General features: G+C 42.1%; 1 protein-coding gene across 1 annotated transcript; it reads right to left on the reverse strand.

Annotated features, from left to right (window-relative positions):
• Nucleotides 1-5,387: 5,387 nt before the first annotated feature.
• GSG1L (GSG1 like) lies at nt 5,388-85,583 on the reverse strand. The gene is made up of 11 exons (XM_086759730.1): nt 85,523-85,583; nt 79,901-80,027; nt 78,988-79,178; nt 77,655-77,779; nt 74,093-74,243; nt 45,909-45,956; nt 30,510-30,662; nt 26,169-26,280; nt 21,447-21,614; nt 6,711-7,313; nt 5,388-6,223 (listed from the first exon to the last, which is right to left on the reverse strand). The coding sequence occupies exons 1-11, from the start codon at nt 85,578-85,580 to the stop codon at nt 5,797-5,799; spliced, it is 2,163 nt and encodes a 720-aa protein (XP_086615856.1). The 5' UTR covers nt 85,581-85,583; the 3' UTR covers nt 5,388-5,796.
• Between the last annotated feature and the right edge of the window lie 58,596 nt (nt 85,584-144,179).

Here is a 144,179-nt window from a genome sequence, read left to right on the forward strand (position 1 = left end):
GACTGACCTAACAGGGAAAAAGTTTTTCCTTTGACACATAATAATCTGTACTTTCCCCTCTGATTAAAGGCCTAGATCAGCGTGGATAAGACTTCTGGCATTACAGAAAGGTCATCTCTGCTGTCGTCATCTAACTGCATAATAATAAATTCAGGCTCCCAACTACAATTTCAGATTTGCAGATTAGCAGAAGTCTTATGATCTGCCTCTTTACTGGTCTACTGGAGGCACTGCTAAAAATAGAGTAAGCAGCAAAGCTACCTGAAATGATATAAGCCTAAACAGTGGTAAAAACCAATCTACAGTGAATGTCAGTTCTGGCTTGTTTCCAAAGGACTGTTTTTGGATGACTTGCTATATACTGGAAATTGTTTGGGAAGGATTAGTTGGTGAACAGATGAATCAAACTGACATTTCCATTACCAACAGGAGATCTGTCTGTGGCCAGAATTCATGGAGAAGGATGTGGGATGGTAGTGAGACTTTTCATTATGTTTAATATTGTCAGAGAAATGAAATAGCTCCTATTATTCATCTATCTGGGATGGTAACGCATCTGAATATTAACAGAAAATGGGAGATCTGATCAAAACCCACTGACCCAGCAAGACACTGATATGTATTTTAATTGCTCTCTTTGGGGCGTTGAGAAAGCGTACTCTTCGCAATATATCTGCAGGAGGCTAAGATCTGCATTTCTCAGTACAGAACTTGGGTAGATCAGGTTGTGTTCTGTCCTTGTGTATTCTGGCTGAAGTCCTTTGGGATCCCCCAGTGTCACTCTTTCTCCTGAGGGGGTAGCATTGAGGCCCTAGGGAGATCTGCACCTTGGTCATCTGCTTGTGGTTTGAGAGTAAGAGTTGCGAGATGACTTGTTGGACCCTGGTTTGCCTGTCAAACTCCAAGAGGAGGAGACATCCACACAGAAGGGCTTCAGCTCATAGTGAAAAGGTAACCACCCATAGAAACATATGGGTGTAAGAAATGACGTCCAGAGGCAGACTGGATGTGAAAATCACTAAAGTCAAGTTGAATTGGAGCGTGCAAGAGGAACTGGGTATATAAACGTGTAGAGAAGAATGTATCTTGAGAAGCAGACAGTCATCTAGGAAGAATGGAGAGGGGATTAATGGTACCACCATTGTGACTCAGATTTCGGTACAGATGATGCCGATAATCAATATAAAGGTGTTGACAGTTGCCTCACTAGTGTTCTGCTGTCTTTTAAGTCATAAACCAGAAGGGCTGGTGGACTTGTTTTGCAGAAAACGTTGACATTATGCAGGGATATTATTACTAACAGTACGAAACGGTGAGCATGAGGTCATAAAATGTGTGATTCAGTGACAGATTTTGGCTGCAATTGTGCATTGGAGATATTAATGAGAAGTCTGAAAAGTGAATTGGTGATACATGTAGATCTAACCATAGTAAAGGACCCTCCAAAGTAGTACCACAGAAACTTTGCCATTTATCTTCTTTGTCCGCAGATGCAAATTAAGTTTCTCCAGGCTGATTAGCCTGTGGGGAGCTCCTGTGTAGATGATTTCCCAGCGCAGCGCTTCCTCCTCAGATTTCCCTATGGTGGATCTGATCTGCCAGTGATTCTAGTGCAGGTTGTTTGCATGGCTTCTCTCTAGGTTGGTATTTTTTATTATTTTATTTTGATTGTTATCCAATGTTTGTTGTATTGCAAGGTTTAGTTTTTGCAACAGAGATTTTATTATTTAGTTTCTTCCACTAGAATACTGTCTGATTAGAGAGGTTGGACCGGTTCACCTCCAAGGCGCTTTGCAGCCTAAATTATTCTTTGATTCTATGACCAGTATGGATCAGGGCCCTCTGTTTAACACAGCTTATCTGCTGTAGAATCTGTTCTGCCAACTGAAGCCTACTCGGCCAGAGCACGGTGAATATTAATAGGTTGCTTATTTAATGCAAACTGCAGACCGCCTGAGGCTGGCAGAAGTATTCATGTCCTCACACTTCTGACTAGACACCTGCTCCTAGAGATGACCCAGGGAAAGACAACCTGCGCCGTGGCTCTTAGGTCCTCGGGTTACAAGCAGGGATGAATACATAATAGTTTGTTACTTGAGTAAGTGTAGTGCTAATGAATGTCTGGATCTGGGTGTGACTGGAGAATAGCAAATGTAATTCCTATCGTTAAGAAAGGAAAGAAAAAAATAATTTGGTCCTGGTATTGGGTTTTCAGACTTGAAAGTACGTGTTCAAGGAAAAAATAGAGTTACAGTTTAATGGAGAATTGATGCAGCGTAACATGGATTTATAGACTGATTTTTCACTCTGTGTCTGATTGCCTTCTCTCTCTGTCTCTATACAAGTGAAGGTGCTAGCATTTTAGAGAGAAGGCTTATTTAGGCTAAGGAGAAATGTCGGCACAGTGCAAATCAGTATGAATTGTCTGAGAAGAACAATGGCTGAATCTTTTTAACTGTCAGAATAATGGGACTGTGTAATTGCCCTTCTGTCTGAATACCAGGCAGCAAGACCTCAAGTCTAAAGACAGAGCATACTTGTCACAGGACAGGTTTCTGGCAAGCACAGGATGCTGAAAGTGAAAGCAAAAAATTGCTTTCAAGCCCATGTATTTAAGATACTGCTGTCTTATTTCTGTTATGCTGACTCAGTTCTGTTACCCTCCAAGGAGCAGGGCTCTTTCTGCAGGAGTAGACATTCATCCGTGACCATCCTGTTGTGTTAGGAGCGGAAGACTATAGAGAAAATAAGACTGGACACAGAAAAACTCTTCCGCGTTGTGGAAAGACAACTGTGTTTGTCTCCCCAACAAACCTGGGTAAGGAAACCTAGCAAGAAAAGTTAAGTCTTTGGTAATGCACAGGAATACAAACAACGGGAAGCATTCAGAAAAAATGAGAAGAAAATGAGTAGATTTTTCTCCCTGTAGAAAAATCAGAGATGACTCAAGTACCGGAGACGGTCACAAAGGTGCAGATAACGTAGCAGCTGGAGAACAAACCATCCTCACAGAGGGCAGAGCTGCCTTCAAGGCACAAACACAACAGAGGAAAAGGAAGCAAGGAGCTTACGAAGGACAAACGTAGTGGGTATGCCCTGTTCTTAGTTCACAGGTTCCCTGCAGCTGAGCACTCGGGCTGCTACAGCAGGTAAGGCACGGGAGACTGACTCCAGGACTCCAAAATTGCAGATAGCTAATAATAATGTATGGGAGATCTGGCAAGAGCGGCCAGCTCTAGTTGGATGCAATTAACCTGGCAGCTCCACTGGAATAGCTAAAAGCCATGGATATCAGCGTAAAAGACCTAATGCACATCTGTAAGATAGGCAGCAGTGATTCATACAACAGATCCAGAAGGAGGAGGACACTGAAACCTGCAAGGGACCCAGAACTGACAGTATCTGACAGAACCTGCCTCGATGCTGCAAAGCAAATAAAAATAATGCATAGATCTGTGCTGGACCTTGTTATTAGTAGGCATGTAGAACAAGACTAAAATATGATCTGGGCATGGTGTCTGGCCCCACGAACATGAGAAGCCACAGAACCTGTTCCTACAGGATCAATTGTATGAAGATTTTACAGGCAGAGAGCGCAAGCAAGACAACGTGTGAGGACTGATACTGCTAATGCCTACATTAAATTTTCCAAAGTTATGTGTCCACTGGAGATTCTGGGAAGCTCTGAAGAGAGACTTCTGAGAGAGTTGAGGCTCTGGGCTGTCGTAGAAAAGCAAGTCTGGAGCAGCGCCTATTTGAGATCTGTGAGAGGAGGGCCAACCTATTCCCACTCATCTGAACCAAAGGGACACATTTTCCTACAAAAAAAGCCCTGAAGGCAGAACATAAGTGCTTGCAGGAGGGCATGCTTGTGTGAGATACAAACATCCTCTCCGTGGTGCATGGAGCCTTCCAGATGATTTGTCACAATCCGCCATGGTGCTTACCAGGATGAGTGATTTGCTCTGAGGGGACGCTGCATCTCCAGTGGCTCCATCCATCCTACGCTCAGCTCTGCGCCCACCTGTGAGGGAGTAGGCTGTGTCGGAGGAGGCCTCCTTTTCCCAGTCCCGTGCTTAGGTGCTGTGACCACCTCAAGGGCATGCACTGGGCGCAAGGCTCTGCATTGCCGTAGCTGCCTGGTGATTAGCCAGCTGTGGATCTTTGCTGGAGTGTGGTACAGAGAGGCTGCATAGGCAGAGCGTCGTGCCTGGGTCTGCATGTTGGCTTTCAAGTAAAATCAGTTGCTAGTAACAAGAAGCTTTAAAAAATGCATTTGTAAGCCCAGCAGAGAACAGTGTAGCTACATCATACTGAAAGATAAGTGGAATCTCTCGTACAAATGTCAGAATATCCTCAAATTCCTTACACAGAAGAGCGCAGAAGGTACCAAGCATGTCCTTGGAGTGTACTGCCCCCTCCTATCCTCCAGAGATGTCTGGAGCTGTGGTGACACAAGGAATTATTTGCTTTTATTGATTTTTAAATTTTTTTTTCCTCTCTTCCTCCCTGTTGTTTTTGAAATAACCTTAAGAAGTGGATTATATCCCAGCACAAGGAAAGGTAGGCTGAACTCAGAGGTTCCTTTGTGCTCATCTTGGCATCCTCAGTGGCCTGGCAGGGAGCAGGACAGATGTGTCCTGGGGTTTGGTGTGTTTGTCACATGGAGACCAGAGAGGTGCCAATGACTTTCTGAAAGGGGGCGAGTGAACCAGTAGGGTAGGGAAGTAATATCATTCATCAGTAGTGAGCAAAATGGCACGAGGACATCCCTCCACCCTCACCAGATCTTTACAAAACTGACTCTAAGGCCAGCCCTGCAAGCAGAATCCAATGGACAAACTGTTGTTCATCCGCTGCACTTTGCTGGGTCCCGGATAGAGAGGAAGGAGCTCCAGGGCCATTTTCCTCTGTGTCCTCCATGGGAGCAGCCTCCTTTTCTCAGGGCAGCCTCCCCAGCAGCGATCACCGTGTGCACCAGCCTTTCAGCAGCATTGTCATGGGAAGATACAGTACAGTTGTTAACAGGTGAGCTGTTCTGTCAGCTCAGTTATCACAGCTTAGGAGAGATGGAGGTCACAGATTTTTACCTGTGTCACTGGTGGGATGATGATTTAGGGGCATTTTGCACACATTTATGCCCCGGTCCCAGTTATGCACAATGGAAACCTGCGCGGGTGCACCGCAGCTGCTGAGCTCTGTGCCCTGCTTTTCTTCCCGTGCAACCCGGGATGCAGATGGGCAGGGAGGGCAGCGTGGTTTGCTGCGTGCCCAGCTCTCATCCCAGTGTGTACTCAAGTTATGATTGTTGGTTGATTTGATGTGCAAAGCGTTTTCAGACAAAAAAAAAAAAAAACAATTAAAAAAAAGAACAGGCACAATTTTCTAACAAGTAATGTCATTTAATGAATGATATACTCTAGAAAATAGAAACTACCCAGATGCTGGTCAGTTGGTTGGTCTGTTTGGGGCTGGGGGAAGGCCCTTGCTTGGACACACAATGCCTTCTCTGGATTCTTTTGTCAGCATTTGTAGTTGCTGGAAACAAGGAAACATCCATGTATTGAAAAAGACACTAAGGGGGCCATTTTTTTCTAAAATGTGGGAAGTGTGCAGAACGCCTTCCCATCCTGTCTGATTAGGCAAGTGGCATGGAGGGCTCAGAGCTCACCAAAATCTTTACGGATGATTCGTACCTAAAAGGGATAGACTCAACCAACGGTACGTACCCACAGTTCAGCCCTCTGAAATCGTTGGAGGCTTCTCACTTTGCGGAACATCTTGTGGGCTCTGGTGTTATTGCACTTCTTTCTGGGTGCTTTTCTGCACGTGTTGCGTCTCTTCCTTCAAGGTCTGGCTGCTAATTCCAGGGAAGATGCTTTTCAGAATGTCACAGTACACCGTGTACAGCTCTGGGTCTATTTTGGGCTTGGGCAGAGATCGGGAGTTGCAGGCCTGTTCAGTGACTGAGTGCTGTAGCAAGTAGACGTCGCTGAAGAGCGCGGTTAGGATCTTGTGTGCGGCCTTGTAAGGGTCATCTTCAAACTGGACCATTGCCTTCAGCTCCGTCAGGGTGTAGCCGTTGTAGCGCTTGCTGTCTTCAGCCAGGGGCTGCACAGTCTCACCAATGTGTCTCACTTTCCACTTCAGGCATTTCAGTTCTTCTTTGACATCCTCGAGTTCTTTCTCCACGGCTTGGAATTCCGTCACGGTTACAAATCTCCTGCCAAGGAAAGAAGTGGCAGACACAGTGTGGAGTTCAGAGGGGTGAAATCAGCCCAGCTTGCCTGAGGTTTGGGAAGAGAGATACTGGCCGTGTCAGTGAACCCCATCCCCAGTTCTCATCTGTCAGGCTTCGTAGTAATAGCAGAGTTTCTCTCTGCTAGCACAGGGAGAGGTGTCCTTTCCCATTTGAAAGGAAATGAGGCACCTGGAAACTGTGCCCCATTGGAGGAGCTGAGGCTGACAACCTGGCCCAGGAATGGTCCTGTAATCAGGTCTGGAGAGGTAAATGAATGTATGGAAAATATGATATTTTGATTCTTGGATAACAGGGTTTAGTGGGACCATTGGATAGTTACTGGAAAACAAACACTGGGAACACTGACAACATAAAAAATATTTAATTTTTTATTGATGAGGGACCCTTAATGACCTTATACCTAGTTGAGTCATTTGAGAACTTAAACGTGTATGGCCTGCATACGTACCTTTCATGATCAGGATCTTCCAGATCTGATTCAAAACCCTTTCCTGTATTCTTTAATCCAGTTTTAGAACAGCCAGGAGACTGGGAACGATCTTCAGGAGTCATTGCTGGAGGCCTTGTGCTTTTCCTGGTTGGGGTCAGTGTGTGATCTGATGCTAAAGCTTGTACGGTTTGTGCTGTGTGAGGACAAAAGGTGTAGAAGGAAGTTGCATTGATCCCTGGGCTGACTGAAAAGGAGTCAGGATATTGCTGTGTCTTGGCTGAGCTGGGTGTTAGACTGAGCCTGGGGCTGGCTGGGCAAGATGCTGGAATAGTCCTTGCTCCAAGTGGGCTGGAACATGATATTGCTAAATTTTGATCTCTTTGCTCAAATGGTTGAGGGCTGGGTGATTCTCCTGTGGCCAATCTAGTGATGGAGGCAATGTCCAGCAGGGTTTGATCCTGAACCATGGAGATCTGGCTGGTTGGTTCTGATGAAAGTGAAGAGCTGCTTGATGTGTCACTGGAAGAGCTTGACGTAGCGAATGGGGGTATTTTCTGAGCATTATGGTCACTCCTGTTCCTCTGCGTGCTAGTGACATTTAGAGCTGGGTGTTGTGAAGCCCTAAAGAAAGACAAACACATACTTGTTTCCTCTGGACTGGGCTAAAGGCTTTTAAGACAATTTTAGGCCTATTTGGGGACCATGTTGAGCCTGTTTTCCATAACTGCATTTGCCCATAGGCCGATTTGGTATAAAACCCACTGCTTCTCATGACCAAGAACAAAGTGTTTGAGAATAAGGCACATAAACTCAGGACCAGTTCCTCCCTGGTGCCAACCAACATCGATCAGCTATTGCCAGTGTGATGAGCACTGGTACATCTCCTTCCCAAAAGTGAGAACCAAGTGTTTGGTGCTGGGGAGGGACAGGAAGGGAAGAAAGCTACTGGTGTATTGACTGTGACAAATTCCAGTGAGAACACAAAAGGATAAAACCTGGCTTGCAGGTTGCCACAGCACTGGCCCTTGATCACCCCTGCAAAGCGTGAAGACCTGCCTTCACCTTGGACCCACGTGCTTCAGCCTCCTGGTAGCCCTGCACAGTTACCCAGTGAATGAGGGGATGCTAAACAGGCAAGATAAAAACAGAAGGGCAGAACAGAATGAGGTCGTTGTTCCTGTGGTGACGTTATAGGACATTGCATACAGCTCGGTGTGTTAGCGACTTTTCTTCCCCCGCACAAGCTGTAGACTGTGTTCGGGGCTGACCAGCTATTTTAGGTGGCTGGAAACGCCAGCTGCATGGAATGCTAGACTGCTCCTCCTGCATATTGTTTCCTGTACTTTTCTCCTGGCTGCTGCCAGGCAGGAGAGATCCCAATGCTTTTTTATGGCTAAATTTTACTTAGTTTGGCAAGACTGATGGCGAGAGAGGAGGATGTACCCCTGTAGACTGGAATTATCCTGATGGGTACTGAATGCAGCTAGAAATGCCTTGACCTTGAGGGGGAACACAAACGTACCCACTGTGCAGATCATGATTCAGGATTTCTAACAGCCAAAGGACATGACAAACTTTTGTAGCAATATCAGTGACCAACTGCGTTGTGTGCATCTGGTATATTCATACTCCTCTTGTGGTGGAAGACGGTGGAAAATCCTGCTCTGGATGAGTTACACGAGATCTAGCGCACAAAGTCCTGTCCTGTTAGTACCAGTGGCTGAATTAGTTACTTGTTTGCTTCTCGCCTGCCTGCACCTTTCTCAGTGTTGGATGCAATTAAACACCAAATTTTTAAGGTCCTAAAGAGCATGTCTCACACCTATTGGCTCACTAGGGTAAATTAAGGCTTTTGCTAGATCACAGCATAATTATCAGGTTTAAATCAAATTTAGAGTTTTTATAATTGGAAAAGCAGACAGTAGCAGAGCTACTGCATAAAAACGGAGCCGAAAAATAGGCATAAAATGAGTTCTGTATAAGGCAGGAGAGAGAACAAGAACACACGTGTTGGAGGGAGCACCCTTCCCCAGCAGGGCCTTGCTTTCATAAACTGGCTGAACAGGGGTGGAAGACAAGAATTGCCAACTAGATATAAGGAAAAGCTTTTTCACCCAGAGGGTGTTCAAACACTGGGACAGAAGTTGAGAGAGATATTGGGATCTCCGTCCTTGGAGAACTCAACTGGACAAGGAACTAAGTGGCCTGATCCAGCCTGGTCCAATGGACATGCTGTGAGAAAGGGGCTGGACTAGAGCCCTCCAGAGGTCCTGCCCACCCTGTGGTATTCTGTGATTCTGCCCAACTATGAAAATAACTTATTTCTACCCCCCAGTTTCCCTTCCTCCTTTCACTTTTTTTCCTCTCTGAATCCCTTCTCACTGACCAACTTCCACTGGAGGCTCCGGGCTGTCCCCGTCCACGCGGACTTCATAGCGCCTGCTTGTGGAGAGTCCCTTATAAATAAAAAGCTTCTCAAAGGCAAACCAGTGACTGCTTCCCCCTCTTTGCCTAAGTCAGAGCTGGTAGCTCAGGCCAGTGAGCGACGGAAAAGACATTTCGTAACTAATCTCACTGAAATTTATAAAAGAAATGTTTCTAATTCACCTGTGCCCTGGAGGAAACAAGAAAGTATTATAAACTATCATTTATTTTGCTTTCCTTTTCCACCCTTTACTTTTCACTGGCTGCAGTGCTAAACAGGAGACTGAGTTTACTTTTATCATCGCGCTTATCTCGGAAGCGGAGGAACTGATTACTTACGAAGCAATCTGAAGCTTGTTAAAGCAAAATGTCAGTCTGGATTGTAAATGAGGACAGAACTGAGCCCTGTAAGTGTGGATTTTCCTAATGGGCAAGGGTTTGCCTGAAGGCAGGAACGAAATTCCCATTGCTTTCAATATAGCAAGGCTGGATCTTAGATCCGTAACCATGGTGCTTTGTCAGAGGGGATTTTTTCCTCCTGTTTTTATGTCGTGAATCACTATGAACTGAATAAATTACAGGAAGAATTGCAAGACCTGGAGTTGAAATCACCGCTGACATGAAATAGGAAGGTGATTGCAGCTGTCAGGTACCTCCACAAGGAGAAACCTTGACTCAACTTTGAGCGACACTTCAAATACGTCAAGCCCTTGTTGTCTGCCTTCTTCCAGCCCTGTGCTGCTCAGCATATCAAGCATGTTCCCCGTTGTCAGAGTCACCTTGTCTGCCGTCTGTGCCGTGCCCTCTCCAGCTGAGCTTGTGCAACAGACTTTTTGCAGCACTGAATTTGGAGACATTTGGAAGTTGCCTGCAAATCCAGCACCGCTGCCCTTCTGTGGCACTTGCAACCAAGAAAAAACAGTGGATATTCTTTTTTCGTTAATCATTTCCACCCTGTTTGAAATCTAGTGTTCTTCTGATGATCCTGTTTGACTAGAAAAAAAATTCCAATATGCTTTCCAGGGGGCTGGTTGCATAAATCTTACTGCAGCCAGCCAGAGGTGGGAGGATGGTAGAAGAGCTGTGGGATGGACCCAGAGGAAATGCCTGCAGGGTGGTGATATGCTAATAAAATTATTTTTTTTCAAGGCATCCTCTTTATCAGATGGCCCTCCTAAAATGCCCACACTGCCAAAACAGTGATTATATTTTTTTTTCTTTAATGCTGAATTAATTTTTAATAGTCTTTCATTTTTTCAGTATTCTGTGAGAAAAGCTGGTGTCCTGGACCCCGGGTTTCTCTGCCTCAAATAACAACCAAGACTTTGAGCCACAGACAGTAAGAATAGGCTGTTTCCTGCTCAGCTCTTGGCTCTTCTGAGCTACCCATCTCCTCTTTGGCTTTGCCACTATACCTGTCCCTGCTTGTCCTTTGTGACATTTCTCCTGCCTCTCTCTTACTCCTTGTTCTACATCTATCATCCGTACCTCGCCCATCTTCCCTGTGGGTCCCAGGCACGTGGAGCCAAGCAGCAGGCTCATCCTGTTAATGCCTGGTGGTGGGAGAAGACCGGAGGAAAGGGTGGAAGTGGCATGGACATAGAGATGTCTGAAATCAGGTACAATTTCTATCTGGAGCCTAATAACAATGAGCATTTTTTGGTAATAACTGCAAAACAAAAGAAAAAAAAACCCTGATGTGACACTTGTCCTTCGGTTGTTTTTGTGTAGCGACTCTGCACAACCAGAGATCTGCCAGCCCTGCACAACTGACAGAAAAAGTTGAGACCTGCAAGGTCAAAAAAGTCAGCAGACAGACTAAGAGCGTTTAGAGATTTGCGACAGAAACGGTAAGTTTGGTACAAACAAAATACGACTGGGGCTGTTAGGTGTATAGGGGCCAGCACCATCTGTTTGCACAGGAAGGCAGCTCGGTGAGAGCAGAGGATGCCAATTCACAGCCAGAGCTCTCTGGTGCTGCTCTTAGCCCAGCTCAGGCAAGTTTAAACCCTGTTAAAGGAAAATTATAGTTTAGTGATGGACATTAAATGGTTTAATGTAGAATTATCAAAACTGAATATTGCATTGCCCAATCAAGACTGCTCTGCAATTAAGCTTCTGATGAGATTTATAATTTCGGGCCAGTTTTCAAAATGGATAGCTTAGTCTTGCTAACAAAGGAACCTGAGATCCTCGCGTGGCATAAGGCCCTTTGTGCTACCTGCACTCTCACACTGCTCCTGTTCTCAAACCTTTAATGTCCTCTCTTCTAAAGCCACTTGGCCAGTTGGTGTTTGTCTTCTACGATTGCTCAGCCTTGCTCTTTTATTTGAAGGTTTTTACAATTTCACTCTACAGCAGCACTCCCTAAAAATCCTTGCTTCTCAACAAGGACCAGATGCCCTGTTTTGTCTTTGTGGAAGGATAGAAAAAAGCGTGATGTCTCAGGATGAGTGAATGTTCTTCATATGCTGCTTGGTGCAAATTAGAACAGCCTTGGAACGCTTCTAAGTGAGGGCAGCTGACAAGTCCTGTGGGGAATGAAATGCTGGTTGAAGTGAGCAGCAGGAATAACTTCTGGTGATACCTCCTCATGTCCTCCTGGTACAGGGCCACCTCTGGGTGAAGAGTGTAGAGAGTTCAAAATGCTCTGCTGGCATTTGCTCTGCTAGTGGAATGCAGGTGGTGAGCTCACCAAGTGATGGTGAGGACTTGGTCTGTTTTAGGTCGTGTGCCACCTTCTTTCATGCAAGCAGGCCCCTGGAGAACCAAAGGGCCAGTGTAACCTTTGTGGCTGCTCTGACTTTAGCAAAGCACTTCTCGTGTCATTCTCTTGCCGTTAACAATTTTCTGCTAGCTGTGAGCTCACTGCAACACTGTCTTCTCTCCAAACCAAGAGGGCTCAGCCCCCGGCCCTGGAGCACTTGCTACTGCCACAAGACAAACGCATAATAATTAGTGCTAATATTAGTAAGTAATGTTAGTAATAAACATTCATACTACTGTTTTCTCTACATATTTTGTGGCTTGAATATTTGCCTTTGGATTTAGTACCTCCTTGTTTACACAGCACATATAGAGGTAGATTTTTTTTTTTTTTTCCAAGTGCAGAACCTGACCAAAAACTGTAGTTCAGAGACCCAAATTCCATGACGCCCTTCTCAAGCCCAAAGACAAGCATGTAGAAAGGTAAGCATGATGCTAGGGCATCAACCATTTGTGTCCTTAGATATATCATTTCTTATTGCTGCCAGCTTGTCTCTCTATCAATACAAATTACGATGCTTACCTACTTCATGGAGGGGTTGCAAGCCTCATCGTTGATGGGTCACTGCGTGGTACTTCTTATGCAGATAATATAATGAGTGTGTTTGGCTCTTTGCAGCTAACTGGCAACAACAAAGATGCACTTAGGAAAAAAAAAAAGCAGACTTGGTGCTGGGAAGAAAGCAGCTTTGGTTTGGTAGAAGGCTGGCGTTTCTCCCCAGTAGGATGCCATCAGCTAGATACCTGGGCCAGATGAGGAGGTATGCTCCGGTGGTTCCAGTGCAGTTGTTCAATCTGCCTGCAATGGGCAGCTCCTGGCTTTTTTGTGAGTCTGCCCATGAATGCTGAGGTGAGTCTGCAGCTCTGGAACTGCATCTGAGACTTCCCTAGCTGTTTCTGGGTTGTGGTTCCTCCACGTTTCCTGGAGAGAAAGGGCTTTGACTCTACACTGTGCTGACTTTATTTCTTGGTATTTCTTTCAAGCTGGAAAGCTTGAAATCTTTCATCAGCCTTAGGACACCAGCCCCCGTGAACAACTTGTGAGACTTTGTCCACTGTGGACAATTTATAGTGATACAGAAAGTGATGGTCCTCAGGCAGATTTCAAAGAGGATCAGGACAACTGTTCTGTGCTGTCTCCTCTTGCTTAGCACCGCTGCACAAAGTTATGGTGGTAACAAGGCTGAGTCCAGGCTATTTTGTGACTTTTTAATGTGTCTGTCATGCCCTATCCCTAACAGGGCCTCATGATACAGCTCCAAAGTATGGTGTTCATCTTCCAGTGCAGATGAAGAAATTGCTTTGTCTAGAAATGGTTAATGCAACAAAGAATGGGAGTAGTGTATGAAGCTAGAAACAACGGTAAGGACAATCCTTGACCAGGTACAGGCCAGTTATGGCTTGGTGTGGTACAGGGCTTGTTCCAGGCATGAGATGTTCATCTGAGGGTTGTGAGGCTTTGTGCAATGCTGAGCAGCAGTAACTAATGTTTCTTCATCCCTAATAAGCATGAATAATGAAGATTCTGAAGCTTAAGTTGGATTCATGAGTAAACTGGGATCTGAGAGCAGAACTTCACTCTGTTAATATTGATCTGATTTCATTACAGTAGGTAGCTGATGTGAAGCTGAAACGCATGTCGTATTGAAGAACATCCACTGTTCTTTGACCTGATACCAGAATTGGCGTTTGCAGTTTGCTTCCACAGCGCTGTCAACACGCCTATGGCGTTAAGCTGTGTGTCTTTTAAATGGAAGTACTGGGGCAGGGCTGGGCACAGGGTCAACACAGCCTTGCTTCTATTCCTTGGAATACCAAATGTCAAGAATTGTTATTTGTTCTTGGAAACAAAGACATTTTGACAGCCTTCCTAATGAAACAGGCACATTTAAGCACTAGCCAGTAGCTGGGCAGGTAGGGAGTTTTCCTGGGAAATATGACCCAGATCAATTTTGTACTAACAGACGCTTTCAGGCCTGTGAAAATGAAGGACGTGGATCTGCCTGTGGAGAGGTCCATAACTGGTGTGGTATTTTCAAGGAGCAGGAGTTACCAAGTGAGCTGATGGCAAACCATTTTCAGAGCAGGACTAGCACGATCATGCCTGTGAGGAGACCGCCTGCAGTGCCATGGGACTGGAGAGCTGTCCCAGCAGGTCTGATGATACATCGGGACCCTCGATTATCGTTATGGACACCAAGCTTCCATGAGTATGTGGCTGAGATGTGCACCTCAGCAAGGCAGAGGCAGCAAAATGCTATGAGGTTTCCAAATTTTAGTAGCACAGAATCAACAAGCCACTTTCCCAAGATTCCCTCCTGCTGAATGAAGAATCCCTGGCCTAATTTGCGAGGAAATACATGCAAGGAACTGCCCACATCTTTCCTGGTGAGTAATCAAAAGTACAGTAATCAGAGCAGGGCAGGAGCCATGCTCCACTATTGCTCCATACATTGAACCACTGATTCCCATAGCTTAAAGTAAGAGTTTTTGCAAACGCTGAATAAAAGCATAGCAGTTTTCTGAGTAAGTGCAAGAAATGGCGTTAATTATACTGGTGTTATTATCTACCAGAGCTGCTTTCAATCATTTTTATATTCAGTAGCATGCATCATCATGAATTTGTGATAAATATAGATGAAAAAAGGTAGCGATAATGAAAGTTATACAGGTGTAAATTAGAGCATATTTTTAAACTACTGTGAAGTCACAGCTTCTTGAGATAACATAAAATTATAGGATATGTGCACATCCTAAATTGAATCCTGGGGAATTTTTTACTGGTCGTATGCTAGTTGATTATCATTTGGGCAACACTGTCTGGGAAAGTTACAAACCTCTATTTCCATAGCTTCCTACTCCAAACCTTATTCTTCACGCCAAGGAGCCAGCGTGGGGGTGGTACAAGCCATTGCGTACTGGACATACTCGAGCCATGGTCACTTACTATTTGGGGAGCAGCTATGGAGGCACTGTAACCTCAGGTCCCCAGCCTCAGCCCTCTCCTCCTCAGTCCTGGAAAAGAGAATATAGAAGTAGCACCTTTAACAGAAACAAAGGCTGCTCCCAAACGTGCAGAAATGGAAGGGTCAAAATCGATACGAGTACAACATACCTGGGCTCCTCCATCTATAGCCAGCCAGGCCCACTATGGAGATCGTAATGGTCTCGGGAAGGACTCGGATCCATTGGCTTTGCCCCTCTCGGGGAAAAGCTCATGTAAAGAGGCCATGGGGAATAGAAATGAGGGGCTCAGGGCTGCGTCTCTCCCGCTCTTTCACTCTTCAGGATGGGTCTAAGCGTCGGGGACTAACAGCATTGTAGAGTACGTGTGTGTTGGAAGTGGGTGTGTTGCTAGTGCTACACCATTTAAGTGCCAGTCCGTGTAATTTTCCAGAAGGAACAGCTCTGCGGATAAACTTTCCTGCGTTGCAGAATAAAGTACAGAGTAAATCCAAGGCAGAACGTTACACTCATCCCTGCGTGCTAACGAAAGGTGAACAGTCAGACTGGAAATTCTCATTGATGTCCATATGGAAAGATACTGACTCTGTAAATGGGAGATACAGCAGGTCAGTAACGTAAAACCTGCTCAGGTGTGTGGGTGACCGAGGAGGAAATCAGAGCAAAAGGTTGGCATGCCTTTGGAAAGCATTGGTATGATCTGCACAACGTCTTACATGAGTATAGTGGAGTTAGAGAAAGAAAGCTGTGAGTAAGATACATCAGAGAAAAGTATGAAAAAAAAGGAAAAAACAGTGTACGTGGATGATTGTTTGAAAAGTTCTGAATCTCTGCAATAGCCTTGGTCCTGCCATCTGTTTCAGACTGCTCCTAACGCTTCAAAGCTACCCTTTCTATCTGTGCAGAGACACTCTGTCTGCACTGGGTGTCAATGGCAGTTTGAACTCGGTTCACTCCAGAATTTCAGCAGTAGCGTCTGCCTGATGTTGGGTTGGTTTTGCAGATTAGAGTAAGGGCTCAGTCAGCAAGAAAAATGTTGTGAACTCAGCTGCAATGCCACAATGGGTGTTGATGGACAGCTGCGAGTTGGCAAATGCTATGGATGAGTGAACTGTGGAAGGCTGAGTCTTCCAGATTCACTTGCTAAATTTGTATCTTGGTTTAACAGCACCTTATCAGTGAGATTTGCTGCACCGGGAGCAAAAGGCTGGATGTCAAACTGGAGACAGGGCTGTGCTGATTTCTAGGGCCCCCTTTCTCCCCGGCCTCACTTCTCTAACTTTTTATTCCTTGTTGAAGGTGGTGCCCAGCTCTCCACGAGGAGCTCACCTGGGTTTGATTTCCACCCTTTCAGACCCCCCTATCCCTGACCCTAGGCTTCAGTCCTCACATACTCTTACGCCAAGCCTCTGCCTTCCGTTGCCTCCAGATCTTTCTCATCGTAGCTACAAGCGTCCTTGTTCCAGGTGCTGTGGCTGTTGCCTCAGGGTCTCCATCTGCCTCACGAACACTTTCTGCCTTTCCCCCCAGCATTCCAGAGAAGCAGAGAGGAGAGTTTTCATTCTTTACCTGAAGGCAAAGTCCACCAGAGTTTTGGGAGCAAGGAAAGGTGGTGGGGAGTGCCTAGAAGGGGATTTTTTAAATATATAGAAAAAGGAAGGCAAGAAACTGGGGACAAACTTGGGAAAGACACTCCATGTGAACAACCTAGCTGCACTGTCCCCTCCCCAAATGGAGGCGACAATGGTGTCGGTGTAGCCAGCTGGTCTAAATGAGCACAGTTCTTGTGAAGGTGTCCTGGTTATTGCACAGCCATATGGACCAAGCTGCTAAACTGCTACACCCGCTACTGGTTTCCATCTTCTTTCCTCTCACAGCCTTTTTAGAACCCCCAAACTAGATGGCTGCACATTTATTAGATGTTACACTAAGAAAGCTGAAGATCCGGCAGTCTGGGTGCACTGAAGCTACTGCTGCTCTGGAAGGGTTAACCCAGGCCCCTGCTTGTGGGCCTTGTGTTCTCCTGGCCTTACAGGTACACTGGTGCAGGGCAGGGAGGAAGGTGTGGGATGTCATGGCATGACCCCACGCTGGAGCAGCTACATCTCTGGGGCAAATGGCCAGCTGTCTGTGTGCTGCAGGGCATTGCAGAAGCCAAACAGCTGAGTGGTGGAAGAGGAGAAGGTCCCGGCATGTTGACCTTTCTTCAGCTGATTGTCATGTGTAGCCTATCAGACTATATAGGGCAGAACGAAGGATCCCTGTCCCTTTGGCTTAACTGGAAGGATCCTCAGAGCAAAGGAAGCAGAAAGGTGTGTGGTGTGGAGGGTTCCTCCTCTGCTAGCTGGGCTGTAGACAATGGGCCATGCCTGAGATCGTACGGGCCAAGAATGTTTGTATGAAACAGAGCAGAAAGAGAAACTGAGAGGGAAGGAAGGGAGATACCTATTATGAACTGACACCTAATAAATGAAAAAATTGAAAAATATGAGCAAAAGTTATAGAGAAATATGCAGTTAGAAGGAAAACCAGAGAAAAAGGGAGGACAACCAGTAACAGACAAAGACTGAAAGCTGACATGTAGCACATAATGCTACTGATAATTTTATAGAACACTTAATACATGAATAATACCTCTGAGCCTGTATAATTTACTTCTGCTTAGAGTTACTCTGAGGGCTGTAATATCTTTTATATCTGAAGAGCTAGAATATCTCTTGGTTTTATGTGTGAACCACAGCGTCTATCTTGTCTGAACTTTTCACAGTATCCCAGGCCTGGGAAGGAAATAACTGTTGAATATGACACCAGGAATATTTGATTTTTCAGCAGCTGCTTAAATGTTTTCCCAGTGATGGAAACAGTAAGGTGCTCGGCTGTTGAGAGACAAAGTCTGTGCCTTTGCGGTTGCAGGTAGTCCGAATTTGGCTGACTCTGTGTAAGCTGTCCTGCAATGTGGTTGTGCTTGTGTGTGGGCTTAGGGCTGTTTCAGGTGGAGTCCAGCCCGGCTGTGGAGCAGCGTTTGGGCTGTACACATACATCAAAGTGATTTTAAAGGTCTGCCCTAAGCTCGTCACAGCTGAGGCGGTTCTTGGATGTGGAGCCTGACGTTAACAAGCAGCAGAGATGCAGGCTGTGCGAGGCGGATATGCCAGGGGAGGGGATGGGGTGAGCTGGTGGAGGAAGGAGTCAGGACAGCAAGCTGTGCATCGTCTTCTGCATCTCCTGCACTGGGCGCTGAACGTGGGTCATGCTTTTTGAACTGGGAGCTCTCAAGGGAGCATTTGAGCTCTTTCACCTAATATGTCGCTAGTAAATCTGTTATATGCAGTTACATGCCATTAAAATTAAGTGAAGTACAATGACATTACGTTTGACAAAGTACTTGCAAGATAATCAGTATTTTACTCTTGGTAGTTTTCATAAAGCAAATTTCTTCTCTGGGAGCAGCGGCCTGTAGAAGAGTATTCCAACAAAAAACTTTCATCAGGCTAAATGGGGCTAAGGCTTTTCTTCCCTGCCTCCCCGAAGATAAAGCGCAGCTGCTGGGAATAATGATAAAGCTTTAACTTTCCCTGCAAATAGATAGCTCTTAGAGAACTGCCTTTTGCACAAAGTCTGTTCAACACAGAGGCTCGATGCATGGGTACAGGGGGTGCTGGATGGGTGCGGAGGGAAAGGAAGATGCAAAGAGCGGAGTGATGTGTACGAAATAACTGGAAGGGAGAAAGGCTGGAGGGTTTTATTTATGAGATATGGAAAGGAACATGGAGGTGGTGGAGTAGGAGGGAATGTAAAGTATCCTTGGGTATATGCACAGGAAGGACAGAGAATTTAAGTTGTTTTCTATTTGTGCAAAGGAAGACAGCAGCTGGGGGAAGCTGTGTGCTTGCTGGGACTGCTGGCACCCACAGCATCTAGCAGCACTGTGATGGTAGTTGGTGATCCCTGCCCCCCTGCAGCCTCCGAGTATTCCCAGGTCACAGCAGTGAGGCTGACCATGAATATGCCAACTTTAAAAAAAAAAAAAAAAGGATGTAATGCTGCATAGCTTTAAATCTCTGGAATGATCCCATGGTAACACTGTCTCTGGGTTTCTTATTATGTATTCAGATACAACAGTTAAAATAATGTGATATAAAAAAAGAAAGTCATAATCATGGAGTTTGGGAATGTGTCCTGGTTCTGGCTGGGACAGAGTTAATTTTCACCTGAGCTGGGAGAGGAGCTGGAGCTGGTGGCCCCTGTGGCTGGGGACATAGCTGGGACAGTTACCAATTAGCCCCCAGCTGGGACAGGTTACCCAAACTGGCCCCAGGGCTGCTCCACACCCTGTGACCCCCTGCTCAGGGTATAAAGTGGGGATGGGGCTGGGGGGCAGCTTTTGCTGCTGGGGAGGGAGCTGGGCATCAGGATCCATGGTGAGCTGGTGTGCTGTGAGTGACCTGCTTCAGTATTTGCTGTTGTTGGGTTTCTTTGTTTGTTTTCCATCTCTGTTTTGTTTTCTTCTGTTGTTCTCTTAAGCTTTTTTTTTTAATTTCAACCCAGGAGTTTTGCCTTCTTTTCTTTCCCAATTCTCCTCACTGTCCTGCTGTGGGGAGTGGTGAGGGGGGAGTGAGCGAGCAACTGTGTGGTGTTTTAGCTGCTGAGCAGGGCTGAACCAGGACAGAGCACCATGTGCTCAGGCTGTGTTTGCCAAGTGTTTGTGAAGGAATTTGGAGGATGTGACTGAGAAGGGAATTGTTCACACAAATTCCAAATGAGCAAAAGGAAGCTGGAAAGACAGAACAGAATAGACAGTCTGGTCATAAAGCAAGTGGTAGAGACAAAGCATTGTCTCTGCATGCTGGTCAGAGTGGCTGTGGCCAGTGTACAGAGCACCTGTTCGTCTGGTGTGTTGGGTGAAGGTCTCTCAGATTACAACCGCTCCAACATGGATTTGATTGTCAGGTGTTAGGCGGTATTGATTTACACGCAGCGGGGGTGCTGTGTGATAGGGCGAGTGCCAGAGGAATCAAAATCCAACCACACAACACCTGTGTGAGATAAAGAGTGTTATTCTCCTCTATGCCATAGATGTTTTCTGCTGTTTACTGTTCCGGAAAGGGCAGCAGCGGTACTTTGCCGAGTTTCATTAGCGTTTCCCAGGGGAACTCGGCGTATTCTGTTGCTTACAGTTCTGTGGCTGTCTCATCTGCAGGTCTCGCCTCAGTAACTCGCCTGACTGTTCTCTCTCACTGACTGTTGATGTCTCCTGAGACACCCGCTGACCACTTCCTCCTCACTGTCTTTGGGGGGTTTTTCTCACACACTGAATTTTTTAAAAATCACTGTCATCTCTAAATGCAAAATTAGGAAAATCTTGGTTGTTTGAATAATTCTCTCATCCTTCCAGACAGTCTGAAAGATAGAGTGAAAACGTGGAAGTGGCAGAGGAATAACTGGAACAACAGAGACTATTAGTTAAGGTTGGGCAACCGCAGCAAAGTGCTAAGTGTGGAAGTTCTCTAGTTCTTCCTGCTTGGGAGAGCTCCTCACTTTGCTACTGCAATGTCTGATCATTTCAAATGTTCTGTCTCCTCCGAGCTTCCCAACCACTCTCTTCCACCACTGAGAAACTGCCTCATTGGTCAGAAGAACAGGAATTAATCCTCCTTATGTTTTCTGTCCCCAAAATACCTTTACATTACTTCCAACAACAGACTTTCAGTGAGGATTCTCTGTACTTATCAGCTCCTCATTCTGTGAAGGTATCCCTGTGGAGTTCATCACACCTTCCCTGCTGTGTGAGGTCAATATTTGTGTGTTCTTCACATTCTGCAATTCTAAGCAAAGCCTTAACCTCCTCCCAGAGGAATGAGGGCAGCAAGTACCCTGGTGCAGCCACGTGGGCCAGCTAAGAGTGCAGTGGGTTAGCAGTGTGGCGGGTGGGCAGAGCGCGGTGACGGGTGACAGGCAGAGTGAAGGAGTGTCTCTGGGCCTTCGGGGCTCAGACGGGACTCAGAGTCCATCAAAGACCCTGGTAGCAGCGTGGGTGGCGCTGTGTGGATGTTTCTGCAGCGCTATATGACGTGTGTGCTATAGGTGTGTGGAGGCCCTCAGGAGGATGGGTTGTGCGGAGGAGCCCAGGATGGTTGTAGGCGTGTAGCTATGGAAGATGGCACCTCCAAACTGGTGTAGTGGTGGCTGGAAAATGTCTCAGCAGCCATTAGGGTTATTGGGAGGTGCCTATTACACGTGCTGGTAAAGGATGGCTGTAACATCTGTTATATCCCCACAGTTTTACCTTTCCAGAGAGGGAAAATTGGCCTGCATTGGTAGCATAGCTTCTTGGGAATTCCTATAAATCAGATGGATACTGTAAGGACATGTCAGTCTTGTGTTTTAATGAGTATGTAAGAGAAGGCAGGCACTGGGACATCACAATATTTAAGAAAAAACAAATCAAGGAGGATCTTTTGTGTTTGTCTCTAACACACGTCTTCTCCAAGTATTTCGGAGACTTCACCTGCATGTGCCAAAATGGGTGAGAGCCTGGATTTTCTGAGACTAGCAGAGTCCATGAAAACCTCCACTGATCGAGCGACTGACTGCACTGACCTTTCTCGGAAGTACTTGATGGCTTCCTGGTCTAGGAAGTTCTGCTCTTCTCGAAAGCCCTGCTCAAAGATTTTGCGCTTGTGTCTGAACTCAATGACAGTCTTAGTGTAAGAGTTCAAGGTAGTAACGGAGGCCGCCATGCAGCAGGTGAAAGAGCCCCATGCCAGACTGTGGAGAGAGAAACGAGCAGACAGAGCTGGGTTAAGACAGCAGCTCGTGTTATATTTCTGACGCCAAGAGACACACACACACACAGGATGCAACTAGGCAGGTAAGTCGGCGGTGACAAACCCGTTCTCCTCATCTTACCTCCGATGACCTGCGGCGCTTGCTGGGGCGTGCAGGCTGCCTGCACAGTACTGGGCTGGGCAGGGGCTGGGCACGGCTTGCATCCCGCAGAGAACCGTGTGGCAGAGTGGTAACGTGAAAACTCGCTATACTCTGATGGAAGAGTTGAATGCCTCTTGATTTCCCTTTGAAACGTTTCAGAGCCTTGCAGGCAAGTGCTATAATTTATAGAACAGAAATGAACTCCAGTAATGCCCCAGAGAGCACGTCTTCTGGACCAGTGCAAGCTCTTCAGCATCCACAGGAGACTGACTCTGCACAATGCTATTGCAGAGATGGTTTCTATTCTGTTTTTAATGCCTTCGTCAGACTACTGTGTTTCCTTCTTTCCTGCTTCCTGGACCTTTCTAGCATTCCTGGCTTATATCTGGTCTCTGAAAGCCCGACTAGAATAGGAGACAGCACTTCCATTTTGTGGAGAGATCCAGTCTGAGGGCAGTGTCCCCAGTGTGCAGGCAGTGCTAGTCAACCTTGGTCAGCCAGTGGCAGGACCTGCAAGTACCACCCAGGAGCACGGGGAGACAGAGGGCAAAGAAAAGTGGAATTTAAAAATTCCACTGGCCCCAGTGCCAGGCTGGAACAGCAGCAAGTGGTGTCCCAGGTCTACTGGCAAGGAGAGTCTAGCTGGGATCTGCTCCGCTCCCCGCTCGTGGACTGGGTTTTCCCCTGAGTGCCTTCTGCCCTCCCTGCACATCTCTCCTCCAGCCTTTGCCTCTCTGATCTCAAGTTCAGATGTGGCTGGGGGGAACTTGCGGCCCCGAGGAGTTTAGATGCTTTTTGAGCATGAAATGGGGCTACAGAAAAGGCACTGACTTCCTCCCTTTGTCTGCAGAGCTTCTCTGTGGTCAGGCTCCCTTGACTTCACATTCAGCCCGTCTGCTCCAGCTACATATAGTTCAGAGTGGCTTCCAGATAACTTGGATTAACTTAATAATCTGTCAGCTCCACACTTTACCTGTGCCTTGGTTTCACCTTTTCTACAACCAAATTGAACATTTATAGAAATTATGCAGAACAGAAAGAATACAGCCACCGTAGTGTTATCTTATAAATACACATTATCAGCAGAGCCCTCAGCAGGAGCTGTCTTCCCCTTCTACAAAGGATCTGCAGACAAGGAAGCAGTTTCTCATTTCAAATTAGGTACAACTTGAAAAAGAACACATATTCATGAGCTGAAAAATCTGGAAAAAAAATATTCAAGTAAACAGAAGTGGCTCATTTCAGTGGTTTCACAACTCGGTGCATAACAAGTGCTCCAGGGGCTCCCGCGGCAGCGGAGGGTGCGGAGCCAGCCCTTTCCTAGCGATTGCTGAACCCGTTTGCCTGGTGCAGGCAAGTGGGAGGGAGGTGCAGTGAACCCTGGGGTGATGCAGTTCCCTTAGGGTTCCCACGGCGGGGTGGAGAAGGGGAAAGGAACCTCATGCCATGTGCGAGCGTCCAGGCACAGGGAAGCCTGTCAGGTGTTGTCCTCCTACATGGAGTGTGTGGAAAAGCTCCAACAGCTCCAAACGTTTCCAGCTGGGCTCCTAAACCATGTCAGGGAAGAAGCCAACTGAAACTGTGTGCTTCACGGTGCCTGGGGAATGACATACGGAGAAAAAATTATCTGGAAAGTTTCTGATTATTTCTAATCATGAACTCAGAAATGCTGAAAGGCTCAGAGAAGGAAATACAGAATGAAAACTCTTACTGTGACCTCAGGTCTGGCATTTGGTAAATCATCATAATGAGACGGTTATGATTGATATATTCTAGTTTTTATGGACTTTGGTTAAATGTTATTAATTTTTAAGTGTAAAGAGTGGGTCTCTTGCCTGTAAGAGTTACGTTCTACCTTAGGAGAAGATGTCTTTAACAGCAATGCCCCTCTGTGCCAGCTGTGCCCCAGATGTGGGGCCCGTACCTATAGTGCCTCTGGTAGCTGAGCTCAGGGCTGTGCTCTCAAGTTCCTCTGTGGCTCAAACAGCTCAGGGTTTTGTGTTTGTTTTCTTTCTAGAGGGGCCGAGCATGAACATCCACTGATTCTCAGAGCCGCTGAAACCCCCTGCCTGGAGAACCTCCTGCCCCACTCCTGGCTTGCAACGTCAGAGCACAGACCAACCTCCAGGCTTTGCCGATGGCTTAGGAACGGGGCAAGGTAACAGAGACCGAGCGGTACGTTTTCAACCCCAGGACATCTGAGCAGATCTCAGGCAGCCCTTCCTCAGGGAGCCTGTTCCCTGGCCCCACTTCTCAGTGGTGTTAAATTCTCTGTGCTCTGACGAGTTGTCTGGTAGGATGCTGCCGTGGTACTTTTTACAGAGGGCTGTAAATAATGCTGATGTTTGCACTACGGGTTCAGGGATATTTAAAGCTCCTGCTGAACCCAGATGGAGCAGAAAGACATTTCCAAACTTCGCCAGGCTGGGTGGGCATTTGTTTTTAACCCTTTGTAAAGAAGGTGTTCAAGTCCGGACAATGCCAGTGGAGGTGGCAGCTCTCTAGGCTGCACGGCGGTGGTAGTTTGGTGTTGGCTGGAAGGAAGAAGCCTTGGTTTTGCTGCATTTGACTCTCAGACCTTCTTTTGCCAGGTCTGCTACCAGTCGCTGGCATGGCACGAGGAACCCCACGGCCTTCCTCAGGCTGCTGTGAAAATGCTGCTGCTGTTTGCATCTGTCGCAGGGGAGCTGTGACTGAGCTGGTGTTTGCACCCTGCCCCGTGTCCTGCCCAGGCAAGTACGTTGTCCTGGAGGTGTTAGGGGAGCGAGGAGAGCACCGAATCTGAGAAGCTGCTTTGTGACAGCCGTAGCTTGAGCAGAGCTCAGCTTTAACTAGAGTGAACCGGCAGTTACTGTACAGAGAGAAGCTGAGGTCCTACATCAGGAATGTGGGAAGAGATGAGGCTGCTCCCATGTGTTTCCCTGCTTGCGGGTATCCCCAGCATCCTCCACAGCGAGGCTTAACCCAGGGTCGGTCTTGGCCGTTAAACCAAAGCCCGCTCTGCCCTGGCGCTGGCTGGCTGCGGAGAGCTGCAGGCAGCGGGTGCTGCCCTGGGACCAAGCTGTGGTGAGGGCAGCAAACAGCGCGGTGAGCTGCCATGGCAGGGCGGGGTGCGCGCCTGAACGACTCCTGGGAGCGTGGGGAAAGGGCCCTTGGGACCTGCGAGCCTCTGACGCCCCTTCTGAGACACGGGGTTTCTTGTCTTGCACAAGATGAAGGAGAATAACCTAATGAGTGCTTTATCGTGCTAGACATCTAACAACATTCTGAATTTTGAGTATTGCAGTAACTTATAAAATAGCTTACTGAGGACAAAATAATAAAAAAATGTACGTTATTATTTAAATATATCAATAAAAAGACAATTATTATTATAGAATAGTTATAAATATTTAAATCAATGTTCTAAATACATGGATTTGTTATTAGTTCATTATATGCAATAAATATTTATTATTGAAACACAAAATAAGTTGCATTATAAATATAATTCAATTTATATTTTGTGAGATGTTACTAAAATGTTGATAGCTCCTCCCATGAAAGACAGGGTAGTGATGGGAGAAGGAAAGACTGATACCTCCCTGCAGTGCTGTGCAGAAGAGGTGTTTGTATTTATTTATCACTGTTAGCAAAGGTTGTTGTGGCTGCTTTGAGATGGAATGAAAATAATGCACTATCTTTAGAAACGAAAAAAAAGAAAGTGTTTTCCCTAGCCATCCAAAGAGGCTGATGGCTCTAGAGGGATGTGGATGTTGTTTGCAGGTATTTCTATTCTGCAGTCTCCTGTTCTTGCTAAGCCGCTTATAAACTTGCGAGCAGTGTAACACAGCTGACATATCTTGGCTAAGTTACTTTTATGTGATTTTTGGATGATAAATGGGAAAGGTGAAAAAAAAAAAAGAAAAAAAGAAAATCAGTCTCCAAAATATAGCTTGTCTGTCTTCCCAAGCCTTCTTCCATGATCCGCAGGGAAGTACCGTGCTGCCGGGAGCACTGTGCCTTCCTCTGCAGTTATGGTAAAAGTTGCTCGCAAGGTTCAACTGGGACATTAATTAAAAACAAAAACAAAAAAGCTAAAAGTCTCCGAAGTGCCATGGTAATTATGTACCTAAATTGAAGTTTAATGAGGGTGCTCAATCTGCGTTGGTAATTATGGCTGCTGTTTATTTACAAAAGCTGTGTACCTGCTGATATGCACAGCTGCTGCTGCGCGGTCACTGAGAACTGTCCCCTACACCCCAGCAATCCCACAAGTGGTGTTTTGCTCCCAGCATCCTGGCAGCTCCAAATTCACCCGAATTTGGAAATTTGAGATGATATGTACAATCTCCCAACAGCCTGATGGAACAACTCGAAAATGAGAAGATAGGAACTGGTGGTGACACTTACCAGAAGGACCATCCGTAGTCCCAGGAATGCGGTCGCCAGTCCTCTGGCCCAAGGCTGACTGTCACTTGGAAAACTTGAGTATACATCATGTGCGCCACCATCCCCAGGAGACCTGAGAAGCAGGGGTTACATTAGGAATTTTTGTGCTGATGTTTTTTTTTGTAATTCCTGAGATAACTGCTGCTGGAAGTGCTTTGAAAGCTCCAGAAAGGTCTGTGTTTTACTTTTATGCCTCCTATTCTGCTGTGGAGGAGGGAGCTGCATGGGCAGAGGGAAGATGTGACTGAGAGCTCATTATTTTACATCATACTGAATTCTCAATTAAGAGGAGAGTTAAAGAAAGAAAATCGTTGAAGAAAATGTTGCACAATTAGCATCACCACCAACCTTGCTGCTGCAAAACAGGAGTATGCCACCCACAAGTTATCCCACTTAGCCCATCAGACGGGCCTCAGGTAAGAGAAGGAGGGAGGCTGCTGTAGGCAATGCAAGATTGAATGTGTTAACGACAAACAATGATATCTTAGCTGAACGGTTGCTAAGATTTATAAATGTGAACACTTATAAAACACTTGGAAGTTACACAAGGAAGTTAAGAGAGCTCAGTACTCCTGGGGATGTGTGGTGAGAGGATGCCACAGGAATACTTTTGGTGGTACAATGGTGATGATGCTTGCTTTTGGGACACCATAATATTGTACTGAGATAACTACAACTGGGTGAGGGTGAGACAGTGCGTTAGACGCTCTGCTCGCAGTGATGTTGAAGAACAGGGTTACAGTTAAATCCCAGGGTGGCCTGCGTTTGCTCTGCCGCTTAGCTGGCCAGCATGGTTCTCCAGCTTATGTTGAAAAAACTGCCTGAGCCTTGCATTTAGACATGTCTCTGAGGAAAATCAGCCCGCGCTTCTCAAGAAGTAGTGGCCAGGAGAAGCTCTGATGCTTGGAGAACTTGCTAGCTGCAATAATTTGGGATGTGTCTCCTCTAGTACCAAGGCAGTGCAGAACGCTGCTCCCAGCTGAGCTCATGGAAAGCATGGATTCGGGCAGTTAGCTAACGAGAGGGGCAGGACTGTCACATCCCAAACAGACTTTGGACCTACAGGTGTCTGAAAGCCTCTTGTGCCGCAACGACAGTTGAAGGCACTTGGCAATACTGATGTTCTGCCACAGTGGGGTACAGTGCGGTCCCATACGTGCACTTTGCATCCAACCAAAGTTGCCATTTACTGTCAGCTCTGACCATCTGCTTTTTTCCACAGTTGCCCTTCCTCCGTGTGGACCTGCTGCTTCCAGGAAAGTAAGTTGCCTGCTTACTTCCAGAGTCTAAAGCACCTCGTTAGTCTGATCAGATATGTGGATGATTCAGGGCAGTTCTGGGGGAGGGAAGTCTGGGAATGTTGTGTTTGTGTTGTGGGTATGTTAAGCAGGACCTTCAGCAAGACAAATGTCATATTTGGTACAAACAACTGCAGAGGCTGGAAGAAGATGTTTTATTACAAGAAGCTGTGGTGATTTGCTCGGCTGCTTCATGTCGATGTGACACGATGCGAAGTTAGGAGGTGGAAAGAGCAATTCGCATCGGAAGAAATGATATTTGGGCAGGGTGGGCGGCCTAATGGGAGCACAGCAAACTGGTACACACCTTGCATGTTTCTGGCTATATTTAATTTCCAGAATTTGCTGGGAGCTTGCTGTACTTTTAAAATCAGTTGCCTTTTCCCCAGCTGACAGTGATGGCGTTGATCTTAAAGTTTAGGGTTTGCTATTCCTATACCTACTGTCAGTAATATTTCAACCTTAATAAAATATTACAGGCTGTCCTGAGACGTGCCATAGTCACTCAGAGCCATCAGGAGGTTTGAGATGGCCAGAACCCGCTTCAGCAAGGCTGATCTCTGCTCTGCTGTGCAAAACCTTAATGGGGTTTCAGCAGCGTTCAGCCCTTCGCTGCGTGGGAGGCCGGGATGACAGCGCGCTGGTACAGGTGAGCAGGAGGTCATCAGCCAGAGGGACCGCAGTGAAACGTGGCATTTATTGCTTCATCCGCCTAATGGCGGGGAGGAGCGGGGGCGGGCCCGTGCCTGGCTGTGCTGTTGGTGTCGTTACGCCATGTGTAGGATACAGCAAACCCGTACGAGTCCCTTTCACTGTGCTGCTTCACGCGCTGTTGGTTTGGTTTGTTCCCCATGCCACCCGTCGGTTTGGTCCATTTTAGATATGCCAAGTTCTCCCTAGGGATATCGTGTGGTACTTTTTGTTATTTAACGGTCACATTTTGGGTGATATCACCTGCCCGTAACGTGAATCACCCAATGCTGTATTTACAAGGTCATGTTTCCTCCAACTGTCTGCTAAGGCTGGACAAAGAGGACAAAGTGCCTGTATGCCCACCCACCTGGGCTCCAGGGCAACAGAGGCTTGCAGGTTGGAAAATCTTGATAATGTGGTGGACTGGAGTGACTGGAGAGCATGGGAGCGCAGAAACACTGAGCATTTGTAGATGGCTTGAGATCACTAGCCTTGCAGGACCAGAGCTGTTTCTAGGTGTCAGTAATGGCAGAGCTTAAACAACTAAATTTGGAAAAGATAATGTATTTCAAAGCATTTTCAGATACCTTTACTAAAAATATTATTTATGGAATATATCACATTAATTAAAATGCTTTATTATAAATATTATGTGAGAGATGTACATAAGTGTGGGGTGTTTTTTTTGTTTTGTTGGTTTTTTTTTTTTTTCTTATTTTGTGTAATGCTGAGAGGGATACCAAAATCATTATGTTGGGGGGGTGGGGGGGGGGGCGGGATTTAAAGACTCCTAGGAGGTTAAGAAACAGCAATAAGTGCTCATGCTGTTAGGATAATTTTTCCTAACCTTTAGAAGTTGAGCTCTGAGAATATGAAGATCTCATTGCACTTTTAGGAGGGAACTCGAGCATGAATTTAATCAGAGGTGTGTTGCTGCAAGGCAAAGTCTTGTTTGTTACCTAGTTTCTATTAAGTTTTATCATTATAAATATGCTAAGCTTAAATAAATAGGCTTTTCTTCTTTCCTCTAATATCTCTGTCACTGAAAATAACAGCTAGCAGTGTTTTGGGGATTTGGTTTTGGTTGTTTGTTTTGGGTTTTTTTAGCTTCTTCCTATTTTTCTGTCCTTTTCTCCCGTATTTGAAATTTTCAAGTTTATATTTAGAACATCATGGCAATGTACTTATAAAGAGGGAAAAACAAAATAAAAATAGAATGATGTGTAGGAAAGAAAACTTCATAATTCTTACAGAACCTTAAAACTGCAATTAAATGTTAAAGAGAAAGGGTAACAGCATGGAAATAATTGTTTGAATGCTGAAGAATTCCACATAGTTTGATTTTGAAAATTGAACTGCCTTTCTTAACAATCCAAATTACACCCAAAGCTGAAAAATATGCTTTAGCAGTTTTTACTTTTTTTTTTTTTTTTTTGTCCTCTGAGCTCTACTTCTGATCTAAGTTTTGTACCGCTAACTGTATTTCAAAATTTGGAGCTATCCCTGAAGATACAGACTCCTTCACAAAGAAGTATGCAGCCTGTTATAATCTCCTTCAGGTTGAAATAAGAATAAAATGCACTTTCATTGCAGAAGTTCTTTCTGCCAGGGGTCCACACAGGAGCGCTCACAAAAGCCAGCCGTGGCTGTTGCTGGTAGAAATCCTGAGAACTGGAGTTTCAGCCAGCATAGAAGGGAAGGGCCATGTAATTAACATGGTTAGGTTGGATAACTTCTTTTAGAGAAGTGAATTCCTCAAGTTCATTTGCTGGAAGACTCCAAGTACAGACTGAGAAGGAAAATAGCTTGAAGCAGTTGTTCTGAGAGATGTACATGGCCCCAAATTTCTCATGGGATAGCTCCGAAGGGTGACTACTGGCACCCTTTTCATTCTCAATTTTGTTAATGAACAGGATGGGCTGCTTTCTTTGGTTTGAAGCATCAAGCCTTCATCTACTCTTACAATTAACATGGAAAAAAGAATTTTCAAACCTATGTTTTTCAGTTCCTATTGGATTACCGGTGTGATGATGCTGAAAGCAGGGGCTCTGGCAATGGCTGTGGGTGCTGGCGGTTGGCTAATTACTGTGCTGTCATTGTGAAATCAGGGCTGTATATTTTCACTTCTCCCTGCAAAAGGGCAAATTCATCATATAGTCCTTGCTCCAAAGGAATAAAAAATTGAAGTGAAAAATGTGAAAGAAAAATGAGGATAAAAGTATCTTGTAGCCTGCAGTTTTTATTCTTTCAAAGTATTAGAATTCTGCTTTGGTGTGGCTCCTTGGGCAAAAGGGAAAGGGAAGGTTCATACCTGAAAGCACAGTGAAGACAGCAGCAAAGGCATTTAACTTGAGCCCATCTATCACACTGCTTGAATGAAAGAGCTCGAGGCACATAAGGCTGAATCCGACGACTAACAGCATGATGTACAACACCTCGGATACTACCGACAGCCACAGGACACCTGCAAGGCACAAGAGCAGCAACCACTCACTTATTTGGTAAATACTTTCAGGAGGTTAAAGTTGGTGAAAAATAATTAGGAAATCAGGAATATCTAAGAGTAATTGTGTATTCAGAAAGTTTAAACTTAGCAAACCTCTTGCCGAACTCTGAAAAACAGAAAAAGTTGTGAATGAAGATGTGAAAGTCTGCAGGGTGGGAAAGATCCTGCAGAAAGAACAGGCTTGTTTCCTAAGATCTCAGCTTGGCTGAAGAACCTCTGGGTGCATCTGTAACATCTTGGCTCCTCTGACCCAAACCACAGGACACAGAATCTATTTCCTGCCCTGTGTCATGGTTTAGGTGGGCACAATCTAGCACACGTGGTGGTGAAGGCGCGTAATACCTTGCAGCATACGGGCTGGGAGGAGACGAGCGGGCGTGGATACTCCTTTTACACAAGACTGTTCAAAGAAAATGTTTTCAGTGCAGGTTTTAAAATGCCTGTAGTAGGAGAGTTGAGCCTGTTATTGGAAACTGGTGTCCTGCAGAATGACTGCTCTGACTTGGGGTGTTTGGATCCACTGCACTGATACGAAAACGGCCAGAGTACCGGTGGAGCCGGTTATTTTTAACGCGCTCAGCTGAAGAGCTGCAGATAGAACATTTGGTCTGCCTTCTGTTTTCTCCACCCCCAGGTACAGCCCCCCAGGTGCAGGGCAGAGCTGGCGTGCCCCATTTAACCCCCACGTTCGGCAGGACCCTGGGGCTGTATGCAGGTAAGAGGTTCTAGCAGCGTGTGTTAGCGGCTGGCTGAGATTCATCCACTGTAGAGTTACATTTGGAAATCTCAGCACAAACTCTCTAGCAGGATCTGCTGAGTTATTTTTCTAAGTCTCCAAGCCATGAGGTAAATCTGAGAGGATGGTAACAGATGATAACACTGAGTCCCTGCCAGATTTCCAATTGCTGTTTCAGCACGAGAATCCGCTAGAATTTGTGGGTACATTTGCTAACCTGATTGCTAGAGAATTCACCTGGAAACAATGAGCAGTGATGGAAAATTTCAGCCTAAGCAGTTGAAACATTGAAAGTTAAGTATCTGAAGACAATGGCTTGTATTAGCAAATGTGAGCTGTAACTATAGAGACTGCTACAGGCTTCACTGGCATTAATACAGCCTCTCCTTCCTGTAAGAACTCGTGTGGTAATGCCTGTAGCTGAGCTTATCAAACCATATAGGCAGTCTCACTTTTAGCAAAAACTTGAGTGTCCTCTTAGTGATCAGGATGATCCCAGCTCATATTTGACTGGGAACTTATCTTCATAATTTCACCCATAATACCTGCTATTTCTTGTTGCCACCATATCTGACCTTTTAAGTTTTAAAACAATACTGTGGAGCCAGTAATAAACAAACCTTGTAGTTTTTTTGCAGTGGCTGTATGTGAAATATTGCATCTACCAGCAGCAATCAGCTGTCTATCTCACTGCTATTAGTTGACTTGGTATCAGGGCAACCGGCATGCTTTTCCAAAAAGAAATGCGAGTGAGAGACGGGAAGGGTGTTGTTCTGCAACACAGCAGGATTAAGAAGGGATTTTGCCTCATTTTCTCACTAGCAGAAGTTTTTATGGCAGGAGAATGGTGAAATGGTTTGAGTGGAAAGAATTAGATGATGTAAACCTGGCCTACAAACTGAGGCAGCAGAGAGCCCAAACTGATGAGTTCTCCTTCATAAATGTCTCGGCCCAAACTTAAAGGAGTAAGATGCTTTATATTGCCCGGATGGGTGTTACCCTGTTTCAGCCCTTGAGGATGCTCACTGCTGGTGAGCAGCACAAGGGCACTGCTGTACTGGTGACTGCAGTTCAAGGCTGTGGTGTGGCTCTGTCCTCTGCTTCCTGGGGTGAACATCTGGCTGAAGGGTCAGGCTTAAAGAGCTATGGTCAACGGGGTGATGTCAGGCTGGTGGCCAGTCGCTAGTGGTGTTCACCAGGGCTCCGTTTTAGGGCCAGTGCACTTCCATGTTTTTATCAATGACCTGGATGCAGGAGTTGAGTGCATGCTAAGAAAGTCTGCTGATGACACGAAATTAAGAGGAGATGTTGAGTCTCCTGAGAGTAAAGAGGTCTTAGAGAGTGATCTTCGTAGATTTGTGTGCTAGGAAATCACCAACTGTGTGAAATTGAACGAGGACAAGTGCTGGATTGTTCACCTGGCACAGTGTCATCCTGGATGTATGTGTAGACTGAGGGACAAGAGGCTGGAGCACAACCCTGCAAAAGGGATCTGGGGGCTTGGTTGATGTCTTGGGGTTTCAATTGATGTACATCAGCTGTATACAAGGTTTGTCCATTGTCCACCTATGAAACAGTGCTTGAAGCTGGATGCTGTAGACATAAGCTTAGTGTGCTTGAGAAATACCAGGAAGCTGAAGAGATGCACGTATGTCTTTGTGGGAGGTTCCAGGTTAACATGGCCAGAAGGGAAGCGAGGGGACACTGGCAGAGGCAGCTTTGTGCACATTCAAGTGACAGGAGGGCCCTGGGAGGCAAGGGCAGCAGCCCTGGGGGCCTGGTTGGTGTTCTTTATGCTGCTGGAGAAGCAGGAAGGCGCAAGAGGAAGGAACACGTGACTGCGTGGCTGGTGTCACAGAGAGTGCTTTGGCTTTTCTATCCAAGGGCGCTCTTTGCGGAGCAAGGACTGCCAAGAGGGATGGGATCCACCTGGTCAAGTGGGACAAGAGTGGTTTTGCCAGCAGGATAACCTTGCAATGAGATCTTCAAGCCTGATATGCTGGAGAAGGCTTGTCACAATTTGAAGAGCTGTAAGAGCATGGGGGAGAATGAAGAAGTGTCGGAGGGCTGGAGCACATGACATTACAAGATAAGGCAGAGAACTCGTCCTGTAGAAGAGAAGGCAAAGGCCTTGCTGTCTACAGCTACCTAATGGAAGAACGTAGAAGACAGAGCCAGGCTCTTAGAGCTGAACAGGGGTAGCATAAGACAAAATTAGTAACATCAGAAAATCCAGACTGAGCTAAGCAAAAAGGTGGTCAAACACTGGATCCCCAGTGAGGCTGTGGGATCTCTGATCCTGGAGACATTCAAATCTCCACTGGATGTCGCCCTGAGCAGCTGGATCTAGCGGACATGCTTCCAGCAGGGGCTTGGACTAATGGCTCCAGAAGCCCCTTCCACCCTAAATCATTCTGTGATTTTTCAATGGCACAGTTGCTAGGTCTAAAGTGCTTGGGGTGGCAGCTGGAGGGAGGAAGTTAACTGGAGTGGGGAGAACTGTGGTAGAAACAGAGTTGAACTATGACTCTGATGATTGGCTCAATGAGACATGAGTTCTGCTGTCCTGTGAAACCTTTTTCCAATGAGACACAAAGACTGCGTGAGTTTTCCGTGGAGGGCATAGGCAATACTTTCTTCTTTTCTGGGCCCTGTTCCTATCTGGAAAGGAACTCCATGACTAACTCTCATCTTTTATTTCACGGTGTCCACTGAGTATCTGCTCTGTGCCTTTTAAAAATATGTTTAATGTGGGGGAAAGTAAGTCACACATGCAGTGTCTGCGTAGTTCTGAGTACGCCCTGTCCTGCCTGCTTTGATTTTGAATTTCATCTGAAATAATAACGTCCAGAAAATGCAAGCTGTATCTGTATTTTTGCTTCTTCCTGTGGCTCCCAGAAGCAGAACCTTTGATTCAGGTTATTAATTTGGGAGCCTGTGTCTTTTTGTTCTGTGCTGGTGGTGAAGTGATCCCCCACCGCTCTTCTCTCAACATGAGATTCATGAGGCAGTCACTTGGCATCACTTACTTCCACTTACAATCTCTTACAGCCTCCTTCCTGCAAAGTAGAGAGCTCCTTCTCTTGAGGAGACCTCAGTCATTCCAGGTGACAGGGAAGAAGCCCTCCAGAGGGGTTTTTTTTTTTCCTTTCCCTATCTTCTCTGCTGTCACTTTTTCTATTTGTCTTAGTTCCCACCAGCCTGTGTCCCCTGCTCCAGGGGTTTGTCTGGCCTCACTCAGCTTTTGTGAAAACAATCTCTCCTTTGGAAGAGCCAGCACTTGATTCATTTGGACACTCCTACCTGGATGGCCTGCATCTGAGGGTCTGTATTTTTACAAATCACAAGATTTGTCTCATTTCTTTGTTTTCATCCTGTTTATGCTTTGTCCTTGCCTGTTCATCAAGCTGTTACCTGTGCAGAGAAGGTGCTGTGGGTTTGTGTACATAGCTCAGCTGGGATGCGCCTGTTATGCCAAGGACATTCCTTGTTAATGCAGAAAGATTTCGGGTTCTGACCTCCTCCTCGCTGCGTGCAGCATTTGTCAGACGATGTGTCATCCCTGCTCACCTTGAAGGAAATGATGCTGCGCCACTGGGGCAGCAATGCAAGACCTCCTAGGAAGGGAGAGTCCTTTACTTTAAAACAAAACTACATCAAAACTGATTTCACTTACACTCCCATACGCACATTCTCACAAGCATGAGAATGTGCAAGGAGTGCATCCAGCATGCAAGCACCAAGACACCTGTATTCAGTCAATCTTTCCAAGATTCCCTGATGATGATGCCAGCTGTTGAGTCCTCCTCGTGTCTTCTGAACTTTTTGTAGGTTAGAAGAAAAGTGCTAGGTTTGCATGTTCATTTTGGTCCTGGCTAGGAGCTGACAGTGATCTGTCTTGCTGTTCTGTCCTGTCTCTGTTACAGGACAAGTAAATCATTATATGTATATCCCAACGTGGTGTCTGAGCAGCTGCAGATAGATGGGCACCGGGATCTTGATGATCCGCTAATCTCGGCACCATCAATACCTGCCATTCTAATGCACCTTATCCTGCTGTTTTTTACTCGCCTGCTTCTGCACCAACCAGTCTATCATGTTCTCCACAGCTTCCTGACAGTGACACAATTACTTTTGTGTGTTGTGGGCCACTTTGCATCTCTGCTCCTGCCTCATAGATATTGTGCTGTGTGTCACAGGTGGGATTGTTCTGAAGCTGAACACCACGGACTGCGGATCTTTTCCTGAAGGTAAAGGGGTCACCATCTTCAGGACAACCTCCTTGCAAGGTGAAAGCACTGGAAGTACGGGACCTGGGCTGAGCTGCTCTCCTGGAGCTTGTGATGGCAAAGCTGGGACTCACTGAGAAATTTCACGTAAGTCAATTTACATCATAGGACTCTTACCTCAGAAGGGAGCATATCACCTTCAAATCATCTGATCTCAAGACAGGTTGCACTCTGGCATTGCCAATTTTGCCTAAAATATGAAAACATATCCCTGCTGAAAGCACATTTTCCATCTGTGCTTCTGTCCTTGTCCAGAGATTCTGATTTCACAAGATCAGTAAACTAGGCGGGACATTACTGAACTTCGTGTCTCTGAGCTACAGTTGTTTCCTCACCAGTGCGTTAACAGCTTGTCTTCTCTGTGGGATTCATCAGTGCCACCTCCTCATGGACTTGGCCACTGAACCAGTATTGTTACATGCCAAGGAAATTAATTTTCCAGCAACCTCAAGTGAAGTGAGCATACTCTTCATCGTAACTGGAAAGATAACTGTTACCCACATGAACACTGAAATATTAGGAACTCAAGTACATCATGAACCATCTGACAAGATCAGTCCCTTGCATTTCTGTCAGACAGCGGAGGGCAGCATCCACATTTTGAAAGACTCATAGATAGTTCCTTTCTGCAAAGCTGGTGATCACGTCAAGTGCCTCTGCCAGAGACAATGGGTCAACAAAAGGATGTTGCAAAGAATTCTGAATAAATCAAAAACCAGAATATTTTTCTGACAATGAGGTAAAGAAGCTTTAGCTCAGCCTGCGATGAGTCTCAGGGCTCAAAAGTTCTTCACACAACTTGAATTTATTTCAAGCCAGCCCTGCTCACCAGGGAAGGCACAGTAAATGAACACACTATTACCTCTCACCAAGGAGCGCTCTGAGTCAGGAATCTCCAATGCTGATTTTCCTTTGAAATAGGAAAAAAAAGTCATAAAATTCTGCTTAGAAGAACTCGAGGCATCCTACCATGTTTCAGTGAATTCCCGATTAAGGAATCCAAAGAACGGTGTGATTAATGACTTCCCAGAGTTTTGAGCTGATTTTGACTGGTATCTAAGTTAAGAAGTATAAATGTGAAACAGGGGTAACTGCTGTTGTTGTCCTAGGTTATTCTGTTGGTTTGCATCTGGCCTTTTTCCTTTGGAGCAAGAAAAACTAAGGACCATTCACAATACTCTGAATGAAAATACATATCAAAAAATCAAGTATTCTTTGTTCAAATCCACTGCAATTTCCTGTCACAAAAAAGCGCACTGACTGCTGACTCCAATCTTTCTGTGCAAGTGCTCTGGTTAAACTGACCTCAAGAATGTCAAGGTACTGACACGCACTTCTGTGCTCTTTCACCACAGCACGCAAAGATGAATCTTAGTTGTCTTTGCTGCATTATTAAAGCCGTTCTCAGATTTGTTAGCAATTTGGACTGAAATACCAAGAACTTGGATACCATCTGAATGAGGGATGGTATGTGGAGCATGATAAAAAAGCATTTGCTGCTTTTTGTGGAACCACAAAGTTCCATGATTTGAATTAACGTTGTGCTTCTGAGATTAATACAGCCAACAAGCCAGTTCTAGAGTCTCGAAATAGACATCCATACCTGCTACCACCTACACGCCCATGCAGCCGTGGAGTTTTATGCTAAATATGCATGATTGTAAACGTGTTGGCAAATTGGAAAAGTTGATTTTTGGTGCCAGCGCAGTACGCCAACAGTTTCTGATGCGGGATTGTGAGGTCCCATCTCCAGATGAAATAATGATATTGAAATCCCCTCCTGGCTTCTTCTCTGGACCGGTCAGGTCATGAAAATGACTGTCAAAGATCCAATATTAGTACATATTCTCAAGGCAACACTGAAGAGGTGGCCAACAGAGAAATTGCTGTTAGAGTTCAAAGCGTTTTTAATCCATAAACATGAGCTGTTTGCTCGTAAAGGATCTCTGCTGGGAAAATCATATTGCTATTCCTGAAGGAGGTTGCTGAGTCATGTTAACTATGTTATATGCAGCATAGGCAGGAATTGTGTGCATGAAAATTTTAATCATGCATTTTGGCTAGTGGCTTGGAAATTATGCCAGCATTAAAAAAAAAAAAAAAACCAAAACCCACAAATGAATGTATTAGCTGCCAAGCTGTGTGATGCTGGCTGCTGAAAGGCCTGGCGTTCCCTGAGCAATGCCCAAGAAGCAATACTCCAGAGTCTGTAATGATTTCTGAGGGCCCTTTCAGACAGAAAATTGTTTTCACCCTCCTGGGAAAGGGAGCAGAGATTGCTGCTGACAGAGCGACACTAATGCTCCTCTTGTACTTCCCTATTCCGTATCAATACCTTGTTCTCAGAAAGATGCTGACCATCCACAGCCTGTGGCACCCATGATGGTCTGCAACACCAGGGAAAATCTGGTTATTTCTTTAATACTCAATTCCAGAGGTCGTAGCGCAATGCTGTGAGCATACCGGCAGCTGGAAAACATGGAGTAGGTGCTGGTATTTATGGTGGGTGCTCCATAGACCGAATGGGTGTTTGGTTTTCTGCATCACTGATTTTTAAGATGTTCTGTCCACCTGTGTAGAGTGACATTTTCTCTGCATCTTTGGTCTCATCTGTTTTGTTACTCCTGGTCTATATTTGCTGTCCCTATCTTCTTGTCTCTGACTGTCATTGCTCTGCTTTTCCAGACTTACCTCTTACGTTGGGACTGACTCCTAGATCTCACTTTAATCTCTCCTCTTCACAGTCAGTGCAAGAGAAAAGAGAGGAAAAACATACAGGTGGGTACACACTGAGAAACGTTGTGCATCTTATTGGGAAAAGCATTAAATAAGCTTAAAAGGGCCGTGTAAATCTCACACTGTCTCTTCCAGTTACATTCTGATGGTTTTAGTCATTTGCTCATCTCTGCTGCTCCAACATCAGGAATTACAAGCCAGAAATATTGGAGTGATCAATAAAAAATGGTGAAAGGAATAAACACTGAGCATGCTGTTGTGGCTGGCGTAGGTACTCGGCTCTGAGCAGTCAGCCCATCTGTTGGTTCCTGCAGTCTCATAATATCAGACCATCTGCCTGCTCCTCTCGTGCTGCAGTGGAAACAAACTGGGAGAAGGAGACCACAAACCTGTGAGAGATGCTCCTCCAAAACAAAGTAAGCTTCATCATCCTAAAAGCCATCAGAGATACCTAAAACTACCTGTTATGGTAAAACAACTAAGTCAGTCGAGATAGATAAAGGGCCAGCACCCAGACAAGAGGCTGCAGTTGGCGAAAGATGAGAGACCATACGGTAAATATAATCACCAGACACTGCTTAGGTGAGAGAAGAAATACCAGCTGTGTTGATTTTGTTTACCTTTAGTTCTTCATTGGTTGCTTTATTTTGAAAGGTGAAGTGGAGCTGTGAATCATAAAATGCTTCTCTTCTAGATGATGATGTTTTCTATGACTTTTTATGGTTCTGACATTGAGCTTGATTCTGGACTTAATCCTGTGTAGGATACTGAGCAGGCTGTGGAGTGTCTTTGTGTCTCTATTCTCTTTTTCCTGGTGTAATATAGTGGAAAAGGCTATGAAAAACACTCTAAATCATGACTATCCCATATGCCTTAATACACATACTTGAGTTAAGTGTTTCCCTTTGAAGACCTTCAGTGCAGGGCCTGTGGTGTGCTTCCACCCTCAGCCCTGGGCTGAGAAAGGAATTGTCATCAGACTTTGCGGCTAGCACTGCCCACAGCAGAGAACCAGTGTTCTCCGTGTCTTTGGCATCACCAGAGTGAAAAGCAGGACTGTTGCTTCCTTTGAGGAATTAGGAATTTAACTTGAATTCTGCTATTAAGCATGGTTTCATCTTTGTATATCTAATTAGCTATTAAATATAACTTCAATGATTCATAATAGATGTGTAAGAAAACAGATAAAATGTTAGTAACGCATTTTTTCCTGCATACTTAATCGTAACTCTCCTAATACAAGTGCACAGGTACTTCTCTGTGCTGCTTGGGTGTGTGTATGCCCTGTTGCGGGTATGTTAGGACTAATGCAAGCAGAATACAAAACGTTGAACAAGGCAGTAGAGATGGTTTTGGAGAGTGTACAGTTCTTGTGGGAGACCCACTTAACATTTCACTGGATGCAGGTCTCCAGGTGGTTGAAGCCCGTTTGAAAAGCTATCCTCTTTTTTTCTTCTCAAGATCAGCTCCTCAATATGCAAAAAAGGAGTTTGTTTTGTTTTGGCTTTACAAGTTTCATTTGTCTCTTTTCCAGCCTGAAATCTGTTCTGTGTTGTCCTTCTCATACAAAAAACCATAACTGTCAAACTCTTCTCTCTACCTCTCTACATTTTCTGATAACTGTTTTGAGCTGGGGCTGGCAGAGGAGGGAGGGATGAGAGGTGCACACAGAGTACTGCAGGTGGGTACATCATGAATACATGTGGTGGCATGGTGACTTTTTTGTTTTGTTCCTTATTTCCTACAATGATCCTAATATTTCTTTTCATCTTTTCTTAATCTCTACGGAGCAGTGAATTAATGTTTTCATAGAAGTGTCTGTCAGCGCTTCAAGAGCTGTATCCTGAGGGGTAAAAGCTAATTCAGAACCCATCACTGTATATGTGAAGGTAGGATTACTCTTCATTTTCACCACTTGGCGTTTATCAACACTAAATATTATCTGCCATTTTCTCCCAGTCACTGACTGACTATAAGAAAGATTTGTGAACAGTTTAGATAGTATATCTACTATCTTTAAAGTGTTGAAGCTCCATTTGTCCTTTTACCTGAACCTTTTAATTTCTTTTAATCAGCTCTTGTTTTTCTTGTGTTCCATCCTTCACAACTTTTTAAATAAACTTTTATTGCTTCTGCAAGGATGCTGAGTCTCTCTGTTAGACACAGATACAAGGTGTCTCTTACTGACGTGTTGAACCAGGTTCCCCACACCACTCAGGAATAACTGAAGAGTTACAAGTTTCCCAACTAACTTCTGCTCATAAAGTTTCTCCCAATTTTAGTCTCTGCATCATACTGAGCATGACACTTTCTCAGTCTGTGCATGGGGTATGAAGTCTACTCCTCCTGCTTTGTCTTCTGTCTTTATACCTTCCCTGATACCAAGTTTGACCCTCCACTGCAAACCATCCCAACCAGTGATCACTAATATAATTCTCTATTTTTTTTATCCCAGCGTGGAATCCATCCAAAGAGATTTTGTGGCTCATTAATGACATTACCTTGTTCTCCTGATTCAGATTAGTACATGACATCTGCTTTGTCTTTCAGTGTAATCAGTACCAAGACGTTATTGTCTCACTGATTATCTTTCTCCCATCAAATTTCTGGTACACCTATTATGTCAGCATCCATTGAAATCAGGCATCTTTCTCTTCTCATTAATTGCTGTTGTAGTGCTGGCTGAGATGCATGTATAGATTTGGCTCAGCTTTCTCTCTCTTTCTATGCTGCGTTTAGGTGAGACTTTATTTGTTTATTTGCTGTTTACCATGTGCTATCTTAGTTTTGCCAGCTAGTTTTTTCAGACAATACAGAATTTTTATTGCTTCATCTCTACAGGATGCATCATCATGAGCTGTGTAGAGGACGTTCAGAAGGCATCTCCTACCTCTGCCAGTACAGTCTCTAATTTAAGAAGTCCCCTGTAACATTTTGGACTGTTAAATGCTCACTAGCAATGAGCATTTTCCTTCTGCAAGGTTTTGTCTTGCCTCAACCCCCATGGTCTCTGAAAAGTCTTGTTTATTTTATGCGTGCAAATTTCCATGTAAATAAGTAGAAAGCCATACAATACAGGCAGTTGCTGGTGACCCGCTGCTTTGCCACTCACTGTGGGTATTATTCCATAGATATCATAGCTGAAGCAAGTGAGGTCCTACAGAGCAGCAGAGTAGCTTAGATCAGTTTGTACCACGCCTGTAAGGAGTTTATCCTCGGAATTCTGGCCAATGTTGGTGTGGCCATCTCTAAATTTTGAGCCAACACTGGGTCGAGCCAGAGCACCTCATTTTGTTACGTGCTGCAGGCACTCCAGGTGCATGGAAAGTGCCCGAGTCACAGCCCCAGTAAACACCATCCCCAAAACTTTTGGGGACACACCACATTTCCTGCAAACCCTTGCTCTTGCCCAGCAAAGTTCTTCCAGCACAAATGCTGCAGCTGATTTCCGCTGTGAATGTCCCAGCCTTCACTTACACAAGGAGTTTGGCCGGTTATGACTCCTCATCCTCTGGCTTTCACTGTGTCACTGCAGTTGACAGCTGGCATTTGTGCACTTTCAGAAGGATGCAGGAGTCCGAGTCCCCACGCAATTGTAGGCAGGGGAAGGAGCAGACCTGTATATGTGTGTGGCTGTGGTGTTATGCTAGTCAGTCCATCAGATCATCTGATGGGACATATTGCTATCTTTGGGTTTCCATTGGGGTGCCACAGTTTCCAGGCATCTTTGGCCTTGGTTTCTTCCTTTTGAATGTATCATCCACGGTCTCTTGGAAGTGCCCTTGGGCACAGATTTGAAAAAATGGGAAAGGGGAGCTAGAATGTGCACCCAAAAGGTGTGATGAGGAGGAGGGTGGTGGAGTGTGTCCAAGCCAGAGTGTTCTGGGTGGGCACTGCATCAGGAGCTTAACAGAAAGCTGACTGTTTTCAACAGTCCAAAGGGAGAGGAAAGGCTGCAAGCTGCATCCAGAAATGGGGCAAGTGGCTGCAAGCTGAGTGTGCTTTGCAGTGCAACGCAGAAGTGTTCCTCACTAAACAGGTTACCCTTTTCTTCTTTGGATGTCAGCATACTCAGCAGGAACAAAACTTGGATGAAGTTTTGTGGAGAAGATCCCAGGAGCAATTCAGAACTGAAAGATCAGGTCCAGCCTACTGTGGCAGTTTCCTTCCAACTCCTTTTGGAAATACTTACTATCTAACCACTCACATCTGTAATGTAAATTGGAAAATTGCGCACTTTGTGGGACCCAACAACATCTGCTCTGTGAGAGGCCGTTACGAGTCCTGGGCAACGTAACCAGCTCTATCATCCTTTATCAATAGTGAATGGAAACTGCCATAAGAAATATTGGTGGTTTTTTCCTTGTTATTATCTACCATCATCAAGCTGATTTTGTTAAGCAGATTTGGCACTAACAACCAGCAATAGCTAATAAATTCAATGTTAGGCTTACAAGGTTCTGACAGATTGTTGGCAGCTGCCTTGAACGCAGGGAAGAGCTCTCCTAGTGTGGGTTGGAAATACTTATTTATACCATACTGTGGGTCTGTTTGCCCCAAATTTTGCTACCTCCTTTTAGTAGATGTCATCGATGCAATATATGGAAAGGGTATAACAGCTGATACAGCATCCAGCTACACTGGAGATCAGCACAAATGGGTTAAAGATAGGATGCTCAAGCTTAAGTTATTACTTTATTACAGTAAGAATAAGAAACACTTTCATTTATGAATGCTAGATTTGTGGTAAGAATGTAGCTAGACCTTACCATAGATGGTTTATTTCAATGTCACTGTTTGTGATCACCTTTTCTATGCAACAAAGGTTTTAAATGTTATGCAGAGGTTTTGTACTGACTTGCTGTTAATTGGTGAGGGACTCTAGAAGAGACTGACTACAAAACTGGACTAAGCTTGTTCTTAGGCTTCCTTTTAGCATGGTGTACTCAGAGGTATTTCAACAGCCTGTATTTAGCTTAGAAGTTGGTTCAATAGATGTCTTCTGTGGGTCAGGGAAAACCAACTTTAGAAAGCCCAAGTGCTCAGTTGTGGGATCAGATTATGTACAGATGGAGACTTTTTAGATAATCTAAACCTTGAGCAACCACATTTTAGTGGTAAGTGATGCTAAGAATGCGTACAGAAACTGAATAAGCTGAAGTTTCATTGTGCAGATAAGTTTAGTTTAAAAATTCCTAGTTACACAATGAACTGTGAAAACCACAATTTATTTGTGTAACTGAGCTCCACTTTTTATATTCAATGCATTTTATCACATTTCATTTACTTGGAAGGAGAATCAAGAATCTGTTCCAGCACTGAGTGTAGCTGAGTAGCTGGCAATCCTATGACCATTAAAGTCAATTGTGAGTGAGGGGATGAAGAAACTAAAGGAATAGGAAGTTCTTCCTATCTGGAAAAGAGAAGAAAAGAAGTCAAGAAGTTGAACTCTGCAGTGAAAGCACCTTGGGCATTGTTGACGCACAATTTTCTCTTCACATGTGATGAAGATGTCTCTGGACAGTACAAGACTGACAGTGAAAAATTCAGATTAACTATGTTGCCGTGTCCAGCTTGGTCTACAGTTGTTTATGATGCAGATGGTCAGCACTTTCTGTCTCTGACCGAGCATTCCCCTCTCTTTCTGTCAATAAGCCTTACAACTCCAGGGCAAGAATTCAGAGATAGTGATGAGTTTCTTTATACCGCTACACCAAAAAAGCCTTCCTTCCCCAAAAAGGAAAAATAGAATAGTCCAGAATAACATCGTGCAGCAACTCTAAAATTCAATTTTAAAAAATTTGCTGACAGCGTTTCACACAACCAAAAGAAATGCTTAAAGTAAAGCACTAAATGCTTTTTTGGAAACTGTGTGGGTGATGCAACCAAGCATTATGCACCATAATGAACTTTCACAGAAAAGGGATAAAGCACAAAACCATCCCATTGCCTTTGTAGCAGACACGTCACGCTTGTTTTGTGTGTCTCCTGAAGGTGTCACGCAATGCCCGCTAGTCCTTGTACTGGGAAAAGCATTCAACTGCCATTCCCCAGGCTGCCTTTTCAGTTCCGCTTACATCTTTATCCATGTCCATCGTATCTCCTCTTATATCTCTCTCCCTTGGGCTGCAGAGTCTTAGTCTTGTCCTTGTACAGAACCTTCCAGAACTCTGATTATCCTCGCTGCTATTATGTGAGCTGGACTATAAAGAACAAAATACCAGGCTGTGTTTTCTATAAGTTGAAGCGCTCAGATGTATACAGTCCTCATACAACAGGATCCTCTGCTCTGTTCTCAAGTCCTTTCCTCATGCTTTCTAACAGGGAGGTTGCTTTTTGACCGCTGCTGAGTATTGAGCTGGTGGTTTCAAAAGAACGGTTATGCCCCAAGGTCCCATTTGTCTGTGTAAGATTCAGCTCAGAGCCCATTAGTGGTGGTAATCCCAGGATTGCTCTTTCCTTATGTGCATAATTTTTTAAAATTTACTTACAGTGAATTTCACAGAGACTGTCTCTGTTAGGATTTCTCTCACTGAAATGCCCCAATGCTTTATTAATGGTAATTGCCTTTCTCTTTCAATTTGTCCAGCTGATCAGCAGTTCAGACAAACTAAGAACAATTGTTCCTTCACCACTTACTGCCTCTCTGCCAGACCTGATGTAGGTGCTGTATGCCAAAAAGCTTTTGCGATTGTCTCAAGCGATCTGACAAAATAGGCTGCTGCTTTGTACAAGCACAAATTTTCTCCTTTGGGTTCTCCAGAAGGCCATTGTTAGTGTGAAGGACGCTGCAAGGCTCGTGCAGCTCCTCAGCTGTGGGCACAGCACTCTGGCTTGAATGAGGAGCAGGATGGGCTCAACTGCCCAGGTGGGTAATTGAACTTTACCTGTTGTTTTTTTTTTTCCTGATAAATACTATTTTGAAATATGGATTAAATTGCTGTTGGGAATGTACAACTCCAGTATCAAGGTAAGCAAATCCTTGCAGCCCGCCTCTTTCAGTGCACTTGGATATATATTTTATTTTCAAGGGTAAATCAAACAAACATCTGCGTGATTCCCTCTGACAAAGAAACATTTGGTACTGTAACTGCAGTTTTCTGACCATAAATGTCTCAGTGGCCTGAGGAAACTGTGCAGCATGTCCTTGCTCACTACAAGAAGAAGGGAAATGTCTGTATGACAATGTAAATCTTTATTTTCTTGGAAAAAAAAAAATCAACTGAATTAAAAGATAATGCATCAGAGAAATGACAGCTTTGCATAGATTGAGTAAACAGTTGTCTCAAACCCTTGACATTTGTTTCACCTGGCTCTAATCTGGATGGCATGTGGGTCCCTGTGTGCTTAGGAAGTAGTTTCCCCTGGCACTGAAGCACGACAAGAAACAATACTGATATACAATTTGTAAAATGGGAAGAAGCCTTGACTGTATTGTCTTACCTTTTTCAGAAGCCGGGGCAAGGTCAATAAAACTTCGACATTTTTCACCTTTAAAAGAAAAGGATTATTTTAGGAGACAGAAGTTGATTGGTTTCCTCTGCCTCCTCTTTCTGACTGGTGTTTCTGCCAGCGCTCCCACCTGGGACTTTACAGGACCACTAAGGTGTCTCACACAGAGGGCAGACCTTTACCTGTGCCTCCAGCCTGGACCAAAATCGCTGTGCTCATGAGGCTGGACTGTCCCTTGGGATTACCGAGCAGGAGTATGAAATACGGTTAGTGATGAAAAACTTTCTCTCTGATGGTTGGGGCACTGTTGGGTCAGTGCTGCTCTTTCCCGAGGCCGGGAACAGCGTTGTGCTCCAGATGGAGTAGCATTAGGAGAGCACAGGCCTATTTCACCAACGCTTTTGCCCTTCTTCTCCTTGTCAGGACAATGCCTGTGCCCCACTGGGGTCTGACCGAACCTCCTGGTGCCAGGAGGCATCGCCATGGCACAGATGTCTCAATAGGTAGATACGACACATGACTAGGACAGACAAAACCAGAAGCACAAAGCAAGCTAACCAATTGCAGAGCATTTAAAAAAACTTGTTAAAAAAGCAGGCAAATGCCGTGCTAGAGCCATCACAGCCCTGTGCAGCTCCCTCTGCTTTGTGGCTGCAGCATCCATTTATCATCGTAAATTACATTTTCTCCATTCAGGACTCCACCTCCATTTTTGCAGGCATTCTTGAGAAGCCCATTACTTTTGAGCAGGAAATGTGTCCTAAGGGTCAATGTTTTGACCTTTCTTTTTACTTCTTCAGGCAATCAGAGATCATAAAATAATTCCTCTGCTCTAGGTGCAACCATACACCAGGGTATGTGTTCCCTTCAGCACGCCGTGTTCAAAGATGACCAACAGCCTGCCTGCCTCGAGGAACCGGAGCACAGCATGCCTGCCACAGGTGATGAAGAAGAATCCATTTTGCCCTTTAAGACTTTAATTGATGCAAAGACAGCTTCAGGAGTGGGATTTTTACTCATTTTGCTCAATGTTAATTGCACAGCCAAAAGCCTGATTTAGGAAAAGTGAGCCATTAAAAAAGAATAAACAGGGAAATGCTGTAGTGATGTTGAAGTCAGTGTGTAATTTTTTCCAAGATGTAATTAATTACATGTACAAATGAATATAAAATGTAAATATTTCTGGTGTTTTTGTTGGTGAGATTAAGATAAATAAAAGTGACCATTCAAATGATAGCTGTGCTGAAATAACTATCTATTGTTATAATGCTATTATTACCATGTTTTATTTACTTTTGCAGTTTTAAACCGACGCTAAATATGCTAAAAAGTGTTGTGTACGTAGTCTGTAGTCTGTTTGTCTCTGTCTAAGTCTCTATAAAAGAAATGATGCACTTGACACTGAAATGAACGTTTCAATATCTCCACAGCAGGGGGAAGGACCTGGACTCTGTGAATGCAGGTGCTGTCAAGAGGACATCAAGAAAAGGCAGTGACGCTTGAGTTATCAGAGCACCATCTCTGTTCCCAAAGAGGCAGGTAGGACAGTCCGTATCTGAGCAGAAGGAATGTCAGATGAGGAGGTTATTAAGTTTTGGGGCAGACAGGCTGAAAGATACCTGGTGGATCATAAAATCACAGCATGCCAGAGTGTTGTGTTGACAGGACCTTGCAGGTCTGTTTTCCAGTCTCCTGCTCAGAGCAGGACTATCACTATGCCTGATCAGGTCAGCTGTGATTTTGCCCAGCTAAATTTTGAAATACTTCAAGGATGATGATAGCCATTCTTTAGTGACTGCAAGGATGGAGTTTCTCACCTGCTGTGGTGCCAGGGCTGCACCAGCCTTCTGGAGAAGTGTTTCCTTATGCCCAACCTGAACTTCTCTAGCTGCTCTCTCATCTTTGTAGTCATCCTTCCTCTATTTGTAGGGACATGGGCAAGCCCATCTCCCTCACCTTCTTTTCACGCACGGTATACTTCAGGCCCCTGACCAAGAAATCAAGATAAATAGGTGGATTATATAAGATACTGTTCTGTAAGTAGGAATAGTTCTCATCCAGAGAGTCTGAGTTTTTGGCATGAGGTGTGTCAGGAATGCATTGACATAAAATCAAGGGAATATAGGGAGAGTGACCCTTCGATTTGAACTAGATATAAGCAGATCAAGTAGGGTTTTTCATTCTGGCCATATGGATCTGTGGTATGGGTGTGGGTTTTGTGAGCTTTTTTTCAGATGTAAGCTATTACTTTTATTGTAGTTTTATCTTAACCTGACTTCAAGCTAACGGGCTAGCACTGAGCTGTGTCTCACCTGTGGTCACAGTGAACCTGAAACCATATTACTGGAAACCTTGAACAAGTATCTGACTCTCCAGCATGTTATCCCAAGACAGCCACAGGGGAATAATGGCATTTGCTACTGCAGAAGCTGCCCAGGCTGTTCTGAGATACGCGATGCCTTTCAGACAGGTGGTGAGGTACAGGGCCTTTCTGACACACGTGGGGATGGAGGAAGCTGATGGTACCATAGTGTTTGGCTGCAGGACAGATGTACAGAGTGTGATCACGTGCTCTTTAGAGGAACGTGCGTCTTAGTCCTCCCTCAAATCAGCTTGCCCAGAACACCCTCTATCCCAGGAGAGCTGGCTGTGGCTGAGGCCTGCAGTTTAAATAACATGGACAGAAAATGCTGGAGTGTCCAGAAAAAAAGGCCTTTTGGACCCATAGCACAAGGAGTGATTGCAGTTTGGAGACAGAGAAAAGCCTGGAGGGATGTCACTTCACTTTCAACAGCTGGTGTCTGGATTACTGCTGTGCCTCTTACTGCTAAAGGTTGTTGTAGAAACTGCCTAAGCAGTTCCTGATGAAGAGCTCTTCCCATCGTTGTTCCTGTTGCTGGAGCACTGGAAACCCCTCCTCCATTTTCAATGGTAACCACTGGTGGTATTTATAGACCACATTCATACTTCAACATGCAGACATGCATCTCGCTGAGAACTGAAGATGTCAGCAGTGCTTTCACTGTTCCTCTTAGGATTTATTCTAAGTTATTTTTGGGTATCTTGTGTAACTGATCTCTTAAGCCCTCTTAGGTTTAATTTTAGATTTGGCAGAGTTTATCCTGCTGTGCTGCCCTTTTCCAGATGCATCTTCTCCTCATAACCATGCTCCTGGAGAGTCTTTGGAGAATGCAGAAAAGGCTGTTTAGAGAATAGTGTCTAGGATTCATCCCCCTGATACTCCTTCACCCAGAGGAGAAAGCCAGGGAGTGATCTCTCCTGCACGTAACTCACATACAAAGAAGAGATGTGACCTGGATTGAATGCTCTCTGCTTTTCCACACAGGAGCAGCGGCCACGTACGGTGCACGTGAACCTCTCTGAGCTCTGCAGTGTCAGGGAGCTGCCGCAGGCTGAGGAGAGAGGACTGATGGGCCATCGGAACATCAGTAAGGGCAGAGCACTTGGTACTGGCTTCCTCTACTGCTTCCCAAGGGTGAAGCAGAAACATTATCCATGCAAACCATTGCAAACGCGTTCCCTCATACCAGGCTTGGCTCTGTGTGGCCTCAGTCATGTCTCTGCTGGGCTTTCTAAGAAGGGGCCGTGGGTCACAGGGGCCTGTCGGTCTGGATACCCACAACTGAGAAGCACAAAATTTGTGTGTGTTTTTCTCTAATTAGTCCCTATTAATTAATCTAATCCTGCATACATGCATGTGTGTGTATTTGTACTTTGCTACGGAACTTGAAACTGAATCACCCAGAGAGTGGGAGAAGACATTTGGAAAGACTCCAGTCTGAGCTGGTGGCTCCAGGTAAAGGTCCTGACGTCTTGGTATGGATAATGGGAAGAGGAGCGAGCTTGCTGGTGGGAGTGATGATGATGTTCCTGTGGGTGCTGGTAAAGGCACAGCTCTCTGGGTTGGTCTGTGTGGCCCGCCACATTAGTGTCATGCATGCTTGCACGTGTACATGCACATACGTGCACCTGTGCCTTGAATACGTGCCTAGCCTGAGCTGGGAAGGACACCGGCAGCAGAGAGGCAAGGGAGGACAAGCCAGTGATAAATGCCTCCTTAATAACCAGGGCAGCAAAATGAAAACAACTCTGAAAAATCCTAGTTTGTATGTCTTCCAACCACACGGTTTCAAAATATTCTAATTTGAATTAAAAGAAATCCGGTAGTACTGACTGAAGGAAGGATCTCTGTTATAACTCTGCTTTTCATCTTGCAGAAAAAAAGAAAAAGCTGTCTGTATTCACTCTGTATTCACTTATTCTGCATAAAATTTTACGAGTTCAAAAGTACAGTTCTGATTGAAATTAAATGATTAAATTTCATTTAAACAGCATTCCCTTTTAGTAACACTCTGGCTCCCAGCCTGCAAAAAACAAGGTCCCCTTTTTTCCCCAATAAGCCCTGACAAATCTTTATCTCTCCAATTATGTCTGGAGTCATGTGATTCTGATGAGATCTCACATAATCTACTGAGAGTAAAACCATTGTATTTGTCTAAAAAAAGATACAACCCTCAAGGGATCCCCGCCTAGACAAGGCTGAGGACTGCAACACAACCTCAGTGAAATAAAGTACTACATTAGAGAAAATACAGGTTAATAAGCTCATTCAGACTGAGTTGTATCAGGTTAATTAAGAAGTGAAATATTCCACTTTTGATTAAACTGCTCCCAGACAGAGTATTTAATTGAATTTTTTCTAATGAATAATCGAGTATTAATCTGCAAAATCAACATTTTCCAGTTGACCATGTTGATTTTACTGGAACGATATTTTCTTCTGGAAAATAAACAAATCCACCCAGAATTACACTAAAATGCCTTGAACTATGAAACAACTGCTTGCTTTCACTCTGACTGCTGTCATTCAGAGCTGCTGTCCATCAATGTTTCTCTTACTTCCACGTAACATTAGAATTTGCTCAATTTCTTAACCTCTGCTGAGATAACTCACAATCTTTTTCCTTTTTGGGGTTGTTTTTAAATCTGCATGCTATACTACTGTTCTCTTTCACCAAGCTCAAACTTTTAGAATGGCAAAGCTTAACGCTTTCCACTTTTTCACTTCAGGCATATTCACAAAGAAATACGAGAGAAAATTTATCAAGAGGAATCATCCACGCTCTGGACGTTCCCCTTGGGTTCGCTGGAGCAGTAGATAGCTGTGCAGGGGGCAGAGGGTGTGGGTAGAGCAGGAAATAACCCCGCACGTTTGCGCTAACTGGGACTATGTGCCATGGCAACTGCGCTTTCTGCACTGAAACTCTCCCTGATGTGAAAAATCTTGCTCTGCATCTGAAAGCAAACATATCTCCACTGGCGGCTCTCAAATCATGTCTAGTTGAAACACATCCAAGTCACAAGACTCATCTGATTATCTGGGTAAGACCTGATGGATGTGTGCACACATCTATCATTTGGAGAGCTGGAAAGCAGCTCAGAGTTTCAAATGATTGGGAGAATGAAGGAAACAATGGTGCTGAGAGAGGCTTTCAATGATTCTGGTGTCAGTTTAGACCGGGCTTTGTAATCTGGAAAACATTAGATCAGGCAAGGAGCTCTGAGTTGCTTTAAGCATTTCAAACCATGGAATGGGAAGAGGAGGGTTTTCACCTGTTCATCCCACAGGTGACCCTCTGCTATACCGTGCTTCCTCTGTGCTAATGTAAATATGCCAAAATAAACTACTTAGCAGCAGTCCAGTGTCTGTGAGACTGTAAGGTCTCTCCAGGAAACGGTGAAAGACTAGAAATGACACTCTTCACAAAAATGTAGCTAATCTGTACACCTCATTGTATGAACTCTGACATGCCTTCCACCAGCTCCCCTGTGACTGCATTAGTGGTTCCATTCAGGCTGGTGATTAACAAAGATCAAAGGAGTAAGTAACCAATAAGACCCTACAGCCCTGGTTGTAGAAGAAATGTGGTTCAATAGCTCCCACTCTTTCCATTTATTAGCTGTGGATCAATGTGGATTATCTTTTAACCGTGCCACTGCTTCTCTCCAGATGATGCCCGACCAGAGTATTTGCATTGGATCTGTGCCCTGGCTCTGGAGTTACATAAGCAGGGCAGGCAGAGATGAAAGTCACTGAAAGCAAAGAAGGAAACTCCTTTTCATGGATGGGATTACTCCAGAAAATGAAAACGTCAAAAGCTGATGTGTGGCAAAATGGAGGGAAAGACAGATTTGAGACAGAGCGTTACTCTGATGGCACGGCCCGTCGCTGTGAACACAAGTCCTGAGGTTGCAGCTTGAAACTCGGGCAAGTGACTGTGGGTAAGAGGCAAGGGGAGTGCTGGAGGGATGTCAGAACCTGTACCACATCAACATGTACTTCTTCACCATAACGGTATTTCTTTCCTGGTTTGCCTATCTGTCAACTCTTTGCTACTCTTAGCCATTGCAATTTAGGCTGCCTGCTTCAAAGTGAACTGCAGAAACTTCTCCCACCTTCCCTGCCAAAAGATGTTCGGTTGCTTTGTGTGTTTGGGTTGAGGCATCCTGTTTTTCCAGACAGGTGCACATGACTTGGAGTACGGAAACTGAGGTAACCTTAATCTTTCAGCTGCAGATTTTTAAAGGAAGTTAAACAAGATGGGTAGTAAGACATCATACACAGTACACTGCAAATGAATTTCCAGTTTTTGAAATCAAGTGAAAAAAGTTGTGCTTGCATTTTTTCTTGTGAACCTTATTTCCAAGCTTGTACCTAATAACTTTGCAACAAACTCTTGTTTAGTGTTGTTGTCTGGCCAGGTGACGCTGAGTGAAATCAGGCTGAATGACAGGGTGATGTGGTTTTTTGGTCTCTCCAGATCTAGTGAGTCTAGACATGGAGGAGGGGCTCTGCTCCCAGATTGTAAGCATAGTTTGTGTCCTTTTCCCTGCCCAAATCCAGCCAAATGCAAGGTGGAACACATTAAAATGGATTTTGTTTGCTGGTGACTATTCTCCAAGCCACGTCATTCCATAGAGATAACATCTGCTTTTCATTATTTACTGCTTTCTGTAGGCCTTGTATCATTTGTAAGCTAGATCAGCAAAGATTTATATTACCATTTTCTTTACCAAAAAGAACACTGGATAACACTACACCAGTTCGTGGTTAACAGACGGTCCTGCTAGAAGCAGCCCTGTAACTTTGTAAGTCCCCGTTTTGAGATCTGTCAGTAAGCCAGTTCTGTTAATTCCATATAAGGAAAGTTTGAAAATCAGGATTGAGTTTGGTGTAATTTAAAAACCATCTGGATCCCATGATAATTAATATTCCATCCCATATTTATTTCTGTAGCCCTCAATGCATCTGCTCATATTTTGTACTAACTGGCAGTAGCGTAGCGCCCCAGTTTGAAATACAGGGCCTATATGTTAGTCTCCCAGCACTCTGACGTTTATTCTATTTACAAGGAACTAGCAGATACCTCCTTTAAGACTACTGGGTTAAATGGTTGAGGATAGACACATCCAAAGAGAAAGCAACGCGGTTTTTGCTCCTGAGATAGAGAGTAACTTATCAAATAAGGAGCAGTTCACTGCCTTGTCCTTTACTTTACTCTATTATGAGTCTCAGCCTGCAGGGATTTTATTTTCACATTTTATGTATGATAGATGTTCATACAGCTAGTCTGTCTGGCAGGTTCAGGAGGGCCTGAAATTCAAAATTCCCAGTGCACTGGAGACACAAAATATCCCCAACATCCTATAAAAAACTCAAGGTCTGTAATAAAGCAATCGCCACCGCAGAAACCACAGCTATCCTGTACCACAGGACGAGAGCAAGAGTCATTGTGAGGAACATGAACAGATCCGAAGACTCTTATCCTGTTTAAATTCCTACAGGGGCAGGCCTAGCTTATCCTGGATGCAAAAAACCAGGGATTTGTTAGGAGGAGTTTACAAGTGATTTTCTCAAATAGACCCTTCCCCATGTTGTAAAGGAAGGCAAAAAAAATGTTACTCTGCCTGTTATCTAGCCTGAGGGAGATTTCTCTCCTGATCCCAAATTAGATCATCAGTTGAATGTTCAGTGCATGAGCACACATACCAATTAGATACTGAGAAGCTGTAATAATGTCAATGGCAGCAAAGCAACCTCCTCACACACAGTCTCCACCTGTAACCAATTTCTGATGCTTTAGAGAAGCCATAAAACCCTCCAGGAAACGTGATATGCATCCAGTCAGCAACTGTTTTTTCTTGGCTCCCACTGGTGACCAGTGGCAACCCTGAAGCACGGATGTCACGTAGAATATAGACATGGTGTAAGCAAGGCACTCAGACCACGATGGCTCCTTTCAGACCTCCTAAAGATACCAACAGATCAGCTATGCAGGACTCACTCCACGCTTCCTCATGCCAAAACCATTCCTCTTCCTTCATACAGTTCTTGTGAATTTAAGAAGTATCCATTTCAGCCCGTGGATTTCCTTTGCTCACACTGCCCTCCGTGGAGGTGAAATCCAGAGACGTAATTTCTGGGAACCCCTCCTTGGATTTTCACTTTTTTTTCCCCTCAATGACAAGTTACTTAAGTCATATTCTTTTCTTTATATTTATCCATATATATATATAAGGTACCATCACGTCCTCTCTAGATCTTCAATTTGTTATACGAGTGAGGACGAGTTTTTCTCTTCTTTTCTTGAAGGAGATTCTCTTCCTTAACTGCCTTGGAATTCCCACTCTGCATCTGTTTCACCTCCCTCTTTTTCTTCCCGTAACTATGCACAATGGCATTAACAAAATGCGCTGGTGTCACCGGTGCCTTGCATAGCGATGCTGATTCTTCTGTAGAATATCGCTTTTCCTTTCTATCGCTGCACTTTGCAGCTCGTGGTCACCCCATGGTCAAATACTGGCCCGCAACTTGTTTCTTATCTTTTGCTCACAACTGATAATGACCTGTGACCTCACAGAACCTTTGCCTTAGTGTTTGGTGCTTTTAATTTTTTTTTGTCATTTAATTATTTTAATACTATTCTTGCAACTCTATCAGAGCAGCTCACATTTTCAGTTATGCAGAAAAATCTCTCCTCTGTAATGCCAATATTCCCAGACTTTGTGTCACAGCATATGTAAGGAGTGCATTTAAAGTAGGATTATTCTCTCCAAATTAAGACTTCTGTGTTAGAAATGGCAACTTCGTAGATAGATTCCTTTTTGGCCAATGAGGAAAACACATAATCCCAGGGCTCAATTCATCCCATATGAGGAGGAATTTAATCTCCCCAGGAAGTATTCACTACTCTCTACTGACTGTAGTGACGACGTTGATCAGTTTAGGCACAGATATCTATATTTGCTGATGTCCACAAGTTTGCTGTGGGATTCACCTGCCTCATCTTATTTATTTATTTATTTATTTATTAATGAATTAGGTGACATGAATTTTACCCCTAGTTCTTTTTCCTTGATTGCTAATCTCAGCAATAACAGAATCAGTCCCAAAACCAAATTTGAGGACAACTAGAAATATCTGATCTCCATTGTGGTAATTTCCCTTTTTTTTTATTACTTGCCAGAGCCTCCTTGTAAGACTGTTCTTTAGTCACTTTACAATCTCTCTATTCATCCCCATCATAATAAATCATATAAAGTAAAAGCTGCACCAGAGACTCAAGCAAAAGGTCTATCTACTTCACTATCTTTGTATCACCATCCATGTACTCCTCTTGTGATATCAGTACCGTTCAGGGACTTCCTGGTCAGATTGCTCTCAAATCATCAGTTAGTAACACAAATGGATGTTTCCTCCCTGGATCCATGCAATACCGAGTTTTGGCTTTCACAATGTTCCCTGGCAGGGAGCTCTGTAGGAAGGAGTATTTATTTTTGTCTGTTACGCCTTGTTGTTCTTAAATCACAGAAGCAGTGAATGATATTTCTTGTCTGATCTCTGTCATTCCCTGTTGATCCCCACCAATATCATAGTTCTCTGTACAGTGTGCCATCATTCCTGTCTGAAGAAGCTCAGGCTGCTTAGCATTCCCCAGCGTGGAAGCATCTATCACTATGGTGTTACCATTCTCTCCGCTCTCTGTAGTTCTGTAAATAATTTTCAGTGGGACATTCCATCAAATGCTTTTGTAAACCCATAGATACTGGATCTAACGCATTACCCTTGCCTAAGAAATGATTCCTCTTGTTAGAAGATTTACCTTTAACAAAACCCTACCTTTGATAAAAACCCATTTGTTGCCACGTACCGAGTGCTTTCCCTGAAAACTGTCCTAAGGTTGCTGGGTTAAGTGGCCTGTATAATTTTTTTCCAGTCTTCTTTGAATACAGCAACGTGCAGATTCTTGCTACTAAACCTGCATTTTCATGTGCCAATTATTTTGACATCCTCAGGTGGAGATTATCCAGGCCCCCTGGGTTCAGTTCCTCTATTGCTGGAAATTTTATCTTTAATATAGAGCTCTACCTCCTCAATTTCTTTTACCACTCTTTCCTTCCTGAACGATTTATAACTAGCAATTTTTACATTCCAGTCATGTGAATAAACCCACCAGGTTTCAGTCATGCCAATTATATTATATTTCTCAAAATCCAGCAAGAATTTCCAATTCCTCTTGCTTTTAATTACATACTCAGGAGGTGCTTCTCCCCGGTCCCTCTCTCTGGACAGCTGCCTACGGTGACGGGGAGAAGGGTGATGCAGTGTCACTCTGGATCTGTGAAAGCGTGTGGCAAGTTCATGTCTTTATATGTTACAGGTTTAGTCATTTCTGCAGGATGCACCTCTCTCGTTCTTCTGGCTCCTTCTCAAATGTGCATTTAATTTCCATGTTTATGGCCCATTTTGGTGCGTCCTTATCTACCATGTAAGTTCCACTCTACCATTTACTCCTTAAAGAGTGCTAAGGAATATGTGGCACAGAGCGTACAAAGAGCTACAGACCCCTTGCCCTCAAAACAGAATTCCAAGAATACAGAACAAGCCTATGCACACCCCTTCCTGATCTCCCTGATTTCTATTGAGCGGTGAGCAATGTGGAGGCTCATTGTTTATTTAATGGGACAGTACTCTTAAAAGGCACCGAGGCAGCTGCTTTTCCATCTGAATGTGGATGCTATTACTGAAATTGTCTGTTCATTAGCCAGCTAAAACAAGATCTGAGTTAATATTTTTTTTTCTATTAGAATCAAAGCAAACGCACTATTGAGCAAAACTGGGTAATTTGTTATTGCTTCCCAGCTCTCAAGCTCCTTTACCTGTTAGGATGAGGTTTGCCACCTTACCTACTTCCTGTGTTAATTTTTTCATGGCATGTATGTTCTTGAGTTAGGGAATCTACCAGCTAGTTTATCACTGCTGCTATTAGCACATCACTTGTCTGGTATCTTGTGTCCAGTACTGACACAAGCACAGACCTAGCCTGCAGGTGTGGAATAAGATATGCCCTCAAAGTCATGCTCAGAAAGAAATGAAATGATAGAGCTCAGCTTTGAGATGCCTAGCAGTAGCCAAGGAACTCATGGCCCGGGAGGAGGCACCAAGCGCCCTGTGCAGAGCAGGGCTCATGACCAGCACAAGTACAGAGCTCACGGCGTATGATTTAGCTTCATCCCCTTCTGGAGATTAGGCGCATTGCTCTTCCAGAAGGTAGCTCCATCCATGTAGGATGCAAAGCATTGAACCCACTCAGAAAAAGAAAGCCTTCATCCTCTTTCTAGTAGACTGGAATTCAACATACTTTTGAGTCAGAAATTGTGCTAAATAATTACAGGACTCACCCACCAATGAACTATATATACTCAAGTCCCTCTATTCCCAGAGGGGATTCACAATTATATTTCTCAGGTGCTAAATGCTTTTAGGATTCTCCAGCCATCCTAGACATGCTGGATAAAAATAAACTCTAGATTCACAAATTATTTCAGAAGTAATCACAGCATTCAATCTCTGTTAGAGATGTCAGTGAAAACCAGAAATCTGTGACAAGATGAAGGCCTGCTTCGCTAGTCTGCACAGAGAGTGTATAGCACACTCTACATCTAGAATCTAAATAGACATTTCAGATAAGCAGCGAGACACTAAAAATATCTTTTTATTGCGGCCTGAATGTCAATTTATGGTGTCACTGAGTCCCAGCTCTTCCAGCCAACTGGAAGCCCTGAAGTTCTGTCCTTTCTTGCACTACCAGCATTCTGGGAACTGGTCCTGTTGTGCCTGCACTACAAGACCTGCTGGGTTTCAGCTGTACCAGTGCAGAGTGCAGAAAGTTTTGAGGGTGCCATGACTGTAGGGAAAGAGAAATCAAAAGTGTGGAGGCTAGATGAAGAATGCTCCTCACAGCTGGGAATGTTAGAACACTCTGGAGCGTTTTGACAGCATCACAACCACAGAGAGTGTTACTGGCATTCTTGTGCTCCTGGTGAGATTAGTGTTGCTTAGCTTCAGACATAGGCAGTGAGGAATCAGGGACAGGTCAGGAGCTGGAGGAATCTATGACCATAGATTGTGGCCATAGGTTCTGCTGCCAGTTTTGAGGCTACGGAGTGGCTACGGAAAGGATTTTGCCTAGAGGAAGGCTGTTGTTGCTGTTATTTTCAGTATGCTATTGGTAAAGCTTTAATAAAGGTATTGGTGAAAGTATGGAATGTGTTCAAGCTAGGGATTTTCACTAGTTTAATAGACTACTGTGTGCATAGTGGCATTTTCTGGATGATCTCCTGGCATCCAAGGGTGTCTATGAAGAACATGGTGACTGTATGACCTGTGACACCTACAGGACCGTGGTCAGTAAGTGTGCAGCGGACAGTGTGATGAGCCTAAGGGATTGGTTACTCATAGATATACGGAGCACTGAGGGTCTGCGTATAAGCACGATCACTGCTGCTGGATGGGGCTGGCTGGTGCCTCGCATTGCCGTTCAGATAAAATGATCACCAGACCAGTGATCGGTGCAAAAGGCCATGACAACGTACTAACAGGCTGGTATTACAAACCAGTAAGTCTGAATGAAGACCTTTCATGGTTGTTTTCTGTTGAAACTCTTAAGGACAAATTTAGACTCATGTCCATCACATTGTTCCTGTCCTTACCAGAAAAAAACTATGGTAAACTGTGAATGAGGCAGCGGTCTGTCTAAGCCATTATATCCTTGTACATGGCTGGATTCTTTCTAAAGCTTGGTCGCTCCTGGTCTGCTGACTAAACAGTACCTTCCACCAAGTTAGTGTTTCTAGCAGGTAACACATGTGGCTGCTGTGCTGCTGTGGGGAGGGAGAAACAACTTCTTCTCTCCGGCTTTTGCCATAACTTTCTTAAGCTGGCTTCCAGCTATCTCCTGAAACCACACAGGACAGCACAGCTTTGTTTACCCAGTACAGAATAGATCACTGTATTTCTCTTCTCCCACAGATAACTCAGTTTTCTGAGTGGGCTAGAGTCACACAGTTACAAGTTATCTCACACATAAATCTTGGCTTGGAAAGCTTTCAATATCTGCCAGAAATCTGGACATGCTTCATCGTCCCAATCCCAGCTAAGACGCTCAAAAAGTCGAAGAGTCTTAAGCTGCTCACTCAGGCTGCTGTGGCCTAAGTTTATTTCCAAATCTGTAAGACTTCTATCTTTTTTTTTTTTTTTTCTAATGTCAAGAGAGTTAATTTTGCTGCACTCAATTCAGCATGGAGCTGTTTATTGTCAGTCCTAAGGCTGGAGTTAATGAACTTGCCTTTTCATACATTAAATTGAGTTTTAACGACCAACTAATTCTTGAAGCACTATCCTCAAAAATACTAGTGAGTATACACAGTACCTTGGGATGAAATGGACTGTGAGCTGCACCCCGGGTTTGCCCCACTTTATAGCAGATTCTTACAGAGGAGTTTTACCAAGATCTCATAAACGACCCATTATCAGGGATGCTGTGTCCTCAGAGGCACAACATGAAGGATGATTAACTGTTCCTCTCTCCCAGCAGTGGGGAATGACCGGCTCCCCAGTCTGTTCCTTGGGCAGTGGGCAGGATAGCATGGCAACAGCCCAGCAAACAGGAACCAGCAACCGTGAGCCATCACTGTCCCTCTCACACAGTCACATTTGTAAACTTTATTTTCCAGTCACATAATCTAGAAAAAAAAAGCTCTTTCAAAAGCAGAGTTTGGATGTTAGCTCTATAAGACAGCTCTGGGAGTAAGGACTGTCAGATTGCATCTGTTGAGACTTAAATCAGTCCCACGGTTGCTACCTTCCATCCACCCTCCAGTGTTTTATTTGTTGGTAAGTGCCAGGGTACAGCAGGGGAAATGAATACACTGATAAGCTGGAGAAATGTCTTCTCGAGTCGTTCTCAGCAAGTAAATGGCTGAGCAGGGAACAGAAATGAGCTTTCTTGTGCCCAGTTGTGCCCTGTAACTGCCATTTCTCCACTCTACTTCAATAAACATACAACCCAGCCACTGGGAAGGGTTTGTGTGAAGTGTAGGCTATAGTCTGATAAAAACTGTGACCTTTGTGCTTTCCCTGCCATTCAGAGCACTGTCCTAGGGGTTATTTAGGGGACAATCACAATTAGATGTCAGAACCTCCTTAGCAACTACCAGCTGCTGTCTTTTGTGCGCTCCATGGAGCAGCTCCCAGAAGGGAAGCACTGACCAGTCTCCGGCTGCAGTGCCCGGGAGAGTAGCACATACCGCTTGTCAGAGGTTCAGCTGGCTTTGGAGCACAGACCTGCATCAGCCAGCAGGTAAACAAGCAAATCCTTGCTCTCACTGGAAACAGGTTGCTTTTCAACAAAGAATTGTTAAAATCCTGCCTCTCTGCAGGGTGCATCTGCTTTAAGATACAGCACAGAAGAGCTTGCCTATGTGTTTATCACACTGAACCAAACACAAAGCAACACAAGCTGGAAGGAAGTTGGTTTCTACTTACCAGCAGCATTGATATTTTCCTCACAGGAGTACCAGATCCCAGTGTGGAAATACCTGAAAAGGAAGCGGTCATCTCCCGTCTCCCAGCTGTAATGAACCACATTCTGGTTTGTCTCATTTGCAGTCTCATTCCCGCTGTAGTTGAGGCAGTTTGTCTTCTTCTCTTTCCCACAGCTCGGCTTGGGGACCCTCTGTGTGCCCTCACACCAGTGGGTCGTGATAAAAGCTGTTGTAGAGAAGAGGAGAGCCATCAGATTCAGACTCACTGCTAGCAGGGCTCTGCATCTTCGATTTGTCTTCATGGTAAATCCACCCTCCCTCCCCCTCCTGCTGAGAGAAGAAGTCAAAGGGTTTTGTTTTATTTGGGAGGGAGGGGGGTTCAAAGCCTCTCACGATTCAGAATCCAGTTTTCCAGGCATCGAAACTCTCAGCTTCTTCCAATCTGTTGTTGTAGCAGTGAAGGAAACGCTGCAGCCAGACTCCCATTCTTCTCTTCACTTGAAATCCTGCCTTTGTACGTTAAAGGAGCAGCTGCAGGCGCGGGAGTGCGGCCGTCCTCTTGTAGTCGGTGTTCTTCAGCACGCTGACAGGATCAGAGAGGGTCTGTCTCACAAAGAGCCCCAGGAGCAAGTGAACATCTGCTCGGGTACCACACATGATCCCAAGGGGCTCCGCAGCCTCCTCCGCTGGGAGACACCTGGAGGCTGCAGGACTCGCTGTCCTCTGCTCCCCTAGGATGAGGCAGGAGAAACTCAGCAGAAGGCAGGTGGCAGGGACAGCTGCTGCCTGCTACCACCGTCCTCGGCAAACCGCGGGGACCACTGCAGCGCGCTGATGGCTGAGTTGGACCGGGGGGAGGTGTCACGTCTTAGTCCCAAAAAGAGTTGTTATTTGGACCTGCAAAATACAGGTTGTTTTTTTTTTTAATACGGGAGGGTAGAGATTTGTCCAGGGGAAGAAGGGATGGAGTAGTACTTCAGCTTTTCTGCTCTGAGCTAGTGAGTAGTAAATCAGGGAGTTGATTCTGCTATCAGCATACCAGTGTAAATCTGTGTGGAGAGGGCTCACTCTGGCAGTCAGCAAAGCCCCAGAGGAACTTAGATTTGAAATTGTGTAATGAGTAAAACCCACGTCTTTCACAACACCAAGTGGAACCCCCTTCTCACGCTTTCATTTTCAGACACAGCCCACGCAGATGTTCTTTTTGAAGTGGGTCTGTAGGACATTTTGTGGGTCCTGGTTTGTGCAGATGGAGAGAACTAATTAGAGCAAACCCTAGCCTTTACTCGCCAGATGGCAATGCTGTGAGAGCAGGGAGCACTGCATAATATCCCATTTCCAAAGAGAAGTGTATTGTCCTGTCTTCTTGGTTGTCTGGCTTGTAGAGTTTATGATCTCTTTCCACGTTGCTCAGAGCTATCTGGAGAATACTGAGCGCTGCGAGGAGACCAGGGCACCTGATGGTGGTGGTGGTGGTACAATCTGTAAGACCTTGTATCCAAGCACTGAGGTTTGCCTCATCTGTCACACTGCAGTTCTGTGGCCTTCGTAGGTGAATGCTATTTGCTGTGCTGAAAAAGTTTCACATACCTCCTGGGCTTTGGACTGAGTGATATTTCCATCCAGCCTCGTTTGGACTCCCTGCAAGGTCCATGGGGATGCTCGGGGCCTCTCAGAGCAATCCAGCAGTGGATTTCCAGCAAGCCCTGGAAATAAGTGTTACAGCCACACGGGCTCAAACTAAGTGCCCTCATCTCACATCCTGTACTCTGTTAGGTCAGCACAGTGACTCAACATGCAAAGCCATGTCTTACTGCCCGCAGACGTGAAAGGTGGCAGTTGTTCCTCCAGCTCCTTGAAGAAAGCCAGGAACGACCAGGTGGAGTTTCTTGTTAGCAAGCCACCACACAAGGCTTCAGGGAACCGTTCCTGCCTCCCTGATGTCCTCCTCACAGGCAGCCATAGGACTCTCTATTTTGCCTCTTGTTGGTGCCTGTCCTGCGTGTCTGATTCCAACTGTTTATGAGTTTATGTTTATACAGACTTATTTGGCTTTAACCATTTTGTTTTATGAATAAACTAGAAAGTTACTAGAAAATGCTGGTCTGTGAGAACAATTGTGATGGCAACTTTGCAAAGCTAGTGAAATAGCCTTCATTTTGCCCACTCCTGCCTGTGCATGATGCCTACTGCCTCCTCTGTGCCAGATTTCTCCAGTGGCCTGTGCTAGGGGGTGCCTCTGTGCAGAGTCTTCCTCATCCTGTTGGAATCGTACCACGCCTCTCCATGTTCCAGTTGTTTCAGCATTTCATCTTGCAGCCAAATAATCAGCATTATTTTGTTGGTTTTAATTGCATGCAAGAACTACAGATGATAGCTATTTAGAGGACCACAGGATTATTACTTAAATTATTTTTATGTTGCAGGATTGCAGGACATTCCACCTAGAAATGCATTTGTATGTTCCTGCGTTTCTCAGGCTTATCTACCTGCTTAGAAAAATAAACAGTGCAATTAAAATTGTGACAGAATGCCTTCACAAAAAAAGCTACTGTTTAATGATTATCTTTCAAGTGGCTGTCAGTATCTGAATCATCACACTTTTCCGAGTGTTAATACAAGTCTTTACAGGTCTTTTCTCACAAATCTTCTCTTCTGTTGCTCTGTGACTTGTGTCTTCTGGTCCCATCACCGCCTTCTGCACACTCTGTTTCTCCCTGTGCCTACCTCCCCGAGGGACAGGCACCCAGCAGTTTGGTTATCTGCGACAGTTCTGTCCTAAAACCTTTTGAGATTTTGTTTTTACTCGTAATCCTAACAGATATTTCTATTTCTGTTCCTCCTTATCTTCTTTATTCTTGTTTTTCAGGCTGATAGGGCTGTTGAGCACAGAGATGGTGGCAGTATATAAAGAAAAAAAAAAAAACAAGCAAAATAAAACTAAAATTTGGTTTCTTTTGCAATACATATTTCTAGAATCTTAAGCATTTAAAAATATTTAGCCCAAAGTAAAGTACGCTCAAAATCAGGGAATATTTTTAGCATCAATTGGTTTCTTTTTTTTTTTTTAACAGAAGTCAGGGGGTTTTTTTTCTAATTATTAGACTCCTCTGGCTGTATATGTTGGGATTACTTGAAAAGAAGGAAACTAGTCTGTGCTATGCTCATGCTGTAATGCTCCAGCAATTTCTCTTTATATAATCTCTGTTTATCAGATTTGTTGTGTATAAAAATGGAAAGACTATACATATGTTGCAGAAGGCAGTTCAGATGCCTGGATTAAGTTGTATTTATGTGGTATTATGTTTAATAGTAAAGCAGAAGGGTTTGAATGCAATAGAGAAGTAGTTTTCATATTGTGGCTACAAGAACCTTTAAAATCCTTTTTTTTTGCAGCAATAGCTTTTCTCTGACGTTGTGAGAAAAACTACTTTCCTGAGTTATAGCTAAACCCCTTTTCCTTTACTATTTCTTATAGGATCAGTGTAAATTGTTATTACTCAGTATTTACTTGAGTACAAAAAGAATTTGACCCAGAGGATTTCAAATAATCATAGCATTTGCAAAGGAACCGTTTCAATCAGGCTGTGTTTTTCACTAGTGGTAACCAGAAGCAACACTGACTAAAATAAGAAGCCCCACTTTTGAGTCCTCTGGTGATGATGGGAGACATGGTGGGCTTAGTCTGGTTGTTTATTTGACACCAGCAGTGTCAGCTGCATGGGATTACGTGCTGGTTTTGAATCAACATTTTAAAAACCTATTTGAAGTGTGTTTTTCATACACTTTGCTTATGGGCACTGAGTCAAGCACAGGATTGCTCAGGAAGCTCTTCCTGTTCCTAAACTGAGCAGGCAAAGAATGTTTTCTGACAGTACTGTAGCAAAGACCTTTGGCAGTCTTGACAGAAAGGTAAGCGGTAAACCATGCTGTTGATTCTCCTGTCTGTTTTCCCCACAACTAAAGCCACGATTTCCTTGGCCCAGTGTCACTGGTCAGTAGACAAGACATTCCTAACTGCCCTCCTCAGTGTAGCTGGTTTGGATATTTTTTATTGGTTGCCAGTGTTGCTCATCCTTTCTTGAACATCAGGACTAGATCTATAGGCAGTCTTTCTCCTGTTAACAAATGGCATCTCTGCAGCTCCCTGATTTGCAGTCTGTCCCAAACAGTCAGATTCAGCATCCAGCACCACTCTCTGTGTAAAACCTGAGTGGTCCATAGATTTGTAATAGGACTGGGATGCTAAAAAATTTGTACTTATCTGGTATCTGCATTTAATTCTTCCAGCAGCTGATGGAGAGGAAGGGAGATTAAAAGAAGTGACAGACAATGAGTCATGTTGTAAACCATGTCTAGGCAACTGGCTAAGTTGCCTGAAAAGGCAGTCCAAAAGGTCACGCCTGAGCAATTGAGATATCCCCAGGACTGTTCCCAGTAGGCCATTTACAGATGTCCACCTATTCTGGGAGTGGATAAAATGTAAAGGTATCCTACTTTTGACTCTGAATTAGAAATTTTTCTGTCTTGGGGTTACAAGAATTATTTCCTCACAATCAGGATACATACTGTTGGATTGGATTAAGATGAAGGTTTAATTAATATTTAGTGCTTTTGTTAAGGCTAACTTTGCTCAGATATGTTTAAGTTATTACAAGAAGTTACAGGCTCATGTAAGAAGAACTCTAGAAGCAGAATTCACCTTCTCTATTGTTACAATTAAAGAAGCATTCTTGCACATGCAAGACTTGCTGGCAGCTTGTGAGCCTTTCAATATTCACAGACTCCTTGGCCTGGTGAAGCAGTAGCCCCAGAACAAAGGTAGCCACAATAAACATCGCAGTGCTGAGAAATACCAAAGGGCCCATTACACAAACACGCTCCTTTATGACCCAGACATCTGATTTCCACAATCACATAAAGTTATATATGTTTACATTCCACTGTGCCTTGGAGGTGCCTAATCCACCAACTAGAGATGAATTTGTTTATATCACTTCTATTTTTTGAAACATTGCCTGAGTTACACTGATGCTATAATAGTTGATCAAAATCTTTTGAAATCCTATAGATCTCAGCAACATTGCATCCTAGCCCTTGTACAAAGCAACTAAATTCGAGATGGATTTAATGAAAATTTGACTTCTTCCTCAGCATAGACTCAAACTCTGAAATAGCATTTTAACTCCTCTCAGATATCAGCTTGCCATTTCTTTTATTTTTTAAGCCATTTTTTGCCTTCTATTATCAATATATTTTTAGAGACAGAAGCTAGAATGTTTAAATGACTGTAGTTTTCAGTTTCTGCCTGGCAAAGGAGTAAATTGTGTACATTTGGTGTCATTTATGTGAGGAATAATGTTGCTAATTTGTATGGCCATGTACTTTATTCCCATAATTAGGATCCATCCATATGCCCAGGCATCGTATGTGGTATGATTTGGCAACGAGACTTTAGTTCAAAAAAGGGTGGCCAGGCAGATTTGTTTGAGCAGGGTCTGTATCCTGGGGTTCATGTTTCTGTATATTCTCTGCAGAAATTATACCTGGTACAAAGCACATTTGGGAAAGAAGACTTTATCAGAGCAGAGCAGGAGAGGCTACTTATGTACAGGGATGGCTTTTTAATGGTGCATAAAATGGCATACATTTTGTCTCTGAAGGTGTATTCCAAGCCAATGGATCAAGGCTGGGCTCATGATCCCATGTTGCTGACTCAGAGACAAATGGAAGCAGGGTAGTGATCCTGGAGGTCAGTGCAAAGTTTGGGAACCGCAGGAAGGCAGGACAGTCAGGTTGGCTCTAGAAGCAGAAGCTGAATTATAAAAAATACCACATTCAGTCTACATTGAGACAGAAGCTACAGAACACAGCAAATTTATACATACAGCAAGCAGATTTAAAACATTTTGGTGCCAAATCTCAATTTGAGAAGTCTTTCCCCCTGGGAAGACAGTAGAAGACAAAGCAACAGAAGTAAAAATCAATAGTAAAAACAAAACAGAGAGGAAGATATCCCTTCATGGCAAAGCTAGATAATTGCATAGCTGTTCCAAGAGGAAGAGAAAAGGTCAACAGGCGGATGACAGGCTGGTGCACAGAAAGCCTCTGCCTAGCAGGGGACAATATTTCACAGTGCATTGGAAGAAAAATGAATGATTATGCAGAAGTGACTAAGAAAATGCCACACTGAATGGACAACAAGAGAAGCTGAGAAGGCCTAGGTAAGACTATCCTGTAATAACATACAGTGATGGTAAGAGACGTCCTCTAAACTGCAGGACATTTGAGGTAGCACCAAACTCAGCAGAGTGATGGGAACAATGTCAAAATTAACAATGAAGTTGTACCAGATGGCAGAAGAGGGAATCAAGGCCAGGACTTGGCAAAGAAAGGGAAAATGTTAGCCATCAGCCTGTCTGGATAGCAGCAGGAGAAATGAGAAATATGAGCAACCTGGAGGATGATCAGGACACTACTTAACAGAATGAAAGCAGAGCAGTGAACAGATAGGGATTATATCTCTAAAAAGTGGGTGGTAAGTGTGAAGACCACAATAAGTTAAAAAGTCTAGAGCTGCAGCTGGTTTGTATCAAAGACCACTTTCCCAGGACTATGTGAACTCTGGCCTCAGCAGGGGGACAAGATGAAAGAGCAATTGTTCAAAGGAAAAATGCAATAAATATTCTAGAAACTTAAATGGGAATGAAGTTGTAGGAAGGGAGAAGTTCAGCAGTAACGTCAGGGTTGCCTGCTGTGCTTGAGAGCCTGAAGTTGTAGTTCCAGGCTTACAGCTCATCATAAATATTTACTCTTTCCAATCCCTTCCTTGATTGAGTTTTGAATGGGGAAAAGTCCTTTCTATTTTCAGTTTTCTGTAAGGTCTTAGGTAGGGAACAGTTCCCCTTTCCACTTGGCCTTTAAGGTTGTGTGCATCTTTGAAGAGATCCCCATTTTCTCCACCATATGCTCTACTGGTAGTCTCCAAACCATTCAGGTTTCATAGGTTTGGAGATTTCCAAGTCCAGACCAGATAAAGCCCTGAGCAGCCTGGTGTGGCATGAGACCTGCCCCTACTCTGATTAGGAGGTTGGACTACAGACCTCTGGAGGTCTCTTCCAGCCTAGATTATCCTGGGATCATGTGAGGAGCTATGCACCGCAGCTAGTATTCAAATCTCCCACCCACAAGCAGGAGCTCCAGGCTGAATATTGAAGTAACTTACCTATTTTGTTCCTAATGAACTAACATTCCAAGCAGGTTTTCAGGCATGAAGATTCAGCATGGTAACCTTCATAAACTCCTTCACAGTAAGTAAAGTTGTTACAAATTTAGTTTGTTTTACTGCTATTGCTCTAACTTCTCTGAGAGCTCCTTTGATATGTGATCATGTGTTGGCCCTGTAGACTCCCTGGCAAGCATCCCATTTTTAGGTCTGTGATTAGCTTAGATGTTTGTAGGAAGTTGTGTCTCAAATTCTTTTTGTTCTGATTTATTGTGTGTTTACACTTAATCAGACAGAAATTGTGAGCCCTTTTTTATTTTTTTTTCCTTCTTATTTGGACACAACTTCAGGTTTTTGAAGGATGCCTTATTGCTTGTACTATCATCCCTCACCTTGCTATTTCACCATGCCAACGTTTCTCTGCTCTTGAAGTCTTTTTTGACAGGTGTTCACTTTAAGCCTCTTCTATGTCTTTAAATAGGCTTCATGCTTTTGATTCAGATGTCTGATAAAAAAAATAAAGTATAATGTGAAAATAAAATTTAAAACTTCAAATGCTGTTAATGTCCTAAGGGAAAATAAAGACACAAGTCTCTTTTTTTTTTTTCTTTTCTTCTGTTGTTCTCTTAAACTTCTTTTTTAAATCTCAACCCATGAGTTTTGCCTTCTTTTCTGTACCAATTCTCCTCCCTGTCCCACTGGAGGGTGGGGGGCAGTGAGTGAGAGACTGCATAGCTTGGTCCTGAGCGGGGCTGAACTATGACAGAGTGCAAGCTCCTGTCAAACCTTGCTCTGGAACTGAAGGCTGTAGCGGTGAACGGGATGTCTTCATGGCAGAATCACTGCCTGCTGGCCGACATCGTGGGAGCGTGTCCTTGGCTGTTAATGAAGGTCTGAGTTTGATCTCGAGTGAATCACGGACGTTAAACTCCTCAGAAGTAGCCATTTCTGTAGTAATAGCTAAATTATAGCCCATACGCTGAATGAAACCAAATTAGGGCTCCATGTGCAGTATTTATTTGGGCAATTTTGCTTAACCTTGCCATCTTTTAATTCCTTTTATACCTTGATTTAGTAATTTCTGAAATTTTTCATAGTTCCATTTACTGAGAAGACCACAAGAGACCTGAACTGAGTAATTTCCTGTTTCCGCAGTTTTGCACTTTAACAGCGACAGAATCAGCTGTACATAAGCTCTTTAAACAGTGAACATCTTTATGTGCAGTGATTTAGATGCTTATCTTCGTAGCGCTTCCTTTGCAGGACACAGTACCACCTTCGCAAGAAATTGAATCAATTTGTAGTCAAAGTAGTGATCTTGGTTGCTTTCTGATGTTGTAAGAAAAAAAGGAACTTTTAAAGAGACAAACAATACTGTAATATTTAAAATGGTAATTTAGCAAGTTAAAGATCCCAGTTTGATCGGACAGTGAAATGCTGGACTGTATATTTATATCAGCCCTTAAAAATTGCAAACAGTAATATACTTCTAAGGCAAGATACTTCACAGGAAAAATTAGGCTATTGTCCAGTCATCTAATGTCGTTGAACAGATAATTGAATTCTTTGCTTTCTTGTCAACTCAGTAATATCATATAACACTTTATAAATGTTCATGTAATCAACAGTCTTTATGCTGGTCTGCATTTAATAAACTGAATCATTTTTCTTTGAAAATGAGTCTTATCAGCATTTCTTCTGTTCTTACAAAGTCTTCAGGAAAAAAATTGGTTTTTTGGCATCACATCCCAGTTTACATGCAGCATAGAAACAAAATTCACTAAAAAGGAGATGCAGGTTTGTGCTTTATTTTCATGCAACATTTTTTTGAGGAAAGTAAAAGAAAAGTATATTTGGAAAGAAATGGAGCCACTTACTACCACACTAACAGAAAGAAACAGAGCAATGTTCATCGATACACATTACTCTTCACTGTGGTTACTTGTCTGGTCCTTCTTTGAAATGTAGTATCATGGTTGTGGGAGCAAAATCAGTTATCAAAGGCAGTGGTTGTCATGACTGCTAAGGCACAATTAACTCTTGCAGTGCATGGAAATGAACTGAAGAGAGTGACTGAGGGCAGCTGCCTACGCCAGTGCCACCGTGCTACTAGGTACATGGATGGCAAAGGAATTGCTCTTGTTCTGTACCATGTTTTTCAGGCTTAATAAAATGCAGAACATACTTCAACATGACCAGCTTTCCAGGGGCTTTCAATCAGCTCTTCAAATTTGGCTTCAAGTCTCCACAGACACAAACTGGACTATCCTGATGCAAATTGAATATGGTCTTGCTAAGATGGCAGTGGCACTTGAACAGTTCCTTTCCATCTCCCTAATGTAAGAATTTTCTTCAGGTGTTTCAATGTTTAACATTTTGTACAGCAGTTTTGTACAACTGTTTAACTGCTTTAGTGGCAATGAGGAAGGACATAAAATTTGTTATTGCGAGTGAGAGAGAAATGTATGCTCTACACTTAACATGAAAAATATGCATTCAAATAATTTTTAAAAGCCCTTCATCTTCAAGGACCTTTTCTTTCCCTGCTTTTCTCTGTATCCCTAAACAATTGCTGATGCTGCCGTAATGCAACAATGTTGGGGGGAAGAGATGGGAGGTACTGCTAAGGCTTTTCAGAACTATGCCCATGGATTGGACAAGCAACAGGATATGTTCCTGTATGGGGACACCCCTGTGGGGCACACTAGAAACCAAGACGCTGAACTCGTACAAATCAATGGAGAATAAAACAGGGACAAATGCGAGGCACAGGAGCTCTCTAAACCAGCTTTACTACTGTGACCTCTGTAATGGGGAGCTGTGCCTTGAAAATTCAAGCACTGGGCAAAGCCGTATAAGGGGATGTTTGGCAAAGAGCCCATAGCCCTGCAAGGATGTGCACTTCTGTGCTGAGTGTCCTCCTCAACACAATCTTTGCTCTCTGCTGCCTATTGCAGAATCAGACAGTCACTGGTTGCCTGCTGCTGCTGCCCCAGCTTGGTTCAGGGCGGGCGTGAGACCTGCTGGGTTCCTCAGCGCTTATACCAGCCCACGCACATGCCCTTCTCCTCTTTGCTCCCAGATCTCTTTGTCTGGGACCAACATCATATGGGTTTTTGCATCTAGGCACTTCCCAGTTAATTATCAACAACCTAAAAATCAGCTCCGAGTCTTCCATGCTCAGACTTGCACAGATTTCTCACCCTGTAATTCGCTACGTATTCAGCAGTGCCAATCTTACTATTTAACACCAAAGCGCTGTGTCCTAATATCGACCAGACATAGCTAGCGAGACAGGTATAAAAGAAGCAACTGGGCTGTAACACAAAAGCCAGGAGCCAGGGCGTGAACGGCCTCGAAAAACAGAGGTACCGAGACCTGAGTCACTGCTGCTTTTTTCACGGTGCTTTGTTGGCACCTGGTGGCCTGATGCAAGATTGCAAGAATGAAATTTAAAAAGGCACTTTCTTAAAGAAAGAGATGTCTTGCATTTCATTAGATCCACTGATAGCTTTTTAGCTCAAAGTCTTTTCATGCCCTGCTAAGACAAGTCTCTGCTTCACAAGTAACAGATTATTGTCTTCGAAGTGACAGCTGTAATTGCAGCATATGCAACAACTATATTTAATTTGTGTTTAGATTGAATTTCTCTTTGTCTTTTGCAATTTCCTTCCTTAAGAAGAAAAAAGATATTTGGAAACTAATGATGTCGCCAGGCGTGGAATGGTAATGCTGTGATGGTTGAGCCATACATCCTGATACGCCTCTGCTAGCCAAGCTAAGCACTCCAGTTGCCCTTCACCCTGGCCCTCCTGACCACAGAAGAAGGTTTGCCTTGTGTGACATAGTCAATGTCCTGCTTCAGGTGTGGTGTTGAACCACAGGAATGCCCAGCAGGCACCCTGAATAATCCTGACCATGTGATTTTCACATCATTTTGTCTCTTTTCCCATTTCTTGAGCCTAAGTTTCTCTGTTCTTTCCTTAACCTTCTATATGCAAATCACCTCTCATTTAAACAATTCAGCCTATTTATTTTTTTTCCTAAGGGATCTGGTTTTCCTTCATGCATACTCTGCTTTCGTATTTTTGACACCCTGCCTAGGTGATCTTGGACCTATACAGTATTAGCAATGCTGCTCTTGCAAAGCTCTGCTCTCTCCAACCACTGTGGAAGTACGGCTGTTTCCCACCTCACTCCCCGCTAAGCACTGATGAAACCCAGCCGTCCCTCATGGTGCTGCCTGTAAGTTTTGTTGGCATTGTACATTGTCATCTGTCACGTGCAGCAAATTATTGTTGCATCCAGTCACTGTCAATATTCTTTTCAATGAGTATAACCTCAGGTCAGGGCCTGCAGCCCTAAAAGCAATTTTTTTACTGCTCATTCCAGCTGGTTTATCCACATAAGAAGCTTTTTTACTCTTAATTTCTTTTACAAGTACTGAGGCTGAAATGGTTTGGAGCTAAGGGACTGGGCTCTACATTTATTGCTCTGGTGAAATCCCAGTGGCTGAACAGTGAGCTCTGCCATGGGACCATCGATGTGGCTAACAGATGTGAAGGGAACATGAGTTAATTCATGTCTGGTCACGGGTACAGATAGGAAGGGGAAGTACGGGAACTGGCAGTTGTCAACTGTGACCTTCACTTGCTTTTTATGTACATGGATGAAGATGCTACAAAGAGGACCAAAGCAGGCCACATACTCACCATAGCAACCTTTGGTTGGCAGCAGCTTTTAAACACAAAGAAAATAGGGTTACTTATTAGCACTCTGAGGAAAGTGGCTGGGCCATAATCTGCCTGCTCTTCTTTGAGTATCTATTTCCACAGGCTTTTTTTTTTTTTTTCTGAGGTGCTTTAAAGTGTTTCTTGAATCCACAGTCAGAGAACTTCTTCCGAGGGCATCACATGCACCATCAGATCACACTGCTCAGTTTCTTCACTGCCACATAGTATCAGCGGGGTGGGGGGCTCTGATACTTTCTGTAAAACAAATGCACTCACTCAAACACCTTCAGGCTGATGAGCTAGTCTGTCTGTCTTCTACTTTTCCCCACAAATGGTTCCTTTCATCCTTCCAGCCACAACTGCCCAGAGACCCAGGGCTCAGCCACAGCCACAAAAGCTGCTGCCTGCATGCTCACTTGAACTGGACAGCACACTTAAGCTATGACTTAAACATACTCCTCCTGAGTGAGCAAGGAAAGAGGCTGCTTTTGATGAGTGGTTTCTCTTCACCAAGGAGTTGAGAAGCTCAGTGCTGGTACCAGGGGACATAAAGCAGTGTTGCCAACGAGACAGCTGTTTTGTTCAGGGAGCAGCTGGCCAGGCCATGCCTCCCAAGCTGCTTCCCCACAAGCACCAGCAGCATCGTCCCTGTTCAGAGCTTTAGGCCGAAGGCAGTGACAGCCGTGCAGCCAGCTCATATTGGCTGCCTGACCTCTGCAGCTCAGCTCATCACACTGGTATGGGTAACATCCTATGCATGTGTCTGCTTTTTCCACCTGCCCCATGCTCCTGTGAATACCCAGCACCCTAAAAACCAATAAAGCACAGCAAAATAAAAGTTACCAGTGTTTCTGGCAGGACAGCAATGGGGCAGCAGGAATACTGAAAGATTTTACTTGTTTTCCAGGTAAGGAAAGGCAGGGTCAAAGCAGCCACAGCAAAGCCAGCAGAGGAGACGAGAGCAGTCACCAGCCACATGGATCTGCCACCTAGAAACAACAGAAGCAGCAAAACTTAGTGAGACTGTGAGGACAAACCACTCAATGCAGTCAGCCTGCACCCTCTGCAGCTGCTCTTCCCACGCCTCCTTGGTGGGATCCTTTGTTGGCACATTCTAGGGAAGGATACCAGTGCCAGTGTAGGTGGCTGCACTCTTGAGTCTTTGGTTTTTTTACCTCCCTCAAGGAACAAATGGGCAGCACATTTGCAAAAAGACAGGAGCGATTGGTTGGAAACAAAAAGAAGAGCTGTGGGCTATCCTTCCTGGGCATGACTACATGAGAGGCGTAGGAAGGAAGGCTGGCTGTTACCTTGTGCTCTCACGCACTGTGTGTGGCTGAAGCTGCTGCTTCTGTTGATCGCCTCGACGTATGTCTGAGCTTTTGCACAATAATCAGATCCTGCCTCCATGATGTCCAGGTGAACCACGGAGTTGACCTCTTTCACCACCTTCTGCTGCATCTGCCACAGGCCCAGAAGAGAGAGCATCAGAACACAGGGTAAGGACCCAACTGCGAACAGGAGCCCTAACAGGATGCTAGCCCAGATTTCACTGGGAGAAAAGGAAGGAAAATAATAGGAGCAAGAGGTGTCAGAGAGGATTATGTGAATAAGAGAAGAGACAGAGAAAATCAACAGACAAGGAAGCACAGTGGAGTGCAGAATGAGACCATGCATGTCTGGAAGGGTAGGAGGGGATGGAAAGAAAGAGCTGTGAGCCAAAGAGGCGTAACGATGGTACCGGGCCACATCGGACCACAACCTACTGCCCTGATGTAAGGGCTTGATGACTGAGTAAGGTCTTGACTGATCTGAGTTTTTGTTGGGATGCCAAAATCATGTCTGTGCTAGCATAATATGACAGAAGTGCCAGAACCATGCTGTGATAGGGTTGTGATTGTTGGGCCATGACTCTGGAGGCCAGAGAGGGGATGGACTATGCTAGTGAGGAGCAAGTGAATTTGGTGTGTGCAACTGTAAACACACTTCAGCAACCCTTAAACAGTATATGAACACCAGTACATTATTTTCTTGCAATAAATAAGACTCCATTAACTGCTAGCAAAATGAAGTTGCTTTTCCCAGTTTCCCCAGTCATGAGAGGACATGTAACAACTAGCTAGTTGCTCCTAACTTTTGCTAGGTTGCAGATGCAAAGTCTGAGCTCACAGCAGGCCTGATCAGCCTCCAGCATCGCACACCTACAGACACCTCCAACAAGCCAGCAGGGTTCTCCTGGCAGGACGAGTCCTTCTCTCCATCAAAATATCCTTCTCCACAGAAATGTGAACTGGAGGGCCATTAGTTTGAAAAGATTTCAAGGACTACCTGGGATGTGTAACCTTTTGCAAAAAAAACCTCAAAACAGACATGCCAAATGTGACAATTATTAAAATCAAGAGAGTCCCAGCAGAGAACTGGACATGTACTAACCAGCAAGCCTGATGCTTGTGACAGTCCAGTTGATAGAAACTATTCTGGAGTTTGGAATTAATGTGTAGATGATTAATATCATATACTGAAGAAGAGTTAACATTTCATTCACAAAAGGCAATCAGACACATACCTATATTGTTCTTTCATAGGTGTCAGAAAACAATGGACAAGGTTGATCTTGATTACTCGGGTTTCCAAAAGATAGTCAAGAAGATTATTTCAAAAGCCTAACAGCCATGGGATAAAAAGGCATCAGAGCTCTGAGTGTACTAACCAGGCTGAAATGGCCCTGACTAGCCCTCATCTGCCTGGCCCCCTCATCTTCCCCCTCCTGTCCGTGGCCCAGGATCCCCATTTAAGCTCAGCCCAGGACCTTCAGTTCCTGTCTGAGCTATGCTGGAAGTCTGCCTCTCTCCAGACTCATCTCCAGGATGAACCTCAGGCAGGTACCTTGTCTCCAGGATGAACCTGTGTTAAGTACATTGCAGCCTCATCCTCAGCCCTGTCTCTGGTCCTCTCTTGTTCTTGCTCCTGGCTGGGGTCCCTGTACAGACCCCAGGCCTGGTTCATCACTTGTCTGGTCTGAGGCCACTGATGGACTCCGTTACCAGTACCTGGTTCTGCCCACTGTGGTCAGACCTGGTGGGTCTGTGGCTCACTGGGGAGGGCACTGCTTGCACTGGAATCACCCTTGGCTTTGGGGTTGCCTGCTCATAGTGAGCAGTCCTGCTCCTGCTGCTTCCTGATAGAACAAAGACTTCTGCATGGTTAAATTGCTAATCCTTTCTCAGAGTGGAAGGAAGTCCTGGTGGAGACCCATGCAGATCTGTGCACACCACTGTATTACTACAGATGCTCTGGAAGGAAAATGAAAACTGATACACACTAATAATATTTTAAAAATCACTTCAGAATAGTAAAGATGACAACCAACTGTGAAGAACTGCAGGAGGAAATTGTAATAATATGACAAATGAAATTCAACACTGATATATTTTAAATGATGCTCATGAGAATTTTTTCCCTTCATTTTTACAGTCAGTGACTCAACCTTAAATTGAGCATCCCCCATCAGATACAGGAACCTGGAGTTCAAGTTTGATGGAATAGTCACTTGTCCTGGTTTTGGCTAGGACAGAGTTAATTTTCACCTGAGCTGGGAGAGGAGCTGGAGCTGGTGGCCCCTGTGGCTGGAGACACAGCTGGGACAGTTACCAATTAGCCCCCAGCTGGGACAGGTTACCCAAATTGGCCAAAGGACTGTTCCATACTATGGAATAGTATATACTGATGTCATGCTGCGCGGAGGGGAGATTCCTGCTGCTGGGGAGGAAGTTGGATGTCAGGATCCACCGTGAGTTGTTGTACTGTAAACTACCTCATTAAGTATTTTCTGTTGTTGAGTTTTTTGTTTGTTTGTTTTCCATCTCTGTTTTCTTTTCTTCTGTTCTCTTAAACTTAAACCCATGAGTTTTGCCTTCTTTTCTTTACCAATTCTCCTCCCTGTCCCACTGGAGGGTGGGGGGAGTGGGTGAGGGACTGTAGAGCTTGGTCCTGAGTGAGGCTAGATTGTGACAACAATTGCTGGGAAAAGAGTGTGAAGATGTGTTCAGTTCTGTGGTGCTAACCCATAGTGCTCCTGCACCTTGAAGTGTGTAGGTTTACTCCCTGCCCACCTTGGTAAAGACAAGAAGAGCTGGAAGGGTTTCTACAGGGAATAACTAAGCAGACTGAGAGTCCTTGGCCTGGAAACAGACACAAAACATAAAACTATTAGAGTGGTGGGGAAAGTGGATAGGTAATAACTGTTTTCTCTCTCTGAAACCAAGATTTAGACTGCACAACAGCTAAGCTGCAGAACACCTGACTACAGGAAGCTGTATGTGCTAAAGTTCACAAGGCTTGAAAAAAAAATATTCATCAAGGGCTATTAATGATACTATGGAAGCACCAAGTTCCCACGAGAAAAAAAAAAAAAATTGATGTCTAGTGAAAACAGAAGGACCTGAATGGAACACAAATTGTCACTGCTTCAGTATTACCCAGCTCTTTAACAAAAAACTCCTGAGAGAACTTTGTCAGCACCTCAGTGTGGCACCTTAATCTTGTTCTGAGTAAACCAAATGTTGTTCAGAGAAGGTGGTCAGCACAAACACCTTTAGTTTCTGACTTCTGATTTCTTTTAATAGTTGAGGTTCCTGAGAGGATTCCTCTTCCTGAAGAAGGAAACGTGGAAGGAACAGACAAGCTTCTTTATGGTGGTAAGAGCAACCCCCTGGTATGTGCAGAAGAATACGGCACATTGACTCCAGGGAGGTCCTCCAGCCTCACAGAAGGAGCTTGGACTGGCAAACAGGTCCTAGGCAATGATTGTATGCTTTCACTCCAAGTATGTGAGCTCTCTGTTATTGCCCAAAACTCAAGGGTAAAACTCACCCTACTCTCCTGGCCCTTCTTCCAATAGAGAACACAGAACTGAAAGGCAGGCCCCATGTCTTCCAGCTCCACTAGTAAATGATAACCTTCTGCTATGACCTTCATCAGAGGTGGGGTCAGGGAAGCTGCCAACACAGAGAGAGCACCATTTTCACATCAGAGCCATCCCTTAAATACTATCTGCCCTTTCCCAGCTAGGAGAAGAGCAGAAGCTGCCATCACAAGCACAGTAACAGTAATCTGGAATAACAGCTGGTTGATTCAGTGGACCAGAAACTTCTCTCTGCCCTATCTCCCATTAGGTCTAGATATTGTTGCAGACTTTGAACAGGAGGAGGACCATGACCGGTATTGCAAACAGAAGCTTGGCAATAGCTGAGTTGCACAGAACTTGAAAGGTTTTGAATTATCTCCAGTAGAGGAAGTGTGTGGCCTGAGGGTCTTGTGTGATCAACAGCAGCAGAACCAGCTGTGCATCCAGAAGGTGGGACACCAGATCAGGCCAGTTCTTCTGCTTCTGGGCATTAGCTTAGCAGTGACATAAAAAACAGGAGCTGTGAAACCACTGCTGCTTCATGGGAATTTTGGCAGTTACTCAAAGGTGAAGGAAAAAACAGTAAGAGCCCTAGGATAACTCTGGCAGTTCATATGAATCCTGATTTTCTTTTAGTATCTATGTGGCTTCAGATTGACTTAGGCTGATGACCTGCGCTGACTTAACTTTTTGTAAATGTATGCAAGTAAAACTGTCGGTGATTTGCTTCATGCTTACAGTGATATTCAAAGCTTGGTTTGGTCTGAGGAATACTAGTGGAACAACCAGAATCAATCAAGCATGGATGAAACCACACAGTGTACATTTGTGAACTGGGAATCAAGGCAGCACAGAGATCGTATTTGCAGTACTTATCTATGCCATTCTTTACCACTCTGTTGTAGCTGAAACCGGCTTCAATCTCCTTGCTTTCACGAAAGGAAGGAAAGCAATGCATAGGAATGTACAGAAGAGATGTTCTTAATAGAATTTCCTCTTACCCCCAGTAATGCCTGGGATCTTCTTATCTATCTGTCTTTGAAGCCCTTGAAATTCAAGCCCTGCTAAATTCAGCCCTGCCTCAGGAAGAACTCATGTCCAAGAACACAGCGTGGCTGTCTACGAGTGAAACACCCCAACCCTAGCATGAGAGGAGCTGAGAAGCAGAATGTATTCTGTGCATTTATGGGCTTTGTGTGACATGCACAGTACACAAACATGCCCATTAGCAATCCCTCAACACTGAACTCTGAGAAATTAACACAACTGATGTAGCTGAAGCCAAACAGCAGGACTCACTTGTGATGCGATTGAAGAAACCTTTCAGGGTGCCCCACTCTGATCTTCTAGCACCACCATCTGCCTTTACACGCAGGTTATAGGCCACAGTGGCTGAGATATCCTCTGTGATGTTACACACTGTGGCTGTGATGAGTGAACATTCACAGATGGGAATCCAGCTCTCATTGGTGTACTCTCGTTCATACTCTCTGAGAACAGAAAAAGAAAGCAGATAGGCAACAGTCTGATAGGAGATACATCTGTGACATAGGCTAAGGCTGCTTGCTAGTTCTTTCCATGTAAAACCAGTGCTGGGATACATTTGAGCTGGAATACCAGGAGTGTATGAAACCAGTATGGGTGTGTTTTAGATAATATCTAGACAAAATCTCCCAGAGCCAGCTTGTTCATGAGCCAAATGCAACACGATTCTGTAGGAAGTGGGGATAGCCAACACAGTGTTGATGCATTAAATCCTGCCCACTCACTTGGCTTTATCATCCCTGGTAAACTAGAATCCCAAAGACATATTGTGATCCAAGTCAGTTCAAGAGGTATCAGAAACCTCCTATAATGTGTGTTAAATGTTTAAAAGATTAACGCTAAATAAATCTCAAATGTTTTCTCTTTTCCTATTGCAAATCTTCCTAACTTTTGAATTCTTTGGGCAGAGGCAGTTTTCCTATGTGAGCTTAATGCACACCTTGGATTACTCAGGTATCTATTAACCTGTAAAGTGTTTCAGAATTGGAGCAAAAGGATTTTTTTCCTTGCTTATGATTAGCAGTGCTAGAGTATCAAGCTTCTCTTCTGCCTCTGAACTGGATAGTGCTCAAGATGTCCAGACAGTGCGGGATTTTAAGTCTAAGTAAACAGTGTTCAAAGATAAAATTAAAACACAAACAAACAAACAAAACAAAACAGACATTACCCCTGAAACTCAACAGAGTATCTCACAGTTTCTCCTTGGATGATCACAGGACTCCAAGTTAAGAAGTGTTTCATGTTGGTAGAAAGAATAGAGATATTCTGAGGTGCTGGCAACAAAACATCCTCACCTAAAATTCCCAGCAAAAGAAAAAAAAAAAAAAGAAAGAAAAAAGGTATATGAATGTACTAGGAAAAAAGCTTAGAAGAATAGTGTAAAACTGTGTTTTGCATCAGAAATATACACTCTTAATTTCACTGCTCTCACTTCAGTGTTTGAAAGTATTTTACAGAGAAGAAGAAATCACAACCAAAGAGTAAATGACAGAGCAGTTAGGCTGGCACTGCTTACAGAAAGACAAAACATGCCTTTTCATTATTTCAGAGTTTTTAATTGTATCAGTAAAACAGTGAGAAAAGGTCAAGCTTTTACAAAGCTATCCAATTTTATTAATGAAGTCAAGTAACAGATACTCTGTTACACTCCATAGAACATTCTAATGGGTGTCATGGCTGAAATGTACTATTTCTCCCCAGGCTTGACCAGACTGGACACTAGAAGATCCCAGCTCTGGTAGCACCTTTTTCATGTTGCAGTATTCTAATAATGAAAGTGCTTGCAGGCTATCATCAAGTACATCTTAATAGAATAAAATTATTCAGGGGACTATAAGTGAAATTATTACATTACTCTGAGATTGTGAAAGCGTAAGTATGGGATGGTACTTACAGTGTAGTTAATGGATTTTATCCTATGGTATCTTAATGTAAAATCCTTAGCAGTGTTTGGACCAGAGCAGAGAAGGCAGGATTCCTCACTGGCACATCCTGCACTACACTGTGGGAACAGACTTATCTCTGTTCTGCTACTTTCCAGTCCCAAGAAAATTACGTTCTCTCTGCTCAGAAGCAAATAGTTCCCAAAGAACCACTGGAAGGGCATTATGGATGGAGCACTTTCAACCAACCCAGTGTAGCAGCGGTCATTTCAACACTCTCCCAGAAACAAGCTAACTGTTCTGTCACAACGTATGTATGTTACCGAAAGAATGAAAGAATGAAAGAGACCAAATGTGTGGTTAAACTGCAGAGTGAGGGTCAATAGACTTTTTTTTTTTTTTTAAATTACACCTATTTCACTTAACAAGGTCTATCTTCCATTACTCTTTAACTGTCATTAGAAAAGAGTGTCTTCTTTTAAGCTGTGTTTACAAAGTTAACCAGTTAATGTAATTTCTCCTATCCAGTATCAAATTCAGGTTGAATAGTCCATGAGCAATGTTTTCATTATGATTATTCTTTGAAAGCATTGGAACAATATCAGTCATCTTTGTGTCCCTGGAATATTCCCTGTATTCATATCTTTATAAAACCATTAATGATGTGGAAAGCCTTGATGCCAACTCTTTTACGATTCTTTGACACAAGTTAGACAGATCTGTTGACACAATGCTCAGCTCTCCTTTGAAGTAAAAAAGCCAGATATCTCTGGGATGACATGCTTTCTTCCTTGCCACTTAGACTGTGGAAGAGTCCCTGCCTGCCATATCAGCAGTTTTATTGCTTCTGTCTAGTTAGGGCTCCATACTAGTGTCAAGGCACCTTTTGTCTTTAAAAAAAAAAAAAAAGTCTATTGACCCTCACTCTGCAGTTTAACCACACATTTGGTCTCTTTCATTCTCCATGTTTCTCAACATTTTGATTGTTTACTACTACTTTCCTTGTACTCTTGTTTCCCATGTTATTCTTGGGAGTTGGCATACTTACGTGTCTTAATTACGTAACAGACTTCAGTTGCATGATCAGACACTTGTTTTTCCACATGACTGATGCAATGATGTTCCAGGTTGGAACACGGGTGAACTGCACTGGAGTGTTTCCTAATTTTTTAAGTCCCTGACTTTAGAACTTCTTGGATATATATTTTTTTATATGCAACAGTACTGAATTTGGTTTTACTTAACTGTCTAGAAACCAATTTTTAAAGAAGAAGATAGTTCTGAATTGGACTATCTGCCTCTTAATGGACCAAAGATTAGTTTGCATCTGTTTGAGACCAATCTTCATTTCCTGGCTATGCTTAGCTCAGTACACTGTTTTCCTGGTTCGCAGGCAAAACCAGCAACTCTTCTATCAGCACAGTGAGACCTGTTACCTCACCTCAGCCAAACCACAAAAGTTTGTATATAGACACTAAGGTTTCTTTTTTTCCTTTCATTGGGAAAAACTCTGGGCCTAAAGACAGTGTATGTGTCTCTATTAAAAAAAAAAAAAAATCACTGATTTAAGTTTCTGTTTGGTATTAACAGATTCAGGATGGGCACAAATTCTGCTACACGTAAGAACTCTTCTCCAAGAAAAGTAAGATATATAAAAACCTAATACTCACATCTGTTATCTCCAGAGCATATTTGCTGATTTTTACAGGACCACACCCCTTCTGTAGCAATGCCACAGCACTCAGCAGCTATTCGTTCAGTGCCATGGAGCATTTGCACTTTAGTGCCAGAAAACTAAGTTTCCAGCATGGCCGGTAAGACGGTGCTGGTGGGTATAGCGCTATGGACATAAGTTCATGTGAATGGTGCACTAGTTTGGGTATCTGCCTTCAGAGGAAGAGAACTGCATCCCTAGAGAAAGACATTATTTACCTTTAATAATAAAAATATATAAAACCAGATATCTCTGTGGGCATAAGTATACATATATGTATATGTATGTGTGTGTGTGTAGGTGTTACATGTGAAAATTAGAAGATTTTTGTGCATGTAAGGTTAAATAATTCAATAATACATACACTAAAGTGAAACATGATTCAGCTTTAGTATGTCTCACTTGATTGCATGTGCAGAGATGTTTGTAACTGCATCACTATGCCCTACTGCAAACACAGTGGACAGTCCTCAGGACTGAATGAAAAAGCTAAAACTTGAGATCTTTTCATCCAGTATCCAAATTAAATGGGGTCCCTGAGCAATAAAAGCAATGACGCATTTCCCTGCTTTCTGCCTGGGACCCAGAGCCTTGCTGAAAGCTGTGATTTGGAAGAGAGGTTCATGCTCTTCCCAAATACTGTTGATCTAAATATAAGGTATCCTGTGTCATATCCAAACAAATGATATTCATAGTTTCTCCAATCCATCTGCTGCAGCAGCCCACAAAACTGTTGTAAGTAAATACACATTTAACACTGGGAGAAAAGAAAATTCTATTTGGTTTTTGGATTCACAAGCAATTTGTAAATAGTCTCACAGGAAAAATGAAACTACAGCGCTTCAAGCCAGGGTACTAATCTTACCCTAACATCTCCAGTCATGCCAAAGAAAACATATGTTCAGATTTTCTCCGTAAATAGCGTTTTTGCCTCCTACCCTGTCAGCAGTATATTCCATTTCATTTGTTACACAAATAATGAATTTCCATTTAGAACGATGATGACTTCTCTTGTTTAACGTTTTGCTTTTCTTTGTATTAAAGAATCTACAATTAATTAATTAAAAAAATGTTTTCATGATCAAGTCCACTACATCTACCTGTCTTACTTTTCTGTATAAAATGCCTTAAATAAAGCTAGTAAAATTCCATTTCTCTGGGACAGATTTTGATAGCTTTCTTTCTCTGTGAATACAGAATGCAATAATATTTCATCACTACTACTTCATCGTTACTTGCTCTTACTTCATGACTACTATCACTACTACTTACTGTTAAATGTAAGTGAACACTGCAAAAATATCAATAAAATTACTTCTTTATTCATAATGGCCTCTTCTTTCAGGGGCTCAACAAACACAAGAAGAAACAGTAACTCCAGAATCTGTGTTGCATTGTGTTCAGAAGTGCTTTCCCTCATCTGTGCTTTTTCTGGCATGCCCTTAAAATGTTATGTACAAAGCTGAGAAATCCTTCCTTACTGCTGTGCTAGTAAGCGTTGTCTTCTAACTCCCAAGCATTGTACCATTTAATCTCCTTTTTCTAATCTGGAGGACAACAATGTCACCAGCTTCTTGTATCTTTGGGCATGGTCTGCCTCTCTGCATTTGAGGAAATTTCGGTGAAGGGGAATCTGACAAGGGAATTCTGAACTCTAAATATTGGTGGCAAGAACATAATGTCTGTAACACCCCAAAAAGCTAAACGAATTTCTTTGTAAGCTAAATGGTGAAAATGAAGCCCATACGTCTTTAATTCCTAGAAACATCACATTTTAGACAACAGTAATAAATTATGCTAAAGAATCTCTTTGGCTATAACTCTAACCTGAAAGCTCTGGGAACATCCCCTCCCTCATTTGCTGATCGCGCACTCCGATTGAAAAGGCAAGGCCCTGGTACATACCCCCTTGCCTGTTTTTTCTCCCCAGCACTCTACATACACAGTCTGAACTCCTGGGCTAGATGGAAACCACACTGTCTTCTCACCTGCTGTCTGCTCTGTGCAACCACGGGGGCAGATTTAGATATAAACATTCAATCAATAAATGTTCTTTGCTCAAAAAGGAGACTAGGACACAAATTTTCATATTTCAGGTCAAGGCCAAGAGAAGGGGGTATACAGTGGTAAATTATCCCACCTTTCTCTCCTACTATCTGTCACAGTGTAGAAGACACAATTGGATGAGTATGCAGCTGTGCAAGGCTGGCAGTCGCTACACACACAAGCAACACAGCTCCTGTGTGGAAACATCACACAACTAGCCAGGCCTTAAACAAAAATACAGTAAAAATAAAAGCAAAGTTCTTTAAGGAATAGTTGCCCAGCTTTGCCATCTTTTAAAACACATTTGTCATAATCTTCCCTATTCCACAGAATAAACTTTCAGAGCATATGCAACTTGAGGTTGAGTCAGTGGTTTCCACCCCTAGCAACTAAAAACTATAAATAATGATCCACAGTATTTGCTGGCCAAGGAAGCTATAAAATTATTTCTTCTGAGGCAGAGAGCAAAATGGAGCAAGACACAACCTGAATTCAGCAGCTAAGACAACACATTTAGAAAGACAGAGCTGAGCAAAATCCAAGCACAGTAGCAAGTCATGTTTGCTTTGTAGATGACTGACCATCACAAAAACAGAGCTGCAGTCCTGAGATCTGAGGCCAGGCTCCTTCTAGGAGACGTATTTGGAGCCTAGCCTTTACTTGGAGAAGCAGATTACAAATTGCATAACCTACTCCCAGGGTAAAGGAGACCACCAGTGAACATTTTTGAGCTATTAATTTACACTTTGTACCCTTCCTCTCTGACTCTGATTCTACTTCACAGGCAGGTTATCCCCTGTGCTCAAAGAGATCAGCTTTAAAAGAGGACTTGAAAGTTCAGTGTCTTACAGCAGAGAAAAAGAGCAGAGACAAATACAGTATTAGTAAGTTAATTTCCTTCAAATTGAAATTCCTCCTTAGATTTCAGAACTAACATGCAGAACATAGAATTTACAGATTGTCTTTTACATTTGCTTATTCTAGTATTAATTTTAGACAAAGAATTAAAAATCAGGATCATCTGACCTCATTCTATTTGGCTTAAATTTTGTAGAGACATATTTAACAAAAGGACAAAAGACTTTTTGTTTCTCATAACCCCTTTGTCTTCTTACTTAAGTTGACTGAAGATATTTTAGCCATTTACCTGTGAGATTTGGTGCAATCTGAGCGCAGAGGAAGAAGCAGATGAGCTTTAGTGACATTTTGCTCACGCTTGTTGCCTTTTCCCACATTCATACCCTGTTGCGCAGCTCAGAAATTTCCCTTCCTAGACAGGGAGCCCTATCTGAGCCAGTCATGCTGCGAGCGAAGTGGAGACTCCAGGGGAATACAGCAAACACCACTTCTCTGCCTCTCTGCGCCAGTGCCAAAGACGTACATACATTGTTTGTGAGGGTGTAGTTCCAGGGAGTGTCTGGGTAATCTGACGCCAGCATTTCTTTACAGGTTGGTGCAACTGCTCAGCTAGATGGCATAACTCTGTTTCACTTAGTTAGTAATTGTATGTATTAAGCAAAGACATTATGAGGAGGAAACAAGATTCATTGGATATTTACATGTCGTTTATACAGCTGTAAATGCTCATTTTTCTGCTCAGCCCCCAAACTAGATAAATCCTGATGATTCTAAGCATCAGGAAAGTTCCCCAAATTACTAAGGCATGCCTGTAACCACAGGCCTTGCACAAAGGACTGATGAAGAACTGTGTGCCTCTGGGCTGGCAGAAGGGAGTTGTGTGCTCCAGTTCATCTTCAAATACTATTTTCATGGCAGCTGTGTTGGGTGTGTGTTGAGCAGGACATTCTGTTTTCAGATCTGATTTGGTGCAGGCCTGTGTATCCCAAGGTTTTTCCATCTTCCAAAGTCCATCACTCTCCATCTGGCCTCTTGAGCAAAGGCAGGCTCTTCAGCTGGATGCAACCCAAATTGCCTGCTGGCTCAAAGGCTGCAGCAGCAGCTACCTTTGTGCCTGTGAGGCTGGTTTCTTCAGAGGCCAAGAGAAAGACAAAGTTTAGGTGGAAGCTTTTTATGTTCGGTAAAAGGCCCTCGAGATTAAATGAAAGTCTGACTGTGCAGATAATGGAGTAAAAAAGCCAAATCCTACCACATGCTTTTAGCTCTGATGAAAGCGAGTATTAGACGCCTCTCCCCTCCTCTTTATAGCTTGTCACCTTAGAAAGAGTTTTATTTCTTTAAAAAGCTATTTCCTTTCTGCAACCTTTCATAGCAAATACATGCCTGCAGTTGTTAGTGGTTAACTAAAGGGATCTGTCAAAACATGCTTAGTCCATATTTTCTGAGGAAAGAAATGATCTTTTAAAATTCATTTATGAAAGAATAAAATTAGTATTACTACAAAGTTAGTATAGTATATTAGAATTAGTACAAAATTAGTATAGTTCTGTTTCTAAAATGTGTGACTAAACAGGGGAATTCTAAAATAGATCATGACATTTGCCAAAAATACTTGCAACGATGATCATTCAGTTTGTAAAAGACAGGAAATCAGCAGTAATCCAAAAGGTAAGGAAAACAGTTCAATTATTTGCTACTATTCTGAAGAAAAAAATATTGTTCAAAACCCAAAAGGACGTCACAAACATAAGGCTTGCTGTTAGATATGTCAACATTTCCTAAGGGAATACCAGATTTAGAAGGATATCAAAGCAAAATACGTAAATCTGGTTGGTTTGTTTACCTTTGTAGTAAATCACAGCAAGTTTAGCTGTGAGGCTAGCTATGATGTGTAACAGATTTGCTAGGTGACTGGAAATCACAGAATCGGTTAAGAAAGCTTGAGAAAAACCAAGCGTGTTGGGGAAGAAGTAGTTACCGAATTGAGCTACGCAATTAGTTTCAGGAAGTGACAATAGACATGAAATAAGCACTTACTCAGAAATGGGTCTGAAATGTGTGCTGCTAGAACTTGAGAAGGAATTACTGATAGCCAACGAGACAACTGCTAGGAATACTTGCTGGATTTCCTTAAGATAACAAACATATAAAGGCCCAATCAGTATCTTATAGAGTCTTTCTGAGGAAAATCCTTTTAAAGATGTGCACCAGGTGAAACAAGAAGTTGACAGACTGTTTCCTGTGATGAATGGTCCTGCAACTGGGGCCAGACTTTTGGGACTAAAGCCACTGTGCTAGCCAAGAATAGCATTCCAGTAAAAGTTATAGAGGGATAGCTTGTGTGTAACTTGAAGTCTCAGGCAAATCTTTTCTGTATCTAAAGCAATGATGATGGAGACCTGTTCTCTTTGCTTGGCTTTTCAGATAAGATGCAAACAGTAAAAAGGCATAGTTGCAAAATGTTACTGGAGTGCCCTGTTAAATCCAGCCAAATAAAATAAGTTTAAGGGAAAACCAGATGAACATGTGCTTCCAGAGTGTTTTCTGGGTTTGTGCAACACAGAACTGAAAACTGCAGTGGCTGCAATGTAAGGAAGCAGAGTGATCTGGCTAGGAATCTGTTCTTTAGAGAACAGGTCACACTGCCCTGGCAGAGTGTATCATTGATACTGTAGGAAATCAGATTATTAAGTAGCCTCCTTGCTATTTATCAGTAGAAAAGAGAGAAGAGTTTTGACACGTTAACAGAGCAAATGCATGAAGAAACACGTGAAGAACTGCTACCTTAGTCCTGGAATATAGATTTAGGCAAAAAAAATATATAGCTACACTGATTCTCATGTGAATAGTAGAAAACAAATTGAAATTAATTTATGGCTGTTATTACTTACTGCAAATAAACAACACTGTGGAAGCCATATCTAATTCAATTTGGGTAGTTCACATGTGGTTATTTGCAAGGAAAATGAGTTGAAGGAACAAAAAAGAGAAGACCCAGGTGATAATTTGAAAAGAAAGCTTGCAGTTGAGCTTGAAATGCAAGTGGACAGGGTTTTATACAACTACCTATCACAGCCTCTTTTTTTACAGCTTGATATCCTGGTGGCTGCTAAAACATTTGAATAACTGATTTATTTGTGACCCAATCACAGAAGAAGAGATTCCCTCTGACTAGCAGAAGACTTGAAACCTTGCAAAACTGACTGACATGTTTGTAGACTGTCTTCTGTAGGCTTCTGCAGGACTGTTGTTATTGCAGAACATTTGTTTCAGAATGTACAAACATTGCAAAACCATTACATGCAATAGGAGGGAGAGGAAAACCATGCTTTGGGAAGGAGTGTGTGGCTATCATTCTTAGGATTGGAAATATTTCTAGCAACTGCTCTTATTCCAGCTTCCTCATAGTTCAAAATCAGTTTCTTACTGGAAACACGTGACTGTTTGCAATGCTGTTAAAAAGTAGATTAAGAGTTAGCTGATCTGGTTGTGAATACAGAAATTCTGATCCCACAACCATTTTGCTGGGCAATGCAAAGCTCAGTGTGGACTAACATAGCTAAGCATCAGCATAAATAAGCTGCTGAGCTACCTGCTGGTAAATAAGCTACCTTGATGTGGCTGAATCAGGTGTCACTACGCTGCACTTCAGTGGCATACCAACTACTGCTGTTGTTTACGAGTTGGGAACAAGGCTAACAGAGAAAAATAAATGACTAGAGGGAGAAGTACTATATTAAAGTGCAATTTCAAGTTCTTCAAAGAGAAATTATAGCACCACCTGAAAGAAACTCCTGGCTGTGGTTAAATCTATAAAACATTTTCAAAGCTCTTTATAGGGAGGAAGTTTGGTAAGGACAGACAATACATCCCTGAAATAGCCCTTTACATTCAGGAGTCCTGAAGGATAACTTTAGTACGTGGCTGGAAAAACTGTAGTGACATACTTTCACAGCTGCTTATGGGCTCAGGCATGCAGGTAATATGAAGCTTTCTCCAAACTGGGAGACTAATTGTAAATATTGCCTTTAGTGGGAAAACAAGGAATTAAGTACTCAGTGAAATGAGTGGACTCAAGAAGACACAGTCATGTTCTGTTTTCCCACAATTACTCAAATAGCAAAATTATCTGTTTCATTCATCCAACTGTCTCCCTATACTCTCATCTCTACTCTTTCAATGCTTCCAGTTATGTAGGTATTAATTTACCCCTTTCATTGAATGGTAGTGTATAATACAGACAAGATGAGTACAAAAGCTGCTGCTGTGGTACTCAAAGTGGCATTAGCTGACTGTCTGATTTTCTCCTTTCAACAAGTATTTTCTCTATCAGTATTAGAAACCAGCATGGGACACAAAATGGACTCTTGGGAGCTTACATATCAGTAGATATGTGGATTCTGTCAATGGGCTAAGCTAAATAGTTCTGTTTAAAAGCAGGGCCAAAAGCTCTAAATGTAATTTTTATGTTCATAAGATCATTATCAAAACGTCTGATATGTTTTTTAAAAAATATATTAAATCCTTGAAATCAGAGTGATACAAAACAGAACAATCCCTCATATTTATTTAATGCTGTAATCCCAAAGGAAGTAATTGACTTAATTTCATATGCAAAGGTTCAAAGAAAAACCACAAAAGAACAATTTCAGCTTAGTACCAGAATGTTGACATAACTGAGTGAGAAATTAAGGGAGATAATGGTTCTAGGTAACACTTGCAATTTGATTGGTACAATGCACTGCTTCGGTCTGATTCTCAAACAAGTTACAATTTATTTAATTCTTAATCAATGTTTGATCACGATATGCTGAAAAATTAACTTTCAAGGAAGAGCCTCAAAACAAAAATTTATGTTGCCTGTGGTAATCTATTACAGAAAATAGCTTTTTACTCCTTTACAAATATTACATTACAATATACAAAAGGTTGGGGATAGAAGGCAGGGGAAATGAACTGTGAACCACAGAGAGGGTGACAGGCTATGACAAATGTTCCCGGGGTCAACAAGACAATGAAGGGTCAACAGGATTTAGGAATTGCTTCAATGGCCACTAAATGTCACTGTTGCTCCACAAAATGGCTGTAGGTACCTTACTTTGTCAAAGATAACTTGACTTCTGAATACCTTTGCTATAATGCACACTTGTGTATATATTTCTGTTATTTCTGGACGAGGCAAATCACAAATTAATCAAGCTAAGAAGGAATATTAATATTAGAAAAACAGGCACTTTGTTAACCTTGTCCACAATATTAAAAAAAAAGGGCCTTTCTTACCCTAAAACCCCTTGATTTGTGGTATTTTTTGAGAATCATAAATAGAGCAAAACTAGCATATTAAAACTTTTTTTTTTTCAAAATTCAGTAGAAGTAAGAGAAGCAAAATAAGACACCTTTATATAAGGAAAAAAAAAAGTAGAATGTATTATGGAAATGCCTAAGAGATACATCCAGCAACGCAGTGCCAAAAGGTAATCTGGGAGTCTTGATTTTGGGAAAAGCCTAATGTAAATTCTAGTGAAGTGCTCTGGTTCTAGTTAGGACAGAGTTAATTTTCACCTGAGCTGGGAGAGGAGCTGGAGCTGGTGGCCCCTGTGGCTGGGGACACAGCTGGGACAGTTACCAATTAGCCCCCAGCTGGGACAGGTTACCCAAATTGGCCCCAGGGCTGCTCCACACCCTGTGACCCCCTGCTCAGGGTATAAAGTGGGGAGGGGGCTGGGGGGCAGCTTTTGCTGCTGGGGAGGGAGCTGGGCATCAGGATCCATGGTGCGCTGGTGTGCTGTGAGTGACCTGCTTCAGTATTTGCTGTTAGTGGGGTGGGGTTTTTTTGGTTGATTTGTTTTCCATCTCTGTTTTTCTCTCTTTTTTTTTTTTTTTTTTTTTTTTTTTTAATCTCTATGCAGCAGTTTTGGCTTCTGCTTTTTACCAGTTCTTCTCCCTGCCCTGCTGGAGGGTGAGGGGAATGAGCGAGAGCGGGGCTAAGCTACAGTATGAAAATAAATATTTTTCTGGTTGAAAAAAATGTATCTCTGAAATCGATGAATGTTTAAATAATTCAAACTGGTCCAAGAATCCCCCCAAGTACAGTGAACAAGGAAGTCTTGCAAAAGATGCAACAAAGCTAAAATTAACAAAGAAGATACCTTATTTCTGTAGGGTGAGCCTTTCTGAGAGTTTTACTGTGTATATAGTAGTTCCTTTTCATTAATTCCATCTCAGATTTTCCAGAAGTAAGGAAAAAAGGTGAGAGTGTAGATTAGAAGAAACAGAATCTAAAAGGTTTTTAAGAAAAATTGGGCTAACAGGACAGAAGTAAACATGCTTTGAAACATTTATGCAGGTGTAGGAGCCAAATTGCAGTATTAAAAACCTCCTGGACTTCAGAAAATATGTGTAAGCATTCAGCTACGGGACAATTCCTATTATAAATCATGTTTCTTTTCTTACTCATCTTCTTCCTTGAATGTGTTTATTTCTCAGGACGCTAACTTGGGATCTACATATTTGTTTTTCCAAAGTTCGTCTCCTCCAATTACTGTCATTTGCTAAAGCATTCTTACATTCTCTGTTTCTTTACAAACTAAGCCAAATTTGCTGGAGTTGCATTAGAGTCAGTCTGGGGAGAATTTCTTCTGTGTATAAAGTTACAGCCTGTGGCTGAAAGAATCATTGTGAGATCACTAATACTATTTTTTTGATTCTCAAGTCTCTTATTCTATGCTGCACTATGGAACTTCAATGTCTTCTGTAACTGCAAAATGTGCTCATAAAGATAAGTTTACTTCTCTGACTTCCAGAGATAAAAATGGTATGTATTTTGAGATTATATACAATATATGATATATAGTGGGAGTCTGTGTGAGAAAAGTTCACTATTTTACAGGGTAATTAAAGAAGAAAGTCTCCAAAGCCATCTCTGTATGGTCCTAGTAACTGCCTGGAAAAGCTGATTAAATCATCCATACTGAATGATCTGGGCAGATGCAGGAATGTACGTATGGATATCTGATTCTTCTTAATGTTTGTAGGTTTGAGAGAGATCATCCATTATTGTTGTCAAAATCCTGTTTGGCCTGATAGACAGATATTGGCAGATGAGTATGGAAGTAAACTCAGAAAACGCTCTCACTTAGCCAGCTATGGTGACTAACTATGAGAATATAAGATTTTTTAGAGAATGCCATTTGTGCTAAATATGTCTTCAAAAATTGTATTCTAGACAGTTTAAAAGATGTGCTTAAAAGCAAGCCCATTTACTATACCAAATCTGCTTAGATTTACATTTCCTATTTTAGTCTGTTACATAGGTTTATATACTTTTCTTCGGACCAGCACAGGCTGTCTAGCTTATGAAGTGTTTCCCTTAAAAGAGTTTCTATTCCACTTCATGGTGCTATTGCTACTGAGGCAGTAGTCTAGTTCCCCTAGTCTCTAATATTTGTTGCTCAAAAAAATCACAGAATCATAGAATGATTTGGGTTGGAAGGGACCTTTCAAGGCCATCCAGTCCAACCCCCCTGCAAAGAACAGGGACATCTCCAACCAGATCAGGTTGCTCAGAGCCCCGTCCAACCTGGCGTTGTTTCCAGGGATGGGGCATCCACCGCCTCGCTGGGCAATCTGGGCCAATGTTCACCACCCTCAGTGTAAAATTTTTTTTCCTAATATCTCATCTGAATCTACCTCCCTCTATTTAAAAACTATTACCCCTCATCGTATCACTATTGGCTTGGAGTCTCTGCTGTTCCTGTTCTTTACTGACTTCAGCTACCAATGCCTTACCCTCCGTTAGGACTCTATGCTACAAGCACGTACTTGGTGCTTATACTAATGTACCATTAGCATAAACTTCATGATTTCTTATGCGACAACTGAGCATGAGGAAGTGAGTGAGCATAGGCAATATACATTGAATTATTACATTTAAGCTAGCTGAACTGACCTTAATAAAATTTAAAATGCAGTTCTCTCTCATGCTTCTGTTCAAGGACTCTACTAATTTTCTTAACATTTGCATGGAAGAAAAGTTAAGGCCATCTTAACTTAACTTTGAGCAAAGCCTGAATTTCTAAAAGCCAAAGTGTCAGTTCTCACAGATCATTGATCTATTTTAAAATAGCCTTAGCCACTTTGAATCATTAAGAAAAGGATCACATTTTCTTCTCTGAAGGTATAAGGAACAGTGTTAGCACAGAGAAATGTTTGGGCACCCTCTCGATAAATTTAGATTAGATACAGATTCTAAAGTTTTATGATTTCTCTGGTCATTTTATGCTCAACATATCTCAGAAGTTCTAAACTACTGTATGTTATTGTGCCACACCTCTTTCACATGTTTCAAAACGGAAAGAAGTAGAAAAGGTATTCTTATAAACTTCCCTGTAGGTAACTTCATCTTTTGTCCTAACAGAAGATTTTATCTGCAACCAGATTCTCATCTCCCGTAATAATTCCATTGCATTCAATGGTCCAAAAGTTAAATCCCTTCTCATTTTTACTGTTCTGGGTGATAGCAGCCCTTGGTTCTGTGAAACTCCAATGCGAAGATGCAGAATGAAAACCAATGGTGTTTTATTTCCCTTTTCTCATTCATGTGATTAGCCTAGTTTTAAAAAAAAATGTAAACCTGCTCGTTATGAATAATCGTCTATCTACAGATCACACTGACTTACAAGCAGAACTCGCATCTTTGTGATGAAAGCTCTCGGGTGATATCTAAGTGAATCTGTTAAGACAATATATAAATTCAGCCATCTAACTTTATCATAAAGTTCATTGTTTTAAGGACTTGAAGAGACTATAGACTTTCAAAATATTTTTACTTGGAAAATTTCTTTTTGCAGTTTAAGATGTCTCAAGTGCCTAGACTTCTAGAAATGCAGTAAAAAACACAGACCAAAATTTATCCTTCCAGTGTCTTCCGCTGTAATCTATTATCCAAGGCCTTCATGCATACTACATCATCAGAGCAATGTTCTTTGATGACTACTGAGTTCTTTTATAAATTATTCATGCATCTTTTTATATTACCTACTGTGGCATCAGCCAGGGACAAACAAATATTACAAACATGGCACCAATAAAAAAGAATGCATAATCAGTCTCTAAAAATTCTTTATATTCTGCCAAGTCCTGCACATCACTGTAGAATACTAACAACCACTGGATCCCTCTAGTTTAAAGGTCCCCTTCTACAAAAACCATGTTGCTAAATATTATCTGACAGACCGTAGCCTGTTTTCTGCTTTCATGGGTGTGACCAATTCTTTTTGAACACAATGTTTCTTTTTTGTTTTTTTTTTTTGTATTTTAATATTAAATTTTTAAATCTTATGAACAGTTAATTCTTTTGTTACAGATGAATAATAGGGACTTTGAAACACAGGTGGAACAGCAAAGCACACAAAAGCCTGAATGAAAGACATGCATGTATGCTGATGCTGTTAGTACCTCATTTTCAGTAGAGTGAATGAATTAAGAGAAAGATAGAGAAAGGTGGATTTGTGGATGTTGTGAAAAAGTACTCCAGTATGTTGGTATTACTTTACTAGTACAGATTCCATTTGTTATATCTTTCATCAGAAGGATGGACCCTCAAACAGCCTTGGTTGTATACTGTGTCTTCATTCCTAGTCTACCTGCTGGAACCAAGATATCAAATGAAACGTTCAGTAAGGCTGCAGAGATTTTGGAGAGTAGTTTAGAACTGTCTTGAATATTGGAGAAATGGCCTAAAATGAAGCAGAGGCAAGTACAACATAAAGGGTGCTATTGGATTAGTCAGCTGCACATCTAGGAGATGGAAAAAATTGATTCCTTTGCAACTCCCAACTAGATTCACATTATCAATCACCAAAGTGCAAGCAATAATTCTTGACTTGGGGCTACCACAATAAAGCAAGTTCAGGAACAACGCAACTAACAAAGGTCACGCAGAAGAAATTGATTAGGGATTCCACAGATGCTCTGTCCTGCAGCTGCTGAGCCATCCTCACATTCAAATACAATTTCTGAACACAACTGTAGCCATTGTGTGTGTAACAAACAAATTCAGTGTTTGAGAGGATTTTTGGAACAGGTCAATGAGAAAGGAAGAGTTGGGGAATGAAAAATGGCACAGGGCAGGAAATGGAGTAGCCTTTCCAATGTTTTGTTTAGAAAGGGTTAATGCCCAGATCTCTTCCTTTTACCATGCCATTGCTGAAGCTTCTTTTCTGCTACCATCTGAGTTAATGAACACAGTAGATCTGATGACATAGACAGTAGTTTAGAGTTAATCTTTGCATGCTAAACATCTGAAAATTGTTCCTTCATAACTTTTTGACAAAGTAGTACTTTTCTGACTCAGAGTGGGAATGGATGCTTTCCATCTGACTCTACAATCTAGCATAATCTGTTCCTTGTAAAGGATTGAGCAGTAAGAGACAGAAAAAATGTAGACTCATTTTTCCTCTACTGAAGTAACATATATGCTGCCATTTGTAGTTCCCACAACCTTCACTTTGCTTAATGAAGCAAATAATTTCTTGTGCTTCATCTTCATTCTTTTAATTAGCACAACTTAAGAATTCTCCTGGAATATCTTTCCTGTTGCCTCACCTAAGTTATAAAGCTGTTCTCAGTAACCCAGAATTTAAATTATTCCAACATGTTTTTTTTAAAACTAAAATAAACTCTGCAGGCTCAAACAGCAAGGAAATAAGGCTTGAGGAGAACAGAACTGGAGAGAAGAGCAAATGAGACTGCAAGGGCAGCTTTGATCAGCTCTAAAGCTCTTCTGTAATTGCTCCTCCTCTAGACTCCATGCACACCTTTTACAAGAGTGTGGGAATAGGTTTGGATATTTTTTTGGCTACCACACTGTTGCAATGGCAAAACCATTATTTAGATCACCAGTGCAACCAAATTCACCAACTTTTCCCCAAAGGCGAATGGCTGTTCATCTCTGCCATGGACAGGTATGCCAGAGACCCCTGGGGTGTACCCTCCAACTTCCAAACGGAACTGTCCTGCAAATCCAGGGGCTTTTATTAACTTACCAAGGAATAGTATTTTTCAACATGTAAGTTCAAACAAAAAAGATGTTCTGCCTCATTTTCTTTCCTATAAACAATATATTTTTTTTAAGCTGCTGTTGCTGCTTTGTCTTCATAAAACACTTAATTCTTGGTTCTTCCTTTGATTCATATATGTTGTGATGTATAAGCCTGGCTTTAGCTATTCTTCATTCAATGAAGACTAAATAAAATGGTGCCAAAGGATTAAAACAATTTGAATTTACAAGGTGAAGCACCCCTCTAAATGATGAATGGCTGAGATTTTGATTTATTACCTTTCTTTTTCTATAGAAAATGATGACTCCATGAATAAATGAAAGCATTTTCCTTAAAGCTGAAATGCTGCCCGTATACTACCATCATAGAATACAGGGAGTTTTCTGTAGCAGGGGGTTTTGTGTTACCAAGCAGATGGTTGTTCTTTCTAAAACCGTAAAGTCTATAAAAGGTCAAGACAGAAATAACTGAAACAGTAGATACAAGTGTTAGGAGTTACCTCTCTCTATTTACAAACATTTGGTTTGTGTGGCAAGCTTTTGGTAGTGGGTCGGGGGGGGTGGCTACAGGGGTGGCTTCTGTGAGAAGCTGCCAGAAGCTTCCCCTATGTTCAATAGAGCCAATGCCAGTCGGCTCCAAGATAGACCAGTTCCTGGCCAAGGCCAAGACAATCAGTGACAGTGGTAGCACCTCTGTTATAACATATTTAAGAAGTGGGGAAAAAACCAAACCTGCACAATTGCAGGTGAAGAAAGGAGTGAGAAGGTGAGGGAAATAGCTATGCAGACACCAGGGTCAGGGCAGAAGGGGGCAGGTGAGGAGATGCTCCATGTGCTGGAGCAGATTTTCCTGCAGACTGTGGTGAGGCAGGCTGTTGCCCTGCAACCCATGGAAGCCCACAGAGGAGCAGATATCCACCTTCAGCCTGTGCAGGACCCCGTGTCAGAGCAGGCAGATGCCTGAAAGGAGGCTGTGACCCCACAGAAAGCCCACACTGGAGCAGTCTGTTCTTGAAGGACTGCACTCCGTGGAAGGGACCTATGCTGGGGCAGTTACTGAAGAACTGCAGCTCATGGGAAGGACTCGCACTGCAAAAGTTTGTGGGTGACAGTCTCCTGTGGGAGGGACCTCATGCTGGAGCAGGGGAAGAGTCTGAGGAGTCCTCCCCTGAGGAGGAAGGAACAGCAGAGAACATGTGATGAGCTGATTGCAACCCCCATTCCTCATCCCCCTGTGCTGCTGCAGGAGACAAGGTAGAGAATTCATGAGTGAAGTTGAGCCTGGGAAGTAGGGGAGGCGTGGGGGGAAGGTGTTTTAAGATTGAGTGTTTATTTTTCATTATACTACCCTGATTTTGACTGGTAATAAAATTAAACTGATTTCCAAGGTGAGTCTGTTTTGCCTGTGACAGTAACTACTGGGTGATCCCCCTGTTTTTATCTTGACCCCCAAGCCTTTTGCTATCTTTTCTCTCTGCTGTCCAGTTGAGGAAGAGGAGTGATAGAGCACCTTTGGTGGACACTTGGCATCCAGCCAAGGTCAACCCACCACAGATTATAAATGTTTTGGTAGGTCTTAAAAGAAAAACTTGATAGCTGTGCTGTACTTAACTGAAGTTATTGGTTAACTCTGTGAGGAAATTATAATAGGTCTGGTGGAAGCTATAATGAATTAATTGTCCTGTTAGCTTTTTGGTTTTCTTTAATATTAAACTTTTTCTTTCTTTTGTTTCTGGTAAAGATGAATGTTTCTGCAGACAGAAAAGACTTGCTTGCATGTAATTCAGATCTGAGTACCTCCAAGAGGAGGGAAGAAACCATGAGTTTCCAAACTTCGAGCCTCATAAGTGTCACGTGTAATCCTTACTCTGGTCATAAGAGGCTCATGACCTTGTAGTATTCAGTGTACATACCTAAGAAAAGGAGGGTGTCAAAGCAGAATGAGGAAAAACTGTACAGAGTGTAACTGAGACTTTTATTTTCCTTTAATTGCATAACTTTGTAAATATTCCTTCTCTAAAAAGGCAAATGTTGCTAAGTGATGTAGAGTAATCTATACTTTATAATCCCTAATATCAGGCATAAATGGGTAAAAAAAATGCAGTGTGTAATCTGATTAGTGCTGCTGTGAAGCTGATATAAATTAATTCTTTTAACGCTTTATTCAACTGTGAAATACAACTGTAGGGAATATACTTAAACCAAAAGAAAGTACATATTAGAAAAGGTTTCTGTTTGCAGCATTGTCTCTGACTAATGAGTCTAAGAAAAGAAGGATCTAGAAAAGAGGAAAGGAAAGCTAGCTCTGTAGCTATTATCTTCTCCACAGAGTTGGCATACACAGGCTCGTTATTACATTATGTTTTATTCAACAAAATCACTTTAATGTTGCAGCTTAAATTGAATTCACTAAAGCATCTTCAACTCTTGCCTAATGTGTCTCAAGTGTCTGCTTGCTGTTTGCATTTTCTTCAGAATTGTTGCAGGGAATCTTTGGAAACAGCAAAATTATATGCAATCCACAAAACAATGTGGTGGTAATGGGGTAATTGGCCTTCACATAATTAAAGAAACATTTCCTCAAAATAATTCTGCAAAAGACCTAGAGGCTCTATTGTACAAATCATCCACTTAGTAAAATTCTTTATCTGATTTGCATTTAAAACCTAGTTATGCAAATAGGTTTGCTCAGTGGATCACAAGAAATGTAATGACTTTAAAAAATTGCAGTGATTAAACAATTCTGCTGCTTCTCCATAAATCATGGTGTGTAATTGCCTTTTATCCAGCTAGAAATATTTCAATTTGTCTGTTATATAAGGTCTTCTGGAAGAGACTAATTCCTTCGATGCACACACATAGTCATGTATGACATCCACTCTAGACAGGAAAATTTTATTTCTCTGAAGTAAAATCATCCCAAAACCTGGGAAAAGGCAAATGTCTTTTCCTTATGTAATGATTTTTATCAGAGCAGAGGAATTACATTTGCCATTTTGATGTGAAAGCTTGATTCCCAGATTAAACTAAAGCAAATGGCAGTGAAAGGTGATGTGTCAGTGAGAATTAGCAATGCACCATGGAAAAGGCTCATTCTAACAAGGCTCAAGTTCTCTTGCAGCAGATGGTAAAGGTCCGTTTCTTAGAGTAGCTTTAGCCTTGAGTTCTAATGCTGTAAGTCTCTAAAAATCAGGACTCCAGATTTGCAAGTTGTATTTGTGTTTTGCTACTCCTCTGTAGCTACTAATGCTTCAGCTCACGTGACCTTTTATTGAAATATATTTTGTTTCTTTCATTGTTCATAGTGCCTGTACAAACACAGTACTCCTGTAGCGCTTTTTAGTAGCAGGGATAGCCACAAACAGTGTATAAGTATGAGCAAAGGAGCTATATGAATGTCTCCTTCAGTCAGAGTTAAATTTATACTAACGAACACCTTGCCTCCCCTGGACACGCCATGTTTCAGTGGGAGTATCTCATGGCTAACAAACTCTGAGAGTGGAATTTGAATATTTGTAGTGGTTTAAGCTAGATCTCCAGAACTACATGTTTCAGCTGCCCTGAGACACAGTTTGAACAAATAATTCATCTCTTCCTTATGATTATTCAGACACTAGCTGTTGGATAACATTGGGTCCAGGCTCAAACTGAGATCCTGTGTTTTAAGCATTGGGAAATCTAATTTGCTTTAAATGTATCATTGCAGCCACTGCCTCTGTGTTATTGTGCTCAACCCCTCCTGCTCCTTGCCTAGGCCAGGCTTCCCTTGCTGTTGTGTAACACCATCTTTGAGATGTCTCAGTCTATAATACTGCCAGTCCTAATGGCATTTATCCAGGAAATGGAGGGAATAGTAGGATTTCTGTGTTGCATCTGATGATTTTACATGCAGTCAGAAAGGATCTGACACATGGGAGTATTTTAAGAAGAGAGGATTTTAGTTCCAGTGGAACTAGATAAGCTTACAAACTGTTTGAAAACTTTTAAGACTACTGTTTTCTAGTGATCAAGCATTTCATTGACTTGATTTATTTTGATGCTACTGGGAGAGAAAAGTGTTCCTTTTCCCCTTTGGTTTACCTTGAGGTAATAAGTTTCTCTGGTAGTTGTATGTTCCCTTTTCTACTCCAGGGTATATACACTTTATGGTAGCTAGTCTGTAAAACTGAGGTGAAATAGCATTATCTACATCTTTTATTAAATTTGCATTATCTTAGCTTTGATGTCAAGGAAAAACATAAAATAATAAAAAATAAGCACCAGAACTTAGGATAAAATATATGTTAAGCATTAAGCTCTCAGACTTGTTGAAAACTACAGCCTCATAATTCCCATCAGTGTTAATTTGCATCCAATAACTGTCCCCTAGGCACTATAAGTTAGCAGTGCATAAAGAACAAAAGTAGAATTAACTTTTCTCTTCTCCCCCATCTTTCCATTCTCTACTAAGTCTTCAGAGAATGACTGCTTTCAAAGAAAACCCCAAGAGTATGAGGCTTCTCTGGCAGTGCTGGAGGGTGGAGGAGGAAGCAAGAAAGAAGCAATGAAAGAAATGAAAGTGACTCAGTCAGATATTAAATCTTGACTTTGGAAACAGGTTAAGAATTCTTATGTTTAAATAAGTATAAAATATTAAAGTTCACTTCAGGAGGCAGGGCTGGGAAGTAACTCTTCCTGTCTTTACTGTGAGCTTTTCTCACTCCGTGCCTCTATTCCCATTTATGTGAGGGGAGGATAAATATTTTTAAAGGCTCTGACAAGTGTAATGTTTCAGAACTCTGATATGAATTGTCACTGAGTAATGTAACAGTATTTACCTGTTTTGCTGTATGAAGTTTTCAGCGCAAGTTTCTCACAAACTCTCTCCACCTACAAGTGAAAATAGCTTCAAGATAGCACCCCCTTAATGCACCTGGCTCCTGTTTTTCTCCCCAGTAATGCAAACAATGGGAAGAATAAGTTAATCACCTCCTGACAACCTAGTACATCTTGTTCTGGGTTGGAACACAGGAATGTGATATCAGAATTTCAAACTCCAGGCCTGTGCAACTTGTGGAAAGCACCAGAATGTTTCATCATCTGAACTGGGCGGAAATGGAATAGTACCTGATAAGAGTCAATTACCTCAGATCCTGTAAATAGCAATCCTAAGCAACACCCATGGGGCTCTCCTGGATTGCAGAGGGCTTGCATGACCAGCATCTCCCCTGAGCTGGGATGCCTCTGAGGCAGAGTTTCCTTAGACCAAAGAGGTATAGGGACCATCTGCCAGCAAAGTCGACAGAAGGCCGGGCTGAAGTTCAGCTTCTGAAGGCTCAATTATTGCTTGCTGAGGAATGCTGATGCATTCCATTTACTCTAAACCTCAGAGAGAAGAGGGAACTTTCAACTATAAGCTAGTCTCCTCTACACAGATGTTTCATTGGATCAAAATATCTGTCTGTGCTTGCATCTTTACACATATATATTGATTTATGATACCCTGTGATAAGTTTGTGTGAATCTTGTCATTTTCAAATCTGTAATTAAGTTACTGTTGTAATCATAACATATTTTACTGAATCAGTTTGTTCATCTTTAAATTGGTTAACGATTAAGTGCTACTAAACTCACCTTTTGATCTACGTAACAGCATTAATACATCTTAAATGGCCACCAGATTACAACGGTGTGAAGTATTTCATCTGCAGTAGGCTTCCCAGGGTTTGAACCGCCCGCGGCGCCACCAGCACGGTGCCCCCCCCCCCCCCCCCCCCCCGCCCCTTGACACACCTCCCCGGCTCCCTGAGCCCCTTCGCGCCGCTCACGGCACGGGCGGCTGCTCCCCTCCCCGCAGCTTCCCGCCTCTTGAGCGGCACGCGGGCACCTTCCCGCCCCCTGCCCCACACAAGCGGCGCGCGGGATACCCCCGCCGCCCCCCCCCCCCGGCCAACACCGCGCGCGCCTCGGGGCTGCTGTGGGCAGCCAGACATCTTGCAGAGCCGCGCGGGTGGTGGGGCGAGGTGAGGAGGTTTTTCACACTTCTGTGTGAAAAAAAAAGAAAAGTGTGTGTAAAGAAAAACCAAAACGGTGTTTCAGCAGAATGGACAGTTCTGTGGGAAAAAAACTGTGTGAAAAAGAAAAATTCTGTGTGCAAAGAGCGTTTCAGCCGAGCGGACAGTGTTCTGCCTTGTGTTTGTTCCTGAGCTTGGGTGCTGTCGTGTTGCCTATGACAGAAACAGCCCCAACTCAGTGTCTTCAGAGCAGGATTTTGAAAAAGAATATGCACAGCCAAACACTGAACAGCAAGAGAAGTAGAATACAAAATATCTGCAAATTAGCTGGGTGCTATTTATTCCAGGTATTGTAGGAGTAAGTAGTCTTGAAAGAAAATACATGAAAAGTCATTGATAGGAATGACTGTCATCAGCCATGGTCACAGGGACTTGAGTATAAGGTGATTATTTTTCCAGGTCAAGTATTAAATAAGAGTGTGAAAGCTTCTTTCTTTTTAAATTTTGAGACATTTCAGTATCTCAGAAGATTTCTCCTTTCTTTTGAGCTATTTACCAAGCTTGGTTAGTTTCAGTCCTCTTGAAATCTAAATATTTTGACAATTTTGCTATTTGTCAGAGTCGTTCCTAGCTCTAAGATACATAAAAACATCTTGTATAGCCACAAGAAATGGCTATACACAAAAATAAGTTAAAAGACTGCTGAAGTTAGGTATGAAGAAAATTGGTTATATTTTATTGACTGAGAAAAATAAGATATTGTAGACTATCTCTTCAAATTCCTTGCAACCTCCACAGGATATGTGAGGGATTGTTGTCATACAAAACTGAAAGATAGTATAAGCCATTTCATTTTTCTTTGTTATTATGCAGTTAAAAAGAGTGTGATTGGGATGACTTTCTGGTATCCAGATCCTAGGACTCTGCTGTGGATCAAGTTAAGTGCTCGGAAAGGAGCCAGAGGCTGTGTGCCCCTGAGACCTGTGTGTGCTTACTGAAGTAAAGGATAAATCTTTGCAAGAGAAAAGTAGGCATCAGAGAAAATTAGTTTCAAACCCTCATATACTGTGTTTCAAACCTTAGTGCTGACTGAAGAGGTAGAGAAGAGTAAAGAGACAATATAGAGCTTGCATGCTTCTAGATTCATAGTTTATTTTAATAAACCTCTTTATTTAATAAACCTTTAGCAACTGGTGGCCTTTGGTATGCTCCCTGCAAAACGGGAGGCAGATGCATCTAACAGCTTTAGCAATGATTAATGTTGTGTTCTAAACTGTTTTTTAAACTTACCCTATCTGTGGAAAATAACAAATTGCACTCTTTTTAATTATAATTTCTTTTAAACAGACCAGACTTAATGGGATGATTCTACTGTCACTTTCTCCAGTCAGTAACGATTGACATCAATAAACCCACCTGTGCCAGGATTACCAGTATGAGTGAAATCTGGATTACACTGCAGATGTTCCTGGGAGAAAAATACAAAATCCTATCATGTACTTTTTAACTACAGTGCAGGTTAGTCATAAGTTGGTTTTGAGCTCAGTGTTTTTCAGGATCTTATTCTAATTCCAAATTATTTCTATAGTGAATACAATATGTATTCTACTTTTTAATGCGGTGATTGAGTGACAAGTAGGTACATTAACATAGTTGGTCTATAGAGTTGACCCACATCATGTGTATTGCTCTGACTGGAACTGAAGTTTTCCATTTTCTGTTTACCACAGTTCCTCTGGAACAGTCCTATGGAAAATACTTGTCTTAAAGCTCATGCTATGAAGAAAATAAAACAAATCTCTTCTCTCTAAGCTGATTTTTCTGATGTTTCTCTCTCTGTCAAGTCTCCAGCATTTGCAATTCTCTTATTCAGCCTTCTCAGACCCGTGTATTCTTCAGTGATGTGATATGTGGTATTCTTTGCACATCATGAAACTGTGTGTTTCTGGATCTATTAATCCATTAATTGAATGAATATATTTAGCATTCTTTCATTGAGTTAGTGAGAGCTGGCCACCTGCATCATCAAAGGCATAATTTGACAACACTGGAAAAAAAATACAGTAACGTTCTTTAGAGATAATTTTTCCCTCTTGTCCAAATTCTGTATGAATTTATTTAATATTTATTTATTTATTTAATAATTTAAGTCTTCCTTCAAGGGAAGGGAAAAAGAAATAACTATTGAAATAACTATTTTTAGTATTAGTTCTTCAGGCCAGTTCAGTAAGATGAGAAAATATATAGCTTAAGGATCTCACAGTATAATAGCTACTGGTTTTATATATTGTTTTATGTTCTGTAATCTAGTGTTAATTTCTAGAAGTACATTTACCTCAGAGTAAAATTCAAAGTTGAAATGCTTTTGCCTGTTTGCCTACAAATATGGGTGCCTTTACTTTTTTTTTTTCCAAAGAAAACCCCAAATAGAATACATTGTGAAGTGTGTTCATACTTCCAGAGAAACTGCAGAAACTATTTTGGTAGACAAAGCAGTCTGCCACTTTCTCCTTGTCTGTACCATGTAAGATCAATTCAAAGAAACAAACAACGAAACAATTTCTTGTTTATTTCCTGTTCTTTGATGTGAAATATGTTCTCTGTTACCTTAAAAACATTTCCTGAATGTATTGGAGAAATATATAATTCAAAGGTGAACAAATGTTAGTGAGGTGACAATGGGGCAAATAGCACCATGTTATAACATCTGATTTCTTCTGGGGTCACTGGTAACACTACTGGCATAAGCAAAAGGAATAAATATCATGTTGTTCCAACCCCTGATTTTGCTTCCGTTTCTTGTCACAAGATTACAAGAGACCATGTCAGAGAAGTAGCCAAGTCTGCTTCCACTGTAACAAAATGCCTATATTCTGTGGGGAAGATATTACACAGGAGGACATGTCTTGCAAGTACATACAAGAGAACTGCAAAAGGCTCTCTGAAAAAGGATAAGGTTTCTTTGAAGGAGTAGCTAAGCTGAGGGAAAGGAACATCTGTTGGGAATTAGTCACAGCAGTGCTGGTTTGTAGAGGAATGAAGCCAGACTTGGCTTGAGATACTGTCAGTAGTTAAGAACAGATTGAAAGGGCTATGTGCTACATATAATTTGTTATCATATGTACAGTTAAGAAGAAAAAAAAAAAAAAAAAACAGAAACCTGCCTCCTAAAAAACAAACACCTAACTCCAAAAAAAACATTTTCAAATGCCAAGCAGAGCTTAAGTGGAATATCTTAATGAGTTCTATAAAACCTTTTGTGAAGAATAATGATGGGTCATTTTGAGACTATAAATGGGACATATTTCAGTTTGCCTTTACACTTGTTACAATCTGAACATTTGTTTACAGTGAAGAATGATCCGGACAATCTGGAAGTCTGGTGGCTCACTGATGTGAACTGAGCAGGCTGGACTGGCAAGGAGGCCAGAAGTACTAGCTAGCTATGCCATCAGCTCTTCTATCTTGCACTGAAATCTTTTGAGTTTTTTGCAAAATATATAGATTCCACTGATCTGGTGCTTTCTTATGAGAAAGTATACTGTTGGAGGTAATGTGAACAGTCCTAGCCTTTGCTTTTGTTCCTTTGTTGTCTTACTCAGGTGTTGCCTTTCTTCAAATTGGATTATATACTGCAGGGAGCAGAGGACATTTGCATTTGAATTACAAATATTCCTGAGGCTTAGTTGGGCACGAGAGACCTAGTAGGGGTAGGTGGCATATGCAAGCCTCACATGCCTGCCAAACTTGCAATTTAATTGTGTATTTTGAACTGGCTTACATTAGCATAATACAAATACCAAGTTCTATCCCCACATCTGCTAGCTCCAGATTGGTATACATAATAATTATGTTATTTAGCTTAAAAAAATTAAAGATATATAAACTAAGAAAGTAGTAAAAATATCCTAATAGGATGAAGGCATTCTGCTGCTGGCAAGTTCTTATAACTAGCTGTGTTGTACTTGAATGTCAAACGCAGTGAAGAGTCTTAACTTCTCGTGTCTTTAACACCTGAAGAGCAGCTCATGAGTCACTCTTCCAACTCCTTGCTTTTGCAGTGTGCTTCATGTGAAGGAATCCCATCGAGTACAGTAGAGCAACTTAGGACTGACTAGTTTCATTCAAAATACAGACTAGTCAGTGCCCTTAGGTTGCTGGGTCCTAAGAACAAAATGAGTTACCACATTGAGAAATAGACTGTGAAACTCCTGAAGAGCTGAGGAATGCCTGATGATACTTGCTTTGAGCTAAAGGTAGGAAGATAAATTAGAAATGAATAGCTAAAGTTACAAGTCTGCTGAGAGCGTACTACAAAACAAAGGCTTCAGAGCTGCTTTTCTTAACTCCGTTGTGTGTCCTGGCTGTACGACACTGAAGTGTTGCTTTGGTTCATAAAGTCCCTGCCATACATTCTGTAGGAAATTTAGGAATAGTATGGCACTGAATTGGATGTAGGTTTACACATTGGCAAAGGTTTTATTCCTTCTGTTTTGGTTGTCTTAGTTTTAGTTTTTGTGGGTTTTTTTCGTTTGGTTTTTTTTTTCAGTTGTGTATCTACTTTGTGTAGGCTTGCCAAGCCTCGTACAAGTTTGCAATGCCCTCCTTTGGTCAATCTTGATGTACCTAGCAATGATCTGTTTTTCAAAATTCAGCATTAATAAGTTTTCTGTGGGGGTGGTGGTTGCGGTTGTTGTGGAGTTTTGGTTTGGTTTTTTTTTTTTTTGGTCCCCAAAATAAAAAGAACTTCCTAAAATGTAATAAATAACTTACTTCCAATGGAACTAGTTTTCTTTCTTCCAGTATACACATACCTGGAACAGAGAGTGTAGAATACTAGATATGAGCTACTTTAGTATGTAGAAATTGCAATCTCTTTTTAATTAACTATTGATTGGGGGAATTTGTGTACTGAGGTTAATCAAGTGTGATGAGACTAGATAATGTTGCTTAGTTTGTTTGAATTTGAGGTATATAAATCTGATGCAGGGCATCTATATATTAGGAGTGGAACTTCCTGCTAGGAGCAATCAATATCTTCCCTGGAGCTAGGAATTCAAATTGCAGCTCCCCTTCATTTTACTGGAGCCTCTCAGTTGCAAAGTTCTATGTGGCATCAAAAATTTTGATCTTAAAAAAGGTCAGTTTAGCATTACCATAGCTGTATGTAACTGGATATGTTCTGGAAATGATGCAGATGCTACTCTTCATTGAGAAATGAAAAATGATACTGCTAGTGTTAGCTGAAGCCTAACGTTTAGCTGTTGAGTGAGGGGAAACTACAGCAGCCTTCAAAGGTGAGAGTGTCTTTGCCTATAGACTATGAACCAGAGTGAGGAAAACATCCTGCCAAAGAAGTAGTTTCCTATAGAAAAACTGGGAGAAAAATCTTCTCTTACTTTCATTTGAAAGTCTCACCAATTATTTCAAATTATTCTAAAATATTTAAAATAATCCAACAATAGACTTCATAGGTCTACTTAAAAATGGTGCCACAAAAAGACTTCAAGGTCTCATTGCTTTTCTTCACAGTCTCACTGTGAGTACTTTGTCTATATAGTATTAATAAAATGCTTCTTCACTCTGGTAATATAAATTATTCCATGGCCTAATAGGTTGCACTGTTAAAGTTTCTGATATTCTAAATTTTAATCCTATTAGTTTAGTCCCTTAAGAGTCATCTCCCTTCTTGGCGTGTTCATCCTCCGTGTATTTCAAGAAGGTTATTGTTCCCCTCTGTGATTATTTAGTCAAGGTATTACACATTAAGTCTTTAATTGTTTCTTCTTAAGAAATCCCTTTAGCCCAATTTGTGGCTTAAGTATTTGTGCTTATTGACCAAAGTGCATCTTCAGTACTAATGGAAGCTGTTACTGCTAGGTAAACAAGCTTTAAATCAACAGGCTAGCTTTGAAGTGCTTATGCTAAGATTTTTCTTAGCCCTAACGTTGGCTAGGTTCAGCAGCTACTTTGGTCTTTCACAGTTTTGTGCTTGTTTTTCCACGGTAAAAATCTCAGCTGCTGGTGGTGTGCTCTCCGAGTGGTGCCACTGACTACTTTTTTTTGTTATTCTGTGGAAAGATAAGCCCCTGGAAAAGGACTGCAGGATGATGATTTAATGCCACTAGCTAAAAGAAAAGCATGCCAATTCTTTTCATAGTGGAAGGATTTGGACTTAGATAGACAGTAGATAGACATCTTCTATACAGTTTTTCTTTTTTCCACCAAAAAACTGAGTGTGAAATGTAGTTGACAGTCTGGCCCTCAACTACTCCTCAAAGTAACAACCAAGTCCATGATATACAACTGAGGTTAATTGTGAAGGAGTAACTTTTCTGCTTCAGATTTTGAAGAACAAAATGCATTTTGCCCTGGTTACTACAGCTATCAGGACTAACTAGTAAAGTGCTTGTAGACTAACAGTATCTGATGTGTCTGGTATCAACTCTTAAAAACTCTACTAGCTTTACCCTGCAGAAGAGGTGCATGGGACAAGCAGGCAAGTTTTTAAGTGGTGTGTAGAGACATTAGGAATGTCACAGTTGTTCAGGAACTGTTGGTAGCTCACTTCAAATAAAAAGTCATAGCTGAACATATTGTTTTCACAAATGGCTGTAGAACATGTATGGGGCAACTTTTTATATGAGTGAGAATTAGGCAAACATTTCGTGAAAGCTGAGGGGTCGTCTCTTCCTGTTACTCAGTTTATAAGACGCAGATCAGTTTCCAGAGCTGGTCTGTGCAGAGCATGCAACTGTGAATCTGCTTTTATGAGAGAAACAAGAATAAAGGTCCTTTACTTGCATTTAAAAAATGCTTTTTCCTTACATAAGTATAATTGAATTTGTTTAACATATAAAACCAAATGGAAATATATTGCTGGGGCTGTAAAGATGCAGCAGCTTGAGCCATGGTTGAGAATTAGTAGTGTGAACTAGAATGGCAATCGTATGTGCTGTGTTACACAGGTAGTATTTGAAATGGCTTAAACTTCTTACTGGTCAGGGTGCCTCACAGCTAGGGAGAGATTTGCAACAAGTGAAGGAACACCTAGCTGTATTACAGAGCTTTGGGCTTTAGAAATCTGTATTCATGACAGAGTGATATGATATACTGCTTGAAATAGCTCTTCTTCAGCTGAGAGATGGGATTAGGTGACCTCAAAGGCTCCTTTTCAACAACCTTTTCTGTATTTTTTTTTTATCAAAATGTGTTAAACTGATACAATTCAAGACTGTAATAGTTTTGCATATCTATAATAAAATTATCTTTAAAGATGGGGAAAAGTAGCAGACCTATCAAAACATTTGATAGGGAAATGAAATTTAGTATTTATTTAATATAACCTCACACAGCACTTTGCTTATGTAGAAAACTGTTTTTTGATTCTGTTCTTTGCTTTGGTATTTGTCTGGAGCGACTAGCAGTTCAGTCCCTTAACTTATGCCTCAGTTTCTCGATGTGCAAATGTCTGGAATAACTGCAGATGGGTTTCAAGAGTTCATATGTTTCTATTGATACACAAAACAGGTATTGAAAAAAGAAGCAAAAAATAGTTTGTAAGAATGTAATAAAATCATAGATAAAACAATCAGAAATTAACAAAAAGTATCCAGAGGTGAATGCATTGTAGTATAATTTGGTGGACTGTATTTGCACACAAATGTTATATTAAGAGATGGATTTCTATTAATTGAATTACCAGCATGTGATGTTGAAATCTTTTCATCTGGTCTTGGCAGATCTGCTGGGCCGTATCCTCAACAGCTCTGAAGGCAGAGTGACGGCATAGTGGCTGTAGTCTCTCGGAACAGACGGTCTTTGAGGAAAATAATGCAAGGAGGAGCTATACAGTGAGAGCAAGTATGGTGAGATCTGTCTCTTTAAGCACTTAAACACTATAGTTGTATGGAATACTTTAATGAAAAAACCTTATTTAATTGTCAAAGCTGAAATGTGGAGCATTCATTCTTCATTTCAAGATTTTGAGTAATAACTTTCAACTTGATACCTAAACTTAATGGTTCGCCTAGGTGGTACAGAAATGATCAATGAAAACATTATGGCTAATGCTGTGCCTGTGTTATTCTAGCTGCTGTAGAAGCCAGCATTCTTATTAAATTTAATGGCTTCTCTCCAGGACTTCAAATTCTATGGCATTTAATTACTTCCTTGTGTGGTTTGCATGGCAAAGGTACAGCTGTTTTAAACACTGTTGATAAGTAAAGGGGAGACTCCTAAAACTCTGAGATGTAGAGGCTATATCTCCATTTTAAACAGATCATTCAGGTTTGATCAAAATGCAATAAATAAAATTATCCTTGTAGAGTGTGCTGGCACACACCAGCAAAGCATCCCTCTGTGTTGTGAAACTTGGATGCCGGTATTGGTGCTCAGAGCAGAGCTGTGGCTCCCTGGGGCCAGGCAGGATTTGGGGGAGAGGTTTTTGGAGAGCTGGGGGGCATACGTCACTACTCTGATAGGTGTGCTTGTCTGTGTTGCTTGTGAGTACACAAGTGTCATGGCTTTGGACCCCACCACCCAAGTTCATTAGTTTAAAGCATGATTTCCCAAGTTAGCCCATCTGCCAGCAAACATTCTCCTTCCTTCCTCTTCTAGACAAGTGGATTCAATCTCTCTCCAATTATCTATATTCATCAAAGAAGGTCCTGTTGACAGAGAAGCCAAAACTTGAGGCTTTGCTCTGTGTGATGCCTTGACCTGCACCCGCATCTCTGACTGCGAGACAGAGGAGGAGATCACTCGGGCCACTTTCCCCTTAACTTGTGCTCCCAGGGCTCTGAAGTCCTGCCTTTTCTTGCCCAGCTAAATGCTTACCGTGCCACTGGTGCCCTTCCCGCGGTGCTCCCCATCCTCGGCACGGCGCTGGTCGTGGCGGACGCTCCCCGGGGGCCGCTTATAAGGGGCTGCCGGCACCGCTCCCTGGACGGTCGGTCCCTCACTCCCTCCCTCTTTGCACGCAGGGCAGCCGCGCCGGCAGTTAGACTGATTTATTTCCATGAAGGTGAGCATAAGAGATTACAATTCTGTTCCTTAAAAAAAAAACAACATTCTGGAGGTTTTAGAGCATTAACTAAATGAAGGCTAGCGATTACACAGCATCAATACTCGAATGAGAGAGAGAGGAAAGGAGTGTAAGATATGAAATAGCTTTGCATTCCAGGTTTGGTTTCTTCCTCTGACCTTCCCACCTTCCACTTCAGTGTGTCTTTAAAAATATTTATTTCACCATCACTACATTCTGAGCATAACACATCAATGAAATAAGTGATACTAAGAACGAACAATGGGCACTTAAGGGGGTTAGGAGTCTTTTACCTGAAATACTAGACTCATTTTGAGGCTGATATGAGCAGGTATGCATTAATCTTTTTTTTTTTTTTTTTTTTTTTTGTTGCCCTCGGGCAGGTTTAAAACTACTAAGCCACAGCCTGCTTAACATAATAGCAGATAGTCAGACATTAGTTGTGGCTCCCAAACATGTATTTTATTCCTTGGATTGGAGACTGCCTGTAGTACTTTCGTGAAATTTCTGCTCTTTCTAATATAAATTGCTTCTAAGCACTTAGGTGTCTGAGATAACACATATATAAACGTAAATAGATAGCAGCTTCGCCTTTGTCATTTGATAACAGGTACGGGAGGAGGCAAATAACCTAGCTACATTTCTTAGGCACTGAATGGGTTTCTATAATTATGTCATAAAAGGCTTCAGTGGATCAGGACATACCTTTCAGTCACACGTAAAGCTGAACCCCTCATCGATTATGAGACACTCTTACAAAAGGCAGAGACAGCTTCTTTCTGCTTTGTGACTGGAGGCAATGGGGTCCGTTCCTTTCAGGGCTGATGCTGGCAGGAAAGTGAACTTAATGAAAACTGGTTGGGATCATATGCTGTATTTACCCTGGAGAATCTGTGATAATAGCTAACTTGCATTTAAGGTGGTAAGGTTCACCTCCTACTTTGGGTCTTGCTCTTTTTGTGGCTCAGGTAATAAAAGACACCCAGAGTTCTACTTTAGTTTCTTCCTTTGGCTACGGTAAGAAGCCTATTATCTTCTTTTATGGAGAAATGGTGTAGCTTAGTTTTTTAATTTCTACTTCTGCGTCTTCCAGGTTGACCTAAACTGGTGGCCTTTCTTTCAGATTCTACCAACTATTAACTTGATTAAACTGGTTACCTTGACATTGTTTAACATGTGTGGTTTTGACCTGACTTCTTTACTTCTGCAGTATAGACAAATAATATTGCTTTTGACTGATAGAGACCACTTATCATATACATGTATTATGGTGGCACCCATTGGCCCTAGTTGTGATCAAGGTTCTGTTGCATTAAGCTTTTTAAAGCATGAAGCATGACACCACTCCTTCAGAAAGACACAAGGCACACAAAGAAAAGGGATGTGATATACAAGCAAAGCAAGAGCTAAGAAGTGTGGGAAGGGAAAAAAGCTTTTTAAGAGAGGCTTTGAATGGGGCTATGCTGAAGGGAGAGAGGTAAGGAGGAGACATTGAAGACAGCAGAGGCTGTAAGATGAAGATGCTGGGTGACCTGGAAGAATATTCTGATGGCAATCACAATGCCTGAATGGTAGCTGAATGTTACAGCAGTTCCTTTGTCTCTTCCTTTGTCTCACGTCTAATTTGTGCCATTGTGTCTTTTCCTGCTCCTTCAGTGAGTTTCCAGTATTCTGATGATAATGGTAGCTTTTGAGCTGACTATGTCTGAAATAACTGGTAACATTTCTCTTGACTTCACTGATCAAGATCTTGTTGTAAACTGGAATAGTACTGAAAAGAGGAACAAAAAACCCCAACGAGTTTAGTGAGAGCAAATTGCTCCATTTTTCAAGCTCCTTGTTTATATTTGTCAGTTACTTCCTTGCAATCCTGTGCTTTATCATCGTTTACAGATGTGCTAGTGAATTTGGGAGACATGTAAGAGTTGGAAACTGAATTTTTGTTCAAAAATGGAGCAGAAGAGAGCAAAGGGCAGCTTTTAAGTCTGAGCTCCTTCAGCCAGATGCCTTGGTTGTACAAATAAGTTTATTTCAATGCGTGACAACTGTTGCTGCCAAAACTCTGGTCTGTTCCTAGCATGAAATCTAATAATGAATGAAATTAAGGCTTTGGAACTGCCAGTATATTAGGCCACAGACACAGATGGTGGGATAGAAAACACTGCAAATGGAAATCTTTAAGGAAAAAAAAAAAAAGACCTTATGGAAAATAGTTTTCTTCGTGGTACTATGTAGGAAAAGCTGACCTTTAAACCTGGAGAAGGCAGGAGATTTTTCTGTATCCTTACAGAGGTAATAGGTGCTCTAAATTTTTCTCTGGTATTATGTGGTGGTCATTTGTTTTGATATTTTTGTTGTTTTCAAAAAGGAATCAAACTGTACTAGATTTTTAACATTTAGAAGGAAGAGTTTCATGAAGTTAGTCTCTGCTGATCTGTATTTCTGCTTGTTCCTACTTACACTACTTAATCAGAACTTTACAAGGATGCTCAAGTGGAAGGAAAAGCAAATAAAACTAACTTTCAGGATCTTCTTTCTACTGTCCTGGTATGTACTTGCCTGGTTGGGGTGGGGGGCGGTTAGTGAGGAAGCCGATTTGAAACGAGAGGCAAGCTGTTGTGGTGGTGAAAAGTGTTACTTCACTGGAAATGGCACCTGTACTAAAACACAGCAAGGGAGGAGAAAATGGTGAGGTAAGCAAAACCTAGTTGTCCTCTTGTCTGAGGCTTAGTCATGTGATAAGACAAACAGATGTAATGTTTACTATACCATTTACTAGGAGCTTGAGTGGAAGTCGTTTATTTATTTTATGACCAAGGATGCTGAAGGAAGAAATTAATAATTTCCTGTACTGGTTATATCATTAAAAAAAAAAAGTCTAAAGACCAGATGTAAATAGATCCTTGTCCTTCTTTATTCAATCCTTATTTATCAGTCTGTTTTGCCTCCAGCATGGAATCATCAGCTGCCTGAGAGCACTTAATGGACCTTAATAGCACTGAGCAGCCTCAGCTGGCCTCCTCCCACCTGCTGGGTGATGTACAGGGGATTCTGAAAAAGTCTCAGTTTGTCGGGATGATGTAAAGATTCCAGAAATTTTCCAGTCACGAAAGATTGCTAGTTCCTTATGATGTTTAGAGAACACGCATAATATTTCATTTTTAAGAAGGATATTTGAAGGTAACAAGCTTTCTGACTGACATCTCCTATTACTTAGCATTCTTTGGCTGACGTACCTTTTGCATGATTTCTATACTCCAAAAGATATTCTGGATGATCTGTCCAGGGACGTATATCTTTGAGGCTGCTCTTATCAAGGACTTGAATTGCAAAGAGTGTTCATTTTGTCAGCTGGCAGTGAGGTCAGTGTGAAACCTGCTGTAGAATTGTTGTGGCAAGCAGCTTTGTAGAGTAACAGTCAGTGCCTGAAATTTTCTCTGTTACATTCAGAAAAGCAGATCTAGTTTCCTTGAATTTGGTGTGGGTATTTTTCATGGAAACTTGATTTTACTAGAAGCAACAACTTGCTGAAGAAAAGCGTGAACCAGCTTCAAGCTTTTATTGTAATTCAATATGCAAGCTGTATGGGTCTTAAAATTTGTGAGACTGATATCTGCTGAAAATGCTTTCTCTAGCAGGAGGTCCTACTCCAAATAGGCAATTTAAAAATGTTAAACTAAAAAGTAGCCCTTTTAAGAGGACTTAATGTCTTGTAAAATATAAATAAATGCACTTCTAAGTCTCTGGGCACATCGAGGGCTGTAAATTACTTCAACTTTTTATTGCTTTCATATATAATGAGATAACATACACTACATGTATTGAAATAAGCATGTCTTGTGTATTTTGATGCCATGAACTAGTCTTGTGCAATAGTGAAAATAGCATTTCACACTAATCATCTTGAGCACTTGTTATGTCATCAACATACTAAGTTCTCATCTGGCTATGCTTAACTTTCCGGACCTTTAAAGGTCCCTTCCAACCCAAACTATTCTGTGAACTTTCAGCCTTGACAATGGCCAGCAGTTGACCTTAAACCTGAGCACCCTTTAGAATGCTGAGCACATGGCCTATGCACCCTTCAAGGACTAACATAGGGTGAAAATATTTTTAATGCCTTTAGCTGATCTGCACAAAAATGATGAAACTTACCCTCAGCAAACAAGTTGTTATAGCTGCAATATGAAGTTTACTTTGAAACTAGTAAATTGCTATCATTCTGATATATCATTCTGATATATCAAGTCCAGACTTCTTTCAAATAAGGAGATCTTCATCAAACCATGACTGGTATATTTTGTGCTCTTATTCAGTCTTAATTGTACAACGAAAGTACAGGATCAGCCAACGGAAATGGCGAGGAAATGAGAATGCTGAGATGCTTCTCAGGTTCTTACTGTATATTTATTCTATCTTTGTTTTCAAATAAGTAGTCCAAATAATTCAAATTACTTATTTTGTGAGGGAGGAACTGAAAATTAACTTTATGCTTAGGAACGTTTAACATGACCATGTAAGCTATATTCCATCACAGCCGGGGTCCCTTCAGTAAGCTGACATCAAAGGACTGAGGCTGGTGAAAATTACTAAGAAAAACTTTTCTCCAGAGGACTTAAAACAGTGTGACAGAAAACATAAGCTGTTCATTATCTACTTAGGAGTTTTCTATTTGTGTATGGGTTCAAATTAGTTTGGGACAATGTTTGCAGGCTTTATGTCTGTAGCTTCATCCTGTGGATTGTGTAGGCCTTTGCCAAGAGGGAGAAAGCGATGATATTTGTGCGTGCTGCACCAACACTGGTATGATGCTGTGTAATCCTGCCTGTCAGTCTGTTGCTTAGAAGATGGAGAGTCTTCTCCACGGAGTGGCTTTACAGGGAATAGTTGTGCCAAAATGGATTCTGACCATCTGATCTGTGTAAGTCTGGGATGCCATTTGAACATGGTTTTGTGTTCTGTCAGTTATAGTATTTTGTTCACCAGTGTGTAATACTTTCTCACCTGACTTTTATGACCCCGAGCTTTTGAAACAGTAAGTAAGTATAACCATATATTTTTCTTTTAAACCATTCTTCTATACAAAATTTTTTTTCAGAAGGAAAGATCTTTTATGGAATTCCCCCCCTACCACTCCCTGTAGAGCTTGCAATCTTTCAGTAGCAGTTTGTTACTCTCTGATCATTTAAGAGTCTCTTTAAAGAAAAGATAGGAAAGACTCAAGATTTTGATGCTTTCTGTATGATTTTAAAAATCTGCTAGGCTGTGTTCATAAAGCCTATAGTAATAGTCTCTCTTTGATAGGTTCTGTTTATAAATTTACTCTGGTTTTTAAGGGTTACACAGATGGACAGGGATGGTAGAGAGGGTGATGCTGATAATGGCATCATCTACTTTGTACTCAGCAGGTATGAATCCAGAGTAGCTCTCCTGATATACAACTAGTGAGTGGGATTGGGTGTGCTGAGACTACTGTGAAGGATGGAGAAGGACCATATAATACAGCTCGTACGCTTAATGTAGGCCACAGAAAACAGCAATTGCTTGGATTAAAAATTAATCCCGTTGTTCAATTTACTACCATATTCTCTCCTATAGGCACATTAGTGACATTGAACCAAACCAGCTCATCCAGTTAAACACTTACTTTCTCTACTCTGATTCAGCATTAGTGACAATCTTGAGCCTTAATAATGGGACTTTCAGGACTTGGGTACTTGGATGTTAAACCTTGTTTAATCAGAAGTCCATAGTGCTAACTGGTGGTAGGCAAGATTTTTAGTTAAGAAGGATTTCAAAGTGTTACAAAAATTATGTGGGAATAATCTACTTTCTTGTGAGGGATTTCATATCTGCTGTCTACATTTGGAGTTCATGGCATGGCAAGGATAATGGAGAAGGAACTCCCAACCATATATGGTTTTGTAGCAAGAAAAGTACAGGGTCAATGAAGTGAAGAATTGTCTCATAAATGTATTTTATGATAAATAGAATTTTTTGTGTTGTCTTAAATTTGTTGAATTGTAGATTTGAAAGTGTCTTTGTTTCTAATCCCCTTTGTCTTAAGAAAGAAGATGGAAAGTGGATTAAAATACCCGTGTATATATATCAGCCATAGTTGTGCATGTCTTGCCTAATGATTCTGAAGGTGGGACATTGTGCTGTTATCAGCCGGGTATGGTGGCAACTGGAATGGAAATTGATATGTTACCCTGTACAGAATGCGACTTGTAGCTTTGGAGAGAAACCTGAGGCATAAATGTTGCCCTCTTTCTGAGCCTCCAGGAGCAGCTGGAAACAAACCATACCATTTGATCCCAGATTGGAGAAGCAAGCCTTTCCATTGACTGTGGGCAATCGTGGATCTCTAGTGCTTGCTGAAGTCCTGCCATATTTCTGGTAGGAGCACGCATGGTAGAGTTTTATGGGGACATTTTGATGCCTGATTGGTTCTGAAGGATTTGATAGTCAGTGACATATCCTATTTTGTTTTTTTTTTATGTGGCTATCACAGCAGATGTAACTGTTCCATCCAAGCGTTAATCCAAAGCTGGAGTCCTCCCATTAGGTGCACAAAGCATGCAGGGAAGATGTATCACAATGCTGTTATTGGAAGGAGGATTTCTGTAGTTCTCTTTTGTCAAATCTTACTACATGTCATCTGCAAAGGGCTTTTTTTTTTTTTTTTTTTTTGAAGCTACCATATGATGGTAGATAGATAGATATCTAGTTCCAAAGTGCTCAGAGAGCTACAGAGGCCTTTGCAAATACCTACAGCCTGTTCCAGTACCTTTTGAAGAACTTTGTGAAGGTTTGGGACCATACCCCTAGGAAAACAAATGTCTCAGTAGTTCTAGACAAAGATGTCACTTTGGTTTATCTGATGGCATGTTGCTTGCAATTGTATTTTGAAATATAGGCAATACAGAAGCCACCAGGTAAAAAGATTATTTCTCTCTCTGCTTCTAGTACAGAGCAGAGTAAGTTTACAAGGAAACCTGAAGCTATAAACAGTGGGCTATAAACAATGGAGTCAGTTCCTCCAATGTTTGTCAGTGAACATAAAATAATAAAGAATCATGAAATATGTATAAGCTTTTAGAAGTGATTACAATGATGAGATGCAGAGTTTAATTTGGAAGCAATAGCAAAATAAATGAAAAATTGATTTCCCATACTTATTGGTTCATATTCAGACTTACTAAAAAATAACTTGTCCTCCTTGTAGCGATAAGATATGCCAAATTACCTGATTAACGTAAACTTACAGTTATGTTCTCCTCCCATGGAAGTAATTGTACAAGTGGGTAAGTTGTCTGCTGTTCCTTTCTTTTTATCAGAGCACGTATGAAAAGAGAGCTGAGCTTTTACTGCTGATTATATTGCTTTTCATTGGCAGGACTGGCATTTTATGTTCTCTTGCAACATGAATAGACTTACAGAGCCTGTGTTCTCACTGTGAAGAAGACCTATATTAGAGGGCTTTAAATCACAAGCTTAGTCTTACATTGGCTTGCAAACTAAGATAAGCTAAAGGAATGCAACAAGTATTCTGTTAAATTAAACATCATAGTGCTCTGATATAAATGCCATTCTGAGGTAATTCCCATCATTTTACTCATTAAGACACTAAGGTCTATGAATATAGCAAACGTCTGTGTTATGGTGGTTGTGAACTGGTTGAGCTGAATTGCACTTGGGAATGGTCTAACTGCTTACACTGAACCTGCCTTCTTTCAGTGGGAGCACAGCTAGGTAACAATATAACCTCTACGTCCATCTGTCCTTGAAACTTGAAATTCGCTGTGAGTGTTGTTTCAGTCTAACAAAAAGGGATCATTGTCAAGTTTAAACTCTGAGAGATTAAGTAGGGTCCAAATAATGGATAGGCACCATCTTGGTGTTCTCCAGGAGATGAAGTTCGCTCCCTGAACTGAAACAGCTGTCCTTGATATTTCAGTTGGTTATTTGTAAAATGGATACAATAAAATAAACCTTCTTTACATCTGAGTGTTATGAGACTCAGTCAACAGAGTTTTTTCCTGTTCCACCTCTGCTGAAACCCCTGTTTACTCCCTGGTTCCTTGCATCCAAATCCCATGGCTCTCAGGTGGCACTTCATAGAATCATAGAATTATAGAATGGTTAGGGTTGGAAGGGACCTTCAAAGGTCATCTAGTCCAGCCCCCCTGCAAGGAGCAGGGACATCCCTGACTAGGTCAGGTTGCTCAAAGCCTCATCCAGCCTGGCCTTGAACGCTTCCAGAGATGGGGCCTCCACCACCTTTCTGGGCAACCTGTTCCAGTGTTCTATAACTCGCATCGTAAAAAATTTTTTCCTAATTTCCAATCTAAATCTACCCCCCACTATTTTAAAACCATTACCTCTCGTCCTATCGCAACAGGCCCTACTAAACAGCCTATCCCCATCTTTCTTGTAGGCCCCCTTGAGGTACTGGAAGACCGCTCTCAGGTCTCCCCGGAGCCTCCTCTTCTCCAGGCTGAACAGCCCCAACTCTCTCAGCCTGGCCTCATAAGAGAGGTGCTCCAGCCCTTTTATCATCTTCGTGGCCCTCCTCTGGACCTTCTCCAACTGGTCCATGTCCTTCTTGTGTTGGGGGCTCCAGAACTGGACGCAGTACTCCAGGTGGGGTCTCACCAGGGCAGAGTAGAGGGGCAGAATCACCTCCCTCGACCTGCTGGCCACGCTCCTCTTGATGCAGCCCAGGATGCGGTTGGCCTTCTGGGCCGCAAGGGTGCATTGCCTGCTCATGTTGAGCTTCTCATCCACCAGCACTCCCAAGTCCTTCTCCTCAGGGCTGCTCTCCATCCCTTCTCCCCCAGCCTGTATTTGTGCCTGGGATTGCCATGACCCAGGTGCAGGACCTTGCACTTGGCCTGGTTGAACTTCATGAGGTTGGCACGGGCCCACCTCTCCAGCCTGTCAAGGTCCCTCTGGATGGCATCCCTCCCTTCCAGCGTGTCGACGGCACCACACAGCTTGGTGTCATCGGCGAACTTGCTGAGGGTGCACTCTACCCCACTGTCCATGTCGCCGACAAAGATGTTGAACAGGGCCGGGCCCAGCACGGACCCCTGAGGGACGCCACTGGTGACCGGTCTCCACCTGGACATTGAGCCGTTGACCACCACTCTCTGAGTGCGGCCATCCAGCCAACTCCTTATCCACCGAGTGGTCCGTCCATCAAACCCATGTCTCTCTAGTTTAGAGAGAAGGATGTCATGCGGGACAGTGTCAAAAGCTTTGCACAAGTCCAGGTAGATGATGTCAGTTGCTCGTCCCTTGTCCACCAATGCCGTCACCCCGTCATAGAAGGCCACCAAATTGGTCAGGCACGATCTGCCCTTGGTGAAGCCATGTTGGCTGTCACCAACCACCTCCTTGCTCTCCATGTGCCTTAGCATGGTTTCCAGGAGAATCTGCTCCATGACCTTGCCAGGCATAGAAGTGAGGCTGACCGGCCTGTAGTTACCTGGGTCTTCCTTATTCCCCTTTTTAAAAACTGGGGTTATGTTCCCCCTCTTCCAGTCATTGGGGACCTCACCAGACCGCCACGACTTCTCAAATATGATGGCCAGTGGCTTGGCAACTTCATCCGCCAACTTGGTGGAGGCCAGGCCTCCCAGCAGGAGATGACACAGTTGTAATTGTGACTCCCAGCTACCTCATGGCTTGATGAGCTTTGCTGTTGCACGACAGGTGGAAATGAAGTGCAAGTTTCTTTGCCTAAATCGTAGGCCACACAGATGTGTGCACAGATATCCAGAGCATACATAAACAGGGTTGTATCTGCTGTCCTCCATGTTCCTCCCAGCTACTGCTCCCTGTTTGATTCCAGGTAAGCATTGATGTCGTGTTTTCTTTGCTGTTAGAGAATACACCTCTCTGAGAAGGTAAACAAGGGAGAGGCAAAGATCAGAAGGAATTCTGTGGTGTTTTTTTGGTAACCCCTATCCCAGGATGTGTTTGTATCTCTCACTCGGTTTGAGCACTGGTGTCTCAGTGTAGTGCCCTAGGATGCTCAGCGTGCCTATTGCATTGTACTTGGTGTACCTTACAGTTCAAGAAGAGATACTGACTAGAGCTGGAGTGACTGCTGAGAATGGTGTTGCATATGATACCTGCGGGAGTCTGGCTAATCTGTTTTGTTGCAGATAGTTTGCATATTTTAGCAATGATTCCAAGCAGAAATGTCTTGAAAGCAGGTTGTGTGAGAATTCCCAAGGGCTCAGAGCACTTTGTTACTCAGTTTGGCATACCTTCCTGGTTAATGGCCTCTCCGATTTTAGTGAGTTGTGCTAATTGCTGTATTTGGCTGATTATCAGTTTTGTAAAGCGTTCTGTGAGGAGCCGACATGGGACTTGAAATCTAAAAATGCTCATTATGTATAAAGTTACTTCTGTCAAAAGAAGGGAAGAGAGTGAATATGACCAAGAAGCTAGTTGTTAATCTAACTGTCTAGTCAAGTCAGAAGGTGAAACAATAAATCAGGCTAATATTAAGCAAGGGATGTAGCAACACAGAATAATGAAGGCAGCTAGATACATCTGTAGCACTGACTCTTCTCCCAGGTTGATCACTTTATCCTGTTCTGAAATTTAGGATGATCTGAAAGATTTGTACCCTGTTCCTGAAGGGAGCTCTGTGCATAAGCCTGGTGCTCCGACTTGAACTTACAGTGTAGGCTAATGTATTGGAGAACTGCCTGATATCAGGCTTAATTTTAGTGGAACATACTGTAGAAACATAAAATGTAACAGCTAACTATTCTTGCCATACAGTATTTGCATGCTAAGTAACAGGAAGCAAAGACCTGAACAACCTTATCTCCCCAAATACCTACAGAGAATTTTTGTTGTCTTGCAATTTCTCCATTCCTTTGCATGAAAACATTGACATTTCAAAAATTTTTGGTTTTAATTAGAAACAAAAATACAGTGTCTCTCTTTCTGAAGAAATGACAATTTACAGAAGCAATGCTTCGAAAACAAGGAACTGAATGTTGTATTTTAATTTGGAAGAAGCAGACTGCCTATGATCAAGACAGCCTGGAGACACAAGTATGCAAGGAGCCAGGCGGCTGCCTGGCAAGCACACTGGCAGGCATGTGGCTGGACTGGTCACTGAGGCAGCCTCTGTGGCTGCCTGGTTCCACTTCAAACACAAATGAAATACTGGTAGAACTGGCAAGTTCTTGCAAAGTGCTTGGATTCTATGAAATCAAAGCTTTTGGATGGAGAAATATTCCAACCAAAACTGATGCAGTTTACTGTACAAAAAAGCTATCTGCCTGAACAGTATGATAGTTAAACTAATACTTCATGATTCTTTCTGTCTTCTAGTATTTTAGGTGAGGTTGGGGAGTGTATAGAAAGAATAAACTAAGCAGAAATAGAAAAGAAGATTAAAGGACATGGTGGGACAAGAGTGATATAAAAAGCAGGTATGAGTGGTGAACGAGCGCTAGAAAGAAGAGATGCAGGCTTTTGCAGTCTGACCACTCCTGCTGTTTGAAGCTGCACCTTCCAGTATGGGGGAGGGGATCTAAACAGTTGCACAACTCTTTCAAGAGCTCCAAGCCAGAGGTAAAAGTGGGAAAGATCGGAGAGAAGGATATGAGGAAGTGTTGGATCATGTTGTTAATAAGCAGGGAAAGAGGATGAAGGATTTTTTTATGTTTTTAAGTCAACAGTTCTGCGTTGGGGATGTCACTTTTGTACAAAATCCCAGTTGTTGCTTGCTACTTCTATTGCTGTTGATGGGGATACTGAGTACTACTTTAAAGATTTCCGTTTCTCCTGAGCTATACATGTGTAAGAAGTCATGGATCTGAGTAGAGGAGCATGAGCTCTATTAATCTGTTCCTGTGCTCATCTAGAGTGAAACTACCTGCAGTAGCTGCCTGGCTGTTCTCATGCTGACAATCTCTTGTAGTTTACTGAAGAGGGTCAAAATCGTCAGCCGAGAAGGTTACTTCTGTAGATGGTTAATCAGAAGTGGACATGATTCGAAAGAGAAGACCAAGCTGTGGAACTAGACCACTGCAGGTTACAAGGCATGTATCTATTGAGCACTATTTAAAAAGCCTAGCGGTTTTATTTTTCCTCTGCTGTGCCCCTTGGCTTGTGTTCATCCAGCTCTGAAAGTATTTACAGCTGCAAGTTAGGATGAGGCAAACGCCCATACCTTTATGACGAGAAGTTTTATTGGTAGATGTTTAATGACTCTAATTCTGGGTGTGTGGAATTGCACATCTCGGGTCTAACAATCAGAACTGTTCCCTTACACTTCTGCAGGTGTGGTTGGGGTGTCTGGAATGACTGACAGCTGTTAAGATTCCTTGCCTCTCTGCTCATTGTTGAATAAGTTAATGTTACTTGCTCAAACTGAAACCTACTCCATAATGTCAGTGAAATCAATGTTGGGACACAGATTGACTCCCTCCAACTCTGTCAGATTCTTAGAAGACATACCTTGTTGAACATTGGAAATACTGGATAGTTTTAGATGCATTCATCCACAACTGACTGTTTGATCACCACTTCTAAAACCAAGTCCCTAAGCCCGTGACTGGAACATCTCTAGATACTTGCAGATGACTTCTTAGGGATTTACTTCACTCTGCAAGATATAAGGAAGCTCACTTAAATCTACAAGCTCTTAAGCAGGAGAAAACAGAACTCAGATTACTTTTTTGTTAAAAGCCTACTTCCTATTGCCTTCTGTATTGGAAGAATGAGGTAAAGCAACATATTGTAGCCTATATGTGAAAACACTAGGTTACTGTTCCTTTTCTTTAAAAAAAAATAGAAGTCCAAATATTGCACCAATCCTTTGGTTGTATGTGTTGGTGGTTTTCATAAAATGGCTGAGAGAGCAAAAAGGATCTCCAAATTCTCATGTTGAGTCATCCTAATCTCACTTCAATCTCATTTCTACAGCTGTAGGATCAGAACACATTGTGCAAAACTGATGTGACTATGTGGAATGTGAAGATACAAAAGTAATTTACAAAGTAATGACACCCTTTAAAAAAAAACAAAACAAACTATAATAATTTTGAAAGAAACTATTTTGAATTAAAACATTTTTTACCTTTTTAATGTATGATAACTCTTGGCATATAACCAAGTATATAACTGAAACAACGGCATCCCTTGGGGACAGAGATAAATGTGGATTTAAAGGCTGTGCAGCAAATATTTTGTGCTTTAAGGAAAGGCAATTACTCTGGGTCAGGCAGAACAGAAGTACAAGAGTTTTGGCAACGTAAGCGGCATAACTGTGCATACAATCAATATAGGAAAGGTTATTACTTTTTATTAGGTGCAGGGAGTGGACTATAGAAAGAAGCTTGTGAGTAGCATGCACTGGAAATTGTCCTCGGGCACAGTGCTACTCAGTCATCAGGAGAGGGCGGCAGAGAAACAGAAGTGCTATGTGCAATTCCTGCAAGGGCTTTGAAACACCGCTTAAATTTTTGAGAGAAGCGAGAGCACATCGGAGCTCTCAGAAGCCAAATCTCCTTCAAAAAGGCAGCTTCATCGATCTTTAAAAAAAGTCCATAACACTTTAAAAATGTCATATTCCTGTGGCAGCCCAGAAGGCGTGGTGAAGCAGCGAGACAGAGATGGCAAGATGAGAAGAGAGGACGTGGATGATTCTGAACCTGAGGGGAAGAGGTTGAAGCTGGGGAATGAAGAAGGAAACATTGGGAAGGACAGAGAAGCAGCAGCAGAAATGCCGTGTTTAGGCAGAGAAGAACCCGTGCCCGATGGAGGTGGTGAAGGCAAAAGTGTAAGTGAGGCTCTTCAATAGCTCTGAGCTGCAATAGGGGAAGGGCTGTGAGGTTACCTTTGAAATTATTTGTCACCCTGAAGTTGATAATTGGGCAGCAAGTAGTGGAGGATGAATGTGATTGAGTGTCCCATCTCACTGAGATTATAAGAATGCTATTCTCTAGTTTCTTATCTTGGCTACATGCTTTTTAGTGCAGGAGTGTGTATTTTAATCTGGCTCTCACTGCTAGCTGCTTGCAAAATATGTTTGGCAGAGAAGTTATTTTTTTGGGGGAGTCCGGTGAGAAGGAATATCATCTGCTGCAGCTTGTTTTTCAGCTCCCTATAACTATTTCGAGATTGGGTAACAGTTGGTACATTGATTTGGATATTTTGGATTGTTTATTAGTCCATCCATCGAGACTTTCAACTGTGTTTACACTGTGGAATACTATTTTACAGCTGGGGGTGAGGGTAGAGCCTCCAGGGGAAGAGGAGAGTTAGTGGTTGGAGATCTTATCTGGTGAGAGAGCAAATGCTATCTGTTGAGAATTTGCAAAAAAAAAAAAAAGAGCTGCTGAACAGTTGTTTATATAAATATCATTATCAAACCTTTATATGAGGTGAACTTTGTCAGTGTCTTTGGACTGGTTATTTAGCTCGGCTGCTGTGCCTGTGAGCAGGTTTGTGAGGCTTAGCAGAGAACTGGAGGGGAGAGGGGGCAAACATATGGGTTCCCAACAAGCTGAAGCATTTCCTTTCATGGTGCAATTTGGCCCGGGTACTTTTCTTCCTGGATGCAACTAGCTGCTCCCCTCAATCTGAAGTAGGGAGTGGGAACAATGTTTTGGGTGTATATGTTTCCTGTTTAAATCTGTCATGCACTGAGGGTATAGCTTCTCAAATTCACTTGATAGCTGCTGGAAATGTTAGTGTACAGGTTTTATCTAGAAGTTTTCTGAATTTTTTTTTCTCTCCTGGGATTGATTTCCTGAATTAAGATATTCCCCTTCAAGTGAGGAGTCAAGTAGATGTTCCAGATTTGGTAGGATTTATATTTTTAAATAATTTGAAAGGTAGGTTACTCAGTTCATCTGGTAGAGTGTCATCTCTGAATGCAACAGTCTTCCAGACTCATGAAAGTATTTAAAATATGTCTAGAGTGTCAGCTTATACACGCAAAAGTCTCTCTTATCAGACCATGTAACTGCATTTAGTTGCACTTTGGTATAAGTCTACAATTTGGATTTCCAGTGCTTATGAAGGCATGTTCTTTTTAACTCTCAGATATAAAAGTAGCACTCTTTCTCCGAGACCAGTTCTGGTAGAGATTTTTTCTTTTTTTTTTTTTCCCCCCAAAGATATACAATATACAGGCAAGTTAATTGGTCAAACTATAATCTTTGTTTTTGTATGTGTGTATATATATATATTTTTAAAAACCAGTCTTTAAATCCATTCCACTTTATGATACGTGTCCATAACTGAATACCACTATAGATTGGGGTAAAAGTCTTTTTGATAGTACATTTTCATATAATATATAATTAGGAAGTTATTGAAAAATAAGCCTTAACTGAATAAGTTTACTTTGTCTTTTGAGGAATCAATTTTAGAGTACAGAATATACTAGAATGATGCCTACTTAAATCACTGGGCTCTGCCCCATTTGTGAGGCTTGGTTTACTCCCTTATTAATGTTCTACCACTACAGAACAGTTCTGTGTTGATTAATACCTGTCCCTTTTTTTTTCTTTTTCTTTCTTTTTTTTTTGTCCTTTCAAGGATCTGTATGTATCTGCTCCAACACTATGTTCTGACTTTTCATCAGATAAAATACTTAAATATTAATAAATTAATAAATATTAAATAAATATTTAAAAATATTAACAAAACAAATGTGATACTGAGCAATTATTTTGTCTCTCCCTCAAAACTGTTCTTAAGTAGTTTTTAATGATAAAATCATAGTTCTTATAATAATCCTTAAATTAAACTGAGTTTGATTCAAAATTCGTCAAAGGTATCTGAAGCTATCCTTTCCACTCACTTCAGTGGGCTCTTGCTTGGGATGTTGCTCTACATTTTGTGTAAAGTTCCAGTATTTTTTTCCCCTTCCCATTTAAAGCAGTGTGTCTGAGTTGGAGACATTATTAGAAGTAAAGATTGAAATTCTGTTAATATGAAACTCTTTCTAAAAACAATAAAAGCTTGTTCAACAATCACTGTAAGTGTCTGTTACCTTGTAGAGAGAGAGCAAGCTGCTGGAAAAGATGGACTGTGTGCCCTTAGGAAACACTGGAATGACTTCATTTCTGTGCTTAGAAGAATCTTTAATAGGCATAGTGGTATGGGTAATCAATGCATGCATTGGAAGAACATTTCCTAATAGTCCATTATGTCTTCTATTTTAAAGAAGGACATTAAAGAAAATTATAGGCTTTGACTCATTTTTGGACTAGTAATAAAAAAATCAGCAGAGTAAGTGTGCTGTTTCTTTATTTATTCCACTGCTATTTGCCTGATTCAACATCTGTTCTTAGATTGAGAAGAAAGAAACCAACCTAGGTCATCTACTCTAACTAATTACTCCACTTATTATGAAATCTTGTATTAAGAGAGAATGCAAACACCATCTATACTTTATGCTTGTGAAATGGTGCATAATACTTCTGGGCATTTACATGGTATGGTGTATTTATAACAGTAGCTGCTGCTGTGCAGAAGCTGGTTGCAGAAGGACGTTTCTGCCACTACCTTCACTGGATGGGGCTATTTTGTTTGCCATGGGAATGAGGGGCTGCATTTGCCAACAACTAGTTTGCAGTGGTATCTGGAGTGATTTCTTCACTTAGTACCAGTAGCTAATTAATGCCGTAAGGTGGAGTAAAACTGTACTTGTTAATTTAGACATCTATTAAAATAATTTGCATCTTGCTTTCTCTTACTGAAGTAGAAAGCATTTGAATAAGTAGTGTGCAAGTGGTGATTTTTTTTCTAGACTGATAGCCGTGTTCTTCCCCCGACTAGCTTTTGAGTTATCCATGCGTTACGATCATTAAGAGTGTGTATCCTTTAATCCATGTATCCTTGTACTTAAAGGATACAGTCTTGTTTGGTCTCTCTTTGATCAAGTGTTAGTCCATGTGGCCTGGTGAAGATTGTTTAGATTTTTGTACAAGATATTTCTGTATTCATAATACCTGCTTTGTTACAAATCCAACTTTTTTCCCCCATACATATTTGTGCAAACTTTGTAGAACAAGACCAAATTCCCGGGTTTAATTTGACTTCTCTAGTGTTCATATAGCATCCAGCACTTTTAACTGTGTTTTCATCTGTAATTTCACCTATGCAGGAATGTGTAGGAGAAAACTTGAACTTTTATCCCTTTAAACAACTTTCAGAAAGACTTAATGCATTTGGGAATTAAAGCACAGTTTCAGACTTTTACAAAAATTGCCTTTGCCTTTGATGAAGACTTGGAAAAGAGGGGGGTTGGACTAGATGACCTGTGAAGGTCCCTTCCAAGTCTAACCATTCTATGATTCTATGAAATGTGGAAGTACAGAGAAGAAAAGTTGCAACTTTTCATTTTTAGCATCAAAAGTAATATCTTTATTGCAGTTTTGGGATGACCATGTTGTAAAAGAAAACCTGAAAAAAGTATATGAAAATTTCACAGAATTCACAGAATTATTATCAAGATTGGAAAAGACCTAAAAGATCATCCAGGCTATGGTTAAGGGTAAGAGAAGCCTTCCTTCTTTCATTGTAGCCTAACATCTGGCTGCTGCTTCATGTTAAACTAGTACTGGGCCCATCTGATAGCAGCACTCTGCTTCACCTTTGTGGGTGTACCAGTGTTACCAAACTGTAGAAGAACATACGTTTTGGAAAGCTGATAATTTAAAAGATTATTTCTCAGAGGAAAGAATTTCTAGAAATTGAGATATGAACTTGGAACTTTAAAAGCCTAATGTTCAGTTCGAGATAAAATTCCCTCCTGTGAGGGACAGGTCTAGATTCACAGCAACAAATTAAAAGCTCTGTAAAGACCAAGTGAGGGTATAGGAACTGAACCCTGCATCTGGATTTACCTGAGAAACTTCAGTATGTGCCTTTAGCAGTGTGAGCTGCTTCATGCAACTACTTGAGGTAAACAGCAAAGATAGAAGGAGGCATTGAATATGAGAATGGTGTTATTCTAGACAAATGAAATGCATTTATTATCTTCTAGGTTTAGCTCAGGTTGTATGAAAAGTAGTTTTTGGCTCAATCATTCAAGTCTTTTTCATGAAATATAGGCATTAGCATACAGTCAAGTCTAAGAAGTGGATCTGAAGTCTGACCATTTGATCTTTCTGTGCATTGCCACGCAACTTTACCCTGTGTTAATGCAATTTCTTTTTTTTTTTTTGTTTTAGAAAATTTGTTTGCTCTTTAGAGTTGGTTTATTAAGAAAACTTGTCTATGTGTATGTGGCTTTGTGCTTGTGATCATGTTTATAAATATTACGTTGAAGGGCAATAATGTTTATAGAAGGACAACTTGGGATGGTAGGTCCATACTGGACCGAGAGGCCAATTTAAGGTGCTGTTCTTTGACTTTCAGGGTCCTAAACAGATTGAAGCACTCTACTGTCCAGGCTGTGGCTTAGCTTTTTTTTTCTCCCTCCTCCTTATAATACTGTTTAAATATATTGAGATCCTTTGTCCTCAGAAGTTATGGAAGGGAACGGACCTCCTCTAGGAGAACACCATAGATTTGAAACATTTTGAATAGCATGACATTTGGAATATATTTCTACGTTTGCAATTCCTCTCTTGCCTATTTTTAGGTCTGCTTACCTAATCTAGAGCATAACTTAAGGATTTAGTCTATTGACCTGTTAGGCAAACTGTGATATATGCTGGAATTAATTTTTTTGTTTTGATTTGGAACACAATCAAATTCTGTGGTCCAGGACAGAGGCATAAATAATTATTTGTCTTCAGAAATGGAAAGAAAGAATGTAATCATTCTTTAGAAGAGGTGAGTGATGGCATTGATATAAGCTGCTGGAGTTACTTCCACAGGAATATTTGCTAAATGCTGGAAGGGGAGCCTTTTGTAGAAAGGTGTGGATGAATGATATTCAGAAATTGGTTTGACCTTGATTCCAAGCCCAAGAACAAGTTGATGGAAAACTTTCTCCCTGAAACGGATTCATCCTCCTGCTAACCTTCTGCTGGTTAATGCCCACATCAGTAAAGTCCCTGTGACTTTAGCAGAAGTAACTACAGTAGAGAATTGACCAAGACAACTAAAGGCAACAAATAGACCCTTATGAACTACTTCATTTTAACATTTTAACTGTAGTTACTAGGACAGATCACTAGATGGCAGGGGGTAAGTGTACAAAACCAAGGACTTCATATGGACTGCCTGATTGTTTTGACATGGGGGAAATTTCATTTTATCCAGTGAATAACTGCCTATTTTTAACATATATTTGCAATCAAGAGTAGCATAAGCCATTTGTGTTTACCCACTGGAAGTTTAGTTTCACTGATAAGGAACATTTATAGAGCATTTCTGTCTCAGTTTGAACAGTTACCTAGTACTACAATTTTTAGAGTATTTGGAATATTACTTTTGATTGACATTACAACCAAAATGCATTCCAGTCTTCTGAAGTGCAAAAGAAGACATTTCTAGTCTACAGAATTGAAATAGTGGAGATATGAAATTAAGATATTTATTTATTGCTCTTATTTGCTGCTGTCTTTCTCCTCTGTAACCCAATACAGGCTAACGTGCCTTAATAATCCTCCACTCATTATGAAAAAATATTTTTATTTCAAGTCTTTATGATTTGGAAACGAATACAATTATTTGCTTTCTGGGTGTTTTGGTTTTTTGAAATGTTTGCAGTCTTAGTCATTAGCCTGGATTGAAACAATGGGGAATATGTCATAGAAGCTATGCAAAAGTTGAAAATGGAAGCAGGCTTCCCTTTCCTGGAGAGAACTCAATGTTCAGACTCATTTGTGAGTGCATTGTTACTAACGAGTTGCGTATTTTGTTCCATTAAATTAGACTGTGGGATCTGATGCACGGCCACCCATGTAATTTCTTCCTAGAAAACGCACTTAATGTCTTCTACTGCTTTGTCCACTCTGCAGTTCTTAAACAGGAGTGTCGTAGTTCAGCCCTGATCAGGACCAGACTACGCAGTCTCTCTCTCGCTCCCCCCACCCTCTGAGAGAATAGGAGGAGATGATATAAGAAAAAACAGCTCAAGGTTTGAGATAAGGACGGGGAGAAATCCTTAAAGCTACCGTCACAGGCAAAACAGACTCGACTTGGGGAAAACTATTCATTTATTTCTAAAATTAGCAGGAGAATGAGACAGGGAACAAGATAACCTCCCCCCACCCCTCCTCTTCCCGGGCTTAACATTATCTCTACTACCTTCCCCTCCTGAGCGGCACGGGGGGGTAAAAGGGAATGGGGGTCGCGGTCAGTTCATCACGCGTTGTTTTACGCCGCTGTATCCTTGTCAGGGGAAGAACTCCTCGCATTCCTCCTCTGCTCCAGCGTGGGGTCCCTCCCACGGGCCACAGTCCTTCGTGGAACTGCTCCGGCGTGGGTCATCTCTTCCACGGGGTGCAGTCCCTCTAGAATAGCTGCCCCAGCGGGCCCTCCACGGGCCACAGCCTCCTTCAGGCCTCCACCTGCTCTGGCGTGGGGTCCTCCACGGGCTGCAGGTGGATCTCTGCTCCTCCGTGGACCTCCATGGGCTGCAGGGGGACAACCCGCTCCACCATGGTCTTCACCACGAGTTGCAGAGGAATCTTGGCCAGGAGCCGCATTACTCCTCCCCCTCCTTCTGAACTAACCTTGGCGTCTGCAGCTGTTCCTCACAACAGGCTGGCAGACGTCTCTCAGGATCCTTTTTACATCTTATTCACTTCTCATCTCCTCTCCACTTCTTGCAGCCGGGCCGGGCCGAGTTGGGCCCAGTCGGCTGCCCAGCGGGAGGCCAGAGGGTGAGGCCTGCAAGGCCCATGAGGCCTGCGCCTCCCCCTCTCTGCCCCCCGCTCAGCTGCTTCACATCTTCTCTTCTCTCTTTTTTCTGTTTTCCCCTTCTTAAATACGTTATCGCAGAGGCGTTATCACGGGACATTCTGCTACCAATCGGCTCGGCCTTGGCCAGCAGCGGGTCCGCCCTAGGCCCGGCCGAGTCCCCTGAACAAAGGGGAGCGACTTCCAGCAGTTTCCTACAGAAGCTACCACCTTAGGCCCCCCCACACTAACAAAACCAGAACAAGGAGTTACACATAGTCTTGTCTAGAGTGGAAAGGAACTTATCCTTCAAATTCAGAATACAGAAAATTTACTTTTGATGGTTGTATTGCATCCTGAACTCTTTCCTTCTGGCATCCTAAGCTATTAAAATGGACTTCACTTTTTCAACAGTTGTGAAGCAAGCTGGTTGCTAACAGAAATCTTCTAATAACTTGGTGTAGGAAAACACAACAGTAGGAAAACCTAATCTCATGTCATTGAATGTGAGTGGTAGATAATGAAGTAATCTTCAAATAATTTTACTGAGGTTTAATTAATAAAGGTCCAACTAGGATTCACAAATCAATGAGAGGTGGCAGGAAGAGGGTGTGTTGGTAGCTGCCATCCTTGGAAAGGATACTTTCTAGTCCAAAAAGCAAAACTTGTTAAAAGCAAAAAGATTTCTTAAGCACAGTACTTCTTAAAAATCTATCTATCTTTTACCTTTTATTTTGTTTCTGCATGCTTACAATATAATGCATTTCAACCATATTAGACTAGCCATTATGTAGAGTTGTGTCTGATGCTAATGCTACAGAGTGCTGATGTTCCTGCTCTGCTTCACGGGTACTTACGAGGAAGTGTAGGCAGTGTTGTGGAGCACTGTGCTTCAAACGTTACTATGTGTTACAGATCCCAGAGGACCTCTAGGAGAAAACACAACTGTGGTCCTTCACTTAATTAAAAAAAAATAAAAATCTTTAACTAGTTAGTCACTAGACAGACAAGTCAAAAGGTGGAGAGAAAGAGAAGCACGTACTTGTCCAAGGCTATATAGCACATCATTATCTGAAGTGCCTGCTCAGGCCAGTGTTCCCCAACCTGTGACCTGGAGATAAGGTCTGAAACCTGTAGTTCTTCTTCATCACTGTAAGAAAGTAAAAGCTGCTAAAGGAGAACAAAGTTGAGTATCTGTGGTGTATTACTTGCTCAGTGTTGTTGCCTGAAGGCTAGCAAGATTTGTGCAGGGTCATAATGTCCTTCAATAATTAAGCAGGGACACCATAGAATCAGCCATCACTGCCATAACCCTAAAGGGCTCCATGTTTTTCTAAGGTCCTAATGACCTTGAATAGTTGAGCAGACAGCATAGGATCAGCCATTAATGGCATACACTTAAAGGGTTCTATATTTTTCTTGCTCCTGTAATTATTTTGGTGGTATTGATTACCTTTGATAGTAAGGAGATGATGAAAAAAATAAAGTTTTCACTTTCTATCATTGTTAATGTTTATGAATAGTGTGGTAAATTCCTGTTTTAGAGAAGAAGTGTTATCTATTCCATCTCCTTATTCTGACCTTAATGATTAGGGATTTTAGCAAAATGGTATTTGCAAGTTTTTTTTTAAGACGAAAATTTCAAATAACACGTAATCTCATAACCATTGAAAATTTTGTTTCTATGTTTTCTGTAAGTCAGAATTACTGCAGATGTTGGAAGGCTGCATAGCGTGGACCATTTCTGCAAGATCTGAAGGTCAAAAATGCGATGTATTGTCAAATACTACCCTGGTAATGATCTATATTTTTTAAATGCTGATTGCATCTTTCTTATTGATATTCTTGTTAAAACCTGAATCTGATTTAATGCTTTCTATTGAACATTTGTTTCTTTTAACTGGGGCTTAGCCTTACTAGTGCAAACGGCAAGTAAATATGCACAGCCTTATGTGGACTCGTGACAGAGTAAAACTTGCATAAACAGCAAGGATTGAGTTTCGTCCAGTAAATATAGAATCATAGAATCATAGAATGGTTAGGGTTGGAAGGGACCTTCAAAGGTCATCTAGTCCAACCCCCCTGCAAGGAGCAGGGACATCCCTGACTAGATCAGGTTGCTCAGAGCCTCATCCAGCCTGGCCTTGAACGCTTCCAGGGATGGGGCCTCCACCACCTCTCTGGGCAACCTGTTCCAGTGTTGTATAACCCGCATCGTAAAAAATTTTTTCCTAATTTCTAATCTAAATCTACCCCCCTCTATTTTAAAACCATTACCTCTCGTCCTATCGCAACAGGCCCTACTAAACAGCCTTTCCCCATCTTTCTTGTAGGTCCCCTTGAGGTACTGGAAGACCGCTATCAGGTCTCCCCGGAGCCTCCTCTTCTGCAGGCTGAACAGCCCCAACTCTCTCAGCCTGTCCTCATAAGAGAGGTGCTCCAGCCCTTTTATCGTCTTCGTGGCCTCCTCCGGACCTTCTCCAACTGGTCCATGTCCTTCTTGTGTTGGGGGCTCCAGAACTGGACACAGTACTCCAGGTGGGGTCTCACCAGGGCAGAGTAGAGGGGGAGAATCACCTCCCTCGACCTGCTGGCCACGCTTCTGTTGATGCAGCCCAGGATGCGGTTGGCCTTCTGGGCCGCAAGGGTGCATTGCCTGCTCATGTTGAGCTTCTCATCCACCAGCACTCCCAAGTCCTTCTCCTCAGGGCTGCTCTCAATCCATTCCCCGGTACTAATCTATAGCATAGTGGATCAAGGTTGCTTTCCTCAGCCATCCTATTTAGTGAACACTAATTACACACCTTGTTTAGGTTAAAAAAAAAAAAACAAACCCAAAAAAACCAAAACCCAAATTATTTTATGTTCGTTCTGCTAGTCCCCATGTTTCAGTATCCAAAGTCACTACTCTGTGGCTCGGTGCAATAGGCCAGCCCTGTTTAGAGTCCCAGCTAGAACACGAGGTGTTGGGCAGTTTCGGGTAAGGTACAATAACTGTACTTTTGGTTGTGCTGGAGCTGAGTAAAGATTATACGTACAGGAAGAACAGCTACACCTGGACACTGACAAGCTTTTTGCCAGCGCAGACTTTGAACAATGGGGGAGAAATAGATCCCAGCTGAGGTACACTGGAAGAAAGAGTGAGACAGACTGCGTAGTCTTATCTTGCACTTAAATCTGTCAGTCTCACTTAAATATACATCCCAGTTCCAATTATACTATGCAGCTTTTGGCAACCTTTTTGTTTAATTACACATGTTTTGAAAAGGGTGGGGTTTTTTTGTATTAAATTAATATAATATATATAAATTTCTGTCATAGTACAAACGTTTGTTTTACTAGTGAGATGTACTGTGTATTCAACCCACAGTTTTCCATGAATGTTATCTTCCAAATAGTGAAGGCTAATCACAAAAAATATAAATGGATTTAGTATGTAAAATTCCAAACTGTTACCACATTGAGATTGTGTTAGTTGCTTGAGCCGGGCCATAACTAAATGGAATGTATTCTGTCAATAGTACATTGGTGAAGTAACCTCTGTTCTGAGATGCTGAGAGGTTTTTTGTTTAACTAAAATATTTCAACTAAAAACCCTAACTGTCTCCAAAGGGCAAAATCATTGACTGTTATGTTTAGAAACTGTCCCTGAATTAAAAGACTACATATAAAATAGAAGGAATACCACTTGAGCAATTAGTCACTTTTAACCTAATCTAAAATAATGACGTTGTGGAAAACTGTTGCATTAGATTTTTAAAGACTGATTCTTGGAAAAACAGGAGAAGAAAACTTCTTCTTTTCACCGCAGGTTGACTTCCAAGTGTTAGAGGCAAAATAGTTTTTGGTTATGTGACAATATTTTCTTCTAATGTCTCTATGTAAGTGCATGTTACACAAAGGTATGATGCTCTTGACCTCTAATATCTAGACCCTTCTTAGATTTCAAGGCCAGAATTGACTGTTAAATCTGGTTTCTGTTAAAATTAAATACTAACTCCATGAGTTCTGTTTTGAGCTAGAACATATAATTTAAAAAAAAACCCCAAACATTGTTGATTTAAAGGTTTCAAGTCATGGACAATTCATCAAATCCTCAGGTAAATTTCTTGCAGTAGCTAACTATTCTTACTATTAAAAAAAATGAAGAGAAATATATATACTTTACTGTAGTTGGAATTTGCCCAGCTGCACATCCTAACCTGTATAGACTTGTTGCACTAGATCTTATTGACTTCCATGATGGAAATAAAGTCCTTGCCTTCTCTTGGATAAACTGGGTAACTGTATCTATGTACTTAGCTTTCAATCTTGAAGGTCTGTTCCTCATGTGAAATAATTCATTTCCACCCTCTCTGGCTCTTTGCAAGTTCAGTGTTTTTGAAGAAAGCTTATTCTGCTGGATGGTCTCCTGTTAATATTTCAATGGTTTAGGTACTGCTTGGATTTAGAGTTAATTTACTAATAACTGAGAATGAGATAGTGAACTTGTTGGTACATTGCTGCTGAGCAGAACTATGTCCTCATCCTGCTTTTGTCATAGATGATTCTGTGTTTGTCCATATGGAAGTGCATTTCTGTCAGAGAAGCGTAGAATTTGTCACTGCTGTTTGATTTAAATTGTCTGAAAACTAGCAGTGACTTGGTTTATACCAACCCACTTTCCCCAATTAATAGAAAAAAAAATCACTGAATGGTATTATTGATATCCTTCTGTGATGTAACTGTAGAGTTTTCTTAATTGGAACAACCCTGCTCCTTCCCCACCCCACCCATAGAATCATTTATGTTGGAAAAGACCTTTAAGGTCATTGAGTCCAACTGTTAATCTAACACTGTCAAGTCTACCACTAAACCACATCACTAAATGTCACATCTACACGTCTTTTAAATACCTCCAGGGATGGTGAATCCACCGCTTCCCTGGGCAGCCTGTTCTGATGCTTGAGAACCTTTTCGGTGAAGAAATTTTTCCTAATATTCAATTTAAATCTCCTCTGGCACAACTTGATGCTCTTTACTTTTGTCTTATCGCTTTTCACCTGGAAGAAGAGACTGACTGCCACCTTGCTACAACTTCCTTTTCTCCAGGCTAAACAATCCTAGTTTCCTTAGCCACTCGTGATAAGACTTGTCCTCTGGACTCCTTGACAACCTTCATTGCTCCAGCACCTCAACGTCTGTCATGTCGTGAGGGGCCCAAAAGTGAATAGAGTGTTTGAGGTGTGACCTCACCAGTGCTGTTGGTGTATGTTTATAAATAATTATTTTGATAAGTGGAACTCCAAAACTTCAATCAAATATCACTTGAACGTGGACCATACTTATTTTTCATAACCCACCATCCATTGTCAGTAGTCATTCTGTTACACAGTCCTGAGCTGTATTCTGATTTGCCTAATTGTCCTAGGTAAGTGTAATATTAGGCAGCCGCTTCCTAACCTTACCATATGCTGAATGGTGATTTTTTTCAAAAAGTATTTCAATAGGACAAAGAAGTCTAAACTGAATTCATAGCTTGTTGTTATCTGTTAATAAACAGATTAAGGATCTTCGAAAGTAGTCTTCCTTGTTGATGAGTCAATTTGGACAAAAAGTAAAAATGTATTTGTGATGTGTACTACTGTTTGGTGTCTCAGAGCTTAATGTCTATAACCTGTACGTAAGGTAGTTGCTAAAGTTGTTCCCTTGGGGATATGTACAGTGTGGATTGTTCTCAGCAGGGAAACTTTTAACAAAAACAAAACAAACAAAACCCCAAAACATCTCACCTCCAGAGGTGGTTAGAAGCATTGCTGGATGCTGTGAAAAAGGCAAAGGAAAAGCAGCGAGGGACTGTCAGCAAGCAAGAGTTGAGCTCCCTTGGGAGCTGTATGTACAAATTCGACTATTGATACCTTTTAGGAGGATGAAGTACAGAGTTGTCAGAGGATGGTGGCAGTTTGGCTATAAGGCCTGGCAACTTGTTAGTTTTCTCCTGTGCCATAATAGTGTTCACACACAATAATAGTGTTGCACACACAATAGTGGTGTGTGTGCAACATACAGTATTGCCTCTGTTGAAATAGATTGAGCTGTAGTACAACATTAAAGGTTCACAGGCACTGGGAAGTTCATTTTGTGGCACAGCTATTGCACAAGGCTAGGGAAGTGGGGTGTTTGGTAATGCTGAGAGAACAGATGCATGTTTTGTTTGTTTTTGGTTTTGTGTTTTTGGTTTTTTTTCTTTTTTTTTTTCTAGTAGGGAAAAACCATAATCCCACAGAGCATTACCTTTGCTGAAATCAACTGGTGGAAAAAAAAAAATAAATACAGCAATTAATGGTAGATTATACTGATTGCTCTGTTTTCCCAGTATATGGCAGTCTTCACTGGAATTCCACATGTGCAAATGATAGCATCCTATTTTCTGTTTACTTTCTTAAAGCTTGTTTTCATAAAATGGGCATTTACTTAAATTGCTAAAGAAGATTTTTTTTTTAATACCAGCTGCATAATTGCTAAACACGCTCTTCTTAAATCTGTTTGCTAAAGGAAGGGAGCTTTTTCACATGCTAATCCTCAGCCTTTCATCTGCAGGTTCTAAAGCAGTAGCTGTTACAGGTTACTAAATTAGTTTTGAGATTTGAACACTGTAAAAATTCACAGAGGCTGCAGAATTGAATTAGTTATATATGTATTATGTGATTGTGCAAGTGTACATCCTTGTTGCTACGTTAGTCTTCTATCAGTTTTTGTAATTGCCAGGAATATTTATTTTTCTAAGCTCGAAGCCCAAAATACCCTACTTCATTATGCGTAATTTTGGCATGCTGACTTAAGGAATCCTGGAAGTGAAATGTGCATGTTTGGCCTATGAACAAAAGCTTTAAACTCTTTAAATTACTGACCCTACTCCTTGGGCTAAGGAATTGTTGTCTGAAGAAAATTATGAGTTTCAAGGTGTAAGATCTGTTTTCTCTCATCTTGAAGTGCATGTTGTCTACAGGACTTTGAAAATTGACTGATCTTTTCTTTCTGCTCATCTTTAGTTTGAACTTTTGGAATTGATTCTGTATGCTCTTCCACTGGGAGCAAGAGCGTGGACCCTTCTGGGGATGTAGAGCATGGCTCCTGCTGGCAGACAGACCATTTGTCATAGGTATTGTTGCAGGATAGATGGTTAGCATGATGTTAATTTAATTTCCAAAGAAATGGACATTTGGGTGACCCTTACTGTGAATCTGAAGTCAGTGAGGTTTGCTGTCTGGTAATAGTAGCTGTCTGAGATGACACTGTAATTGGCAGAAATCAGTATCAAGACCATTTTTCTTGCAAAAAGAAGCAATCAAAATGTGACATAAACATGTATGTCCTGTATGGTACCTTTTGGCCAAGTAATTCCAAAAGCTTCCAGTGAAGTGCTTCAAGTATCAAAAAAGTGTCCAACAGCTTCAAGTGTCAAAAGCTTCAAGTTTCATCTATAATAACAGATTATAGAAAATCATCTGAACAGTCTTCCTTATGAAGACATTTTATTATTTGCAGAGACTTTAAAGGAGATTTACAGGCAGGATGATGGAATTTCATTGCTTTCACCTAGCAAAGATATTGTATTTTACTGAAGTAAAGCCTCTTGGTTGAAGAGATGGAGTTGGTTGGTAGGAATACAGCTAAAATGTAAGGGAATAAACAGTAGAAACAATCTGCTTTTCTCAAAGGCATCAAGAGAGGGAACTAATGCAAGAAATTGTTGTGAAGCTCTTGAGGTACTTAAGACTTGTTCTTGTCTTGTTCTTGAGACTTCTTCCTCAAAATCTAGAGACTGTGTTTGTGCTTCTTTTGAAAACCAAAGAAATCAGTCATTAAAGTCATAGTAACAGAGGATGAGACCTGTTAAGAATGTGTCTCACTGGAGCTGGATGTCAGGTTCTATTTAAACAGCTTTGCTTTGTCTCTGACAATGTTCAAATTATTGGTACTCATGACAATGAGTGACACATCTGTGACATCTGTCATGTCTAGAGGTTCATGATTTTACCTTGTTGACACTGGATACTATCCCGTAGATGAATGGCAGAAGCTAATGCTTTAGTGCCTAGTGTCCCAAGATCTATATTTCCTTAGGAAACCAAGAAAAAGATTGTGGCTATGTATCTGACTAATGTTTTGTGCTTTCCCTTTGCATGGTAATTTTCCTCTTACATCTTTAAATTAGAAGTTCAAATGTCCTTGCTTTTAGCTATACTTACATTAGCTCGGTCAAGGGTCCCTGACTCTCAATGTGGCTTTCTTAGCACGATTTACCATGAATTATTTGTATCACATAAAGCAAGTAGTTAAAATTTTCATATTCTAGAATTATCCATTTTATAAATGGCAACAATAGAACTTTAACTTGCACACCTCCATTAAGTTCAACTAAAACTTAATTAAACTCATGATGCTTTTTAAACTTTATCTGATGAACAACCTTATGTAAATTTGGGAAGTGTGTTTATTATTGCTGGTAATAAAAGCCAGGTTTCTTCCAAAGGCCTTATATGTTAAACTACAGCTTGAAGGTGACTTGGAGTCATATTCAATATAATCTTTGTCTACATTCAGTGCCAGGAAGCCCTCCGAAGGCCAGGCAGACTCCCCGACCTTCAAAATTAATTTTTCAGTATGACTGCAGCAGAGTTTGACTTGCAAGCACAGTAACTGATTTCCTTTAGTTTAAACTTAAGGGAGATAATTGCTTTCTGTATAATACTTACTAGATATATTCTGATTTCACTTAAACTGAAGGAGATGATAAAAACTCTATAGATGACATTGGGATCCTCCTAAATCTCCCAAGACCTAAACCAGAATATGGTTTTTATGTATGTTCCAAACTTAAACTTTCAGCCTTCGAAGACTAGAGTGAAAGTGGACTTGCATTAAAAGAGCCTTGGTACCTCCTGCAGAACTGACACAAATGTTTAATTAAAAAAATATAATGTTTGTTTTCTTGTGGGTTTTTCTTTTGTTCTTTATTTTGTGGGGTATTTGCATGAAAATGGAATCTTGAAGGGTTCATCTGTTCCTGCTGCTCATTCCTCACCTGGAGGCACAATCTGACACTGCAGTAACTTACACAGTAACTAATTGCAAATCACAGCAGAAATGGTATTATTGTTTTAGGTGGAGAGGGAGCAGCAAGAGCTGATAAATACTTAAAACCACACAAGTTTTATGCAAAGATCTCTGCAAAATCACACACATGGAGGGAAGGATGAAATTGAGAAGGCACACAGGCTGAGTTAAATGGTCCTTAAAAGACTGTTTTAAATGTTTCCATCCTTGACCTGTCTCTCATCAAGCCGGTGTCAAATGAGGAACCCATTGTAGCTGTGTTGGAGCAGGAACAAAGTTTGATGGAACCTACAGGGAGATGTCGACAGCTGTTCTCAGACTTTTTTATTTGATTAGGGTACCTGTGGTTGGAGCAGGATTTCCGTTATCTGGGGAGGAAGTAATCACTTCAAGGTATGAATCTCGAGTTCCATCATAGGAGTAGTGGCTTGAGCCGGGCACCAAACCCACCTCTCAAAGAGGCAGCAACACAGATCTGCATTAACATTGTTTAAAATCCTAGAAACCTGTTATTTCAGAGAGAAAGCAAAACAGATCTGATTTGAGGCAACTGCATCTTCTGTTTAACTGATGTTTCGTAATGTAAGTGTTTGTGCCAGGGAGGGCAACTGGCCCCTTGGTTCTAGCTCTGTCCTTCTGGAAAGATGTAGCAGACTGTTCTGATAGTGTGGACCTGAGTTCCTCTTCTGAGACTGAAAGAGCTAAACTGCCTGTGCAGTACTCTAGAGGTGTCCCTCCTTTATCATAACTAGTTTCCCTAATAGCATTCTTAGTTTTCATGCTTCCTAGTTGTTAGCAGATCAAACATGTTTAAGTTATGCAGATGTTCTAAGTATGTGTTTGGGAAAGTTACCAGTGGGCAGCCTTGGGTGTTACCCTTGGTACCAGATACAGGCATGGGATTTCAAGTCTTTGTGGATGGTAGTGTTAAAGAGGGAATGTAACATTCGGAGAAAACTGTTTGTTTAACTTTGATGGACCTCCTTCCCAAATTAACTTTGAAGCCCATGAGTTTTTCCTGTGGAGTCTTCCAGTTTATAGGTTGAGAGCAGGGTTTGGGGAGGATTACTTCACAATTTTCATGGGAATCAAACAGCCAACATAAAGCAAAGCCATGTCCTTTCCTCATTATTGCCTATCAGGTGCCTTGTAGAATATGATCAGAAGCTATGCAGTGACCTGAAACAGGATATAATGAGATATTTCAAAGTAAACATTTCCCAACAGGTGCAAAAGATAGGTAGGATAAACAAATTGTTCCCTGGAAAATGTATGTAGTTGTAATGGTAACTTGGAGTGCTGGAGTTGACTGAATTGTTCTTGCTGACTTTGATACGTATCTGTATGTGTAAGCGGCACTTACATGGCAGACTTTGATTGCAAATGAGCTTTATTGTCCGGGGGGGGGGGGGGGGGGGGGGGGAGTAAATATATGTCCCAATATCTTATAATAACTAAATGAGATAAGATATTTAGAATTAGGTTGGGTTTTTTTTTTTAATATAGGTACTTCAGAAAGTCTCATTGTTTTGTTCAGGTTAAATTCTAAATGTTGTTGGAGAGTACTGGCCTGAGAGGTTGACAGCAACACACAGCAATCTGTGAGAGCTGGTGAAAGATGTCTTACTGTGCATGTGCATAGACAGGTCATATCCCAAAATAACACGAGGAACTTTGAAACCCAAACAAAGTGCTGAGGCCATTATCACATTGCCTTCAATTAGGGGACAAATCGATGTTTCAGCCTGACTGTCCTTTCTGAAGTTGTTTTTAGAATCTTGATATTTAGGAATCCCCTATGACTAGATCTTGTTTCCTACTTGCCTATTTTCAGCATCCCCCCTGCCCTTTTGTCTCCCTCTTTACAGGGCGTATCTGGCTTACAGTAGCCAGCACAGGTCTCCTCGGTTTTGGCTTTCACCTCTGAGAGTTTGGTAGCTGGAAGAAAAAGCTTCTGATTAGAGAACTGACTTGCTTACCTCAATGATTTATTTATCTGCAAGATGTGTATGTTTTCATTTCCTCAAGTCATGAAGGAGGCTCAATTTAAAGCTTGCTTTTATTATATTGTTAGCATCAGTTTGCGTTCTTCTACTTTGCTTTATTTCCATAAACAGTAGAGCCATTTTAACTTCCCAGTGTAAATGCTGAAAAGCTGCACTAGGAGAGGAAAGTATCCAGCACTAAATACTTTGAAGAATAAAGGAATTAAATAATCCTGAAGCTTTTTCTTCCTATAATTTATCATGTTCTTTCAGCGATATATTTTGTGGAGAAAAAAATAGTTTCTGTAGGAATAAGGACAGTTGTATCTGTGGGGACTGAAATGTCAGATATCACCTTAAGCATTACGAAAAATGCCAACAGCTTAACATTAAGAAATGCAAGAAATTATATAATTAGTATGAGAAAAGTGTGTGTGTACATATATAGAAAACTCTAAATCTTCTAACAAATGTGTAGGATTTATCATAAAGCTACTCTTGGATTACCAACTCCAAGTATTAATTTTAAGTAAAGCTCTCTTCTCAAATCATGAATCTGCCTTCAATCATGATGTTTAAAAGCAGTAATTTTAAATTCAGTTTTTCTATTGCCTTCTACATTTGAAGCTGTTTGGGTGATATTTTAGTGACGGACTTATCTGTAAGACCACAAACAGGAATGTTAGCTGCTACCAAGAATGTAAATTAAAAGATGAATTTTTAGTAAAGCTGAGTTTCTGAAATAATTTCATCACTTCAGTAGTATGGAACTTCAAGAATAAACCAAAATATTTTGAGAGTCTTGATGAAAAACCTGGAAATTTAGAAGCATTGATACTTGCTCAAAAGAACATTTTTTTAAATGGAACTTCTAAGAGGTTTGCCTGATCAAGCTTTACAGTGAGAGAGGACTT

The sequence above is a fragment of the Chlamydotis macqueenii genome, chromosome 15, assembly GCF_036417535.1.
Source record: "Chlamydotis macqueenii isolate bChlMac1 chromosome 15, bChlMac1.mat, whole genome shotgun sequence".
NCBI lineage: Eukaryota > Metazoa > Chordata > Aves > Otidiformes > Otididae > Chlamydotis > Chlamydotis macqueenii.

Excerpts from the sequence above, each read along its gene's own strand:
- GSG1L (XM_086759730.1), bottom strand. The coding sequence starts at position 85,580 with ATGTCACTAAAGCTCATCTGCTTCTTCCTCTGCGCTCAGATTGCACCA. Across the intron at positions 26,281-30,509 it reads TGTCTTCACTGTGCTTTCAG|GTCTCCTGGGGATGGTGGCG; the intron begins GTATGAACCTTC and ends CCTGCTTCTCAG. Across the intron at positions 6,224-6,710 it reads GAAGATCCTGATCATGAAAG|GAGATTTGTAACCGTGACGG; the intron begins GTACGTATGCAG and ends TTTCCTTGGCAG.